Source organism: Delphinus delphis, chromosome 14 (genome assembly GCF_949987515.2).
Source record: "Delphinus delphis chromosome 14, mDelDel1.2, whole genome shotgun sequence".
Taxonomy (NCBI): Eukaryota; Metazoa; Chordata; class Mammalia; order Artiodactyla; family Delphinidae; genus Delphinus; species Delphinus delphis.
Window position 1 is genome coordinate 344,406 of NC_082696.1, and position 142,121 is coordinate 486,526.

At 51.7% G+C, this 142,121-nt stretch overlaps 2 protein-coding genes across 10 annotated transcripts; one reads left to right on the plus strand and one right to left on the minus strand.

Moving 5' to 3' along the window:
• Nucleotides 1-15,819: 15,819 nt before the first annotated feature.
• FAM120B (family with sequence similarity 120 member B) lies at nt 15,820-87,603 on the minus strand. Of its 9 annotated transcripts, none has more exons than XM_060029601.1 (12): nt 87,530-87,593; nt 77,921-78,024; nt 75,064-76,497; nt 69,828-70,008; nt 57,600-57,701; nt 50,862-51,034; nt 47,345-47,437; nt 35,371-35,577; nt 33,830-33,938; nt 31,079-31,171; nt 25,357-25,408; nt 15,820-17,724 (listed from the first exon to the last, which is right to left on the minus strand). In XM_060029601.1, the coding sequence occupies exons 2-11, from the start codon at nt 77,972-77,974 to the stop codon at nt 25,368-25,370; spliced, it is 2,487 nt and encodes an 828-aa protein (XP_059885584.1). In that variant the 5' UTR covers nt 77,975-78,024; nt 87,530-87,593; the 3' UTR covers nt 15,820-17,724; nt 25,357-25,367. The 9 variants fall into 9 exon arrangements, with proteins under 9 accessions (XP_059885584.1, XP_059885588.1, XP_059885583.1 ...); XM_060029605.1 differs by lacking the exon at nt 87,530-87,593 and adding an exon at nt 86,988-87,490 and having other exon boundaries at nt 77,914-78,024; XM_060029600.1 differs by lacking the exon at nt 87,530-87,593 and adding an exon at nt 86,988-87,490 and having other exon boundaries at nt 77,897-78,024.
• An 11,875-nt stretch (nt 87,604-99,478) lies between these two features.
• On the plus strand, nt 99,479-108,455 carry DLL1 (delta like canonical Notch ligand 1). Its single transcript, XM_060030461.1, has 12 exons — nt 99,479-99,540; nt 100,160-100,574; nt 100,764-101,060; nt 101,793-101,853; nt 102,085-102,342; nt 104,143-104,203; nt 104,720-104,850; nt 104,972-105,141; nt 105,257-105,473; nt 106,600-107,395; nt 107,585-107,702; nt 107,800-108,455. Exons 2-12 carry the CDS (start codon nt 100,521-100,523, stop codon nt 107,803-107,805), a joined length of 2,169 nt encoding a protein of 722 aa, XP_059886444.1. The 5' UTR covers nt 99,479-99,540; nt 100,160-100,520; the 3' UTR covers nt 107,806-108,455.
• Nucleotides 108,456-142,121: the final 33,666 nt, after the last annotated feature.

Consider the following 142,121-nt stretch of genomic DNA (forward strand, 5'->3'; position numbering starts at 1 on the left):
AACACTGCCAGCTTCTCATCATCGCCATTTGATGGGAGGGATTGGTAGTATTTAACAGTTTTACATATTTAATAGCTATTTGTCTAAGAAGCTTAACACAATAAACACTGCCAGCCACACGGGCCCCGTGTGCTCGGCGTGAGCAGAGGCTGCCGTTCCCCCTGGATTTCCAAGTCCAGGCACCACCCGGGACCACAGTCCTCCTCTGGCCTCCGGGTGCCCTCAGGAAGGGGTCGGGAGCCTGGGTCGGGAGCAGCTGGGACTCCTCGGTGCTTCCATGCTAACTTGCTCATTTTTGCGAAAGCAGGAAGAAAAAGAAACTAGCCTCAGCAGTAGACAGCACCAATTTGGATCCGGGCAAAGTGAACGCTTCTCTGGGGCCCTACATCCCATACACAGCAGGGACTGTAAAATGTGACTTTCCCGGGCTCCGGGCATGCCAAGTCCTTGCCACTCAGCTCAGGAAACAGGAGGGTCTGTGGGAGAGCTTCTCTGTCAGTCTCAGCCTCCAGAGAACCTCACACTCAGGGCTGCTCTCCCTGTCTTCCCCCATCCTACCGTGGGCCAGCAGCCTGGAAAGCCCACCGCTGACGTGGGGACAGCGCCCAGCGCTGAGGCTCCCCCACCCACCGTGGTCCCAAGCGCAGCAGAGGCTTGGCTCTGGTGGCCCCATGGCTCCCAGCACACGGCAGCCACGAGGGGCAGGCCCAGAAGAGGAGGGAAGGCACGGGACCCCCCCACTGACGGACAGCCCTCCTCGACACACTGGGAACATGGCACCGTGGCCAATCCCCAAGCCTCCAGGAAGGCGGCACGGAGCGGCGTCCTGAGCCGCCTACACAGGACCATCGTGTCTCACCTGGGTTTCCCAGACGCCTGTGGCACTGTCTCCCTTCTCTTTGGACCACCGCTCACAGCAGCTGCTCTGTCCTGCAGGGTCTGTCTGAGAAAGCATGAGGCCCAGGCGCTAGCGACACCCACGGAGGGAGGCTGCCTCTGTCTCGCAGTGCTGCCCGGTGCACGGGCGTCACCAACCACAGGCAGCTCCACAGAGCGAGCGCCGTGTGCAGGGCACTGTCCCGAGTGCACAGCCGAAATGCCCCGCATTCAGAGGACCAGGGCGTGTTCCTGGCATTGGATGTGTTTCTGGGAGCCATTCTGGCCTCGCTGATCTTGACTGGGCTGGTGATACTCTACAGAGGACACGGGACGAGACGGGCTGGGCTCTGAGACAGCAGACGGCGTGGCCGGACTGTCACTTAGGTGGTCTTCAGATTGGCCAGGAACAGGGAGTGGCCGGTCGGACAGGCCTCATGGAGTGACCCCCCCACTCCCCGTCTGGTTCTGAAGAGTTCAGCTACTCATGTGATGGGTCAAGGTCCATGTTCCACTTTTCTTACTTCAGGCAGAGTTCCGAAGTTCACCTCTTTCAGTCTCCGCTTTGCTGCCCGTGAAGCTGGCCTGGTGCGTCTGTCCCGCTGTTTCCTTCTCCTTGGATGGGTCCACATGCTTCTGCAGCTCTGCTGGTCACACACAGAGACTCTGGGTTCTCAGTGGCTGGGAAAAGCTGTCACTTTCCTGCCAAGATTCTTTCATGCTAACTCCCACTAGCTGGACGTTTTCTTTTTTCTTTCCTTTTTTTTTTTAATAAAAGCGAAAACTACGATTTTGCTGCCCCTGTTATGGGACACCTTGCACACATTATGTTATTTGTTTATTAATTAGGTGGACGTTTTCTCACCCACTCCTTTCCCTCTGGCTTTGTGTAAGCATATCACACTTACGGCTGTGCAGCCACGTTGTGGCCATGAGGAGGCGCTCACCCAGAGGCCTGGTATCAGTGAGCACTGAAACAGCCCTGAGCTCCCCACCTCAAGACTCCCTGTTCTGTGAGAAAAACAGCTTGTTTGCTGAAGACACTGTTATTCCAGGAGTCTGCTACTTGTAGCTGAAAGCATTCCTTTTGACGCGGGGAGGATTTGGACAGACCACTGGGTAGAAAGGGGGCTCCAGGGATGTGCTGGGGGGTTGGCCAGTTGCTGGCCTGCTTCTGAGGACACAGAGGGTGGGCTTTTCTAGAACACTGCTCAGCCAGCCCTCGCAGGGCCAGAGTCACCAGGCAGCGTCAGGGCAGCGGGCGTGGACGTGAGGCCGGGAGCCCTGGCACTCACGGCTAGCGTGGCCCGGCCCATCCGAGGCGCCACGAGGGTGTCCCAGAGGGGTCGGCCCAGGCACGTCAGCCCAGGCTTTCTGACGGTGTGGCCTGGCCTGAGCCTGCCCCAACGCCTGCTCCCTCTGGCTTTACCCCAGGCTGGATGGAGGCTCAGACATGCGGCCCCGTTTGCCTGTCCAGCAGAAGCCACCTCCCTCCCTCTTGTGCCCCTGCCGCTTTCCCCAGAATTTACTGTGTGTCTGCTCCACACCTGTCCCACCGGCTCTCCCCACCCTCATCGAGACAAGGTTTGCTGCCCTGATTGGGGGACCCCGTTTCCCAGAAGTCTGACCGAAGCCTTGGCGCAGGCCTGAGCGTGGCCCGAATCCCACCCACTGCAGCGCCGGCTGCCCCTGGCCCCTCGGGCCCCCGTGCGTCCTCACTTCCGCTTCCTTCGACATGCACGTCTGCTGTTCTCAGCAGGTCATGGGGTGTGCAGGCACCCAGGGGTTGTGGCCGCTCCTGTCTCCTGAGGAGTCGGAGCCCTGGGGGCCTGTGGCTAGGTGCTGGCACAGGGCTTTCCTGGCTCGGATGTGGCCTCCGTCGCCCCTGACAGGGAGGGGCTGCGGCGCCGTGGGACAGGAGCAGAGTGCTGGGCCCCCTGGGAGCCAGCAGAACCGGGTTGCGGTGACCTGGGTGGGTGACTTGTCTCCCAGAGCCTCGATTCCCTGATCTGCCAAGTGGGTTAGAGGCACGCAGCTCCCCGGCCAGCGCCGGGCCCACCACCCTCCCTCCTGGGCCCCGTGCCGCTGCCTCCGGCCTCCGGGCCGCGGGCTCCGGGTCCTGGGCCCTCCACTGTGGGAACGGAGCGTTTGGGGCCCCGCCTCAGAATCGTCTCAAAAGCAATATTCTGAGCACCCCTGGCGGCGAGGCAGGCCTGAGTGGAAAGCTTCCCGAAGTGACTTTTCTTCCACACCCAGCCTCACCCTGCAGCCAGGACCCTGGAGGGCTGCCCAGGGCCCGGGGCCATGACGGGCAGCGGGAAGCCTGGGGGACGTCGGTCCCCCTGCCAGCAGGTTCGGGCTGCACCCCTCCCTCAGCCTTAACCCCGTCAAGTCCTCGGGGGCCACACGGCTTCATTGCCTTAACTGGCTCAGTAAGCCCGTTGGCTTGTGATCCAAGGGCAAAGGCCGACGTAATCCTGGCTTTGGGGGTTCAGACCCCTCTGTGGAGTTGGAGACCCCGGAACTTGCTCCCCACCAGCTTCCCAGCAGCGGAAGTGTCTTTGCAGCAATTCCCACAGAGAACAGCCCAAGCCCGCCCAGGTGGCACCTGGAACCCCAAGCCATTGCTGGGGTTAGGTCTGCGGCCTGGGGGGGCCCACCTTTCTCATCTGCCAGCTGCCCTGTGCTGCCACCCCGCCCCTCCTCTGGGTTATGCAGATCTGTGACTCCCTCGGAGGAGGCCCCGGGCAACCCTGCAACCGGCGGGAAGGTGTGATGCCCGCCAGGCTCCCACCCTCTGCTGGCCGAGGTGCAGGCGTGGCCACTTCAAAGCCCAGGGAGGGCGGTGTCCTGAGCGCCCCCTGCCGGCCCCTCGCAGGTGGGAAGTCCAAGTGTGAAGCGGTTCACGGCGGCACATTCCTCTGCGGCCGAGGCCGCGGTCAGGGGCGTCGCAGCTTGCAGCCCCGACTTCCGATCGCTTCGCTCAGATGGAGGCCCAGGCACGCTCCCCCTGCGCCCATGCCGTCGGCTGGAGGGGCGGGCGTGGTCGTCCAGCTCGTCCTGGAGTCTCCTCAGCTCAGAAACGCTGTGATTTGTGACACTGGTGTGGGGCCAGCACGAGGGCAGGAGGACACCGTCCGCCGGAGAGAGGGGCCTGGCGTGTCCGTGGCGGGTCGGTCGGTGGAAGGGTCGCCTGCCCCATATCCCCAGATAAGAGCCGGAGGTCGGCTCATTTTTCTTTATCACGTGTCACGTCTGCATGGGGGGCTGGGAGGGAAAACTTCAGAGGAGGAAGCCTGGGCCGGGAGAGCAGCGCGGGGGCAGCAGAGGGAACTCTTCTGCCCGAGGCTCTGCGGCGTGAGGGGCGTCGCCCTCGGGCGATTCAGCGGCTGGTCCGGGGCCGGGTGTTGGGTCCCGGCACCCAGGTGGGTAAGCCTGGAGCCTGGGTGGGACACGACCCGCCGGCCCTCTAACCAGGTCCTCGTCAGCAGGTGAGAGCCAGCAGGACAGACAGAGATTTTAAGCCGTTTGGGGTTCCGGCCACCGGGTCGGGCAGGAGTTCCGAGTCCCCCGGAGCAGGCTCCCGTGGGTCAGGCAGAGGCCTCCGGTCGAGAAGGGGGACATATGGACCACAGAGCAGCCGCGGATGTCGGGGCCTGGTCCCCAGCACCGAGAAGCAAGGTGGCCCCTGCGATGTTCTGTGCTGTCAACACTGATCACAAGGGGGACCAGGCCTCCTGAACCAGGATCCCCAGGAAATTTACACACAAAGTCAGGTTTCAGCAGCATGATGCACCTCTCAACTGGGCCTTCCTGCCTCCTAGGGGCCCTGGGCGCCTCCCGCGAGCCCTGGAGTTGAAGCTGAATGTCAGCAGTGAGGCTGGGTCCCCAAGTCTGCTCCCCGGGCCAGGGGCACCAGCAGCTCCTCAGCAATGTTAGAAACGCAGGTTCCTGTGCCCGCCTGGTCCTGCACTCTGGGCGGTTCTGGCCACAAAGTCTGAGATCCACTCAGTCCGCTACAGGAGCCTGAGGAAATGTGGCCGAAGGGGCTGGGTCAGCGGTCGGCGAGCACCTGACCCAACGTCCGGGTCACACCTAACAGCCACTCCAAGCGCAGGTGCATGCCCGCTCTTGTTTAAAGAAAGCAGATTCCTGTGTCTGCGGGTCAGGGCCAGAGCCCCGCCCCCTCGGGGCTGAGGCAGACCTCCGTTCTGTTCCTCATTTACAAGAGAAGTGGAGGACCCACCCTGGTCCCCAGAGGACCCACGGATGGCCGTGCCGACACTGTCCCAGAGGACACCAGGGCTGGTGGGACGCGCCCCCGGTCGGAGGTGAGGAAGGTGTGCCTGGTCCTCCTCTGTCCTCTCGCACGAGCAGAGCTGGGTGGTGACGAACCAGCCCCACTGCCCTCTCTGCCTGACCCCCACCCAGGGTCGTACGGCTCCCTCTCAGAAGAGGGCAGGGACGCTGCCTCCCCCAAAGTCACGGGGACTCCTTTGGCGGGGGGGTCACAGTGGCCCAGAGAGCTCCAACTCCGCCTGAGTTGAGCCGGGGAGGGGCGAGGTGGTGGCCAGCTGAGCAGTGACCCCCCCCTGCCTGGCAAGCTGCAAGTGGACACTCCACAAACCCCTGCTGCGTCAGGTAAGGCCCCTTCCGCTGGGGGGAAGAGGAGAAAGAAGAGCTGGCTGGCCTTGCGTGGGCGGCAGCTGCCGAGAGATGTAACTCACACACACGCGCGCGCGCACACACACACACTCTCTCTCTCTCTCTCTCTCTCTCTCTCTCCCTCTCTCTGTAGACCCAGGTGAGGCAACAGGGCACCATTCTCGCCAGGAGGGCGAGGCCACTGCGGATCTGCCGGGACAGAGGATTTAGAGGTGCCTGTTGTCAAGGCGATCACCCAAGTACCCCATCCACATACTGTCAGGTTCTGCGATGAAACATGGGCTTTGGACACAAACACAGCAACGGCACTGCCGCCTGGGTCCCAGGCAGATGGGGCTGCACGTCTGTGGCCCCCTGGCCCCACCTCCTCCTGCCCTGCCCCCATCCCCACTGCTGAGGATCCCACGGGGCGGGCGCGGCACATCCGCTGAGAAGCAAGAACCATGGCTCAAGGGTGACTCCCAGTGACATCGAGCTTTGGGCCCACCCCTCGGGGGTCCCACCGGGGGGGTGGGGGGGAAGGGAGGAAAGCGGCGACTGTTCAGACCTCCCGTGTGCTGGGCACTGCATGCTGGTCCTTACATGATACCCAGTGTTGTCCTGCTTTCCGAGCTGAGGGAACTGAGGCTCAGAGAGGGTAACTTGATGAAAAGTCACACAGCCAGTCTCCCAACCACCCTGGCCACATGGCCCCGGCCCCTCATGCCGGCCACAGTTTCTTATGAAAGTCAGGGTCAGCTTGTGCCTTGCTGGGGCCCTGGGAGAAAACAGGACTGGCTCAGAGAACCATGTGTGGGGCCGGGGAGTGGGGTCCACCCCCCGTGAGCTGGACGTGCTGCAGGGAGTGTTTGTGATGGGAACCCCAGCCCCTCCCATCTTCTCCACCTCCTCTGCAGTCCACCCGACATGGGGCTGAGGGGGTCTCCTGGCCCCCGGCACAAAAAGCAGCCGACAGGATCACTGGGCGAGTGGCTAAGGCCACTTACAGTCACAGTGCAAGGTCTCTGTGTGCTCAGCAAAGGTGCTTACAGAGAAGCACCTGTCTCATTTAGCCCCGTCATCACTATCACACAGCCAAAACACAACAGCTACCTCTGTGGGCAAAACTAAAACTGAACTGGGCAATCAGACCTGGCTTTGCGGCCCGACTACATGTAGAGGCCGCGGCTGTAGCTTCTATAAGCCAGATGCTGTTCTCCCCACAAGAAACAGGGACAGAGGGGTGTCAACGAGGCTCATTTGGGAGATCGGTTTCCCACCTGTTACAGATACTCCAGAATGAAAAAGCCCCTTCGGCTGCTGTGCAAATCGTAGTTTCTTCTCAGATCCGTGGGAACAGCTGGAAACTGGAGCTGGGCTCCGGGGGGAGATGGTCAGCTCGGCGAGCAGGACAGCGTCTGGACAGTGGGCAGGTGCCGCAGAGCTACAGACCCCGGACAAGGGGACAGCCTCCTGCCAGCCCGGTCGAGCCCCCGAGGGGGGCCCACCTGGTGCCAGCCTGTATCTGGCACAGGACTCGCGTCCCCGGGAGAGGGGCAGGTTCACAGACTTGGAGACCTCAACCTTAAACCCAGGTCCCTAGTTCCACGGCTTTTCAATTCTTGAGTTTATTCCACAACATACATATGTCCAGCTTCCTCGTCTCTTCCCGGTGAGTTCATCCCATGCGATCACTGCTTCGTCCGTGTGACATGGGTTGTGTTGGGAGAAGGGGTCCGTCCTCGGGGTGGAAAGGCAGGGCTCCCGCCCTCCGTGGGGTCAAAGTCGCTTGGCTCCACTGGCCTCCAGGAGCAAGGATCCTGCTCAGACAGCCCTATGAATTTGAGTAAGTGATCAGAAAAGGCAGTTCCAGCGTTCCTGTGCCTTTTCAATTTGTACATGTTCCTGAATTGCAGTATTTTCTCTGCAAATTAACCCACAGGGAGAAAAGCCTCGCCCAGACACATGCTGAGATGTACATGAGGAGATTTGAACACACCTCGTGGTTTCAGTGAACACCCAGCTGGTGGCTCCTCGGCCCCTGTGGATGGGCCCCCCCAAGCCCAGGCTGCTCCGGGCCCTGGTGAGGTCTCCCACAACAGTGCGGGTACGGGCGTGAGGGGCAGGGTCTCTGGAGGGACGAGGGCCCTCAGGATGGCCTGTGACCTGCAGGGACTTGGGCCCCATGACTCGGGGCTCACAAAGCCACCGAGGGCTCTGGGGGTCACACCTGTCCCAAGCCAGCCCTTCACATCGGGGTCCTAACGGGAAACAACGGTGTCCACGGGTCCGAGTCTCAGGTGAGGATTTTGGTGGCCACAACGCTGGGCTCCGAGCTCCGCTCTGCAGGGCCAGCGCTCAGCGGGCAGGTGACACGCAACAGCATCTGTGGATGAGGGTGGACCCACGGGCAACATGGCCACGAATAACCACACACGTGTCACTGCACACACGTGTGACTGTACCTGTGGAACACATTCATGGAAATAGAGTTCTGATGGACATGCCAAACCTTCTTCGTCCCTTGAGAAGGGAGGGATTTCGTATTGCCTGCTCAGCCTGACCCAAGTGGAACACGGTCGCTCGGGGAGTTTTATGAGAAAAGCTGGGCATCTTTTCGTTTAAGGGCGACTTCTCCTTCCTTCTCGTGAGCTGTGTGTCACGTCCTTTGCCTCCTTTTCCTCACTGACCTATGGGTCTCTTTATTATTGACTTAAATAACAAAGAAACTCCTCTCGGTTTCTGTTACAAACATCTTTTACAGCTTATCTTCATCTTCTGACTGGCTTACGGTGACGGTTTAGTTCCACGCAGAGTATTTTTATTCTTATGTCATCTTTTTGTTCATATCATTATGGCTTCTGGGTTTTGTGCTATATTTAGGCCTTCCATACAACATAAAAACCCTCCTGTGGTTTCTTTCAGTCAGTACACGTCTGTTTCTCTTCTTTAGCATTCAGATCATTGATCTGTCTGGAATTAACTTTGATGAAGTACAGGGCCAGCTTTATAGTTTTCCAAGATGTTTGTCTATGTAGCACCACTACATTCCCCCAACGATTTAAACACTTTTATCATAAATGACTTGTATTTTGGGTCTGTTTCTGGACTTCCTAATTATCCATTTGCCAGTAAAAGAGAGGTTAAAATATAACTTCAAAACGTGTTTTAATATCTGATAGAGCTAATTCCTCTATGATTTTTCTCTTAGATTTGCCCTATTATTTTTTCACACAAATTTAGATTTAACCTGTCTAGTTAAAGAGTTAACATTTTAGTTGGGGTTGCACTATGTGTGCAGATTAACTGTGCAGAAACTGGCATCTTCAACCCAAGCGCATGCGTGCTGGTCCCTGTCCCGGCGTGCACGTTCCCCAGAGGTGCTATACAGTTTTCTTGCTGTAGGACTTTCATATTTCTTCCTAACCACATTGTTATACAGCTTATCTTTCTTCTGTTGCTGTGATAAATGAAGCCTTTTCTTCTGTCATATCTCCTACTGGTTCTTGTTTCCAGACAGGAAGCCTGCTGATTACTTTGCCAAATTCTCTTATATTTTTGTACATATTTTTCAGCTGCTTCTCTAGGGTTTTCCAGATATACAATGAAATAACCTGTAAGTAATCATCACTTTATCTCATCCTTTCCCAGTTTTGTACTTTCTTTCTCCTGACTCAACTGCATGGGCCAGAACCACCAAAGCTGTGTGAAGGGGCTGTGGGATCCTGAGGGTCTGTCTTCTTCCCAGCGTCTCCAGGGTTCCCCAGGATGTGAGCTTTCGGGCTGAGACAGCACTGATAATATTAAAGACGTATTCATCAACTGCTGTTTTATTAGGAGCATTTTAAAAGCTGAGAGTGGATGTTGAATTTCATCCAATGTTTGTCAGCATCTATAGAGACATTTTAATCTTTTGCTCTACTAGATGGTGGTTTATATCAAAAGGCCTAGTATTGACCCATTCTTACTTCACTGGAAAAAAACTACTTAGTCCCTTATTAGTGTATAATCTTTTTAACACACTGCTGGATTCTGTTTGCTAATTACTTACTTAGGATTTTCACACTTGCTTATACATTAGATTAGTTGATAGCTTTCGTTTTTGCTGATCTCTTTGGTGTCAATGTTATGTCCGCTTTCTTTCTACATTTGCGATGGCTTAAATAATGTTGGAACAGGCAGGGCAAATGGCACAGAGGGAAATCAGCACTTGCCACCCTTTACCCAAGTAACCTGGAAATGGGCCTTTTATGTGCATCTGTTGGAAATTAAAAGATACTTGAGATATTATGAAGAAATTCCTATTTTAAAAAGCCATCGAGATAAGAAGTCTAACGGGAGTTTTGCTTTCGGTAAAATTCCAAGTTTGACTTGCTCTTAAGGCCATTTGGTGCCCAGCAATGTGTGTTAATTTCATTGAAATATCACTATCTTATGCTCACAAGTGCAGTGGTGAAAGGCCAGGGAAGTGGAACTTAATGAGCAGCCAGGCACCTGCTTTCTCGTTTCCGGGAAGCGAGGACCTGCCTGCGGTCGAGCACCGGGCGGGTGACTGGAGATTGGAGGCAGCCTGGCAGGAGGTGGCCAGGGGCCCGGCTAGGGTGCGGACGCTTAACTAACTCCAGCGGGCAGTGCGGTGCGGAAGGTTGAGGGCCACTGCTGAGCTTGGGGGGCCGTGCTGATGAAGTGACCGCGGGGCACCAAGACCCTCGTGGTGACACCCAGCCCCTGGGTCTGAGGGAAGTCGCGTCCTAGAGCCACAAATGAACCTTTACAGCAGATTTTGTGAAATTCTGGGGGCGCTGCCACCACGGCAGCCGGGGGCTCTGTGCGGGGCGGGCATCTCAGGAGAGGCTTGGGTGGGTGAGTCTGGCCACGAGAGGCTGACTCCTCCCCAGAGGTGGCTTCCTATACCGCACGGAGTCGCTCGGGTCCCTGGCTTCCCACTGACTCCCTGGAGACCATAAGATGCCTCAGGTCTTGCCTGGGCATCCGCTCCTGCCCACGCCCAGGGTCTGGCTGAAAAAGCGCCGAGGGGGCCCCAGAAACCCTGGAGTAGGTCCCGTGCTGCCCTCCTGCCTGGTCCCAGCTCTGGGTGGTCCCATCAACTTGGAGAACACGGAGGGCGGCCTGGCGCCCTTGTTTCTGGGAGGAACTGCCATGCTCTGCCCTCTCCTGATAAACCTGGGCGTGGGCCCTGCATGTGCAGCTCAGCAGCCTGTGAGGCCTCCTCGTGCAGGTCTGTGTGGTGCCCGGTGGAAGTGCCCCGGACACACGCCGTCCTGATGGAGAGAAGCAGCCCAAGGTCACAGCCAGACCTGGGAGCTGGTCTCCCCAAGAACCAGCAGGAGAAACAGAATCTCTGTATCCCTAGGTTCTCAAAAAAGAAAGTAACTGTAAGCAAACAGGGTAGGGGGTCCCTGGAGAAAGAACCAGGCATGGCCTTCCTGACATAAGAAGCCATTTGGGGCCTAAGCCTTTTGTGATCTGAACGTGGACACAGCGCTTGCCCTTGAACAGGTCTCAGCAGTTAATGATCTTAATGGAGGCGGGAAACGCAGGAACAAAGGAAGACCAGTCAAGAAGCAACGGAACAGCGATGCAACAGAGTCCCAGCTCCTCCCCAAGGGGCGCACACCACAGTCTGAGTTACTCTGCAGGAACTAAGTCCTCCCCAGGAGGCGAAGAGGGATGCTGACCGTCCCAACTTCAGTCAGCTAAAGCCTGGGCTGTGTCCACCTCTGCCCAATTCTATGTTGAATTCTCTTCTGCTCAAGCCCCCTCATGAAGACGCAGGTACCCTTGGCTTAAAACATCCCCTATTTTGCTGCTCTGGGAAATATCCCCGGTGCTCTCCTTACTTGCTGCAAGTAATCAATCCTTCCTTCTCCCGCACTGGGCTTGGTTGTGTCTTCTGGCTCGACGCTCACCAAGAGGGGAACTCAGTTTGGGGGTAACGTAGCAAAGGTCTGGCTTCGCCCTAGACCCCTCCTAGCCTCCCGCTGGGGGGCTCCAGTCTCACCACCTGACACCTCGGTGGAGAGGAGGCTGCAACCGGCCCGCTCCCTTCAGCAGCTCTCAACCCCAGCTGAAAACACGGACTCTCTAGGAGGCTCCGCAGCTGCGCCCCCTGCAAGGAGCCCCCTGGTGCTGCCGGGAGGGACGTGGATCCCACAACAGGGCCCACGAAACGGTCCTGCTAACAGCTGACGAAAGCCCACCCATCTGTCCCATTAAACCAGCTCCCCAAACTGCGTGGGTGGACAGATGTTCCCTGGCCAAGGGGCCGTGTCCCAGCCAGTTGGAGCTCTCCCGTGCGGGCAGACTCAGCCCGCAGACACCAGCCTGAAATTTGGGGAAGGGTCCATTCCGGAGTCAGGCGCCAGGCGAACAGAAATACACGGCCACCCAGCTCTCAGACTGGCCAGCTCTCCTTCCAACCGTACGTGCTCCGAACTGGGGGGGAGAGGGCCAGGCCAGAGGCGGAGGGAGCGCTGAGGGAGGGGCAGCAGGGCCGGGAGGAAGGAAGACCGACCCCTCCCCAGCCCCATTCCAGAGCACAGATAAAAGTGAAACCTGACCGGGGAGTGTTTGTGTTGCCACGGTAACGGGGACACTTCAGCAACTCGGAGCAGATGGTCAGTGAGCAACAGGCAGCATATGCTCCCGTAAGCCCTGCCGTGGGCACAGATGGAGGGTGGGCAGGGCGCTCGCCCTGGTACCCTGACATTTCCTTCCCTGCCCTCCCCTTGGTGCTGCGTCACGGACATTAGCGCCTGTGTGTGCAGCTGGGCTTCAGTTAGCCGAGCGGGACGCTGACGACCAGGGGCCCAGAGCCCAGTGAGCAGCCCTGCCAGCCCTGGGCTGTGCCTGCGGCTTTTACAGAAGCAGCACACTTCCCTGTGGGAAGGAGGAGAATTAAACGTCTCCTTCAGCGCCTTCAGGGACAGGGTGGGGCAGAGACAGGTCCTCGTGGGGACTTCGGGGACTCAAGGGCGGGAAGCATGTGGTCACGCTGCCTGGCCACCAGCCAGGGTGTGACCCTGCGATTCTGCGTCTTGTGCTGTTTGCAAATCTTCACCGCATCTGGTCTGACCCCCTTCGTGGGAGGTTTAAGTATCAGCCTCCAGCCCAGCCGACGGGAGAAGACCCCTGCACACGCCACACCTTCCTCTGTCCCAGCTGCATCTGAACGTGTCCTGTGGCCCGTTAGGTCGGACACTCCCTCTTCCTCGGGCTGCCTGACTCAGAATGAGCCTCGTATGGACAGGACGAGAGTAAATTCCTATCTGGACCCTGGGGACAGAGTCTCCCACACAAATGTCCCGTCAGTACGTCTGCCCACAGAACGGCTGCGTCAACCTACGTGGCTTCTCCGCTGTCCCCAGGCTCCCACACCTCCATCCACGCCTCCTCCAGGCTGTCCTGCGTTAGCTTTTGGCCATTTTGTTTCTGATGCTTTTTTTAATGCATTAAATTCTAACCCGTATCTCTTCCCACTTTCCCTTTCCAGAGGTGCTGAAGTTGTCATTTCAGGGAAAACAACACAAAAAGTTTTGTTGCCAATGAGGAAATCTGAAATTTCAAGCAAAAATTAGAGTTGGGAGCCCTTGTGTGAGCCACAGCCGCTGGAGGGTGTCCTCAGGGAAGAGCTCTCAGACGGAGCTGCGGGCGACAGCAGCGAGTGTGACTCTCGTATAAGGAAACATGCCAGCGTTTGGAAGACTGCAGAACTCATAGAGAGCCAGTATTTTCCACATGACCAAGCAGGGTACACAACTGTGCGCCCAGAGTGCAGGGCAGACCAGTGCCTGTCACACACGCTGGGCCGGAGTTACTGAAGCGGTTTCAGATTCCACTGCAGTTGCCTTCAGGGAACTCCTGCCTGTGGAGTGTGGGATGGTTTCCAGGAAGCCTGTCCATCTCTGAAAAGGCACCAGAGGCCTCCTGCTCTCGAGCCACAGGCCTGGGGCCGGTCCTCCTTTTCTCTCAGACGAATGGCGCACTGCTGCAGACGGTCTGCTGTCTTTCCTAAAACCGGACACTAAATGGATTTGCAAAAGTGCAAAAGAATGCTGCTCTTCTCACTCATTTTTTTGGAGGAAATATGTTATTTTTAAATGAATTAATAAATACACATTTAAGGTTTTTTACCCTTTTTAATTTTCAATGCAGTAACCTAGAGTCCTCAATAGTTTCTAGGTATAAAAGGGGTCTAAGACCAGTAAGAACGAGAACTGTTCCCAAGAGGATGAAAAGCACATTTTCTACGACTCTGTGTACTTGCTAGGGGCCACCAAAGCCTGGGAGTCTACTGTAGTGATCTGCTGCTCCTCCGTGAAAGAGAAATCCTTCATATCCAACATAACAAGGCGATTTTCCTGACGTCTGTCCACACAAGCTCAGAAACATTCAGTTTGACAATCAGCTCATTATAATGTGCTGTGAACGTTTCTACGAGGGCCAGGGACTGAACCTCGCTACATACCATCCGGGATTAAAACGATTTTAATCCAGCTTTAAGACTTGGAAAGGTCCAACTGTTAGAAGGAAATATGCTGAAACCCAGAATATCAGAAAAGAGCAAAGGAAGAGGAGGATTTCTAAGGGGGGGGGAGAAAAAAGAGCATGACTCTTTGGGAAAACCTTTTCAGAAAGAAAGAAAGTTCTGTAGCCTTAAATTGGCGACTCATGCTGAGTCATACGATCCCTTCAGCCACTGCGGTACTGTCTTCTCAGAAGTGCATTGCTCCGAGACCAACGCCAAAGGGATTAGACAATTTCCTCCTTTCGAGCTGACTGCATCCCCCTCGCCCGGCACACGGTGACCTGTCACTGCCCTGCTGCCTGGGACAGGAAGGCTGGGGTGACACCAGATGTGTATCAGTGGCTCAGACTATTTCAGTATCTCTTCACACGTGACAGGCTTTTATCTTGGTCTGGATCCGAAGTTAAGGGCTGTGGCTTGAACATTTGATTCAATAGACAGGCTGGTGGCTTAATTTAATCGAATCATCTGCTTTTCCTGAATTTTAACAGCTACATGGATCAAGAAAAGGGAGAGTATATCTCACGCCATTTTACACAGACTTACGAGCTAGCTGCTAACGCAAAGGACTGACAGGCTGGAGAGGCCGAATCAAACCACAAGACAGATCTTGGAGTGCTTTACTCTTGGTGCCGGACCTGCCTCCAAGAAAATGGGGTTAGGAGACGACGAAACTGTAGAACAGCCGGCGAGAAACCTGCAGCCCGTGGAACCTTCCGGAAGAGGCTTCCCCCGGCTGCTCAGCTTTACTAACATTCAGTGGCTCTAGTGCAGACAAGTGTCCAGGCGCGAAGCCGTGACCAGTGGGCCTCGCTCCCTCCTGCCCTCAAGTCACTGCCTGCCGGACCCCCTGCCCTCCGGCTCTGACCTCCGGGCAGAGGTGGGCGCTGACCTGGGTGCCCGCGGGGACCTAGTCGTCGGCACCAGCACACGTTTCCCCCGCAACTCCCTGCGTGTCCTGTGGGCGCTGACCTGGCTCCCCAGGAGACAGGCTTTCTGGGAAAACCACAGAGACGCGAAGACCAGTCTGGTTTGGAGAGGCTGCTGCTTCTCCTTCTTTTTAGTTCAGACAACTTGCCGAACAGAGAAGGTTGAAGTCAACTTCAGTTTTTACCCAACCTCTAATAAAGCCGGCTTTCGCCATCCACCTCCTCATTCAGAACTATAACCGTCCCGCAGACCCGCGCTGCTTCTGCAGAAGGCGGGTTCGGTTGGGCCGGGAACAGTGGGGGAGGCACGAGCCATGGCCTTGGGTGCCACCTGAGACCGTGAGGGAGCAGGTTTTCTAACCACACAGGACCTCGACGTGAGGGGACGTTTGCCAACTGTTGGTTGGCTCACCTCCGTGGATGGGGTCTCACGGTCAGTCTGCAGAGCCAGCTCCAGCCCTTCTTAACGCTTCACAAGGAGCTCCCAGAACATCTGGGAGACGGGAGCCACGGAAGAAGCCACGAGTCAGCTTCTGCTACACTAACAGGGAGGCAGCCGGCTCGGCCGTGGGTCACGTTGGCATCAAACAGGAGGAAGTTATGGGCATCAGGCCCTGCGGGGCCCCCCGAACGCAGCACCTGCAAGCAGCCCGGGTCCCCTCTCCCCACACGGAACTGCGGCTTCCCCAGAGCATGGCGTTCAGCGTCCCTCTTTCCACCAAGGGACGCAGTTCATGGTCCGACAACATCATGGTCCGCAAGCCTGCTCTTCCCCAAAGCCGGCAGGACAGTGGGGTGAGGAATTCACTGGGCACTAAGCCAGGCTGACACTGAAGACCGGTGAAGATGTCCAGTCACCTGTGTGTCACCAGCCGAAGCTTCAATACCACGTATAAAACACAGACCTGCCTCACACATGTGCTTCGTTTCCCTTTAGCAAATTTTTTTTTTCTTTTTTGTGAGTCAGGAAATAGTGGTGCCTGCTTATTTATTTTTCTTCCTAAATTGTGGCAGGTGCCTGCAAGAACTTGAAATTTTAAACAAGAAGCTCAAAGGACGGAAAAAGATGAACATAACCAAATTCTGGGTGTTGAAACCTGAAAAAAAATCAGATTTATAAAATCCAACTAATTAGTACTTTAAAAAAGGACACTTTATCTCAGACGAAAACAGCGTCCCTGCCGTGCTGTGTTCCTCCACGGGATCACACACACATTGCTGCTGCAGAAATTCCCACAGCACAGTTCAGGCAGGAGCCTTCCTGAAACCCAGTCCCCCAGAAGCTCTACCAGTTCAAGGGAGCAGCGAAGTGGGCGACTCCCGGCCTGGTACCAAGGGGCGCGAGGCACAAGAAGGACCCACCGCACCACAGCTGCAGGGGTTGGTGGGCGCCCGGGGCAGGGTGCCCCAAGCCTCGTTCCCCCCAAGGCTCTGCTCCCCCTTGTGCCGCCACCGCAGGCCCTGCAAGAGGCTCAGCCGCCACTGTCCCGGCACAGCCCTCCTCCAGCACAGGCTACGGCAGCCCACGGAGAGCTACTGGGGTTGTGATGCTGACACTATTTGCTTCATAATTTAGCTTCCTTTCATCTACATAATGTCTTAGATTGAAAGCTGTATCAAGGAAGAGCTGTGAGCATAAGGAATCTAAGGTGTGTCTGCACGAATTTAAATCACATTAGAAGAACAACAAATCAGCACAGAAATCACTTTTTTCCTTTTAGGGAGTACGTGTGACTCGCATTTGAAGATGAGGACACCGGGGCCACAAAGTAGGAGGAGGCCAGGCAGAGTCAGGACCAGACCCTGCTGTCGCCACGGTAACCTCGTGGGAGTCGTCTGCTACCTAAGAGGCCTGGGTTAGAGCCCCAAGGCCTTTCCAGCTCTAGAACTTTAACTACAGGTCCAAATGAAAAACAGAAGCAAAGAAGTCAGTCATGTTTTCTCATTAGTAACAGACTAATCATTTATATTTGGCATAAACCACACACTTGCATCACAGATCACCGTTACGACACGAAGAGAGATGGCAAACCCGACCAGACCACCTGTACAGCTGCAGGCTTCCCTGTGGACCTTGTGGAGAGTGCCGAGGAACAGAGCACGTGGAATGCGGCCCTGGTGCCCGGCTCCTGGATGGGTCATAGCTTTTCCCTGGTTCTTGCGTGTGTCTCCTTTAATGATGAGGTCTGGCTAATTCCTAGGAGCAAAATGCTCACCACAAGCCAGTCATTTCCACTCACCCGTAGAAAACTCTAACTCCTGACAAAATGGCCTTCCTGACAAATTTAGACAAGGAATCAAAACCTAAAAGCTGTACCATGGACACATCAATGCATTTTACAAGGATCCTTGTATGTCAGAGGCCTGGGCCCACCACTGTGAGAAAGTAACTTTCTGTGAAATCGTGTGTTTAACTCAAGGACAGCTGTATGAAGACACGAGTGTGCACTGGGCCGTGTGAAAATGAAGCAGGAGCTGTAACCACGCGCTCTGGACAGACAGCGAGGCCTCTGCTGTGCGGCCGAGCAGAGGCCTCCTGCAGTGTGGCCGAGTTCTCCACTCCCTATTCTCTCCCACGAGCGTCTCTGCATTTACATTCACTGTTAGGACGATACTTGTATTCGGGGTGAAGCTGCAGTGATGCTTCTGGGCGACACGTCGCAGGTGGTTTTCCGTGAGTGTCTTCAGTTCTGCCTTGTCTTCCTGGCTCCCTTCTCTACCCGCTGCCTGCGAAATGCACAAGGGGAACGGAGTTTAAAACACACACCACGTCCCATGTACGTCTTGGACTGGGTGCCAGTAACGTGTGAAACACAGTGTATTCTATGATGTGTCTTGACTGTAGGTAAGCCAGAGGCACTATGTTCAATGTCCAAGTTTTAAAACAATTCTCTCTCCAATGGTGACACGGTTCTGTCCCACCCAGCAGGCAGGCGTTGGCTGGACTGCCTGGAACACAAGTGGCTGCGTGAGTCTCCGTGGCAACCGCATCTTCTGAGCCAGCCCGCTCTTCCTGCCAGGACGGGACAGCTTCCTAAGCTGGAGGGCCTGGGGTGAGCAGGAAAGGAGGGGTGTGTCAGCTGCAGTGCCCTCCACAGGAAGCATCACACCTGAGGCCGTGTGTGTCTGCATGGGTGCTGTGCTGCCTGGATGTGGAGGAGGGTCTAGGAGAAGCTGAGGGACCCCCTGCCCCTGCGGTGCCCCCTCACTGAGTGTGGCCTTGGAGGCCCACAACGGGCCTCCTGATCTGACGCCACCAACCATGTGCTTCTTCCATGTGACCCCTGCTGTCCTCAGGGCTCAACATCATCCTTTCTTTGTGGGTCGCTCCTGCCTCGGAGATGCTGGAAGGTGCCAGCCCCTCTCCTCTGAGACGCTCCTCCCCGCGAGCCAGGGCACCTGCCCCCAAGCCCTCCTGCACCCTCAGGCAGCTCTCCCTCAACCTCCCCTTCCTCCGTGGTCTGTGGGTGCTGGCGCCCCAGGGGCTATTCCTAGTTCTCTACAGATGTGCTCGCCGTGTGCGCCTGCATCCGTGTGCGTGTGCGGCGTCGGCGTCTCAAGGGCAACACACCCACAGGTCACTGCTGTTCTCCCCATGCTTCCAAGTCAACGCTACTGAGATCTGAACCCAACACAAGGCAGAAACCTGGAGGTTACTCCAAGGCCCCTCACCCTGTTTCCAAAGGTCACGCAGAGCTTCAGATGTTCTCAACTACGTCATCCCTTCTGTGCCTCCAGAAGAAACTGGAGGTCTCTGCTCTAAGGAAACTGACCAACCCGAGGTAACAGAGCGAAGGATTCCAGTGTCAGGGCTTCCACAGGGGTCCCATGACTGAGAAGATGGCGGTAGAAGCCCCGCCAGGCACAGACTTCCAGTCCCCTTTCTAATGCCTGACTCTTCAACAAGAGCGGACTCAAGAATCACCTGGCATCTGAGGGAAAAAAAACTAAAGTAAAAACAGAGACCAAAACAAACATACAGAAAAAGAAACTTGGAAGGACAGTCTATGAAGGAAGAGAAACAAAATAAAACGAACTTACGGGTGTAATTAATCTCAGATGTGAGAGAAAACGTGCAGTCTTGACACAAAGAAGAAAGTGTGATAAAAATTAAGTATGTTGAGCTCTCAGAATTTAAAAACAGCACCATCAAAAAATTAACAGAAACGATGGAAAATAAAGTTTAGGAAATTTCCCACAGAGTAGAGTAAAAAGACAAAAAGATATTAGGAGGAAAATGTAAGATAATTATAGGACTCAGAATACAGTGTCTAACCTCTGAGACAAATAATTGACAGCAGAGAAAATGAAAGGAGGAAATCATCACAGAATCACTTGAGAAAAGTTTCCGAACCTGGAAGATGTGAATTGGCTTCATGTCACCGTCCATTCGGCAGGTGGGCCACGCTGGAGATGGACTGGCTTCCCCCACCGCCCTGAGCAGGGGCTCCTTGGAAGCTCTTGCTGGTGGTCAGGTGTGTGCCAAGAAGCTGGACTGGGTGCTGGACCTCCCTGACTTGGGGCCCATCAGGATGGCCAGGCCTAAGGCCTTTCCTTAGAAGCTCACCCACACCGACCTCCTTAGAGAGTGAAGGACACACCTTCCTCACCACAGGCCAGAGACAGACCCAGTGTGTAGAGGTTGTAAATTAAACAAAGAGGCCATCAGACTGACTTGGCTCAAGGCCTTAGCAGCCTAAGTAAGCAAACCCTCAAATGCCTTGAAATCAAGGAACCCAAACCTAAGGACAACCCACCACAAGCAGCCAGAGAGGCTACGAGCTTCAGCCGGCCAGCAGCCTCAGGCCTTGCTTCGCCTCCTCCCGGCTCTTACTGGTGACGCCTCCAAACAGATTCTGCTTTGGTGCGGCCCAATTTGAATTGACTTTTTTCCTCAGATAAACTCTTAAAAATTTAATATGCTTTAGTTTGTCTTTTAACAAAGTGAACGAGAGTTAAGTCAGCAAAGAAAAGACATGGAAAGTTGAAGCAAATGCGGCAAAATCTTGATAATGAAGAATCTGGAACGTCCATTCTGAAGCTGAAGCTTCCATTACTGCAGGACAGTGGAAAGAACGGCACGCGCTAATCAGAGCATAAAGGTGGATTAGAAGAGGGAGGTGCAGAGGTGAGGGCAGGCTGCGGGCACGGAGGGAAAGGAGGAGGACGCAACCGAGTCACTCACGAAGGAGGCAAACGCCTTCAGACCCAGCTTCCTTCCTCTGCAAACCTCGGAGATGGAAACAAAACCTCAACGACGCGTGAGTGGTACTTTAGAAGCTTGACAGCGGCCTCCACAACAAAGCTAAAGGTCAGAGATGAACGGATGCCGTCACACTGCTGTCTGCTGAGGCCAGTTTTAGCTGCCAGACACGTCTCCCTATTTCTTTGTATGCCTTGTGATTTTCTGCTGAAAACTGGACATTTAAAGCGTATACTGTGGTAATCCTGGAGATCTGATCCTCCTCGTCTCCTGGCGTTTGCTGTTTGTTGTTGCCGCCTCTGTGCTGGGGACCAGCCTGAGGGGGACACGTGAGGCCTGCTCATGTCTTTTCTGAGCCTGCACCCTTCCCTGGCCATGTGTGGTGGCTTTCTAAATTCCCCTGTATATATGCTTGCTTTCGAATGTCCTAACCCTTTAATGTCTGGCTTCCAGAAGAGCACAAAGGGAAAAAAGAGGAAACAAAAGCTCCACAGGGGTTGCTCCTCTAAATACTGTGGGGTTGAGACAGTGGCGGCCAGCGCCTGTCCCTCAGCAATCAAGAAGCCTGATGTGTGGCCCAGGACCTCACTGCCCGTCCTGGCTCCAGCAAGCTGCACTAGGAACGAGGACACGGCTGTCTGCCGAGGGCTGGAGGATGGGCAGCCAAAGGGGATGGATGGAAATGAATCACAACTAACCAGCCATGCCTTCCCCTGGAAGCTGCAGGCCTTCAGACTCCAGAGTTCCACAACAGCTCCTTCACACAGTTTCTGCCAGTACAACTGCTGTCCAGGCAGATGGGTCCTGGAGCCTCCTACTGCAGCATCGTCCCTGACATCACTCTCCTGCCATGAATTTTTGAATGTAGTATTTTTATTATTATTTCTAAAAGTAATTTTGATTTTGATTTCCTCAGTAAAAGTTCAGAATAGTAGATTAATTTCCAAGTGGGAAGATTTCTGCTTTTTGTCCTTCTGTTGTTGATTTCTTAAGTTATTTTCTTGTGGACAGAAAATATGTCTTATGTGATTTCTGCTTTTCACTAAATTGGTTGAGATTTACTTTGGAACCTGTAATACCCAGTTAGACTTTTTAACTGTCCATTTATTTTTGACAATAATATAAATAAAGAGGGCATACATTGTTCTGTATATTTCTATTACAGTAAACTTGTTAATGAAGTTATTTATTTTTGGCTGTGTTGGGTCTTCGTTGCTGGGCGTGGGCTTTCTCTAGCTGTGGCGAGCAGAGGCTACTCTTCATTGTGGAGCAGGGGCTACTCTTTGTTGCGGAGCGTGGGCTTCTCATTGTAGTGGCTTCTCTTGTTGCGGAGCACAGGCTCTAGGTGCATGGGCTTCAGTAGTTGTGACACACAGGCTCAGTAGTTGTGGCTCCCGGGCTCTAGCGTGTAGGCTCAGTAGTTCCGGCGCACGGGCTCAGCTGTTCCGCGGCACGTGGGAATCTTCCCAGACCAGGGCTTGAACCCATGTCCCCTGTGTTGGCAGGCTGACTCTTAACCACTGCACCACCAGGGAAGTCACTGCTTTTCATCTTATGCCCCAGAAACACTCATAACTTTCCTTATAATACTCGGATATTTTAGTCTCCAATTGTTTTTGCTTACTCATTTTTTACAGTTAATAATTATACAGCAATAACTATACATTTCACTGATTTCTTTGTTCAACACTTTCCTATATCCCACGCATTCCTGTTAGCTGAAGTGCTCATTTTGCTAGAGCATACCCACTTCCTTCTGGAAAAGACCCGCTGGTCAAAATTTTACACTTCCTAAAAGTGTATTAATGTTTTGCTCTGACGTTACAATGCTAATTTGGCTGACTATAGGAGTCTGGGCTCAAAATTATTTTTCTCCAAAGGAAAGCAAAGAAATGATGTGACTGCTGGAGAGAAAGCAGATTACAAAGGGTTTTTGCAAAATAGGAGGAATAACCAGGGGATGTAGCTGATGCTTCAGGAGCCGGGCGGTGGGGGGAGGCTGTGGTGGAGCAATGCCACTGACCAGGTGATGGGGACTTGAGAGCACAGCTGAAGAGACTCATGGGTAGTTCATCCACAGGAGGAGACGAAAAAGTAGATACTCCCTCTGTTATTCTGGATTTGTCTATTTCTCCTGGCATTTGCTTATACAATTTAGATTTGATAATGCGTTGATGCTTGAAAGAGGGCAAATGTGGCTGTAGGAATGTACAGAAAGCAGCGTGGTCAGCTGTGACTGAGGTTGGGGAGAGTGCTGGAAAACTAAGCAGGGAGGAGAGGTGAAACGTGTGGCCGGTGGGACAGAGTGGAGGCTGGCTTCCCTGAGGCCGGCGAGCTGAGTGTTAAGGTGGGGCTGGTAAGGGTGACTGGGGGTTGTTCTCTAGCCACAACACAAATGCAAAGGATTGGATTTAACCGAAGTTTGCAGCTTTACCACAAAACATAGTAAAATGAGAGAGGCAAAGCAGTCAAGAATAGATACAAGAAAGTCACTTTCATTACTGATCATGGAAGGTAAACAGGGAGGGGATACAGCAGCGAAGGAATGTGAGGACCAATGAAGGGGGCTGGACAAGTGGACTGGGGTCCTGATCTGATCAAAGGATCACCCAGATCTAGAGGCAGGAAGCTGTGTGGCTGGACAGTAGGTGTTTAAAACTGAAGTTATTTTTTTAGTGACCACAGAGGGGACCCAGAGCAGACTTCTCTCCTTCCCTTGAACTCTACGAGGCACTGGAACTTTGTACCACCAGAGGCCTCTTGTGCCTGTCTGCCTCCCCAGAGAGTCCAGATAAATTGGGGAGACTGGTTCAAGATGGCGGAATAGAAGGACGTGCCCTCACTCCCTCTTGCGAGAGCACCGAATCACAACTAACTGCTGAACAATCATCGACAGGAAGACACTGGAATTCACCAAAAAAGATAACCCCACATCCAAAGACAAAGGAGAAGCCGCAATGAGACAACAGGAGGGGCGCAATCACAATAAAATCAAATCCCATAACTGCTGGGTGGGTGACAGACACTGGAGAACAATTATACCACAGAAGTCCACCCACTGGAGTGAAGGTTCTGAGCCCCACATCAGGCTCCCCAACCTGGGGGTCCGGCAACGGGAGGAGGAATTCCTAGAAAATCAGACTTTGAAGGCTAGTGGGATTTGACTGCAGGACTTCGACAGGAATGGGGGAAACAGAGACCCCACTCATGGAGGGCACACACAAAGTAGTGTGCACATCAGGACCCAGGGGAAGGAGCAGTGATCCTATAGGAGACTGAACCAGACCTACCTGCTGGTGTTGGAGGGTCTCCTGCAGAGGCGGGGGGTGGCTGTGGCTCACCACGGGAACAAGGACACTGGCAGCAGAAGTTCTGGGAAGTACTCCTTGGCGTGAGCCCTCCCAGAGTCGCCATTAGCCCCACCAAAGAGCCAGGTAGGCTCCAGTGTTGGGTCAGCTCAGGCCAAACAACCAACAGGGAGGGAACCCAGCCCCACACATCAGCAGACAAGCAGATTAAAGTTTTACTGAGCTCTGCCCACCAGAGCTACACCAAGCTCTACCCACGACCAGTCCCTCCCATCAGGAAACATGGAAAAAAAGATCTATTTCCAAAGCTGGGAAATAAGGTTGTAGGTCCTACAAGACTGAATGAAAAGTGACTAGACATGCAGATGTCCTTAAGAAGGACCAGCAGGAAGTGGTGAGGATATTTCAAACGTAAGAGATATACATGTATTAAAATAGCGGGAGACTATATCCCTTTTTGGTAAATACCAGATGGGATTCAAACACAAGACAAAGTCAGGAGCTATGCACACAGAGCTGTCGGTCAGGGTGAAGCATCAGGTGCAAAGTTACAAACTGAACTGTGATTCGTTTAGGGTGTATTTTGTTTTTAATGACGTCAACTGAAGGACACGTCTCATGAGCGCTGGTGAGCATGTCTGAGAGTGCTGGGGTTCTCCCGAGTCGTGGTTGTGGCCCAGAAGGGGACTTGGGAGTCACAGCAGCTCCAGGCCAAAGGGAGACAGCTGCTAATGAGGGGCCTGTCTTCTAACCCCTAATCTAGATTTTCTTCTATTATCAAAACCTCAGGGGTTGAGTTCAGAACAATCTGGGGCTTACTATTTCAATTTTTGGATTATCTGAAAATTCCTCCATGAAAAGAATTTCTCTGAACTTGGATTCATGTAAGATATTTTTTAACAACAAGAGCCCTGCAGGGCTCACAGACAAAGAGCAACAAATGTGCCACTCATTAGTGGCATCATAAATTAGGCTTCCTGTCTGGTGCCTGATGTCTGCTGAGAACCCGGTGTGTCTTCACATGCACAGGCTCTGGGCTTGAGCCTAACAAGTGCAGAATGAAAAGGATGACACGACAGAAGCAGAGCCACGAGTCTCATGCTGTGTCAAGACTACGCAGTTACCTCTCCCACCAGGAAGGTGAGAAGGAAGCTGGTGCCTCTTTCGCTATACAAACACTTCTGAGGACCAACAGAAGATATGGTTGGAAACTTTACTTTAGGTTAGAATTTATAATTAGAAAACAATTCCTGGAAAATGACATAGCTAGTAGACATCATGTCTTCAAAGACAAGATCATTTGGGAAACATCCTCACTATCTAGTGTTAAAGTTAGAAAAAGTGGGATATAATGAGATTCCCACTCATTAAAAGAAACCAACCATACCCACATCACAGATGAAGACACTGGAATGAAAATGTTAACAATGACCGTTTGGGGCCATGGAATCAGGTACAATGTCTAAAAATAAGCCAACAAAGGTGTTTCTTATATGATACGAGGGAGAAGACTGACAAGGATGTTTGTCCTCTTTACGTGATGCTGGGTCTAGAAGCCACAGGTCAGCCCCTCCTCAGAGAAGACAGGCACTGTCTGATTACTTCACTCTGAAGGAGGGTGCTGGGTTTCATGGCCAGACTCTGCATCTTTTTCTGTGCACACTTTTTCTGAAGGAGGCAAACTCATCTTGAAACCAAGTTAACTTAGCTCCTTGTTGGGAGGTTTTAACATCTGAATTCTTTTAAAGTTTGGCACTTGACATGAAAGATGTATGTTATAAAGACAGATATTGTACTTCAACCTTTGATAAAACTGATTTGTTCTGAAGATATAAGTGGTGGACTTACCCAGAAGATGATTAATATCTTCTCCATTGGTCAGGGTCATACTGTCTACTTCCTGCACCAAATAAATATGAAACAAAAATTCAGAATCAAATTTCTCTAAAATTCAAACAGAAAAAATGGCACATTTCTAAGTATGTATAAAAACAACACCTGAGTTATACTTGGGGCCAGAACTTTATTCTCTTTTCCGTTTTGGCCACCATAATTATTCCATTAAAGTAGGAAGCAATTAATTAAGAGGCAGCCCTGTGAGTGCAAGGAAGCAGCGTCAAGCCTGCTCCCCTCAACTCCAGTTCCAACCGTCTGCGCTGCGCCTGCGCAGCCGCTGCTGTCAGTGGAGTCTGGAAATGGCCCTTCACGTGGAGACGGCTCACGGCACACTCCGCTGATGCGGAAAAGCGCGAGTGTGGTTCCCTCCGCAGCAGAGCCCAGGGCTTCCTTGCCCCTGCCATGGGGCTGCTGCCCACCTTCCGCCGTGCTCGCGGATGATGGGCAGGCTCGTCACCCACACCCCCAGGAGGGTGGCAGGAGGCCACAGCAGTGGCCAGAATGAGGTTTCCAGGCCCCACCCTTGTTACCACAGATGATCGGGGGCAGCTTTACAACAGCCCAGGCCCCCTACAGAATTACCACAGAGAAGTGAAAATCTGAAGAAATCACAGGCAAATCTGTGGCTACTGACTGTGGAATTTAACACATCGTTTCTCACCAACAGCATGCAGGAGGTCAAACCATTCTCACTGTAGCTGCCGGCTGGCATTCTCAAGGTTCCGCAAGCTTTGATGCTCACCCCCTTGGTGAGGGGAGGTTCACACCTCTGCTGGTCCAGGGTCCCCACCCCTAGTTCACTGGATCTCAGCCCAGAAAGGTCTCACAGGCTTGTGATTCTCACCTCTCTCGGCCGGCCAGGCCCAAATGGAACGGCTCGCCTCTCATCAGGCCAGGGGGCGGCCGTGGGAAATCTCCCAACTTCTGGGCAGTAACTGAATACTCTCATTTTGAGGCATTCTTAGTTTTTCACCAATAGGAAGAATTTTGCCTGTTAACTCTGCCCTGGAAATAGTGACAACCTTCTGCTTGGACTACCTTAGTATCTCCAAAAAATACTAAAACAGGAGTTCAAAAGTACACAATACCCAGCAAAAAATGTGCTGGCCAAGTGAAGGTGACGTAATTCAATCACAGCATAAAACTGAAAAAGTGGATTACCTAACCTGAAAAAACATATTCCTGTCCCAATAAAAGACTTTATGCATACAAGTGTGTGTGTGTGTGTGTGTGTGTGTGCGAAACACATACTATGTGAAAACATCTGCAACTAGGAGACATGCGTGCACTGCAGTAACGTTTTCTGAGCACTCTCCACGTCAGGCAACATGCAAGTGCTCACACCCCGGCTGTTCACGTGTGTCCTGTCGGAACTCCCACCACCTACTCCTCAATTCCGAAGCCTGACACCAACTCGGCACTCACCACCTCAACTTGCCTCTGACCTGCGGCCCCCAGAGGAAGTTTCTCAGCCCCAGCCCTCTGGCACTAGCACCCCTTGACTTCGGTGTGGCTACTGCGGCCCCGACAGAGCAGGGGTTTCCTTCAAAGACCCCTTATCAGACGTATGTGCTGGGTCTACAGGGAAAACACCCCGGAGGCACCGGCACCAGCTCGGGAACCACCGACACCTGAAAGAGGAGTCGCAGCTGCACCTCTGGCCTCATTCCCTGAGTCAACGGTTCCTTAAGTCCACGTATCGACCTGGGTCCTGTGACCTGCACTTGAGGTTTGGTAGTGAGACCTGTGGGGCCCAGAGCTCAGGTCTCTGGCAGAGGAGGAAGAAGGGAAGAGACAGCACATTTCCCCGGGGGCCTCTGCTCTGCCAACGTGCCCGAAGCCCGAGACCAGGTGGGAAGACTCAGCAGACACGCACAGGCCTTGCTGGCATGCGTCCTCGACCCCTCTCATCAGCCCAAGGTGGTGGCAACACCTGGCCTTGTGCTCCTGCAGGTGACAACCTTTCACCCTCCTTCCCCCAGACCCAACCACTTCCTTGAATCATTCCTCCCAGCACCTTAAAGCCCGCCAGACCAACGAGGAGCCCCTCGTTCTCCAGTCACCAGCTGCCTGCCAGTGCTCTGGTCCAGTCCCACTGGGACGCTGCCGCCCCCAGCCTCCCAGAGGCCCTCAGCGTCCGGGTGTCCCCGTCCTTCTGCACTGACCTGCTTACTCTCAGGCTTGCGTCCGTCCACTGCTCTCTTCACCAACACCACTCAGCCTGACCTCAACCTCCACAGGGCCCAGTCCACACATGTAGGATACGTGAACGCGGGCAGCACCTGGGCCTCTGCACGGCCAGCAGGGCTCCTGTCACTCCCCAGGGGGCCAGCTGTCAAGTCACGTGGGGTCTCAAGAGGAAGATTCCTCCCCAGCGGGGAACCAGGGCTGATGGTGAGCGTCTACGCTTCCGCCCTAAGGAAAGTCACTCTGTTTTTCTAATTTGCACGAGGAGAAATTGCCAGACACTACTCCTGTCTGCCAACAGAATTTGAAGAAACTTCTTTGTTTACTGTAGATCCAAGGAAAACTGTTTCTCCTTCAATGTTAACATGCTCCTGATGCCATCACAAGGAAGTAAGGACGAAGCCAACATTCACGACCTTTTCTCCTTGGCCCTTGGCCGGCAACCAGAGGAAACTTTGACCAGGTTGAGGGCAATGTCCTGGAGAGGACTTGGTGTTTAAGCAATGGCTTCTGGTCCTGTGGTCAAGTGATGGCTGAACTCATACAGGCCAAGCCTGCACAGTCAAGCTTTGCTTTGTTTCCTTCCTTTATTTTATTTTTAAAAAACAGCTTTAACTGAGGTATAGTTGACTTTGTTTGCTTTTTAATAGAAAAACAACTCTAATAAACTAATAACTCTAATAAAACAGGTCAACGTGAAAATATTAAGGGAAACACTAGAGCTAACAGCAGGAGAGGAACAAGGTCTCAGAAAGGACAGCGTAGGGGCCACCAGAGGCCAGGTCCACGGGTGCCTTCCCTCCAGCCCTCAGCACAGCCTGCAGGAAGAGCCCGGCCCCAGGTCAGACGTCAGGGAACAGCCCCAGAGGATCTGTGATTTGCTCAGGCCAGGCCTCTGGCAGGTGGTGGACCCAGGTTTCGAGACAGCTTCTGCCTGTCTGGACCCAAGTGAAGTAAGGAAAGAAAGTCTGTAGCGTGTACTATTCTACAGGCTTCAAATTCAAGGGCGCACCAGGCCCAACGCCACCCGGCGTGGGGCAACACGAGGCCTGCACCCGATGGTGCGTCCCAAGGACACAGGTCTGCCTCTTACGCACTCTGCAGGGCCACTGTCCCAGCGTGAAAAAGCAGCAGCAAAGGACCTCGGGGCTCAGAGCCAGAAGGACACTAGGGGTACCTGGGCCGGACACCCAGTGATGAGGCCCAGGGGTGGTGCAGGAGCTGTTCGAGGTGACACGCCCTCCAGAGGATGGCCTGGTGCTGGCCAAGTGCTCCCCCGCAGGCGCCCGAGGTCACAGCCTCTCCCACCTGGTGCCCGTCTCAACCTGCAGCCTCCCACCCTGGCTCTCCTGACCCGAGGCCCAGCAGGAAGGAGAGGGCACAGGCCTGAGCCAAAGGGGCGAGGGAAGGTGGCCGTTCACAGAACATCAGGCCCCGATGGGGAGCGCAGGGTGGTGGGGGGAAGGGAGACGGCTGGAGAGACACTGGCAGGGGCCTGTCTCCTGGCTTTGGGAGCGGACTCTGGAGGGAGGGCTGACCCTGGCCATGCCGGGCCAGGCAGCTAAAGATGGCCCTCAGCTCCCCCGCCCTCCGCGCTCTGCTGGGGGCCTGACTCCAGGGGGACCAGCATCGCACTCGTATCTGGAGTGGGGGATCCGGGCCCCCACCCGGCTCCAAGCCCACCACACAAGGCCTCGAGGCCCCAGGGCCAGCACCGAGACCCAAACCCAGTCAGAACCGCACGACGTTTCCTCCCGGCTCCGCACTGAAGGCCGCGGGCTCTGGGCATGTGGATGACAGTCTGCTGCCTGACGGCCGCCCCTCCTGGCATCGCCCTGCTCAGGACGCCAAGGGCGTCTTGTGTGGCCCTCGCGAGGGGAGAGCACGGCCGGGTAAGGGCCGCCCCTGCTCCTCCGCGGCTGTGGCCCCCTGTGCACGGCTTTGCCCCTCTCCTCGGACCCCTCGTGTAACCCAGTGGGGGCGGGGGGAGGGGAGCCCCGCCTTTTTCCCTCCAGGCCTCCGCATATCTGTCCCGGGTCCTCCTTCTCTCAGAAATACCTTCCCCCTGGTTCCCCTGAGGAAGGCCCATCGTTCTCAAGAGTCAGAAGCTGAAATTCTGCCTGTTTCCAAGCAGTCCCACTGCCCAGCTAGAGGGGGATGGGGCTGACGGATGAGTGCCATCGGCAGCATGTCCCTGTGCACGACGCAGGTGTGACGGATGGACAGCCCCCCAGCCCAGTGTCTGAGGGGCTGCGCCCTCGGCCATGAGTCCACAGCACTGCTATCACCTTCGGATTCCAGAGCGTACACAGACCTGCCTATGGTTTTCCGGGTGCCCTGTCTGCAACTGAGTCAACCTCAGCACCTTCTCGCTGTGAAGTCATGGAAAGGAGGTATTTTCCCTGCTCAGTGACACGGCACTACGTGATCGTTCAGATGACTTAGCTGGCACTGGGCGGAAGTAACCCCGTCCCAACAATGGACCAGGGACTCTAAGAAGATGGAACTTTACTCACTTTGTTCAACCAGCCCACCTGGAAGCTTCAAGTGACAGAGGGTGGCGTCATTTGTGAGGGCAGAGACTGCAGGTGAAGTAAGCTCAAAGGAACAGCTGCAGCAACTGTGAGTCTAACTCTGGGAAGCTTTCCTCTCCCCACAGGGATGGGCATTTCCGGAACAGTCATCATAAACTCTGGCCTCACGGAACCGACCAACAGACTCCTAACATTAGGTAAGTGCAGATTCTACCAAGAACCAGTGGGAAGAACTCAGCCCCCCACAGGCCACCGCGGGACGAGCAGTCCACACACAGCCTGGCTCGGAGTCCACGTGGCCACAACGTACTAAATTCATCTTTATGCGTTCAAACCAGGTATCTGTATTACACACATAAGAAGCAAAGGATTCATCTTACTTCCCAGATCACACTGTTAAGGCTCTTACGTATAAAACCAAGTCATAGGGCTTCCCTGGTGGCGCAGTGGTTGAGAGTCCGCCTGCCGATGCAGGGGACGCGGGTTCGTGCCCCGGTCCGGGAAGATCCCACATGCCGCGGAGCAGCTGGGCCCGTGAGCCACGGCCGCTGAGCCTGCGCGTCCAGAGCCTGTGCTCCGCAACAGGAGAGGCCACAGCAGTGAGAGGCCCGCGTACCGCAAAAAAAAAAAAAAAAGTCATAGAACATAAGAAAATGTGTTTGTCTTCTTATTAGAAGGGTGTATGTATATGTAGCCTTTACAAGAGCCTTCCTTTGAGTAAATTACAAAAAACTGGGTCTTGAACAGATGAATAAATTGACAGAAAATGAATAAAGCGGTGAGCAGAGGCAGGCTAGCACCGAGCACGGCAATTACGCCTCCACTTCACTAGGCAAAGCAATCAGATCTATCAGTACATTTATCTGTTTATTTACCTGTAAACATACAACATATTTCCAAAACAGCTGCGAGGCAGTCTCCGGAACACTGCCGCCACCCCGCCTGCCTCTTACCTGGCCCCTGGTCCCTCCAGTGCTGTCCTTGGCCAGACCGGCTGTACCCAGAGCTCATCCTGTGGTCGCTGGATCCCTGTCGGCCCCTCTGCCCTGTGGGGACACGTGATCAGCACGTCAGCAGCTACCAGACGCAGAACTCCAAATGGCAGTCGTGTTTAAGAGTAGAGCAAGACGACCCTGGGCTGGCAGCTCCCAAACTTCTAACGTCCTTACCACCACAGGGAAAGCCCCTGAAAAATGCAGATGCTGGGGCCACGGCACCGCGGCCGGGTTGGCTCAGGGCTGCACTTAAACCTGTTCCCAGGAGAGTCTGTGGGGGGGACGAGCAGGCTATCCTGTCAGGTCCCTCAAAGCAGGGCAGTAAGTTCTCCTTTCTGCCTCCTCGGGCAGCTGCCCTGGGCAGCGGCCACAGGCCCAGGCCCACACTGCTGGCCACCAGCACGCGGGGCTCTGGGACATGGTGGGCCTGACCAGGCCACCCTCTCCTCCCAATTCCCCACAAACTTCATCGGCACGCAATCGGCTCACTCTAAATTCTTCTAAATTCCTAAACCCTGACGCTTTCTTCTGTCTGTCTCTACTAGAATTCAGTACTAGCAAGTCTAAGTACATATTTAAATGTGATTCTAAACACTACCTTGGTACCTCACACTATTCCATAAAGAAAGGAGGCCAAGCCTGCCCGGCACCAGCCACAGGGGCAAACCAGCGCTCTGAGGACACGGGCAGGCGGCTCCGCACTGGCTCAGCCCCAGGCCCCTGCCCTCCACGCACACTGTTGCCAGCTGAGGGCGGGGAGCGGCCTGAAAGGCACCGGCAAGTGTCAACGGCACCAGCTCGTCCCGGGAGGAGGAGACAGCGGCTGCGTGCAGGTGACCGAAGGACGCTGGGCTGGGGCCAAGGGGCTAGGCTCTGCCACTGAGAACCTGTGCGGTGTTGGCGAGCCACCGGCGCCCAGGGGAGTGAACCACAGAATATCAGGCTGTATTTGTGAAGAAAATGATGACATCGAGGAGAGAAAAAAGGAGCAGTTTCCAAATCACGTAAATTGACTCATGATTATCTGCTGAAACCGTTTCTTCCATAATCTGGAGTAACTCGACAGGATCACCCAGGTCTGCCATCTTACGGACACTTCACCAGAAAGAGATCACAGAGTTTCCTGTCTGTATTAGGAGTGACCGTACTGCAGCATTAACCTCTGTGAAACCACAGGCTGCCTTAGGGCTTTCAAGAAAACTTGTCACATGTACAGCCCTCTTAAGCCTGAGCGTCAGACTCTGAAATGCAGAAAGAGGTTCAGGCATCCAAATCCCAGTGACTGCTGCAGCTGACAAAGCCTGCACCCTGCCATCTGCACGTCTGCAGCCAGCCTGTCACTGCTCTGCTAACCATCTCACTAGTGACAGGAATCCTGGTGCGGTGCTCACAGGGCAGACGGCCTGAGTGACATGCTGCCAACAGATGTGGGGAACAGGGGACACAGAGAGAACGCTGCCTCTTTCTTCTGCAAGGAATAAACTTTTGCTCTGGGGTCTCAAACGCCGCCTATCTCCAGGCAGCTGGAGAAAGGTAAAGGATGGAGAGGGGGCGAGGCCAGGAGGGACTCTGTCACCATTAGGAGTGGGGAGGGGCCGGAAGCCCCTTTACACAGCACTGACCGGCAGCAGCTGGACGCGACCTGAGGCCTCACCGACCTCATGGCACAAAGTTTCTCGGAGCGAAACGTGCAGGGCTGGTGTGAGCAGAAGTCAAGACGGTCTGGGGGAGTAGGAATTTGGGGTAATTCTCTATTCCATCAAGAAAAAATGGGGCTGCTACAGTTACAGGTATAGATCCTACCCAAACGAGGACATGAGAACGTGATTAAAAATGAACTCAACACAATGAGCTACTGAACAAGATGTCCGACTTCACTGATAACAAAGAAGCACCCAATCAAGGAGACAGGCTTTTTCATCTATCAAATTAGTCAGAAAAACAAACTTTTAAGTGGTGTCAAGAATGCATGAAACAGGAACTCTTAACCCCTCTGGTGAAGGTGTGAAGTGACCGTGTGTTTTTAGAAAACAAGTTGGCAACATTTATCTAAAATCCAATTATGTTTGGATCTATAATTCTGTGAACAACGGAACTCTATCCTAAGGAAACAACACACAGAAAAGCATCAAGTATAACGAGAAAAAACGGAAGCTTGAGGCGGGGGGCTACGACGCAAAGGCAGTGCGTGTGGTGGTGGGGCTTCTGTTTAAGGGGAGCCTGACCACCGTGACCACGATCACGCTGGAAGTCAAGTGCCGAGGAGAACAGAGCACACAAGCATGCAGAGTATAATCATAATGAGACGAAAACACAGGAAAACATCTGTCATCATCTGTTACCTTCAGGAGACAGAATTAAAGGTTATTTGGGTTTCATTTTTAATTATTTTCTTTATATTCTAAGTGTTTTCTCATGTACTTTTATCATGAGAAAAAATAAGTCCAAACCTCTGTCAAATAAAGGCCCACCAGCCCAGCGGCGTGTGTACTTCAGGGCCTCCTGGAAAGGAGGCTGAGCCCCAGAGGAGGGTCCTTAACTCTCAGCACATGAACCCTTTGAAAACTCCCTCCTACGGGGACCAGAACTTAAACCGCTCAGCAGCACACTATCATCTTAGTTTTGTTTCTTCTTCCAATTTTATCAGCCTCTCCTTGCAGCTGCACGTGGCAGTGGGGCCCCTCCCGGGACCGAGAGGCTGGGACCCACCTGAGTGGTGTGAACGCCAGTGCCGCCTGCTGACGATGGGTCTGTTCTCCTTCATGCAGGCCTTGCACACGACTGACTTCAGGGCATGGAATCTGGTGAGCCAGGACCTCTGCAAACACACCAGATGGGGCGGAGCAGTGTCAGACACAGGCAGGCACTCGGGAGACGCAACTACGTGAGTGAAACTACACAGTATACTGTGCCCAAGGACACTGCAGCGGTGTGGGCGAGCACGGCTGCAGTTTCCCTTCCACACTGCAACTCAGCAAGATGTTCTTAGAAACTGGTCTTCTCCTGCATGCCCTGGAATGGCGACAGTGGCAGCTACACCTTCTCTGTCCCCTGTAGGTTATACAAGCATTTCCAAAAGGGCCTTCAAGTTCTACTGTGACATCTATGGCCCTAACACACAATCATACCTAAAACATCCATGCCGGTAGTGTGTTATCACCTCAGTTCCTCTTGGTTGTAAGACAGTAAGTGGAAAGAGCAAGGCCACAGACAACAAATTAACATGTGACCTTCCCTTCCAGCCTCATCTGTACTATTGAATATTCGATCCTATCTGCCCTAACTTGTTTTAAAGCAGTGAGTGTGAACCTGTAATCATTTTGTACTTGGTCAAGACATTAGGAAGGAAAGGAGGGAGGGGTCCGTGATGGGTGATGTGCAGGCCATGAGCCCGGCCTACTGTTACCTTTCACTGATTCGGTACCAAGGCCACACTTACAGGACATTTTTGTCAGTACTCTGCTTTTGTTGACTGCATAACCGTGGCTGCTTCTAAATTCTGAACACTTACATCCCTACGACGCCCTGGACTGTGTCTGTGTGTGAAGCAGCACTACCGGCACATCAGTCAGTAATGTTTTCCATCTGATGTGAAGGCGTGGAGCGCTGACCTGTCATAGACAGTCAGCTCTCGCTAATCACAGGGTCCTGTGGGTATTAACACACGTTCCAAATGAGCTTGGCCGGGGCCCGACTTGGAAATCTTCCAGGAACCGTGTAGCAGTTGTACTTACAAAGCCAGAACAGCAGCCAATGACCCCAACTAAACTGTCAGCCTTCAGGGAATATTTTCAAGTAACAAATCATCACCGCTCCTATTGAATTAGTCTCATGTCTGCAGAGGCAGCTCTGCAGGGAACGTGCATTCTTAACTCAAAAAGGGGAAAAGCAGCGAAAGCACTCGAAAATTCAAAATGTGTGAGACTGGGCAGGACGCTGCTCGCCCGCCTCCTCACAGGTTCTGGCAGAAGCTTCAGCGACGCTGACCCTGAGGCCTGAGGCACAACCACAGCGGAGGAGACCACCGGCACCAGCAGCCTCACGGACTTCTGGGTCAATTTCAAAGCCTGGGATCTGCGGCTCCTCAGAGCGGACTGCTGGGGTCTGTTCCTAAAGTAAGATGACCGTGAGGACAGAAGGTGCTGCGGACCCTTTTGACCTCCAGCCGAGGACTCTGAGTTTTCGTGATGCATTTGAGCAACTGATTTCAAACCTACTTTTTCTAAGCGTAAAGAAAACTGTGAACTCACGTGTTGCTCCACAAGCGCCTCTGCTGTGTACCCTCTCTCAGACTGCAGGTACTTCTGATGAAACAGCTTCCCGTCGAACAAATTCCAGGGCATGAAGTCCGACGTTTTCCAGGGGAAGCCGCAGGCACTGTTGACCAGCACCAGGGTGGTGAGGCCGCGGACCAGGAGGGTACCCAGCTGCACAGCCCTGGGGTCGACGTGGTCGAGCTGTGGAGACAAGACGCACAGAGAAGGTGAGGAGGCAGCCGCCACTCGGGCAGAGAACCAGAGGCGCTGCGCCCTCGGGGTGCGACGTGCTCCGCACACAGAGACACCGTTGGAGCTGCAAAGGCCAAAGCTCTGACCTGCCAGGAAGGTGACAGGATTGCAGCCTCGGGCCTACTGGGAAACTTTCTTTAAAAGCAAAGGCAAAGAAAGAGAAGCCAAGACAGGGTCATTTTAGACACTGATGAGTCATCGCATTTTTAAAAATCACACTGAGTTCTGTGAACATTATTAGATATGTTTTACACGAATGTCTATCATTTAAGAATAAAATGGCTTATTACTGCATAGGGTTGATAGTCTGTTACTTCTTACAAATTAAGGTCACACCCATACAAAATATTTATTCTGCTGTCAAACCTCCTTCCTGTTCTTGGACACAGCAGGGGCTCCGTTTGGTGAGAACCTGCAGAGACGCCCTTCGCCTTCAATCGCTCGTGTTCCTGGAATTTGTGGCCTGTGCTGACCACACACAGTGAACTGACAGGCAGCAACTGTCCACGGGGTTTTGTTAACAAGGCAAGTTCAACTCAGTCTGTCGGCATCGGGTGGATCTGTGTTGCTCAAAGTAAACAGCAGCGATTTTAAATGTCATTATGTATCTCACATAGTTTACAAAATTGAAGTAAACCAGGAAAAGGGACAGATGTTCATGCCCTTTTTAAGTCAGGTCTCACCTCCCTTATTGAGAGAAGCGTGGTCGTGACCCTCAGGTCTCTCTGCCCGCGCCCTCACCAGGCTATCTGCCCCTTGCTGTCATCAGCACCTTCCACCGTCTCCCTGATTTCAGTCGTCGAGCCCTCACCCTGTGCACCCACGCACACGGGGTACTGTCTGTCTAGAGCCGCACTGTCCACACCAGCAGCTGGGGCCCTGGGTGAGGTTTGAATTTAAGTGCAGTAAGATCAAATGCTCCATTCCTCAGAGGCACCACCCCACTCGGGGGCCTGAGTGGCAGTGTCAGTCAGCACCTTCCCGCCTGCCCACCGCTGGACCTTCTCCACCTCCCGCATTCCCCTTTGCAAAGCGCCCAGCCCCGAGGCTGCACTGCAGGCCGCACGGGTCGGGGCAGGTCTCAGCCCCAGGTCAGGGCACCCACCATGGCTGCTCAAGGTCAGGTGAACTGACGCAGAGGCTGCGTATTTTCTGAGTATTGGGGGCAGTTCTCTCATGAAGCACATTTTCCAGTAATGGAGTCAGTTTCTGCTCATCTCTTTGACACCTGTCTGTCTGTCTTAAAGTAAAGTTTAAATGAAGTATACCACTCTGCAAAGCACAGATCCTATGTGCGCCACTTGAATTCTCAAACAAACCAGGCAACCAACACCTGGGCCACAAAGCAAATGTCACCAGGACCACAGAAGCCCCCCTAACCCTCCCTGCCACACCCACTGTCCCCAGAGGTAGCGCTAACCGACTCCTCAAAGCAGGAACGGGCTTGCTCGCCAGTGAGCTGACGGAACCGGCTCCGGAAGTGAAGTGCACACACGGGCTCCAGCTTCCCTGGGCTGACGTTGCTGGGGTCTCCCCAGGCCATTCACCCCTCCGGGCTGTCACACGCCACTGCCTGCAGGGCTGACTGGGGATGCTGAGCCTATGAACCACGCTGCGGACAACGGGCATCTTTAAACAGTGAGCCTGTTTCCAGCCCAGGAGCGCATCCTGTCAGCAATGCTTTATGGTTGCCAGTGTGGAGACCTGGCCCAGCTGTTGATTTTTCCTAAGTACTTCATACTTTTTCTTTGATGTTAGTGTAAACACAAAAAATGCGGGGGCTATTTTTACTTGTTATTGTTTCTGTAGAATATACCTGGATTGTGTATGTTGACTCTGCACCAGCCCCTGTTAAATGTGCTTAGTAATTCTAATGGTTGCCCTGTAGATCTGGATTTTCCATATACACAATCACGCCACCTGTCAATAATGACAGTTTTATTCTTTTCTTCCAGTGTAAGGGAAGTGGTGGAAGAAGGCACCCCTGACTCACTCCCACCAGAGTGGAAAAACGTCCACTGTTTTACCATCAGGTCTGATTTCTGTTGTAGATACTCTTTGTTGGATTAAGGAAATTCCCTTCCAGTCCTGGTCTGCCGAGACTTTTTACGACAAACAGGTACTGAATTCAACCGAATACTTTCTCTGCATCATGCGTGGTACTAACGAAGTGAATCACACCGGTTTTCAAATGTTAAACCAAGTCTGTATTCCAAAAATAAACAGTTGGTTGTGTTGAAAGAGCAGAAGATTTTCACAGGTTGCAGAATCAAAATCTGCGGGTATCTTCCAGCAACAGAGAAAGTCACATAGCAACTCTTCTTCTTCCCCAAAGAACTGGAATTTAGGAAACAAGTCAGTGTGGCAGAAGGCTGACCCTGAATCCAGACTCGGAGTCGCTGGTGAGCACAGACTAATTCCATGTGGCTAAGGTATGGCCTTACCAATAAAAGTCATAAATAAAAGCGGCCGTATTTTGGAAACAGGATTCAAGGTGCTTTGCAATGAAGACAAGGAGGAGCCGAGCCCTGAGCACTTCCTGCTGAGGTGATGGAGCATCTAATGCGGACACAGAAACCAGAAAGACCAGTTCTAACGCTGCAAAGCCTCACAGTCAATATTTTAACAGTAAACAGCTCAACTGTGTGGTGTTTATACGCTAAGGTATTAGCAGTTATGTATACATGGAGGCCAAAACCCCCTAGTCAGCCGATGCTCCCTTTCAGGCATTGCTTCACCAGAGCGACTGTCCTAAAACCAGGTGGAAATCCAGACACGGCAAGGAGAGCACTGCAGACTCGTTACCACTCACCAGAAAACAAAGCAAAGGCAAACTCTGAGCTCCTCTGGTCTGAAAGGCCGGTTGGACTCAGGAGGTTCTGCACCTAAGTTCTCTGTGGCTACAGGCAGGCACGACTGTACAACACAAGCCCAAGGAGGCCGCCTGAACCTTGCGGGGCAGGCGCACGAGGGGCTGGTCCGGCTTTTCCTAACAGCCGGCTGCTCCTCAGCCCTCCTGAGTCACACAGGGGTCCCGCGGCTTCCAGGAGAGCTTGTTAAAGATGGCTCCTGAGGGCAGAGACCACCGAAAATGGGGCCGTCTGCTGAGACCCTCCCCTGGAGGCTTCTCATGTTGCACTGAGCAACTTACCAGTGACCCCCAGACTCTCCGTGTCCAACAGGGGTGGCCCAGGGCTCGAATCCAATACTAACAGTCCCCCGGAGCCTAGCAGCTTCCCAACTTTACCTTCCGACCCTCCCATCTCTGGCCAGCACTCCCTCCTGCCGTGAATCAAGACATGATGCTGCTCAGGGGCAGGAGGCCGCCTGAGGCAGCGGGGCCGGTGGCTGGCACCTACACACCACCCACACAACCACGGGCCAGGTACCAGAGTCAGCTCCAACCCCCAGGACGGGGAGAGACGCGAGCCAACAGGCAGGAGACAGGGAGTCAAGCACGTGACTCGTGATGACTGTGTCGGGGGAGAAGACGGGAACCACAGGAGCAGGGCTCTGCGTCTGTACGGAGGATGCCGACACTACCTGGTAGGCCCTGGAGAGCCACTCATCTGTAAGTGGAGGACAACACGAGTGCATCTGTCCGACACACAGATAAGCCTGTGAGAACACAGCAGGGTAAGCGTGTCAGGTGGGTCACTGCAGCAGGGCTGTCCACACAGTGGGCACTTTCAAAGCAGCTGCTGGATTTACCTGTAAATAAGTGACGTGTGAAGGCTGTGTGGGGAAGCCTACCACCTTCTGATCCTACCTTAGAGGGAAAAAGAAATCAGAGGCAGGGCACCGTTTAACGAGGCACCAGCAGCAGTGCACCCAGAAAGCTCTTCTTTCTCGCGAACACAGGGTCACCACGAGACGACAGGTGCTGCCCCGAGGGTAACACTGAGGCCTGCGCGGGCAGTCGTTACACGGCTCCTGCCCTCAGCAAGCGAGATGAAAATTCCATTTCTCCTGTACACGTTCTTATCCAATGTCGTTTTTACGCCACATCTTTAATCCAGGCAAAAGTAAACTGTGTTGAGATGCACTCCTAGAATTTAAATGGACACTTGCAAGGAACAAAAGCGGAAGAGAGTAAAATGAAATAAGTGAGAAACTGTCAAGGGCCGCCTGTCATAGGATTGGGCCAGCTGCAGCACCCTGTAACATCACTAAAATACCCACAATACCCTGTGGAACAACTGCAGGTTTTCTGAACTCACCACACATAGAAACAAAATCTCCACCTGGCCAAAGTCAGTGGCTTTCTCGGGCGTGCTGGGTCCGGCAGCACTGACAGGCCTGCCAACCATAACCTTCTGATCTGCAGCCCCCGCACGTGCAGGGCATGAGGAGACAGCCTCTGAACACACTCCTAACTTCCAACTCCATCCTGACCTACACCTAAGGTTCAGAATGGATGACCACAGGTAACAAACAGGAAAAACAATTCCTACTAGAGTGCTTTGTGGCTCACAGAAAGGACCCAAGAACAGAGGAAAGAAGAGAACATGCAGCTTGGTCTGAAGTCAAGTTTTCCTTCACGAAAAACTATGTGACAGAGGAAATACCTATGGGAGCAGCACAGCCCACATACGGCTGGCAGGATGAAGCCTGCTATTCCCACAGTGTTACCACCCGCAATGTCCACTCCAGATCGCCTCCTTGGTCCTGACCCCTCTCCAGACTCAGAGCCACCTGAACACATGCAGACGTCCTATGGCTTCGAAGCTGCACTCATCTCCCCCGCCCCATCACCTCATCTCAGGCAGCTCTTGCAGCCTCGAGTGATCCAGTCAGAAGGAAGGTGGCTCCAGGGTCCACGACCACCATGAGGTCTGCCATTATGTTTACAAGTACAAAACTGCAGAAAGGGACTGAAAGAATGGTAAAAGGCTAATCTTTACCAAAAAATGTAGTAAGGTAATTGTAACCATAACTCCACCCTTCTTCCCGTTCTTCCTTAAGGCCTTCAGTCACCTAAGCCTCTGTGCCATCAGTACATGGGGACAGGAAAGGGCAAAACTGCCAAGTTCCGACCTCTCACTTTCAAAAGCCTCACCCCCGGAGAACCTGAAAGACCTCCAATGTGCCCCACGTGTGAAGAGTGAGCAAGAGGAAGGGGCAGGCGTGGGGCAGGAAGGGGAGGCGCCTCGGGCGAGTGGAGCTCAGAGCCCGCAGGGGGACTGCCAGGCAGCCAGCGAGCTCCGCCTCTGGCAGGTGGGGTCTGGGGAAGAAACTCTGTGCAAGGTGTCAGAGCTTTGCTGCCCGGCTGATGTGGGAGGTGAGCAGGCACGGGGGCAGCGGGGCGGGGGAGCCCGGCCCCCACTGGTAGAGCGAGTTGGCACAGTGTCTCGGGGGGTGCCCACCCGCTCAACCCCGGAATATATACCGCAACCAACGGGATGGGGTTTGTAAAAGAAATCACATTGCTGTAGAAAAAGAAAGGTGAAACTGAAATTACGTCTGAGGTCCGTTTCTGCTGTAGAAAAACACATTTTATGTGAAAGGCTCTTATTCATGAAGATAAAAAGGACATCTACCAACATCACAGCGGTTTATACAAACATTAAGCAAACTGACAATTATTTGAGTACACACGACACACAAGGGGGCTCCATGGAAGTTATAAACACTCGGCCCGCCCCCTACTCTGCCCCAGGAAGGATGTATCTCAATTCATTTGAACAAATACTAGCTGAGTACCTGCTAAGTTACTCAGAAGCATAGGTACCAGAGAATACACAAAGATGAATAAAGCGGAGTCCCCACTCTTGAAGAAGCCACAAGCCAAGGAGTTTAAGAACAGTCTGAACGACATGAGAAAGGGGACACGTATCCAAGAGCAGCGTTACAGTAAGAGACCCACGCTGAGAAAAGGAAGAACACGGTTCTGAAGCAGATCCTGCAACACTGGAAGAGGGATCACACAGCACCTGTGTAATTGCCAAAAACAGGTAACCAGGAGTAACTACAGGTATTTATGTGTTATCAGCAAGTACAGGTAACCGGGAGTAACTACAGGTATTTGCAGAAGGAAAGAAGTCACCTTGGTGGTGAGCGCTGGGTCTTGGTGGGCATGGAAAGCGCTGGATCTGTGGAGGGCCTGCTTCACGGGGGCTGGACTGCAAGACAGACACCAGGGCAGACAGAATCAGAGGGCCTGGAAGGCCAGCCTACTTGGAAAAGTGCAGATTCTGAGCATCAAAATCTTTAATCTACCCTGGGGTGTGAGTGGCCTGGAAAGGGGAGAACAGAGGCTAGAGACAGTTTCAAAGCCAGAGTGCTGAAGTCTTAATACCTGAATGTTTGTAGGAAGAAGCAGTAAGAAGTTGTAACATCTGCTTATGATTCAAGACAAAAACAGGAGAGGGACGAAAACCCAAATGTGAATAGCTCAGATTCTAAAGCTGGGCAGCTGTGAACTATGCCAGGCATGTACACACGGACCCCTCCTCTGACCCTGAGCGTCCGTGCCCACCAACCAGCTCTCAGGTTCACGCCCAGGGCTGCTGGCCAGCTGTCTGGGAAGGGCAGAGAGCATCTATCGCAACCACCCGGTTTTGCGGCTGGGATGTGAACGCGTCCACAGACAATGTGTGAGCGACTGAGCGTGGCTGTGTCGGGGGCGGGCGCGGGCTGGGTTTGGCCCTCCCTCGCTCTCTCCTGTCCGAGCGCACACCCCGGGTGTCTGGTGGGGGAGAGATCGACCCTTCTGAACCGTTACGGGCCCGGGAGGGCGGGCCGAGATCTCTCCCGACTCTCAAGGAGGCGTCCCGCCAGCTCCGTCGCTGCCCTCACACCCACACGCCTTCACTTAACAAGGGCCCCCAGCCCCCTCCCAGGGGCACAGCCATTCTCCCCGGGCTCCTCTCGCCCGGAGAACCTGTCTGAGCACTGCAGATGGACTCAGGGAGGAGGCGTGACCAGCCCTCACGGCCAGTTCCCTCAAGGGCTCGTCAGCCGTGTTCCCCACTGTGCACCTTACGGTCTCTTCACAACGCTCGTGCTCACCCGGAGAGACCGCATCTTCTGGACCGAGTACCAGGACCTGTACTGTGATACAAACCACGCGAAACTGGGACTGCTGCCACCGCTGGGCACCAGGCCTTCTGGACTCTGGGCTCCAGGCACCCTGAGCCCTCTCACTACCTCTCTTCCCTCCCAAAGTCACTCAACGATACCCTGCCTGGGACAAGCATTTGAAAGTCGTAAGCATGCCAGAGAGAATAAAAATGAGGAAAATATGGAAACCAGGTTTCCTACCCATTCATCTCATTTAATCTGTCTGGAGCACTCATCTCCTATGTTTACAAAACAACTTTAAAAAGTCTACTAAAACTTTCAATAGATTCTATTTCTACTATTCACTCATTCATCCAATTTTGAGCTGCCTAATAATGAAAGCATTTTTCTAAATCTGAGTGTACTTTTACACAATCCTGTGTTTCTGTGGCTCTTCCAGTGAGTTAGTCAGCAGAGCATACTATTTTGATGTGCTCTAAGAATGTGATCTCAGTACGTCCTCAAAGCATTTTGATTTCTGCCTATGGGACTTAGAGTGATTTAGAAAGTGAGGATTTACCAGCCAAGGCAATATTACGTAGAGATCTCTCGATGAAGACGGCTACACCTGCTTTTCACACATGCTGCGTTTGCTCCCCGCCTGAGAGGTGCATGGCTGCTGGGGGGACGACACGACGCTGGGGAACCCATGTGGAAAAGGAGCTGTGGCTGCTTAATGTGGCTCCAACACACTCTGGAGTCTAAGCCCAAGACACAGGGCTCTGACTGAACCGCCTGTGGTCCCGTGCACTCAGCGCCAAGGCACAGCACTGCCTTCAATACGAAATGTGCTGAGCACTGGGCCTTCGACCGGCACCCAATAGGAGGCAGAGAGGGTCCAGCCGTGGAGCAGCCCCAATCGTCACGTGTCCAGTAAATCTTGAAACATCCTCACCGGCGCGATGAGATGCTATGCTCACAGCAGACCCCTTGCTAATGTGGTATAGCTCGAATTTCAGAGCAGAATTTTCCTTTCTATTAACTCCTATTTCTTTTCCTTTTAATTTCCCAATCAAAAATGACCAAGAGGGCTTCCCTGGTGGCGCAGTGGTTGGGAGTCCGCCTGCCGATGCAGGGGATGCGGGTTCGTGCCCCGGTCCGGGAGGATCCCATGTGCCGCGGGGCGGCTGGGCCCGTGAGCCGTGGTTGCTGGGCCTGCGCGTCCGGAGCCTGTGCTCCACAACGGAAGAGGCCACAACAGTGAGAGGCCCGCGAACCGCAAGGGAAAAAAAAAAAAAAAGACCAAGAACTTTCCAAGGAGCCCTGGTACTGCCAGGAAAGATGCCAGCCACCTCCTGTAAGCTAGGCTTCGGGGTGGCTCAGATAGGTCTCCCCGAGCGCCGGGGGTGGGAGAGGTGAGCCTGGAATGTTCCAGCAGTTGGGGGCCTCCCCCTGAAAGCAGATGGTTTATCGTTTTGTTGGTTTCAGGGACCCAATGCAGCAGAGAGGAACTGACAGGCAAACAAAGCCCCAGTGTCTCTTTGGCTCATTCCAAAAGGAAAGAGTGAAAGCAAATTTAAACCACGGAGCACCCTGGGGCGGAGCAAAGAGGCTCTGAGAGCACGCAGTCTGGCTGGGACGCCAGGCCTGGGCTCCGCTAGGCTCAGTGACAGTAAGCTTCATAGAGGACTTTACACAACACTCTGGGCACGTGCCCAAGTCTGACGAAACCCTGGGGGTGAGCAAGGCAGCTACGTGCACCCCTTTTACATTCCTGGACAGGCACACAGGGCACCCAAGTTAGAGGTACTGCTCACAGGACACAGCAGGAGCCAGGGTTCCTGAGGCCCAGGGCTCCTCCCACCACCGCCCGATGGGCAGGAACCAGGAAAGGACAGGGGCAAGTGACCACAGGAACTCACACATCATGACATGTGATACCTTACCCGTGATTATTCTCTGGCTGAGGTATCCCTGTCTTAAATGATACAGATAGAAGAATCTAAGAATCCACCCTCCCCCTTTCAAGTCGCTTAAGACGGGGGACTTATTTGCTATACAATTCAGAATACTACTTAACTGACTTTCCCTGCTAGCCATGCACCTGCATCTCTATCTATACGCATGCACGTGTGTTCCTATGGGCTGTACACACCAAGTATGAAAGGACCACGTGAGCAGACCCTGTCCTCTAGAGCTGTAGGCGGAACGCACACATGGACAGTTACGACGCTGACAGGAAAACTAGCAAGTACATACCCAGCATTCAGAGAGGACGGAGTAGCGACTGGAGACTGACTGACAGATGGACGGCCTGGCCCCACTGTGCTCTCAGCACCCAGGAGACCAGTGTCCTTGGTCACTGCCTTCCCTGCTTTATAAAAAAGCCTGTCTTTTTTTTCTTAGTGCCAAGTAATACTGTTTTTCTTCTTTCTTTTTTTATATTCCTGCAGATTAAGAGTTCCTGTATTCTTTGATTTCATATATAGCAGACTTCTACGTCTGTAAATGAATGTGTGTACAGTATATATATATAAAATGTGCTATAATCTTTACAAATATAATCACCTGGATTTTTTTTTTTTTTTTTTGCGGTACGCGGGCCTCTCACTGTTGTGGCCTCTCCCGTTGCGGAGAACAGGCTCCGGACATGCAGGCTCAGCGGCCATGGCTCAAGGGCCCAGCCGCTCTGTGGTATGTGGGATCTTCCCGGACCGGGGCACGAACCCGTGGTCCCCTGCATCGGCAGGCGGACTCTCAACCACTGCGCCACCAGGGAAGCCCCATCACCTGGATTTTTAATAAACGTGTAAATACACATATCATTTAAAAGGACCTTTCCACAAATGGAAAGATATACCATGCTCATGGATTGGAAGAATGAATATTGTTAAAATGACCATACTACCCAAGGCAATCTACAGATTCCATGCAATCCAATCAAAATACCAATGGCATTTTTCACAGAAATAGGACACTCCTAAAATTTGTATGGAACAAAAGACCCCAAATAGCCAAAGCCATCTTGAGAAAAAAGAACAAAGCTGGAGGCATAACACTCCCTGACTTCCGACTGTATCTCAAAGCTACAGTAAACAAAACAGTTAGTACTGTCACAAAAACAGACACAAAGGTCAACAGAACAGAATAGACAGCCCAGAAAAAAATCCATGCATAAGTGGTCAACAAAGGAGCCAAGGATATACCATGGGGAAAGGACAGTCTCTACAAGTGATATGGGGAAAACTGGACAGTCATATACAAAACAATGAAACTGTATCTACACCATACACAAAGATCAACTCAAAATGGATTAAAGACTTGAACATAAGAGCAGAAAAAATAAAACTACTAGAAAAAAACACAGGCAGTAAGCTCCTTGACATCAGTCTTGGCAATGACTTTTTTGGATTTGACACCCAAAGCACAGGCAGCAAAGGCAAAAATAAACAAGTGAGAATACAGCAAACTAAAATGCTTCTGCAGATTAAAAGATATAAACTACTATGTATTAAAAAAATAAGCTACACAGATATATTGTACAACACAGGGAATAAAGCCAATATTTTATAACTATAAAAACTATAAATGGAATATAACCTTTAAAACTGTGAATCATTGTGCTGTATACCTGTAACATATACTATTGTACATCAACTATACCGAAAAAAAAGGAAAAAAATCTTCTGCACGGAAAAGGAAACCATCAACAAAATGAAAAGGTAACCTACTGAATGGGAGAAATCATTTGCAAATCATGTATCTGACAAGGGGTTAATATTCAAAATATATAAATAACTCATAAAACTCAATAGCAAAAAAACAAAACAATCTGCTTAAAAAATGGGCAGAAGATCTGAATAGACATTTTTCCAAAGAACACATACAGATGGCCAACAGGGACATGAAAAGGTACTCAACATCACTAATCATCAGGGAAATGCAAATCAAAACCACAATGAGATATCACCGCATAACTGTTAGAATGGCCATCATCAAAAAGCAAGAAATAACAAATGTTGGAGAGGGTGTGGAGAAAAGGGAACCTTTATGCACCATTGGTGGGAACGTAAATTGGTGCAGCCACTCTGAAAAACAGCATGGAGGCTCTTAAAAGTTAAAAATAGAACTACTATATGATCCAGCAATTCCACTTCTGGGTATTTATCAGAAAAAAATAAAAATACTATCTCGAGGAGATCTGCACTCCTATGTTCACGGCAGCACTATTTACAACAGCCAAGACACGCAAACAACCTAAGTGTAAGTGTCCACCGATGAGTGCAATGGATAAAGAAACTGTTACACACACACACATACATACACACACACAATGGAATATTATTCAGCCGTAAAAAAAGAATGAAATCTCGTCATTTGTGACAACATGGATTGAGGGCATGATGCTAAGTGAAATAAATCAGAGGAAGACAAATGACATACGATTTCACTTCTATGTGGAATCTTAAAACAAAACAAAACAAAACAAAAACAAAAACAAACTGATAGACACAGAGAACAGATTAGTGGTTGCCAGAGGCGGGGTAGGAGGTGGGCCAAATGGGTCAAGGGGTTCAGAAGGTAAAAATTTCCAGTTACAAAATAAATAAGTCATGGGGAATGTTCCTGTAAAACAACCAAATGTAAAGAAGGCTGGCAAGTGTGCCACCCCTTTGGTCAGGCGGGCCATCCTTAGAGGTGTGATAGTCAGTACCTGCAAGTCTGCAAGCTCCATGGTGGTCTTTCCTTCGAGGCACAGGGCCTGTGCAATGAAGGCATGTAGATCCTCCAGACAGAGGGTGTCCACCTGCGTGGGAGAGAGCGCCAGCGTCAGCCCCAGGAAAACCAGCTCGGACCAAATATAGGCAGGGGACACATGCATGTGCACGCGCACACACACACACACACACACACACACACACACACAGAGGCAGCAGAAGAGACGCCAGTGGAGGTGAGCAGGGTCTTTTCTCCCACCACCCACAGTCCCTGGTGTGAAAATCTCCACGACACCTAGGGCCAAGCTGGACTGGGGAGCCTGTTACTCATTAGCAAGGCAGAACGCTCCAGAGCGCCTGGGGAAAGCCTGAGCTATGACCAAGTCTAAGTCTTGGAGCAACACAGGTCATCAAGTTTTGACACATATTTCCAGAACTGACAATTCAGGGGTTTGCAGACGGAGAGCACCCACAGCTGGCCTGAGCCAGAGTGATCAGAGCTGGGATAAACACCCACCCTTGCCAGCCCCAGACATCAACTGTGTCCTCAGATCCCAGTTTAAAGGAAACCAGGATTCCCCAGATATGAGTCCCCTCCCATCCTTTGTGGAATCAAAGAGTCTAACCAAAGTGTGAGTGAGAAGCAAGGAGAGACAGAGATATGGAGAAAGAGATGGACCCTGGAAAGGAGGAGGGGATGGAGATCAAAGACGGCGCCAGGCCCGGCCATCGGCAACACCTCTGCACCCTCCTCACAGGGTCACAAGGCTCAGCCACCAAATGCCACCCTGGTCCCGTCACTGTCCATTTCCATGTTTACTCCAAAATAGTTGCTGCCTTTGTATAAATGACAGCTGTAATTATTTCAGGGAAAAACCAAGAAATCTACAAACGTGCAGCACTCGTGACCAAGAAAAAAGATCCCCATCCACAGAAGCAAGGCCAAGCAGGAAGTATTTTTTTTAAACCCATAAACCCTCACCTCTCTCTGCTTAGACAGGTTTGTCAGCAGTTAGTTCTACTTCTTGCCATTAGCAACTTCTGCAGAAGGCTGATTTTAAAAGACACTACCTATGAGAAAGGAATAACTCTTTCATGTCCTATTTTTTTCAGTTAACCTATTTCATACTCTGCCACCACCTTTGTAATTAACAAATCTATAACATATCAGAGGAGGCAAGTCTTAGTAATACCAATTTTTTAGAATTTTGTATAATGGATATTATTATTATAAAGTATTTGCTCCAGTATAGATTATAAAAAATATGTAAACTTTCTATGATGCAAACTTACACTCCCAGGAAAGCTTCTCAGATAAGCCTCTGATAAAAAATGCTGCTGACTTGGAGGTACGAATCCAAGTGAACAAAAGAGAGGGTTTTGTTTCTCTACAGGTTCTGTGCACTGAGCAGTATGTAGTTAACCCGTATAGCACATCAAAACATCTAATATAAGCTTAACTATATAAAAGTACAGTATTTTTAAAAAATTACCTTTTTAGTCTTATTAATCCTGAGAGAAGTTATCCCCGTGAATAATAGCACAGTACAGTACCTTTTGATCTGAGGGACAACGCTGATGTGTCGATTTGTTTTCTAGTTTTAAAAAGTTCCAATTTGAATGTGTCCTTGCAAGTCAAGCCAACACTGAGTCTATCTCATGCTGACTTACTTACACTAAAGAGATGTTCACTGAAAAGGCAGTTACTAGTGTTAAGAAGGTAAAAGTAGAAGTTTTCCTGATGCTTGTCTTGCTTCAGGGTTATATAAATATGAGATGTAAAGTGACTGTTCTGTGATTTGGCATTTTTTTCCTGTTGGAAGTGGATTTTCATAACTAACGATCACTTGCACAGCTGACAAGAAAGCAGAGCTGTATCGGGTGACTGTGAATGGGTTCAAGGACTATCTCTACTGCTGGAAAAAAATAATGCAAAACGTAGTCCTAGGAGCGCTAACACATGGCATCACTATCCGTATGTTCACAAGGAGTGCTGAGAAGAAAACCACTGATCCTTCTGGAGGAGAAAACTCAGCTATTGGTCATCTACCACTTCCCAATTCCCTCTATGGGTCCACCTCAGCCACCTGTAGATTCATAAACAATTGACAGAAAATATTAACTGACAATACATGCATGTACATTTAGTAAAAATATAAAAAGAAATATATTTTTACATTTAAATACTAAATAACCCTGCCATCATTTATTGATTTACACTTTGCTGAGTCTGGTGCAAATAAAGGAAAATTCTACTCAAAACTAAAGTTGATACAGGTGCATGTGAAACCAATAAAGAAGCAATAAAATCTCTAAGGGTGATTTAACTATATATACCACGTTTGTACAAAATGCAAAATACAGGACTAGCTATAAAATGACAGAGGACTTTTAGAAAGGAAAAATCAGTATATGATTCCCCTGAAATGTAATTCTACCATAAGTTTCTTAAAGACAATGAATTCAGGTTTGAAAAACAGAAACATAATTTTCTATTCCAGACAAATGAAAACTTGACAGTTACGGCAAAGCAGACGCAGACCTATCACCTACGGAGACCAGAGGAGGGGACAGCTACTGGGGATCAGGAAAGCTGGTGAGAAGGTCTACATGGCTAAAGAAACAGACACTTGATGGCAAAGGACTTGTACAAACAGTTCAGCTGGGGAAGGGAAGCAGGAGATGGAAGGTATTTAAGCCCTTCTTTTGTTGAGGCGTCCCAACGTTATCATGCACGTGGAAACTAATAAGAGGCGAATGTTTTCAGTGGCCCTTGTAAGCTCCCTGCATAAACTAACAAACCGCACGAACGAGGAGCTGGCGGCACCTCCCCACGCGTGGCTGTGGCCTTCTCCACCCCGTGCGTGGCCCAGCTCCGCGGGTGGGGGTGGCTGACAGCGGCAACCACCCTGGTGGGCTTTTCTCTGGGCACCTGTGCAGGACGCTTCTCGCCTTCTACAGAATGCCTGGCCAGTAGCCTCAGGAAGAAGGTGTGATCCCGTTCGCAGGTGGAAAAGCGAACGTTTGTTAGATGACTTAGGAAAGTTGAAGTAGTCTCCCTTGGTAGCTCTGTGCTTCCGAGAAGAGCTGTGACTCTAGCCAGGTCAGCCGGACTGCAGCGCTGGACCTTCTCACCATTACATGAAACCCCACCAACAGGAACCACCACCCACATAGGGACACAGGAACAGTCCAGAGCCCAAAAAGCTCAGCAAGCGCGAGCAAAGTGCAACAGGGCTCCTGCACGGGTCAGACGCCTCAAGCCGCCATCACACTTAGGTGCAGCGCCCACCTCTAAGTCCGGCAGCAGACGGGGCTTCTCAAATGTACGCGCACACGGAACCCTCACTTGAGTCCGAGCATTTGGAAGGACTGGAGTTTATAGAACAGACACTGGGCAGAGATGGTGCAGGGGACCAACCCACGGCTACATCCCAGAGCACCACACCCCACCAAAGGCGAGGGCCAGGAGTGAGGGGTGACAGCAGCAGCTTCGACAGGAAAGGAGGTTACCTGCACAAAGAGGTAGATCAGGAGGCAGCACAACGCTTGAAAGGGGCTCTCGACCACCTGCAGCTCTTCTCGCGAGGAGGAAAGGTCAAAACAGGCCAGGAGTGTGTCCAAGCGCTGGGCCTGTAGTCCTGCCTCTTGGCTCAGCCACAGCAGCTTCAAACTAGGCGTTCCCCCTAGTTAGAGGAAAGTCCATTTACCGTTATTCTTTGCACTAGCAGGTTATAACACGCGTCTGCAGAAATACAGTAAAGGAATAAAGGGCACTAACCTCTTCCCTTCCCGATATCCGTGGGCTTTAAAGTGTAAAGCAACTGGAAATAAGCATGAACAGAACTTCCTGGTTTAAACAAGCAGAAACCCTAAAAGGTCAGCATATATGTATTTCACTGAAACCGGTCTTCTTTTTTTAAATGGCTACATTGTGGGGGAAGAGGGCTTTTTCCTACCCGTGTTGCTCGCTGTACTGTCTTAGGGCGTGAGACACAGCACAGCTGCGATGGGGTGCTTGGTGGAAACACCACCTATTTGCTGTTAGTTTGCTGTTATTTCCCCAGACTAGTGGTTTTCAAACTTCACTGTGCAGAAGAACCAGCTGCCAAAATTGTAAAAAATACATTTCGTGGGGTCTGTATGCAGAAATTCTGCTTTGCTAGGTAAAGTACCTAGGAGTCTGCACTGAACAAACTAGAGCCTGGGATAAGCAGGGCACCTGTGAGCCCCATGCTTTGGAAAGCACATCCCTAGAACTATTAAACAGAAATTCCTAAAATATTAAAATTCTACTAAATTTGTGTTTTATTCCTACATTTCATATATATGTTTAAATTATTAAAATCAAAGAGAAGAAAAACTTCTCACTCATTTACCCAAGTCACCATCAATGGCAGCACGAGTCTGGAGGAAGACACAGCAGCCCTGCTCCTTCTGCCCAGAGGGGCCAGGCCTGGGCTGGGCCAGGTCCTGCCAAGAGCAGCAGCTGTGACTTTCTGTAGGTCCTGTGGCTGTAAGGCATCCTCAAGTGCAAGGACGGCTGGACCTAACCGTCCCACAGCTTCACTAAGAAAACAAAACTCACTAACCAAATGGTATCAGAATTAAGTGACTCAAAAAAGGAAGTTCTTCCCCTTTTCTGTTTATGCTTCTCACAATGTCATTCAATATTCTCAGGTGTGTATTTCCCACCATCAGAAGTGAAACAGCCCAGCAAGTCACTTGCATTTCTGATATGGCTGAAGTGTTCCTTCCTCCCCAAAATACTTTTTCATTATTTATTAAATCATCTTTTCCCTTGGAAGAAAGAAAATGAAGGTAATTTTGTTTTGGCGAAAACAAAAAAAACCAACGGCACTAGTCTTTAAGATAGAAATATTATTCCAAGAGAATCACAGGGTCAGCTATTCCTTCTTAGAAACACGCTTTTCCGGAAAACAATCATCTTGCAGGGGTCTGCAAATAGCAGCCTGTGGGCAAAATCCAGCTCATTGTCTGTTTTTGTACAGCCCATAAACTATTAATGACTTTCACATTTTTTAAATAGTTGAAAATAGCAAAGTAAAAAGATTTCACAATACGAGAAAATTGTGTAACTCTGCCAGAAAAGATCAAGGGTAGCCCTTACACTTTACCCAGAGTTCCATGGGCAGCTGGGATGTTCCAAAGAACAGTCCAGAGATCTCAGCAGGTGACCTGGTCTGTAGGTCACCAACTACGATACACTGCCTCTGAAACACATCAGCTTCAAAAACCAAATTCTGTCACTTGGCAAAGGTTTTTGCCTGAATCCGTGGACAGACAGGAAAGTCTCAAGGCTTTTCGGAGCAACCGAGCCCTGGAGGGGCACGCAGACGGACAAGGGAAGTGGTCATTTCTGTGAATGACAACTTGGAAGACCATCGGAGATGCCTGGGAGGACCCACCCCAGGGTGGAGGCTGCTGGATGCCTCACTAGTAACAAAGCGATGGTCCGGAGTGTGCTTTTACAGCTATAAGTGCACGAGTCAATGAACACACTCCTCCACTCTAAGCCACGGCATTTCTGTGTGCTTTCTATACGGAAATAATGTAATCGCTGGGTTTTAGAGTTATCCTATGATTATTTTCCTTGCATGTTCCTAGGGTAAGAAACCATAAAACTGGTCTGTGTGCACTCTGAGAACGAGAGAGGTGACACTTCCAGAAATTAACCTGCATACACTGTGTGTCTCAAGTTTACTTATGAAGGTTTTAATTCATAAGTCTGATTTAAATGAATATTTATTTAGCATTCTGTTTGAAAGAGCACCGCTGGCCAAAAAAAGACAAAATAAAAAACGCTGACTACTCACATGCAAACTGAATCTTTATTCTGGTTGGATAAACTTCAGTAGCTTATTTACAATAAGTAAAAAAATTCATTCAGATATAAACGGACTAGAATGAGTTGACATCTCAATATATTAAACTCTAAACTTCCATGGATGAGCTAATTTCATGCTTGCAAAATGACAGTGTTATACTGCTTCTACCTAATACATTCAAAATATAGTGAATTAGGTATAAAAAGCAGTCAGTGCAAAATTCAACCACTGGCTTGTGACTCATACGTGTATTTGTAACATTTAGTTGACAAAGCTTCCAATTATCTTTACAAATGGAAGAAAAACACGACTGAGGTTTTAAATCCATTTATTCTAATCCACAACATCAGGGAGGTGACTTCAGAGGCTGGGGCCCTGACAGCATCTCCTCACGAGGAGCACATGCTCTCACCCACAGAGCAGGTTGGTGACCTCCAGTTACCACCCACAGAAACCTCCAAGATGTGACAACACTTTTTTCACCTGTATTAACAAGTGTCAAGATGGAAACCTTCAACAGTACATGTTAAGAGGAGCTGAAACAAGAAAACTTCACTATAGTTGTTTACCAAATGATGGAAGGAGTCAAATATAGCCCCTTCTTGTCATAAAATATACCACTCCACCTCATTTCATTTTATAAAATAGTCTTCTAAGATGATCTGCAAGATTCTAGTGAGTCAAACATCTTTACATAGCCAAGAAATACTAAGTTTACTCACTGATTCTCGAACAACACTTTAAAAAAATCATTCTATTGGGTTGGCCAAAAAGTGCCCTCAGTTTTTAAGTAAAAATGAAAGACACATTATTCATTTTCACCAAGAACTTTATTGAACAATGTATTCACCCTTTTGTTCCACTACCTTCTGCCATCTTTCAGGCAACTTCATAATCCCATCTTCCCCAAACTTTTTATCTTTTTGAGCAAAGAACTGTTCCAGGTGACTTTTACAGTCTTCCAGGGAATGGAAATTTTTTCCATTAAGAGAATTTTGTAAAGACCAAAATAAATGGAAATCCAAAGGTGCAATGTCTGGTGAATACAGAGGATGAATCAGAACTTCCCAGCCAAGCTGTAACAGTTTTTGCCTGGTCATCAAAGAAACACGCGGCCTTGCGTTATCCTGATGAAAGATTATGCATTTTCTGTTGACTAATTCTGGATGCTTTTCGTCGAGTGCTGCTTTCAGTTGGTTTAATTGGGAACAGTACCGGTTGGAATTAATCGTTTGGTTTTCCGGAAGGAGCTCATAATAAAGGACTTCCTTCCAATCCCACCATATACACAACATCACCTTCTTTGGCTGAAGACTGGCATTTGGTATGGTTGGTGGTGGTTCATTTTGCTTGCCCCACGATCTCTTCCGTTCCACATTATTGTACAGTAACCACTTTTCATCACCTGTCACAATTTGTTCTAAAAACGGAATGTTTTCATTACATTTCAGTAGAGAATTACATGTGGAAATACGGTCAAGAAGGTTTTTTTCGCTTAACTTATGTGGAACCCAAACATCCACATAACCAGCTGGTGCAAATCATTTTCAGCTCTTGACTTGGATATTTTGAGCATGTCGGCTGTCTCCTGCATGGAATAACGTTGATTGTTCTCAGTTCATGTCTCGATTTGATCGCTACCAACTTCACCTGGTCTACCCGACCGTGGAGCGTCGTCCAGCGAGAAATCTCCAGCACGGAACTTCGCAAACCACTTTCGACACATTCCATCAGTCACAGCACCTTCTCCATACACTGCACAAATCTTTTTTTGCATTTCGGTTACATTTTTACCTATCTTGAAATAATAAAGCAAAATATGCCAAAATGTTGCTTTTTTTCTTCCATCTTCAATGTTAAAATGGCTACACAAAAATTCACCAATTTTGGTAAGTCTTCTATTAAACGCATGCTGATGTGACAGCTGTCACATACGATCTAACAGAACTGTTTTGAATGAAGTTAAAGACAACTAAGTGCTACTAGAGCCACCTTACGGAAAAAACGAATGAACTTTTGGCCACCCCAACAGACACACAAATTACCAATTAGATACGTGCAATCAGCTTTCCTAGGTTTGTAAAATAAGGATATGCTTATTATGACTAAAAAATGGCTCTGTGAAGAAAAAAGAAATCATCTACACTTTGTCTAAAGAAGAATCTCCAGTTCTAGAGCTAGAAAGCTATTTCAAATGCTTCCCTGTTATGTGGTCCAAGACACCACAAAATGCAGAACATCCGTAAGTGAAGTGTGATGAATGAACAAACACACATGGACGCAAGGATCCTGTAAGGGTCGTCTGGGGAAAGGAAGCGAAGTTTCAAGGTACACCCTTCTTGTGTTACCAGGAACATCATGACATATTGTGATATCTATACAATTATAAACGTCATCTAGCGAGTGCATCTGGACGTGTGTATATGTGCACACACGTTAAGATGGGGATGTGGATGGAATATATGCATGTAAATGAGCTCCATGAATAACATATACTAGGAATGAAATTAATTTTTCTCCTCCCTGGCTGGTCATTTATAATTCTTTCCCCCTTGTAACTCTTACCTAATTTTTAGGTAATCTTTATAATTTTTCTGCTCCCCTTCTGTCTCCTTTCCACTTTGTTAAAAAACATCTGATTTATTTTTTATTTCCACCATTTAAGAAAGCAAGTGTTAAATCACGTGTGCTGTTAGAGGAAAAAGTCTTTTTTTCTACATTGGCCACTACATGGGGAGACTCACTGAAAATGTAACATCCATGATACCAACCTAATGGCACCATCTCAGGAGAACAGGAAGGATCAGACACGGTCTCCCCTAGAGCAACAGCTCTAGCAGCGCCGCTGGCCTGGCTGGAAAGGATGGCTTTAATCAGGCAGCAAGGACACCTTGCACCTGTGCACAAGGGGCCTGCCAAGGTGAGGATCAAGCAGCAGGAGTCCACTGGTTTTACTCCCACATGTCAGGGTGAGGTTGGAAAACACCTGAGACAGGAATTAGCTAGTCCATTTTCCAATTTAGTCTAAAACCACTTGGCATTTTTCCTCATGGATATAGAAAGCTATTTACATAAAAATCTTGTCATCTTGTATCACTACTAACATAAGCATGAACAGAGTAATTCATCTAAACCACCTGCAACAAAAGTTCAAGATCCCATTTCCAGTTTCCTAGTGATGGCAGACGTGCCGTCCCCAGCTCCTTCTGGAAGCAGAGTCCCAACTGCAGTCTGGGTGTGCCACACGCACAAACCTGTGGTTCACAAGACCCAGAAGCAGCCTCTCTGATAAATGAATGACTTCTAGAGCTTATTAAAGCCTTATATGGAGTGGTTTCTAAAATTAACTCATAATAATGGATAACCAAATATTCTCCATAATTCAAATGAGGAAAAGAACTATCACAATCACTTTCCACATTATTTTTGGAAAGATCCTATAAAACGAAAATTACATATATAGCAGAACATTTCTGGGAAACGGTTTTGGCTATCCTTTAAAAATACTTCTTGCTGTAAAACCAAATGTCAATTCATCTTAATTTGTTTTTGTGATAAGCACCTTTTTAGGTCTGAGTATATCACTCACCAACTGAGAGAGTAAGGAAATATTCCTTCAACTTCTCTCCCTATACAATTCCACTTATAAGAAAAATGTTTTGCAGTGTTCAATCCTTATTTGGTAAATTATAGGCTTGAGTGATAGAAAATAATAGTGACTTAAGAGAATTTAATACATACAAAAACGGAATATAAAAGTTTTGAAAAGTATTTGTTTTCCAAAACATAACGAGGGCCACTAAAATAAACCCTAAAGCCCTCTTCTTCAGTTGTCTGTATGTAAAACACTATCTGCTACAAGCATGCTTGACCTTTTTCAGATACTAAGAACTCACAGGAAGGAAGGATTTACTTCAACTAATTTTTAGGAGAACTTTGTTTTTTCCTCCCCTCCCATTATGTTTTAAGATACCTCCCTTGAAAAACCTTTTTTTCCAGTTAAAATAACTTTTCTTTGCCTCCCCTCCCCAGTTCCTCAAGCCCACTTTCAGTGGTGGGAGCAAGACGAGAACTGACTCAAACAGAGTAGCAAGAACCCAGCCTTGTTAGTTGGGTGGGTTTCACTGAGTGACGGCCAGGCGTCAGGTCCTGGGGCCCCACCCATGACGACCTTTCTTCCCCCCCCACCCCCCGATTCGGCAGACTGGCCCCGGGAAAATCGGTGTAACGCCCTTTCCTCAGGTGTTTTAGAACTTTATTAGATACACTGCTCTGGGGCCCAAGGTAGAAATGAAAATTAGTATGTGTACAGTTCTGGAAAAGTATGTTTCCACAGAGATCAGTACTGGACTTGCATCACATCAACAAATCAATGATTTATTTCAATCAGGGCTGTCTGTACCTGGAATGCTCATCTGCAGAGGCCTGACGAGGTCCGGCTGCCTCAGTGGGTTCCCAGAGTACACAAACCACTCCTTGACAGTGGGGCAGGTGCTGGTACCACCTGAGTAAAGACAGCTGCATCAGTGGACATGCGTGAGTGCCAATTCATCACCAGGCTAACACTGCACCAGACCCACCTTGGCCAGGACCAACTCCACGCTGGTGAGCACAGTGAGTTCTCACATCCAAGGTCACTGAGAGGCCTTGGGCTTCCAGCAGTGGGCCCCCTACCCTCTGATCTGACGGCCATCCGTTCATTCCAACAGGAATGATAACCTTGTCGGGGAGGATGGCAGGATCACCCGGGTAAGTGATTACCAGGCAGAGAGGCAGCCACGGAGATGACTCCTGCAGCATTCTGCCTTCCTTCCTTCCCACCCTCCCACCATTCCAGAAAACACTTACAGAGAACTGGAGAAATAGGACAGTCCTTTCTGTTCTTAAATTCACTACCTTACACAACTATCAAGACTACTGTTATGTCAGACAATTCAGAAAGCTGATAGAAATAATCTAGAATTAAAGGCCTTTCTGTCTGTTGCTGGATTATTAATTGCTACAGAAGTTCAGCTGGCTTGCATTCTTGTACCAGCCTCAGCAAAGCGGAGGTGGCGGAAGCCTGTCCTACTCAGCGTTCTCGCTCAGCCTCTCCAAGCCATCAGCGTCTGGCTCCCCTGCGGCCTCCAGACCCTGTCCCCCCCAGGGCCCTCACCACACCAGCCCTGGACTGGGGCCCACAAGGGGAACTCTTGGCCTTCCCCCTTCACGCTGGCACTGCCCTGGTGAAAGCAGGCTCCTCTTCAGTCTCATCCCCTTTCAAGCCATTCTCCATGTCAATGGGGCTTTTGGGGTTTTGCTTTTTTAAAAATGAAAATCTGACCAGGTCGGTCACTCTTTCTAATTAGGATTCCCCAACAGCTGCCCAGGGACCAGAAGCAAGTGCGGATCTCGGAGCCCAGCAACTGCCCAGGGCCCCTGAGTTGCTCTGGGGGTGGTGACCGGTTCCCGGGCGGCTGACACTGCTGGTCTGGGGACCCTGGAGAACCACAGCTCCGGCTCACGCGCCGTGCTCCACTCAGCGGCAGCCCCCCAGATCCCCAGGCTCACCTTGTCTTTTCTTACCTCTGCATTTGGTCTGCACTCTCTTCTCTGCCCGCCCCCCCACTCCCCGCAGAGGCCCACTTCCCTTGATGGGCACTTGGTGAACTCCCCCTTTCCCTTTCCCTCACTCTCAGTTAGGCATCAGTCCCTCTAGTGTGGGGCCAGCACCTCCCCCTGCACCCCCCAGCACCCCATGCCTCCCTCCCCTAGTTCTCTGGCCAGAGTCCCGCATATGCCTGCAATTTTCCCGCGGCTGCCCACCCTAACTGTGAGTTCCCCAGAGCAAGAACTGTGTCTTCTTCATATAAAACAAAGCCCAGAGCAGATATTCATTAACTGTTAAGTTTAATGAGCAAATTCATCTCAGTCTAAATTTCACGCATACCAAAAAATTTTTAAAAAGAAAGAAAATATGAGAAGTATTCTTGATGTTGTTAAAAACAAAACAATCCACTTTCTATATAATCCTCTTGGCCTAGGTTTCCATTACATTAAAAAACAGCCAGGGGGCTTCCCTGGTGGCGCAGTGGTTGAGAGTCCGCCTGCTGATGCAGGCGACACGGGTTCGTACCCCGGTCCGGGAGGATCCCACATGCCGCGGAGCGGCTGGGCCCGTGAGCCATGGCCGCTGAGCCTGCGCGTCCGGAGCCTGCGCTCCGCAACGGGAGAGGCCACAACAGTGAGGGGCCTGCGTACCGGAAAAAAAAAAAAACAGCCAGGGCTTCCCTGGTGGTGCAGTGGTTGAGAGCCCGCCCGCCGATGCAGGGGACACGGGTTTGTGCCCCGGTCTGGGAGGATCCCACATGCCGCAGAGCGGCTGGGCCCGTGAGCCATGGCCGCTGAGCCTGCGCGTCCGGAGCCTGTGCTCCGCAACGGGAGAGGCCACAGCAGTGAGAGGCCCGCGTACCGCAAAAAAAAAACAAAAAACAGCCAACTGAGTGAATACTGTCCTACTCATGCCAAGAGACAAACTTTAGGAGGTTTAGTAACTCACACTCAACCGCTGCCATTGATGAACCTAGCCTGCCGATTGACTCCTTGGGAATCACTAAAACATTCACAAAACCGCACTTCACACCGCGTGCAAGTGACCATCTTTCATCTAAAACTGTTCACAGCACAGAGGTTCAGAGTTGACACCTCAAAGTTTTAATTCTAAGTAACACACAAAGAAAGTAAAGATAGGTTCACATTGGGCACTGGTATCCTTTATTTAAAAACACCTGATAGGGGCTTCCCTGTGGTGCAGTGGTTAAGACTCCGCCTGCCAATGCTAGGGGACACGGGTTGGAGCCCTGGTCCAGGAAGATCCCACATGTCGCGGAGCAACTAAGCCCGTGCGCCACAACTACTGAGCCCGCGTGCCACAACTACTGAAGCCCGTGCGCCTAGAGCCCATGTTCTGCAACAAGAGAAGCCACCACAATGAGAAGCCTGCGCACTGCAATGAAGAGCAGGCCCCCGCTCGCCGCAACTAGAGAAAGCCTGTGCGCAGCAACGAAGGCCCAATGCAGCCAAAAAATAAATAAATGAATAAAAATTAAAGAAATAAAAAAAAATAAAAACACCTGACAGACCTTCTGTTATTTCCTTTCTTGTTAAGACCCAGGGAAGTCATCTTTTGGACAAATATTCCAAGAGAAATGCCACACAGCATCAGTCGTTCAGCTGCAATCCAGGAGGAAACAGCTGCCCATCGAGAGAGCCCAATAGGAGCTGTGAGCTCACCTCTGCGTCAGGCCCGGCAGAGAAACAGGCCCAAGGCCAGCACCAACAGCAAGATCTCTCTTCCCTCAAAATTTAGACCACCACTGATGCCCAATCCCCTCTTTCCTCATTATTTAGACCAGCACTGACACCAAATTCCCTCTTTTCTCCATAATTTAGACCATTGAGGGTTAAGTGAATATTAATTACAAAGTATTTCTTAATTAACAAAAGAAGGGAAGCTTTTGCTTTTACAATAAAATGGTTAACTGACATCTGATGAGTTTAACTGACTAGGTCTCAGCACAACAAACTATGTTGCTTAAAATGCAGTACTTACAGCTATCTACTCACAGAGCCTTGAATAGGAAACTCTTAATTTTCAAATAAAATTAACTAGCCAGAGGATAAAAGTTCAATCAGAACTGCTGATCTGAAGTTTCATTCCCTAAACAACATTTGATAAATTGTGGGGAAGGATACAGGAAAAGAGGGATAAAAACAAGCATCTTCTCTGAAGTGGAGGGCAGGTGTCTGCAGGTTCTTCTGCGTCCTGCCCTCACCTGGTGAGCTGCCCGGTGACAGAGACCCTCGATACGCCTTTGTTTCCTCCTTCTGCCAGAAGAGGGTAAAAAGGCGGTGCAGAGCAGCTAGAAAATGCTATCAACATGGCAGAGTAAGTCTGCAGTCTGGATAAGGTCTCTGTCCAGACCTAAACATTCATTTGGAAGCATTTTCACTGTTAATTCAGACTATGCCTACCACAGACACAGTTACAGCTCCCCACTCCTAAAAGCCACAGCCGGATGCAAAGTGTTACCTGAAATCTTCTTAAAATAAAAATAAATGCCTTTTGCTTGAAAATGCTATAGTTCAGCACATTCTCTGGGGTACCACATAATTTCAGAGGTTTTAATCTGGTATGCACTTTGAAACAACAGCAGAAATGTTTGCAATAATTTGGTTTGTCTGAATTAAAATAATCTTCTTAAATACCTACACATCAAGAAAAAGAGAAGAGGAAATTGAGTTTGGTAATTCCTAAAAGAAAAGGTTGATTTTCTCATTTGAACTTTCAATTTGCTAGGCTCTGAGTTCAAACGAGCAAAGTAAAAACTCAAGTAAAATTTCTTTGCTAGTTTTACTCTCTATTCACGCTATAACATTTTACACGGAAAACAGAAAAGTAGCATAATCAAACTTGTTCTTCTGCTATTCCCAAAGGACAGACACATTATACTGCTTTATAAAAGCTTCTAGTATAACTAAGACATTTTCCCCTGGGAGCAAAACTGTGGAACTGTCTACATGCCCAACCGCTCTCCCATAAAAACTCTTGATTATGCCAACACACACTCCCAGCAGTGCCCACTCCTCTCACACAACCTGGAGGGTCTGTGAGCACTGGGAGGGGAAAGAGAACGAGCAGAAGCAACGTCAACTTTAACCGCTCAAGTACTGTACTTTCAAGTTTGATAACAATCCTCCAGGCTTTAAAAAGTATACATATGTCCTTATGATCCTGTAATATTTTTTATATTGCTGGTTTAATCTGTAATTATGTGTGGCTTTAGTCCTTAAAAATACAGAAAAACTCCCCATTCTTTTTTGTATACATTTGAAAAAAAAAGTCACCTTTTAGGTCAACCTCTAGGACTTGGATGAGCTGATGGCCTGTAGGCGCTTTGTAAAGGTGCCACACGGATGACATGACTCCCTAACCGCCCATCACAAGACTATCATTCTCCTGCAACTCCCATGGATTCCCAGAATGTCTGCTAAGTGAAAACGAGGAGAGAATGACAAGGAAAAAGGACAGTTAACCTTAATTGTTGAAGACTGCCATAGGCGTGGGCTCTTCTCCAGAGCTGCAAACCAGTGAGACAAGAGCAGGAGGGCAGAGCAGAATCTGCCTTCTTGCATCTTTCTGAGTTCCTTCTGTTTCCTAAAATATATCAAGTTTTATGGTGATTTAACCTAATCTTATCATTAGGGAGACTAAAAAACGGAGACAGAGTTAAAATCAGCGGTAAGAATGGGTATGAAGCCAAGGATGGGCTGAGGTCTGAGTTGATTTCAGGGTTTCTCCCTACTTTTGGCCATGATGCCATTGAGCTGTCTAAATACCATATATTCAACTATATAAAATACATGTAAGAGTGACAGCGACCAACCACTCCCTAAAGAGGCACCCTGCAACATTCCAGATGAACTGGAGTATCCAACAGATCCATTACCCAAATCTTGCCCATAATTAGGAGCTCTGAAGTATGAAGCCATCAATTCGGTGCTGTGCTTTGGCTCAGACCTCCAGCGTCCACAGCTGTGCACCTGCAGGAGCCCTAGTGCTGAGAGTCGATGACCGTGGAGTTAAAGGCAACTTTGATTCTAAACTCCAAACGAGTGGGCTCCTGCCTGCCAGTCAGACAGGGCTTAGAGACAGCTGCTTACCTAGTGGGATTTGAGAGGCCATCGCTCTCCCTCCCATGTCCGAAATTCAACCATTAGGGTAATCCTTTTCTAAGGAATGCCTTGCTAAATGCAAGTACTCCTGAAAAGGTAACTTTTTTTTTTTTTTTTTTTTGCGGTACGCGGGCCTCTCACTGCTGTGGCCTCTCCCATTGCGGAGCACAGGCTCCGGACGCGCAGGCTCAGCGGCCATAGCTCACGGGCCCAGCCGCTCCACGGCATGTGGGATCCTCCCGGACTGGGGCACAAACCCGCGTCCCCTGCATCAGCCGGCGGACTCTCAACCACTGCACCACCAGGGAAGCCCAAAGGTAACATTTTAAACACACACTCAACACACATAATATCGGTCACCTAACTCACCTGAGAAATCTGCCAGGTGTGGCAAAATGCCCCCTGAACAGTCCCTGCTCCCTCAGCCTAGTGGGGAGGAAGGCCACCGGACAACACCCATGTGAACAGGGTGCAAGTACGAACTGTAATAAGCTTAAGAATGAAAAGCACAAAGCTTCTTCAGAGGAAATCAATTTTGATGATGGCATAAGGGAGGAATCTGGGGGAGTTGGTTTTCAAGGGCATGAGGGACAAAGAGAACTGGTCAGAAGGATGGGTCATTTGTAAACATGTGGATGGACCTAGAGTCTGTCATACAGAGTGAGGTAAGTCAGAAAGAGAAAAATACCGTAGATTAACGCATATATGTGGAATCTAGAAAAATGGTACAGATGAACGTATTTCCAGGGCAGGAATAGAGACGGAGACGTAGAGAATGGACATGTGCACACAGGGGTGGAAGGGGAGGGTGGGACGAATTGGGAGATTAGGACTGACATATATGCACTACCATGTGTAAAAGAGATAGCTAGTGGGAACCTGCTGTATAGCACAGGGAGCTCAGCTCAGTGTTCTGTGATGACCTAGATGGGTGGGATGGGGGGTGGGAGGGAGGTCCAAGAGGGAGGGGATACATGTATATGTATAGCTCATTCACTTCGTTGTACAGCAGAAACCAACACAACACTGTAAAGCAATTACACTCCAATAAAAAATTTAAAAAAAGGATGGTCTGAGCCAGAAAAATAAATTTTGTATTTTTCAACATGGATTTGGTTTTTAAAGCAATGCAAGTGAATGAAATCACCTGTGGATAAAGGGGGCAAACCCAGCTTTGATGGCCTCCCACCAACAGAGCCACTGAGAACAGGAGCCAGGCCAGCAACCTGAGGCTTCCAGCAGGAATTCGACGGTCCAGGAGGAGCTTCAGGACGGAGAAGAGAAAGGCCCTGATGGAGAGAGGAAGGAGAGAGGGACACTTCTCCAAAAAAGCTGAGGTTGGAGTGGTGAAATGTTACCCAAATGCAGCAAAAACAAACCAGGAAGTAGAAGATGAAGAAACAGAACATCAGACCAGGAAGTGCAACATCTCTTAGCAGTTCCAATAAAGGAAAACGGACATATGGATGGGAGAAAAATGTATAAACATGCAGGATAAAACTCTCCAAGGGGAAAACAGTCACAAAAAAGGAACAAGAACCACACTAGCACTCAACGCCGTCAGCACCCGGAACACTAGAGGAGGGTGGGGTTGGCTGAGACAGGGCGGTCGTGCTGATGACTCTTCCCTCTCCAACAACTCTAGAAGCCACCGCCTTCTCCAGTGGACACTTTTTACCCTGAGGCACCGTGCAGACAGCAACCTAGGGCGGAAGAGCCTGGCAGAAGAAGCCACTCTCTGAGAGGACGAGGCTGTCGTGACAGCAGGGGCTGCAGGCAGAACCAGGAGCTGGTGGCGTGCAGAGACGGCTCCAGAAGTCTGCAGAGGAGCATGCTCGAGGTCCTGGCGGGTCCAGGGCAAAGCTCAGTGAGGCCAGACAAGACAACCATGGGGAACCCTGCTGACCGACCCGGGGGCCCCTGCGGCCAGTGTGCAGAGACGTTGTCAAACACCGGCACTAGGGTGACAGCCCAGGAAGGCCCAGCCTCAGGAGCAGGGCCACTCTACCTCCTGAAATTCCCTATAAGGCAAGCCCTGAAAGGATTAGGTAAATGAACTGCCCGACAGGACAGAAATCAAGACCCTTCACAGATCCAAAATCTTCTAGAATACAATAAAAAATACTGGACATCAGAATAAGCAGAAATATGTGGACCCATTATAAGGAGGAAAAGTCAATAAACAGACACAGGCCCAGCAATGACAGGGATGATGGAATTAGTAGACAAGGACTTGAAAACAGCTACTGTGAACAAGTTTAAGGATTTAAAGGAAAACATGAAGACAGGGAAGAAAGAAATGGAAGATTGTTTTAAAAAACTGAAAAACACAATATCTGAAATGACAATTTCACCGGATGGGTTACCAGCAGATTAGACACTGCAGAGGAAAGACACTAGAAATGCGAAAATGACAACAAGAGTGACCCGAATTGAATCACAGAGAGAAGAGGCATAAAAACAAGCCTTGGTGCCTGAGGGACACTGTGAGGTGTGAACCAGGCACGTAACTGAAGGCCCAGAGTGATAGGTGAGAGAGATAGAAAAAGTTGAGCACCGTTTCATGAAATGTTGTTTTCTAAGTCAATAGGGAATAGAAATGGACCCAAAGAGCTCAAGAGTTGCAAGCAGAATAAACAGAGAGGAAACGACTCCAAAGCTCAGCTTGAACAGTGGCTGAAAACCAGCAATCAAGAAGAAACCCTAAGGACAGCCAGAGAAACACACACTTGCAATCCGTGGACACAACAGTCAGAAGGACAATCGTCAACTCATGAGAAACACAAGCCAGAGACAACAGAATGACACTCTGAAAGTGCCCAACAAAAACACCTAAAATTCTACATCCAGCAGAATTATATTTCTGAAATAAAGAGCAGCAGAGGGCTTCCCTGGTGGCGCAGTGGTTGAGAGTCCGCCTGCCGATGCAGGGGACACGGGTTCGTGCCCCGGTCCGGGAGGATCCCACATGCCACAGAGCGGCTGGGCCCGTGAGCCATGGCCGCTGAGCCTGCGCGTCCAGAGCCTGTGCTCCGCAACAGGAGAGGCCACAACAGTGAGAAGCCTGCGTACCAAAAAAAAAAAAAGAGCAGCAGAAATGGTGCACACAGAAGACCTCATCTCACCTATTAACTCCTTTAAAAGACAAATGACTGGGACTTCCCTGGTGGCACAGCGGATAAGAATCTGCCTGCCAATGCAGGGGACACAGGTTCAATCCCTGGTCTGGGAAGATCCCACATGCCGAGGAGCAACTTAGCCTGTGCGCCACGACTACTGAGCCTGAGCTCTAGAGCCCGCGAGCCACAACTACTGAGCTTGTAAGCCACAACTACTGAGCCCATGTGCCACAACTGCTGAAACCCGCAAGGCCTAGAGCCCGTGCTCCCCAACAAAAGAAGCCACCACGATGCAAGAAGAAGCCCGCACACTGCAACAAAGAGTAGCCCCAGCTCGCCACAACTACAGAAAGCCTGCATGCAGCAACAAAGACGAACGCAGCCAAAAAAATAAATTATTCTTAAAAAAAAAAACAAAAAAACAACTGACTGTTCAAAGGAAGGGTTGGAAAACTTGGCTCATAGGCCAAATCTGGCTTGCTTGCTTTTATACAGTCTGAAAGCTAATAATGCTTTTCATATTGTTTTAAATGCCTGGAAAATTATCAAAAGAAGAATTTTCTGTGACACAGACCGATGACATAAAATTCAAATTTTGTGACATGGGAAAACTAGACAAAGCTTCACTAGCACAGCCACACCCTTCTGGATGTAGGTCCATGGCACTTGGCTCAGCAGGGCTCAGCAGTTGTTACAGACTGTGGGGCCCTCAAAGCCTAAAATATTTATTATCATCTGGTCCTTCACAAAAAAGTTTGCCAACCCATGGTTTAAAATAAAAATAAGAATTGTGTGTTATGGGATTTAAAACATATACATAATCTCAAAAGGTTACCTACTATGTTTCCACTTATGTGACATTCTCAAAATGACCAAAATGTTGAGTTGGAGGACAGACTAGTGGTCACCAGGGGACAGGGACAGAGGGCAGGGTACAAAGGGGCAGCATGAGAGAGTTCCCCTGTGGTGATGGACCATTCCTGTACCTTGACATGGGATAAAACTGCATAGAACTATACACATACCAAATGAATGGGTGGACAAAATGCTGAAAAGTGAATAATGTCTATGATCTAGTTAATAGTACTGTACCAATGTCAAATTCCTGGCTTTGATATTGTACTTTATTTTATAAGATGTCATCTTTGGGGAAGCTGGATGAAGGGTACATGAAACCCTATGAGCTATTTTTTGCAACTCCCTTGAATATATAATCATTTTAGAAGTTTTAAAAATATACAGAATAGCAGGGAGAATGCAAGTACACTGTTGTAAGGTTTTTACAATCCACATTACGTGATATGATACGGAAGTCAAATTGTGACACGTTAAAGACATATATTATAAACCTTATAAAAACTGCTAAAAAAACAAGCAAACAAAAACAGGTAAATCTAATAATCCAAGTCCAATAATAAGCCAATACAAAACAAAATACTAAAAATTACTCAATTGATCCAAAAGAAGTCAGAAAAGGAGAAAATAAGGGAAAAAAGAACAGAGCAAAGAGCAAAATGAAGACTTAAACCCATGAAGACATTACATGTACTGTCAATAAGTACATTAAGTGTAAATGGCCTAAACAGTCCAATTAAATGACAGAGATTGAAAGACTGTATATGCTGCTTAAAAGAGACATACTTTCAATATAAAGAAATAGTTTAAAAGTAAAAGGACAGAAAGAAGATACACCATAGTCATAAGAAAAGTGGGGTGTGTATACTTGTATCAGACAAAGCCAGCTTCAACATAGGGAATATGATCAGATTTTCTAAAAAAGGGAAATCTCATAATGTTAAAGGAGCCAATTCATTAAGAAACATACAATCCTCTATGTACATTCACTAATAACAGAACCTCAAAAACATCTGAAGTAAAAACTAACAGAATGAAGGGAATAAATAAAAACATCCGCAACAGTATCTGGAGATTTCAACACTCTTTTCTTAAAAACTATGAACAAGCTGACAGAAAGTCGGTGGAAGACTCTCATAGCCCTCTTCGCAATACTGGCATTTTATAGAACACCACGCTCCACTGCAGAAAAGACATCTCTTTTAGGTGCATGTGCAATAGTAAGCCAAGCCAAGCAAACAGCATAGAATACGCTTTATTATATTCATCATAAATAAACCTGCAACAGCAGCTTTTTATGTTACATCCTAACAATGTAGACTTCATGTAGAAAGCCAAAAAGTTGAGAAAGAAAAAAGGAGAGTGAAGGTCAGTTGTGAAGATAAGTTCAATCTGAGTAATTTTCCTGTTATTGTGGTTATCTAATAAAGTGATCTCTATGGCTGTCAATAAATTGCATTAACAAAGTAGGAAATTTAAGTTATGAAGTTTATATATTTTAACCTCATTTAACAAAATACTCTAAAAATAATTCTAGGCAAATATTATTCTATAACATGAAATTTTTTCATGATGAAGATATCTTTTCTTTAATCATTGGAGTCAATGTGCCATCATTCATGTTAAGAAAGAGTATATGGGCAGAGAACCACATAAGAAAAATAGAAAAATTATTTCAATAATATTTGGTTTCAAAGTTTACATAGGTTCTTCTGTTTCTGTCTTCAAATCAGCTTAAACATCTTTCTCATGTCCTCCTTAGGCCACATCAGTGTCTGAACTCTCACAGCACCTATGGGAGAAGGCAGCACATGATGGGTGGTGCTGGGAATCTAATAAAATCTGGGTACAAAGGACCTGCCACTCCCTCTGCCCAAAAAAAGAATAATCACAACACTTCAATCTGATGATTCTATCACCATCTTTAGATTATGTAAATGTTTCCTTTCTGGAATAATATTAATAGTAATGTTGGTAGGTTTGGAGATAATGGAGTTTAGGCAAATGGGCCACAGACATCCTTTCACCAGGACTTTTCTGCTTCAGTCCTTGCCCTGACAGTAGTGTGCCAGACTCTGTTTCTCATCCCAGCACCATCCGATCAGACCATGATGTTCCAGCAGCCTGCCTCAGGTCAGCAAGGCCTTGCACGGAGGTAACTGCATGCATTAAGCATCACTAGTCTGTGCTACAGAGCGCTCTCCGACACTCCCAATTTCCCCAGACTGTTCCTAACAGAGGGTTACAGGGTCTGATTAATTTTATTCCTGGTGTTAAAGGTCCTCTCAATTTTACTGGCCTAGCCAGGGACAGTCCTCTCCTTATCCTCTTGTTCCTGCTGTGAAATTGAAATACAGATGGAAAAACATAAACTTAATTACAAAAACTCCAAAGGAAAATTTTGTTTATATTTTAAAATATGATGATTATATACAATCATTTTACGAAACTCACATTTTGAGGGAGAGTAACTAGACGCTGTCTTCTAATAATAAACACACCCTACACTCCTACAGGAGGAAAGGGTTTTCACATTTTTTAAAAAGGACGAATCCTTTTAAGGCATAAAAATACAACATTTTAGAGACTTCCCTGGTGGTCCAGTGGCTAAGACTCTGTACTTCCAATGCAGGGGGCGTGGGTTCGATCGCTGGTTGGGGAAATAAGATCCCATATGCTGTGCGGCGGAAAAAAAAAAAAACCTCGACATTTTACAGAAACAATGCACTTCTCTTTTAATGAATACTGGTCAAATGCTTGCTAATTAGATACAGACGTCCCAAGGCACTTACCCTTTATTCTGCACAGATGCGAGTGGCATTCTACATTACAGATTTCACAGAGAAATAAACCCCAAGTCCTGAAAGAATGCACTCTACTTTGTCTGGCCAGTTCTCAGAATTCAGGTTCACGAGCACAGTCACTGCGAGACCATGACTCACCTTCGCCATCCCCCAGCAAGAGGGAGTACACCCGCTGCCGCACTGGGCGGTAGACGAAGGCCTGGCTGGGCAGAGCTTGGTCCATCGCATCCTCCAGACTGTTGCTGCATTCGACCTCCCCGCTGCTCATGACGTTGTACACCAGGTAGCTCTCTGCCTGGACGTGATGTGCTCTGGCGACCTGCCGGAAATTTAAATGCAACTGGTTTCTCGCTGAAAACAAAACAGTGACCTTTAATAGGAAATCCAACGTCTCTGAGGGCTCAGAAATAGCGTAACTGTCACTCGAACTCATGACGTCAAGCTGGCCTCTGTGCCTCCTTTCCTTTGGGCTTCTGGCTCAAAGCTTTCTATTACTCCTCTTGCTCCTCCTCCAATTTCCAATCACCTACCAGACTTGTCGTACTTCCTCCTGCCGTCATTCATCATCCTGTCCACCTGACGGAGAGATGCTACCCAGGGCTCCAGCCGCCCCCACCAGTCTCTCCTCTCTCCAAGCCACCCTTCATCCCAGCGATACTCTGCCTTCCTGGAAACAGAGGCCCAGTCAATGCCTCCTCAAAGCATCTGGCCGGCTACCACAGATTCTTCAGCCTGAGACTCAAGGGAGGCCCCGCGGAGGCCTCCATCTCCTTTCCCACGTACACCATTGCCCTTCGTGGACTCTCTGGGGCCCAACCTCCAAAGTTCTGCAAGAACCCTCCCTGTGCTCCGGAAAACTGACCTCTTTCAGCCCTTCCCAACCAGCCACTTCCCAGTCTCTGCTCCTTTAAGGGTCCCCTACAGCGTCATCTCTCCATAACCCTGACATCCTCTTTGAGCAGGAACTCACCTACCCCTGGCCTGATGGGCTCAAACTCACGTTTACCCTACACTGGTTACCTGGCCTTACCTCTCCTATTAAACCATAAACTCCCTGGGATTAGAAACTGCATCACGTTCATTCAACTGTTCAGGGATTTTTTATTGAGCAGAAACTATGCACTGGGCACTCATTTCTTTCTACTTCGAATGCAGCACAGTGGCAGCACATGGTAGGTGACGAGATGGATGATTTAAATGGATACCACTTTCTCATTCAATGAGTAGTTAAGATCAGACGGCCTATAATATCCTCCATACAGGTTTCATGTTCCTGCAAAAACATTCTTATTACTGCAGGAATAAATTCATCTAGATTACTCTTCAGAATTTAAATCCAGCCTACCACTAATGGCCCTTAAAATGTGTTGCCAATAACCTGGAACATCAAAACCTCTGTGTGTCAGTGTCCCGTTGTTACTCATACACGTGAAGCAGCTCAGTCACGCCCATTCATTATTGTAGACTTGAGCCCTAATCCCTTTAACTCCTCACTTCCTTCATATGTAAAACAGGTTTAACAAAGGTGCTGACCTCACAGAACTATCGTGAGGATTAAATGTGTTAATGTACGAGGCTGGCACATAGTGCATGGCCAGTAGGTGGTAAGTACTGGTCTCAGGCTGGACATACTCGAGTGTCTATCTCATGGCTAAAATTTCTTCAAATCAGGATGGCAGACAAGCTAGCAACTTTAAGGTCAGCAAGGATTCCAAAAGAGTTATTACTTGATGCTCTAACCAATCAAAGATCATTAGAAGTAACCTATTTCTCTATAACACCCCCTTTGATACAGAATCTATCAGAAACAATATGGTTAGATATTTCATGATCCTTTTAAGGCAGAATACCTTCTAATTTATTCTCCTATTCCCTCTTCCATTTCTCACTCTTTTTTTATTTCAGAAGAGTTAGTATTTTGACAAATTTATGTATATAGCTACAATAAATTATATTCACTCTACTAAGAAATCTTCAATTTTGGCAACTCTACAGAATTTGAGATGTAACATTCTTTTCTGGGTATACACAGGGTTTTCAGAGAAGTTCTCTACAAGCATAATATTAATTCATTAATTAGCTCATCACCTCAGTATCTTTTTATCTCTGCCCTTAACTGTAGATATTATATAGCATTCCACACTTGGAAAAACTTTAACATATGCACCTAACCTGAATATTCTAAAGCAAGAATTCAGTTTATCCAACAGTGTGTAACTCTGGAAGAAACAGCAGTGGTTGTGGGTATGTACTCAGGTAATTGCTGCATTCAGCAACTTTGCACCTAAGGATTTCCAGGGTGACTATGTGTGGTCAAAATGCACACATTTGAATTTTGGTTACCTATTGACAGGGCTGGAAGACTCCATTGCAAAAAAATTTTTAAGAAAAAATTAAGGGAAACTTAAGAAACTTCAAAATTGTTTTCAAAGGTATCACTAAGCTCAGTAAATGCGAGTGTCACGGGAACAACACACTATCTGCCCTTACCCTCCCCCCGCAACCAGCAGACAGGCCTACCAGATTCTGCCAGCCTCTTCCCATCCCAGGCTCTTTCTGCCAAACTTCCTGAAAGAGCAACCCCATCCCCAGCTCCTGCCTTTTTTGCCTCCAAATTGCTCCCCAAATCCCTGTAATCTGAACTCCCCCAGGCCCCTGGGAGACCGCAGCTCTCTGAGGCCACCCAACCCTCCTATGTGCCAATAGCCATTCTCTGCAGTATACCCAATGTTTCAAAAAACAAAGATCTGATCTCACCACACCTCTGCTTGATAGCCAATGCCTCCTTAAAGAGTGTAAGAACTAAGTCCTGAACTCTTTCAGCACACACGTGCTACCCTTGGCAGTCAGACCCAACCTGTCCGCACTCCCCTTGCAGGAGACTGGGTGAGACGGCCAGGACGCCCATGAGCACAGCGGAAGCCCAGGTGGGTATGGGGTGGGTGTGGCGGATGAGCCAGGGGGCGTGACGAGGAGCCCAGACGGGACAGGTGCAAGGTGTACACAGACGGGAGACCAGAGCGGAAGTCGGGGACTGGCAGGGGCCAGAGCAAAGGAGAGGGAGCAGAGAGGGCCTGGAATGGCACTGTGGATGTGGCAGGTGATCGCTCAGTCAGAGTCCTGGGCTGGCTGAGACGCAGACACCGCCGCCTCTCGAATGAAGACTCAGAGCAGGGGGGTTCCCTTACACACTCCTCCACTCTCCTGCTTCTACACTACCGACCACGACTGTGTCACCTCTCTAAGCGCCAATGAACTTCTAGACCAGCAGGGAAGGCAGCGGTGATCTTGGAAAGCGTCAAAGGCTTGGGTTCAACGCCAGGGTCTGCCAAGCGCTAGTCGTGTGACTACTGCAGACCATGTCACTTTCACACCTATGTCCTCACCCACGCGTCTAGCGACAGAGCTGTGCGATGACCGAAGGAGACTCAGTGAGGAACGCCTTCTGGGAACCATGAACAACTACAAAGAGACGTGTCATTGGAGAGCCACCTGCGCGACCAAACTGAACACATGCAAGTCGAGCCCAGGTTTAGTTCTCTGTCCTTCCTCCATGCTCTTCTCCTTCTTCCTCATCAGACGACTCCTCATTCTCTGCTGAGGCCCACCTGTCCCCGTGCTGTCATGTTCTACTCATGTCCCACTGCCTGGCAGCACCTCCACGTGGAGGTCCACTTCTAACCTTCCTCCAACGTCCACCCCACATTCTTTTTCCTCTAAAAAGCAGTTAAGAGTGCTTCCCAGTAGAATAAATTTCTTAACTTCTTAATACTTTTTCACCTGCAACTCTCTTAAAACATGTATCACCTTCTACCTCTTAGCTCCTCTGCTACAATATATGTAACAGAGAAAGAGGGGAAAGACCTTTCGGACAGGAGAACCCCTGCAGTTGTACAGGAGGGAGGGAAGAAGTCACCAGAGAAAACCTAAAGATACAAGAGACAGAGAACATCCCCTCTGAGACTGAACTAGCAGCCCCTACCAGACAGACAGCAGGACAGGACAAGGGGCTTGGCAATGACAAGAACAAACAAGGTCCTGCCCTCACAGAACCGCCCCATCTAGCAGGAAAGACAGGAACCAAACACGACATTCCAGGGGCATGCGCTGCAAACGTCAGGCACACACACACAGGGTGGGCAGCCAGGGGGCTTCTCTGCGTGTGTGGTGGAAAAGCCGAGCAGGCATCGACTAGCAGAAGGGGGCAGGAGAGCCGTCCCGGAGTCGACTAGCAGAAGGGGGCAGGAGAGCCGTCCCGGAGGGCGAAGAGCACATGCGAGGCTGCAAGCAGCCGAGGGGCAGACAAAGGTGGAGCTGCAGGCAGTGCCTGGGTGATGGCTGCCAGCCTTGTTCCGGTTACTGTTTCCCTCCTAAGAGCTACGGAATGCAAATAAGGGTTTTATCTCTGTGTGCAGCATGACAAATGGACTGGAAGGGGCAGAAGTCTGTTTAGGAAGAGCGCTCAGAGATGACTGCAGTCATTCACACAAGCGATATTTTGGCCTAGGGTGGTAGGATCCACCGAGCAGATCAAAGTACCAAGACTTGGGAGAGACTGGTTACGAAAAATGGGAGAGATGGTTCCCAGGTTTTTAACTTGTGCAAGATGGTGACAGTCAATGCCAGAACAATGAAAGGTTGTGGTCACGTCTGGTTCTGCACTTGCTGAGATGCCTCAGGGCATTCATGTGGACATGCACCTTCTCTGTAACCCAAGGAGAACGAGAGGATTCAATGAGCTAAAATACACGCGCTGCACGTAGACAGATCCTCCGTGCAGCAAGCAGTTAATAAACAGTGGCTCTCCTTCAAAAACCATCAAGGCTCTATATTACCTTCAGGACTACGTCCAAATTCCCAGCATGGCATGTACCAAAATCCACAATCTGGCCGCAGTCTATCTTTTGCAACTGTTTTCTCCTTACTTAGCCCTTCAAACCGCATGCCTCTGCTACCTGTCCCAGAACTGTGCCTGAGGGGAGAGTCTACAGGCCACCCCTCCAGCGCTCCCGCAGACCCCATCTTCACCTGTTCACAACAAATCTCAGCCCCATGAAGGCCTGGCTTCAGTTATCCCTCCTCTGGGAGCTTCTCTCTGTACTTAACCCACAGTGATTACTCTCTTTCAAATTTCGAGCACTCTCTCCGTAACAGTGATGTGACAGCGTGAGACAGAGTTTATAATGTGGGTTTTCACATGTATTGTGTCTTACTTCCTAGCTAAACTCCAAGGGTTCTGTCCTGTGCCTGCCACCCCCACCCCCCGCCCCAGTGTCTTAACCACTGCAGGCAGTCAATAAATACTCACTGTCAAATCTATCAATGGGTACACTTTCCATCATGACGTTAGATCTGGGTGGACACATCTACATACCTTCAAGATCTCAGGATCCAAAACCATAGTTATTTGTGGCTTGACTTCAGGCCCCATATTTACAAGATCTTCTTGTTTCATTTCAGGGTTTGTACACAGGGGTGCTTCTAGGTTAAATTCAGGGTCCGTATCTACAGGTAATTTCCGCTTGGATTCAGGATGTGTGCATAAGAGAACTTCTTGCCTGGATTCAGGGTGTGTACATAAGGGAAATTCTTGCTTGGGTTCAGGGTCTGTACACATGGGGACTTCTTGTTTGGATTCAGGGTCTGTGTACACGGGAACCCCTTGTTTGGATTCAGGGTGTGTATACAAAAGGACTTCTTGCTTGGATTCAGGGTCTGTACACACGGGAACTTCCTGCTTGGATCCAGGGTCTGTACACACGGGAACTTCTTGCTTGGATTTAGGATCTGAACTCATGGACAGTACCTGCTTGTCCAAAGTTACTACGCCTTCAGGTTTTTGGAAAAACCATGGAGACTTCTGTCCTGGCAAAAGATATGATGCCACTCCTTTATAAAAAAGAGCTTTGTTTGGCCCCAAAGGTAACATCTCTTCCAGCTTCTTCTCACCTTGATGCAACCGAAGAACTTTAGATATGTGGTCCGCTACAGCTAAGATAATGTTACCTTTTTTGTCAAAGTTCTCTTTCACAGAGGTATAAGAAGACAAGCACTTGTAACGAAAGCTTTCGAACATGCCTTCTGGGATGATGTCGTTGCCAAGCAGGCAGGCCAGAAGAGGAAGGTCAGACAGGCTGAGACCCAGGCTCTGACAGAGCTTCTCTCGGCACAGCATGATGGTGTCCAGACTGTCCAGGGAGAGCTCACTGATGGAAAAGTAGGGACAGGTGTCATAAATTAAATAGTCAGTGTCTTCTCCAAGAATCCCAAGACAGTTGTTCTGGAGGCCATAGGAAGCCACCTCATAGTCGGCCTCCTGTAACGAACACAGAGTTTCCTGACCCAGGGCCTTCAAAGCAAACTGAGTAAATATGGCCAGCCCTGAGGGGATGAAGAACATGTTTCTGCCAGGCTGCTCCCTGTGGGACTTGATATAATGGAAGATCTTGGCTATCTCCCTGTTGTTCTTGAGTCTTCGTTTCACCCACTCGTCTCTCTTGGACTGCTCCACCATGCCATCAAAGAAGAATACCAACTTGATGCCAACAGCTGTAAAAGTTTTCACAAATTCTCGCAAAGAAGAAAAGTATTCCCGCCACTGGCCACCACAGATCCAAGAGTCCGGCGTGTACCAGTATCTGAGGCAACACATGGCATCGACCACAATGGTAGGAGTCCCTCCAGGATGCCTGCTTCGGTGGTGCTCTGCCAGCTCTTTGAAATTTACTACCGTACATATATGCGGGCAGCTACTTCTCACAAATCCCTGTAAGCCTCTCACACCCATAACTGACCTCCTGGAAAGGATCTGGAAAGGAAAAGAAATGAGTACTTATGGCGTTATCACCAGACATATGGCGCCTTTCAGAGCAAACACAGACAATATTTAACATTCACTCTCTGTCTCCAGCACGACACAGAGCACGTCACGCTGGTCAGGAGCCTGAAGAGGCTTCCCCGGACACACCCGTGGGGCTGCGCCTGCGAGTAAGGTGCTGAGTCGGACTTCCACCAGGACAGCACAGGGCAGCACTCTTTTAAGATTGTCACTAAGACTATTACTCAAGAGATTTCTCAACAAAGTTCGAAAACAGGTTAACAATTTCAAAGAAGTAATACTGCCCATCTAGGAGCTCAAACAGAAGTTAATTTTGAAAACATAAAATGTAAAGTTGATACGTGCAACACTGATGTTTCTCAAAGTAATTCTGCTGAGTGAAAGCTGGACCAAGGAGCGCACACTGCACGGTCCCACTTATGTAAAAGCCCAGCCCACTGAGAGCTGAGCTGCCCGCAGTGGCAAGAGCCCTGTGGTCGTCTGCAGTGGGGCAGGAGACAGGGTGATGGACACATTCACCACCTTGGCTGTGGGGATGGTGTCACGGGTGAACGCATGCTCAACCTCTCGAATCATACGCTGTACATATGTGCAGTTTCCTGTGCATCGAGTGCATCTCAATAAAGGTGTTAAAAAGGAAACTACATGAATATTCACTAGGCCAAATGCAGCAACATTTGAGGTGGTGACTGACTGACTTTGGATGGAAAACTGCCCATTCTAAAATGTAAAAACACACAAAATAGTTCAAAGGATCAGAATTCACAATCTGGAAAAAATCTAAGCAGAGTCCTTTATGTAATAAGTATGATGTCCTTACGCATAACGAAAGATGTAATATAGCCAGTAACATACATCAGTGGTCAGACATCTTTTATCTTAACGGCCTATTCTTTTCATCAGGGCTTCCGGTCCTCTGATAAAACAAAACAAAAATATCCTTACTATGCAAACAGCAGCACAAGAGCAAATGGTGCCTCTCCCAGGCTGGGGACTGAGGGCAGCAGCCCCAAGCTGCCCACGCACGGCAGTAACAGCTCCTGTCTGTGCCCACTTCCTGCCAGACAGCGCTGGGCACTCAAAGCACACGTCTCCACTCTTCAAAACAACCCTGGCGGGTAAAAATCTGTAAGCCCTATTTCAGTAAATAAATTACTAGGCTGGGAAAAGGCCCCCTCGTGGATTATCTTTTAAGAATTTGCTGCCTGTTAATGGACCCTTGCCCCTAAGAGAATTTGGAGTTATCTGTTTAATAGCCATTAATAATAAAGAATATCTAAAAACTGAGTGGACACAAATAGCACACATTTAAGTTGAAATTGAGTGAGGCCTTGCTCATTAAGTTGTTACACATAATGGATCCATATACCCCAAACCACTGGAGACCTATTACTAGCAGTGGGTTCATCTTGGAAGGTGTGTTTCTGAAGCAGGAGATGGACTTCATAACATGATTATCTCAGCCATAATGCAGTTCTCCAGTCGGGTCCTCCGGGCCTGGTGTGGAAAGGGGATATGTTTCAGAACACAATGTCAGACTGTACAAAATACCGAAATGGATTTAAAAAAAAAAAAGGCAAGGTCTGTGGACGACGAGTGGATCCAAGGTAGATCTTACCCAGCGGGAGGCGGACTCTTTCTATACTGCGAGAGGAGACCTGCTTCTTTCCCCGAGCTCTCGTGCGGGTGCTGAGGACCCTCCCACCAAGCCCACGTGGAGATGGAGCCAGGAGGGCAAAGCACCGGCACCGCCTTCACTCCCACCCCTCACAGACGTGGGCCCATTTGTGCAGCAGCTCTGCCACATTTGCGTTGGCTGCCTTCCCTCACCGATAAAAAGACATTTTTGTTTCAAGCATTTTTCTACTAAAACTGCAAGTGACAACACTGAGTTTCTTGAAACACTCTCCTCTTTATTTTGCAAGAAGTCGGGCTCAGCCTCTGCTTTGATTTTATTCAAATGTTTTTCCTCCTTGCTTACCCCAGCAGTGAAAAGCTCACTATTTTTTAAACATGTACTGGTTTTTCCTGTCTTTCACACTGCCAATTTCTCACAGTTTGAATCACAAATTACCTCAGGAATGTTATGTTACAATGTGCTCTTCTATGGCATTCACAAAGACAATTTTGGATAGGCAAAGGTTTGGGGACTTGGGCATTAGAGGATGCCTTCCGGCACTTCGGCTCTTCAAAGCATTAATGCAGTGTTAGCCCACCATCAATGCAGTCAGTGTGGTGTGAAAGGAGATGCTTAAAAAGAGAAATCTGGATATTACCTTTTTAAACAACTTTCTTCTGTGTTTTTACGCCTTTTATTGCTAACAACATATACTCTAAAGGTAGTTTTTAAGATGACTGCAAATACATATAATATGATTATACAATATATATATTGTAAAATTATACGTATATATACACACACGTATATAAAATTTCATTTATTCTACCTACAAATTATACAGGAAATTGTCATTATCTAGATAACTGTTGCCTGGAAAACAAAAGTTATGTCTCACTAGGTAGGAGTCCCACTGCCCAAAATACAGTCTGGGAGTCACGTGCATTAACGTGGGCCTCAGGGCAGAAGATGTCACCCTGTCAGATCCCTAACACCCAGCACAGTATCAGGCACATGAGGGCCTGGCAAGCACTTGTGAACGAATAAATAGATAAAGGCATCAAAGGGCAAGTGTATAAAGAGAAATCAGGAATCAACAAGTTTATAGACTCCAACTGTGGGCAAAGAGTACAGAGTAGAGTCTGCCCTTGAGTAGCTGACAAACTGGTCTGGGAAACAAAGCATCAGGGCAGCAGATTTTAGGAAAGAGCAGCAGGTGCACAAGTACAGCTAGAGTGTGTGACACGGGAGGAGGAGGCCTCGCTCCTAGCAATGGCTCTGTTCTCCTTACATCCAGACCAATCCCAATGTACTGGGTTACCAGTAAATGAGGCCTGCAGAGAAGAGGAAGGAGAAGCCCAGAAGCTCCTTTATTCACAGTCTTTCAACTGACAAACACTTGGAGAAATGAAGAGAGAGTCAGCAAAACACATATGCACCCTATCTGCCACTGAGAGAACGGGGTCAAAAGCTACACATGGAGAGTCACTCTGGACACAGCAACAGTGGACCCATGGACAGCCCAGGGCACACACCCTGCCCCCCATGGAGCAGTGTTTGTAGGCAACCAGTACCAGCAGTTGTGGCCACCTTGAGCCACATCCAGCATCCCAAAGGTGTCAAGGCATAATGTTCGAAGGTGAAAAGACATAACCCATGCAAATATAAATTAATGAAAGAAACCGTAAGACAGGAAGCCAGTTCCGAGCGCATCTGAAGAGCTGGCCGACCAAAGTGAGCCTTTTAAAGTTGGAGAGGAATTGGGTTAATGTCCTCCAGAAATAGAACCATAACCTTTGGATAGATCTTTATCAGACAGAAATAATGTCTCTACAAGACAAAAATCTACAAGTTAACGTGTGACATCACAGTGTTTGAGCTCTCATGAAGAGTAAACAGCAAAGTAAAACAGAGAGGGACCTTCTGTTAGAAAACTGAATATTGGAAGAATCTCTTGGACAATGTCCCAGGATTCAGTGAAGAACATACAGTCCTCTTTTTCCATGCTCCGTGTCTGACTCTTGGACCATTGTTCTCCCAGTGGTAACCTGCTGCCCGGGGCCTGGGCCCTCTCATGAGGCCCCTCACACCTTTAAGTGGAGGATCTGAAGTCTGCTCTCTCCTCTCCTCCCCATTAGCCTCAGCTAAAAAGAGGAATTTACAGGGACCCTTTCAACACAGCAGGGTAAGAACAGGGACTGAAAATTCAGGGATGAACATGTGTCCCAGGCCAGCACACGAGACACGGCAACTGCCCAGCGCTCACTGGAATTCACAGCCAGGGCTACGGTTCACCGCAGGTGGTCCGGGCGGCTGCACCAGGCTGCTCTCCCTGCTGTCAGAGGCCTCCACACGGGACAAGCGGAACTACTGGCCGACACGCTCTCCCTGACCAAACTCAGGCTCCTGGGCCCTCTTCTCGACAGGCCTCCACCTTGAGCTGCAAGTTCATCCTTACCAAGTTTAGCCAGATTCCTGCTGAGTCAGCTTGAGTAACCCCACCCTTGACACGTGACCCGCCTCAAGATCTGATCTAACTGCTCCCCCGCCCTCCAGTCGCAGCGACCCTCCCTCTGCTGCAGGCTCTCAATCCCCCGGTGTCTGTGCTGTGTTCGAACTTGAGCCCACCTCTCTCACCACTCAAGTCTTGAAGAGAGTCCTTCTCACTGTCTTAACAAGTGTCAGAGGGATATTTTAACACTAACTTCAACCTCAATAAAGTTTATTCAAAGTGGAAATGGAAAGCCTACAGCCGTCACGACTCCAGACTCAGGGTGCCCTCCCTGGAGGGCCTTCCGGACCACAGTCTGGCCATGACCACTGACGCCAACATTCAGAAAACCGTGCGTGGCAGATGCACCGAGTTGGGAGCTCGACCCCTCTTGGCTGCGTCCTAGGGAAAAAGACAGAACGCTGGGCAGCACAGCACCGCTGACAGAAGGGAAGGCTCTACAACAAAACTGAGCTGAGTTGAAATTCTAACCTCCACTTACTAGCAGTGAATCTTGGAGCAAGTTACTTCATTCTTCTTATATGCAAAATGAGGTTTATAAGACTCAATTGCTGTGATGCAATTTTATTTATATTATAAATTTGGTCATCATTTTTCATTAGTTGCTACAGTTCAGTGAAATAAGCCCAGCACAAGTCAAAATTATTAAATTATCTCAAAATTTAAAACAAAGCCATATAAATTTTAGTCAGGCTTTACTGTATTTATGATTTTTACAACCTATATTACTTTTTAATATCAGGAACGTACTTATTTATAAAAATTTTTTTCTGATTAAAAAAGTAGCCATGTTCTTTGCAGAAAATTCAGGGCAGCACAAAAAGAAAAAAACTACTCATAATCTCACCTTCCAAGGGTGACTACAACAAACATCTGAGTACATATTTCTAGTTTTTTTAGTTATTCATTGTTACTAAAAATTGGGATCATGCTTTTCTATAATCTACTTCTGTGTCTTAGTTTATTATGAATATGTTCCCAAGAGGTAATGTTAACCTCCTGCAGTGTCACTTTTAATGGCTGCACCATGTAGACATAATAGGAGTTATCTAACCCTACTGCTGAACATTCATTTCCAATGCCCTATGCCATAAATAAGAATGTCAGTCACATCCGTGAATACACATCTCTGAACACACCATCTCTGATCATTTCCTTGGGATTAATCTTAGGTGTGAAACTGCTGAGTCAACGCAAAAGCACATATTGGTCATTTGTGCCTAACTGTAGTTGTAACTCATTCACACTTACTTCTCCTCAATGACACCAGGTAACTTTATTTAGACATAAGTCAGGTTTACTCATTCAGCAGCTACCTGTGTCATCGCTACAGCAGCCGTGGAGCCATGACTAAGACAGACAGGGTCCCTGCCTTCTGGCAGCTTATGCTCCAGCAGGAAAGCCTCCAACAAGCAATGATCACTTGGGCATTACTGTAGGGCAGAGAAAAGCGGAGGGCGTGCAGAATATTCAGCAGGAAGACCCAACCCAGACCTGGGATCCACGACGGCCATCCTGAGGAAGGGCATTCCAAGCGGCCCTGACATGAGGCAGAAGAGCCGGCAGGCACAGCCAGAGGGAGAGGGGAGAGTAGGCGGATGGGGGGGCGTAAGCAAGAGGAATAAGGGATGAATCTTTTTTAAGTCCATAAGGTGTCTTTTTAATTATTAAATCAGTGTTTCTAAGGTGCTTAAAATATCTGTTCTATTAGGTAGTTTAACCTGTACTTTATTTACTGTATTATAAATGTGTTCTTCAACGTGGAAAATGGGGGAAGAAAACAAAAACAAAACCCCTCAGTCTGGCCAGAACCTCTGCAGTAAGGGAAGAAGAGTCTAAAGAGACGAAGAGGCGCAGCGACCAGAGTTTGCACAGCCACACACACGTGCACACTTCATCCTAAGGGAAAGCAGGTGCTGCTCAGGGCTCTTAAGCAAGCGCATTTTAGAAGCACTGCCCTGCCTGTGCTGTGGAGGAGGGAGAGAGGCAGGCCCGACTGGGGAAAACCAGCTACCCCCCCGCAAAGCCCAGCACCCTCCCTCATGTGGATGTGGAAGAACCCCAACGCTGCAGGGAGGCAGAGCCCTGTTTCCTGCTGCAAAAGACAAAGGAGGGTACAGAGAGGCTCTTCTGCTCCCCCACCCTCCCCGATATACCAGAGATCTAGCAGCTGTAGGCACAGCAACCAGCAAGACGAAGTCCCTAAGACATGCACCTTGAAAGAAGGAGCAAAGGCTCAGGGTCCGTCAGCAAAGAAGCCTGCGGGTGTGCAAACACATGTCAAAACGCACCAAGCCGTACACTTTAAATATGTGCAGCTTATTCTACGAGCCCCACGGCAGACACCCCTCTCGTCCCACTGGCACGCTATCAAGTTTTGCTCGGACTCCACTGTGGGGCACGCCTGCCAGCGACGAAGGCAGGAACGAACGGCTGCTGGGCGGCAGCCAGCAGTGTGAGCTGCTCAGTCACCTGCCTGAGGTCACAGACGGCAACGGCAAAGCCGGGATTTGAATCCACCTGCCTCCGAAACCGGTTCCTCTCACTAGGGGAGCCCCCACCCCAACACTGCACTTGCTGCCGGCACGCGCGGAACACCAACTCGCGTGGCAGAGTCAGCCTGCGGGGCATGCGCTTAGCCCAGAGCGCTCCTTTCTGAAGGTCCTCCCAGTCCCAGGGGCCCAACAGAAAGGCTGGACTGAAGGAGCAACCCAGAAGGCTGGACCTTGGGCCTTTCCGCACCGGACTGCAGCGCTACAAAACCCCTTCAAGTCAATGAACATAGAAAAGGAAGATGTCTGCCACCTACAAAAACTTATGCCTCATGTATCCAGAATTCAGGATAAGACTCCAACATAAATTTTAAAATTCACAAGTACAACTGAAACAATTCATTCATAAACAACTTCTCAGGCTCCGATTTATCACCTATAAATTCTTCTTCTACATAGTTCTAACAATTAGCTCCTACGCCACAGCGAAGAAAAGTGTGGAAAGAGCATTTGAGGTAGGCATGCACACACTGACAAGGGGCAGAACCTCTAGCAGCTGACCTGGGGAAAGCGAAGGGATGAAAACACTGAAAGAGGCCGAAAGACACAAAAACTCCGAACAAATAACAGGGAAAACAGTTGTATGTGCCTCAACGAGCCCTAACACTGTTTGCATCACAAATTTTATGTTTAAAATGTTTACTTGAGATCATATCACAGGGATTAGGGAAAGTTCATATCACATTTAGCACACTCTATTAAGAAAGTAGGGAATGGCTCCAGTGGTTAGGACCCCGCGCTTCCACTGCATGGGGCCTGGGGTAAGATCCCGCAAGCTATTGTGGTGTGGCCAAAAAATAAAAAAAATATATTTTTTTTCATTTAAAAGTAATTTTTTTTTTTAATTTAAAAAATGTTTTTAGGGCTTCCCTGGTGGCGCAGTGGTTGAGAGTCCGCCTGCCGATGCAGGGGACACGGGTTCATGCCCCGGTCCGGGAGGATCCCACATGCCGCGGAGTGGCTGGGCCCCTGAGCCATGGCTGCTGAGCCTGCGCGTCCGGAGCCTGTGCTCCGCAACGGGAGAGGCCACAACAGTGAGAGGCCCGTGTACCGCAAAAAAAAAAAAAAAAAAAAAAAAAAAAAAAAAGTTTTTAAAATTAAAAAAAAAATTTAAAAAGAAAGCAGGGAAATACTCTATTTTAGAAAGATTTCCATCCTAAATGTGAAATTTTGATGCTTAATGGGCAAAAATCCAAAACTCAACTATTCAGCAAACTCTGCTGTTCAAAGTGTTACTGTCCCCTTGTCCTGGTTGCAGACCGTTTTATTATAAATGACTTACAGTAACTTACACGAATCTGTACTGAGTTAATTCTTCGGGCTCAAGGACTGATGGGGAAAGCATCCATCTCTGCTGTGTACTTTCTACAGCCTAGCATGCACACGGGCGTGCAGCTGGACAGGTATGTGGAAGTATAAACTCGGTGCATGCTATAGTAAGCACTCGACAACAAGAGCTGACTTAAATGGACTCCTCCTTCTCTGAACCACACTTGTTTATAAGGAAACGGGTGCTTAGGACCTGGCTTTTTTAGCTAGCAATGGTCCTGATTTACTGGCTGACTGAAGACAAATCACTGACTCTCTTTGTACATCACTGATTTCCTTATTTGTAAAAATAAGATAATGATTTACCTCTCAATTTGGCAAGTTTTAAACTACTACTATAAAATCCTTTAGAAATATCTTATTATATTTATATAAATAATTTAAACCTTAAGTAACATGTTTTAACTCTGAAGACTTTTCCAACAGAACACCTTATAAAGAAACAGAAATTTCCTTCTAAAAGCAAATGAAAATGTAAAAGTTATTCACACTTATTATAAAGCTCTATAAAAGTAACTGATAGCATAAGGGTTGCCTCAGTTTCAAACTAATAAAATAAGGATGCAATTAATTCCTCTGAATGAATTTCCAGTGTATGATTCTAGTTTCCATAGAGATAAGAGCTGCTTCTATGATCTCAATTAAGTGAACTTCCCTTCTTACTTTCAACCTTTTCTTGAAGGACATGGCAACCCAGCAGACAAGCAAATCAAATACATGCACTGCTGTAAAGATTCTGCCCACTGTGCTAAGTTGCCAATCTCTGACACCTCTCTTCCTGACCCAAGAGCAAACCAAAGCCAGGTTACAGCAGGAGTTTGACCAGCTCCATTCATTCATATTTTCTCTCTAAGCCTCAATAAGAGGCACACACAAGGAGGAGTAGGAGGTGGGGAGGGGAAAGTCTGAAGGACAAGAACACAAAAACCAAGACAGCAGGATATGACTAATGGCCAGTTTAGTAGGGATCCAAGTACTGTAGGGCCTGAAACTTATATAATTTGAGGTCCCTCTTCTAAAAAAGAATACACTATTATGGGACTTCCCTGGTGGCGCAGTGGTTAAGAATTTGCCTGCCAATGCAGGGGACACGGGTTTGATCCCTGGTCCCGGAAGATCCCACATGCTGCAGAGCAACAAAGCCCATGAGCCACAACTATTGAGCCTGCTCTGTAGAGCCCGCGAGCCACAACTACTGAAGCCCGCGCGCCTAGAGCCCATGCTCTGCAACAAGAGAAGCCACTGCAGTGAGAAACCCGCGCACCGCAACGAACAGTAGCCCCCGCTCACTGCAACTAGAGAAAGCCCGCGTGCAGCAACGAAGACCCAACGCGCCCAAAAATAAATAAATTTTTTAAAATAAATAAATAAAAATAAAGACACACAATTATAAACACAAGACCACTGAGGTCCTTCCCAGTGCCTTGAAAGGGGCCCGTGAAAGCGAGGCCCCTGAAGCCTGAACTTCATTAGCTTTACAGTAAACCTGCCCCATAAATGACACTGATTCAGGCTCAGGGAGTAGGGAGGACCTCAGAATAGTAAAAACTGTAAGTGACCTCAACCAACACCTACTGCGGTCTTCTCAGTTCACAGACGAGAAAACAGAGGGCCAGAAGTGATTAGAGATTTCCATGTCTGGAAAACAGACATGTCTGTTCGAAATTACACAAAGACAACTGGGAGGTAAGGTGGTCAGGAAACGGTATGCATGGAGATGAGTAGTGTGCGACCTGACACAGCCAAGGTGTTCTCACTGCTTTCCTTGAACACAACCTATAAGGAATGCACCACTGCAGTCCTCTGACAGAGGAATGGCAAGGTTGGGGGAAAACCCCTACGGCAGAGCTTAGAGATGGCAGAGATGGGGTGATGGGGAAATCGACACATAGAGAATGTGTGAAGGCTGTGGTGGTGCAGGAGTGGTAGCTCCTCACAGAAAGGTCCAAGCGTGGGCAGGCCAAAGAGCACGTGAAGATGCGAGGCCACGATGCAGAAATGACAGAGATGGAGGACAAAACAGGAGGAGGACACCAGACATGGAGGAACCAGAGCGTAATACATTTGGGAGGCGACAGGTGAGGAACCGGATGCCGCAGACCTGTCCCCATTCTGTTCTCATTCTCTGCATTACCTACTCAAGCGCTCAAGCCCAAAATGGGGAAGTCACTGGAAATACCACGAGCTCACTTTTTCCCCATCAAACTCACCTCCAAGTTCTCCCCACTATCATTTCCAGATTTTCAGTCCTAAAACTTCTTCCCTAAACGGCTGCAAAAGCCCTCTTATCACATGCAGTCACCCAGCACCACCATCCCTACGCCTGCCAGATGACTCTTAACACTCCGATCCGATCACATCACTTCCCTGTTCCCAATTCCCCCGAGTTTCCTGCCATCCCCAGCTCTAGCGCTCTGTCTCTCCCAGAAGATGTCAGGCAGTCTCAAACCTGCAGGTCTTGAACATTCTGTTCCCTCTGAAGGAATGAATGGCCTCTTGCCCCTCGGCACCTCCCAACTCCCACTTATTCGAAACTCAGCTGGAATCCTCCCCTTCTGTATAGAAACTTCTGGCCCCTCCTTGGCCGACATGGACAAATCATCTTCTCAGCCACCTAGGCGTCATCCCGCCGGCCTTTATTCCCCAGAGGGCATGGTGCTTGCTGGGTGCTGGGGCCCCGGCTCAGGACAGCCGGGTCAATGCGGAAGGCGCCCAAGTTCGGAGACGCCAAGTGCAAAGGTCAGAGGACGCCTCCCTGGGGTACGGCCGACAGGGACCACACGGCGACCCGGAACTGCACACCTCTTTCCGGGGAGGGGTCGGGCCAAGGCGGCACCTGGAGGAGCAGGCAGGGCGCACGGCTGTGGGGACATGCGGTGAGGGAGACGCGGCCCAGGGACCGCGACGGCGCAGAACCACGAGCGCAGCCGCCGCGCCGAGGCGACGACCGAGAGCGGCCCAGACGCGCTGGCCCCACAGGCCCAGCCCTACCTAGAGATGCGCCAGCACAGCCGGAGACGCGCCCACGCAGCCCTCGGCCCGCCGCAGCCGCCGAGCACTTCCGCTTCCGCTCGGGCGTTTCCGCTCGAGAAACCGCCCCGCCCACTCGGTGGGCGGGGTCTGCGCGGCCGGGCCCCAGAGGCGCCGGGAAGCGCGATGCGCCGGCGCAGCGCCCGTTGCCTCGGAAACCGCGCGGTGCGTGGAGGTCGGGGTCACGCCTCGCTCGGCTCCCGCCGGCTCACCCGCTGGCGCTATGGGCCACTGGTGGTGCGGACACGCGAGCCCGGGCCCTGACGCCGCAGTTTGGCGGAAGAGCGCAGGGAGGGCGGTGTGGGCTGTTAGGAGACGGCAGGCTGGCCCGGAGCCCGGGCCCCGCAGGAGGCAGGCGGCGGGGGGTCCAGAGCGGGTGGATTTTCCAGCCAAGGGACCTTGGCGCGCTGTCCACCTCGACCATGGGCCTCGGTGTCTGTCCTGTCTGGAGGAGGGCGGTGCTTTCCAGCCTGGGCTGACCAAGGACACAGCAGAGCACAGCAAGCGCTAGGTAGAGAGGAGCCTTGCTAGCATTGCTGTGACGGCGGCGGCCACCCTAACTATTCTGGAGCCCACAGTTTTAGTGGGCAGGCTTGCGGTCTGGAACGGGGCATGAGAGCTCCGGGGCGGGCAGCCACGGCAGTGGAGGAGGGGAGGAAGCGAGGACGCGCTTGCCTGGTCGTGCGGTGTCTGCGTCTCACGTTAAGGAGTTTGGACTCTGGTAGCCACCGCTTCGACTTTGTTTCTGCAGCTGCTTTAAGGCCAGCAAGGTTCCCATTAGGGACATGCTCCCCTGGGCTGGGAGATCGGCAGGCTTCAGATTCTACACAATTCCCATTTCTCTGGTCACAACACCACCCTTTTCTCTACAACCAAGAGAACATTTTGGTAGCCAAGTGTTATGACAGAAGAATAACTTTGAAACCAATCTAACTTATTTTTTAAGTAAATACTTGACAAACTTCAATTAATAATATCAAGTTATTTAAGATGCATCTCAAAACCTATCTTTACATATGACCTATCTCAGGAGGGCTGCTGCAAGCCCCAGGGAGCTGGAGGCTTCCATCAGGGAAATAAGATGGTCAAATATTGTTCCTGCAGGGTCTCTTGAAGATCAAGCACTCAAAAAGTATTACCACATTGGTGGGAATTCCCTGGTGGTCCAGTGGTTAGGACTCACCTTCCACTTCAGGGGGCATGGGTTCGATCCCTGGTCAGGGAACTAAGAATCTACCCGCCCCCCCACCAAAAAAAAAAAAAGCATTACCAAATTGAAGTGACACCGTATGTATGTATTAAATAATTGGGGAAGCAATCTCTTCATTCGGCCTACAAGGCTTTCATTTCCTGTTGATATTTTTTTCTAAAATCAGTAAAGAGTGCTCAGCACCTAATACTTGTTGGGTGCCATAGGGTCGCACCAACAGTATGTGAAATGGCCTCAAGCCTCGAGTGCACGGGTGGTTGGGGAGACAAGCACACACTTCAGGTGTCAGGGAACAAGTGACACATGAAGTCTTAGAACACATGGATGAAGAAGGCAGCAAGGAGACAATGTGCGAGCTGAGCCTGGAAGGGCGGGTTGGGCCTGAGGCAGGATTAGAAGAAGAAGGACTTGCAGGCAGAAGGGGCAAACGCAGGACAGCGATGGAGGTAGGGATTCAGGCGGTGTGAGGGAGAAGCCACGCATCCCGGACTGTAGGAGCAGGAGCCTCACACTGACAGACAGTGCAGACCCCCGGAGCCAGACGGTGGAGGCAGAGGAGGCAGGCCGACCACAGCCCCATTCACCACCCTGTGTGAGCCCTGCCACTCGGCGGCACTCGGCTCTGCCCCTCCTGAATGTGCACAGATGACCGAGACCAACAGACGTTTGAGGAAGACAGCAAAAAAGGGAACAAACAGAAACTAGGGAGAGAGAAAATATTATAAAAAACTTCATGGTCTGCAGTCTCTGGATCATATACCAGGGAAAGGAAAAAAGTATATAAAAGAACATTCAGAAAATGTGCTCTTGAAAATTTAAGAAGCAGTAATTTAAACTTAAAAACTGATAGAAGATAAATTTGATATCTCTCAGATAACAGAACAAAGAGAAAAAGATGGAGAAAGAGAAAGACATAAGAAAATTAGAAAATTAAGAAGTTTGACATCTGAAAAATAGGAGTTACATGAAAGAGGACAGAAAAATGAAGTAGAGGACATTATTCAAGCAATAATTCAAGAACAGTTCCCGGATCTAAAAGACATGCTCTCCTGTGGAAAGGACCCACCAAACGCCCAGCACAAGAAGCCTATGAAGACCCACGTGAAAGCACATCATCACAAAATGTCAGGACACCAGGGGCAGCGGAAGGACCTTAAAGATCTTCCATAAGGAAAAACAGAAAGGTCGCATTTAGGGAGTGGAAACCAGCATGGCATGGAAAGTCTCAGTAGAGTTACAGGAAACTGAAATTCGGTGGAGCGCTAAATTTCAAAATTCTGAAGAAAATAACTCTAACGTGGAATTCTACTCAAAATCAAAATATTAGTTATAATTGTGAGGGTGGAATATTTTCAGATATGCAGCTCAAAAATATTTTCTACCAAATACCTTATCTCAGATACCTGCTGGAGGATATTCTCCAAAACTAAGAGGCCAAGAAAAAGGAATATTTAGGACCCGGACAGTAGGGAATCCAAGTGAAGAGAGAGGTGGGAAATCCCAGGAGAAAGCTAGAGACACATCTCCAGGAAAAAGCCAGTCCATGGAATGCCTGAGATGTTTGAGTGTTATTTCGTTTGTTTGTTTGAATTTATTTTATTTATTTATTTATTTTTGGCTGCATTGGGTCTTCGTTGCTGCGCGCGGGCTTTCTCTAGTTGTGGCGAGCGGGGGCTACTCTTCATTGCGGTGCGCGGGCTTCTCATTGTGGTGGCTTCTCTTGTTGCGGAGCATGGGCTCTAGGCGCATGGGCTTCAGTAGTTGTGGCTCACAGGCTCAGTAGTTGTGGCTCGCGGGCTCTAGAGCGCAGGCTCAGTAGTTGTGGTGCACGGGCTTAGTTGCTCCGCGGCATGTGGGATCTTCCCGGACCAGGGCTCGAACCCATGTCTCCTGCCTTGGCAGGTGGATTCTTAACCACTGCGCCACCAGGGAAGCCCTGCTTGAGTGTTTTAAAAGGAGATATTCAGAGTTTGGTGACAGTATGTAATAGGTACATAGAAAGGTCAATAAGCAAATAAATTTGGCAATTGTTGAATCCAGTAAAGACAAAATTGTACAAAAAAGAAAACGTAATCGTGGCATATGCCTCAGCTGTGAATAATGATTCCATAATTTTAATGAGGTAAATGCTGAATGGTAATTTAATCAAAAGGATGCTATAATTATTTTTGAAAAAATGGGAGGTGATCTTCTATGCGTTCATAAATATGCGTGTGTCTAGGAAATCAGGTGGAAGTGTTAAACCTTCATCTTCTAGAGTTAGGAAGTCTGTAGACAATGTACACAACTGAAAAAGACATAGCATTAGAAAGTTTTTTAAAAATACGAGTAAATTTCAAAAGAAGTAGCTACGAGTTAGAAAGGAAAGAATTGGGAGTGGGAATGCATCATGTAGGAAATTGCTATTTTTTTGTAAATCTAGAAGTACTATTTGAATTTTAAAATCTGTAAGTATATTACTTTGATAAAAGGAAACTATTATAAGTTTTAAGAAGTGATTAAGTAACTAGTACAATGGTAGTAAGTGGCACAATTATTACTCAAACTCGAATCTTTCTAAATTCTAATGGCTTCTTAACATTTTTTACGACTACATACACTACGGTGAAGGAAAGGAAGAGCCAGCGATTACTCCCAGGTCTCTTTCCTAGGATCTAAAAGGAAAGTTGTACATAGAAATCAGTGTAAAAGGAGCACAAAGACTTACATGAGACTCTTCACATCCTTTTCCCCACCTTCTGCTTCATACCACCTGTAGACACTTTCCTGTGCCCTACTGTACACGTCAGATTTATCAGTTTGGGGATGAAGGATTTACATAAGAGAGAAAAACAGGGACAAAAAGAAAGGAAGAGAAAAAGAAAACTGTAGGTTGAAAGTAGGGAGAAGTTGGGAATTAAGAGACAGTAAAACGTTTCCCAAAAACTGGGAAAGAAGAAAAGCTACAACTGTTAAAACATGCTGGCTTCTACGTGGCTGATCCACAGTAACTATTACAGAACCGTTTTGTCACTGAACAAAGAGCATCACACAGAAAGACATTGTCCTCTTCCTCTGCTGGCCGTCCTTGTGTCTATTTGTGACTTCTTGGGTCCCTGCAGGCTTCATGCAATCACAGGAGGCAGCTAACCCATGTTGGAAGCCAGCAAGGCAGGAAAGGTGGGGCAGAAAGATGGAGGGCACGTTGTGCCTTGACGACATGGTTGAGCCAGAAGTTAACTAAAACCACTCTACCTCCTCATTCTATGAGACGGTGTCTTTTTCTTAAAGTTAAGAATATTAAATTAGGGTTTTCTGCTATTTGCACCCAGAAGTATCGTAACTGTTTCAGCTTCTGCCCATAAAGGAATAATTCCTACAGAACTTGTCCTTCCACTGTAAACAACTAGATAAAATTTATGAAATTACTAGTTTTAGACATTAGGCAACAGGAAGTGAAGGATGGAGGTTCTGAAAGAAGACTGTTCTTTGATAAGATCAATTAAGCTGATAAACCCATAGCTGTATTGATCACGATAGAAGGATAGGAGGCACAGATTACCCGTAATAAGCATGAAGGATGGTATCACAGATTTTACTAACACCAAAGGGTAAAAAGGAGACTATCTGAGCATCTTTAGATGAGATGAAGAAATTCCTTGAACCATATGAATTACCAAACCTGACCAAAGAAAAAATAGAAAATCTGAGTAACCCTATATTTCTTAAACCCCATATTAAGTTGAATTTGTAAGTAAAAATCTTCCAAAAAGGAAAATTCCAGACCCAGGTGGTCTCACTGGTGAGTTCTATTCAAACATTGAAGGAAGACATATTAATCCTACAAAAACTCTCTCCAAAAACAAAAGACCAAGCGACACTTCTCTACTTCTACCACTCATCTAGTGGCAGGAAGCAGGTCTGATTTCACTCTGGACCTCCAGCCCCTTGAGCAGTGAGTGGATGAGTGAATAAACGACTAAACGAATTGGCCTTCTCATTGCCATGTGCTCTGGGCCTGACAGTAGCCCCAGCTGTGGACTGTGATTGACATAAGCCAGTCGTGGTTCTCCCATTTCCCTCGACTGCGTTTGGATCGGTGGTGGCCTGTGACTTCGTTCTAGCCCCTGAGAAACGCAGGTGGTGGTGGTGGGTCATTCCCTAATGTACTCAAGCTGGACCCTTGACCTGAAAACAGCTATGTGTCTTGCTTCAGTTAACCTACCTATGTTAATCAGAACAGTTCCAACTACCACGAAAACAATTCATAGTTCATGATTGTTCCTTAAATGTCCAGACTCACCAACCCTGCCCCTACTTACCTAGCAACACATCCAGGCATCCATTTTGAGAGCAGTTTGCAATCCTTAGTTATTAGCAATGATGACTGATAAACAGCCCCGTGCCCCATTCTACTTTCCGGAGACAAAGCAGCATTTGGAAACAGATCTCAATGGTGAGCCAGTGCTGTCCCCACTCTGCGTCTCCTAGGAGGTGTGGGGGGTCGGGGGGGGGAGTAAGAATTACAGTGACAAGAAGGAGGGAAACTGCTGGAAAGTATGTCTTAGTTTTGAGATTAGGAAAGGTGTTGATGCGAAGGTGGAAAAACATTTGCCTGAACTTGTCCCCCTTTTTTCTCCAATACTTAGGCTGTTTATTGGGGTCCCTTTCTCTCCAGCCCATTTACTGGAGTAGGGCTTTGCAAAGCCGTCTCCTAGCAGCCGAATGCAGAAGGCCCATTCATAGTACAATGGACGGAAAGGAAAGAAAGAGCTCGGTTTGTTTAAACTGCCTCTGTCTTCATTCACAGCCCGATGTCCGTCTGCATTGTGACACCCACAATGGCACTAAGGGACTCATTGTGACCGAAAACAAACCAAAACAGAATACGGGATGCTAAGATAAAAGAGTCACGCAACAAAATCGCTTAAAAAAATCTAAGTCGCACATCTGAGATTTATGTTACCTTTTGGCTGTGTGGCCTATTGACCAGTGTTTATAATGACCATCAGAGTTTAATAAACAAAAAGATAAATGGGAACTTGTACATTTTCAAGGCGCTTCCACGGAGAGGATGGGTATGCTGGGCTGCTTTGGAAGCTGTTTAATAATCATCGTTCTTTGTTTGCACAGCATTCGGGAGCCACCCTCGCACGTTGCGCTTATTTTCCTTCTGGTACACAGGCCCTGGCGGTGCCCGTGTGGCCAGGCAGCATCCCCCGCACAGCCGCCCCCGCCCGCCCCCAATCCCACCTCCACCCCCTGCCCCGACCGACATCAGATGCTGCAGGAACCCACGCCCAGTTCAGCAGGCAACAGGTGGAAGGTTGAATAGCTTCACACGTTTTTCGGGAGGGGGTGGGGAGAAAGAGGAAAAAAAGGAGGGCGGGAGGGCAGGCTTTTGGGAGCCGATTTAAGGATTAGATCAGATGTTATTGCTAGTGAAAAATTAAACAGCCCGGTGCTCTGGGGAGTGCAGATTAATATATTTAGTGACTGTGCGCACAAAGGCCGCTCATTGTAGCCACGTCTGAATGCCTGTGAATAGGATGGAACATATGCGGCCTGTCACCGCAGGTGCCCACATCTGTTCCTCTGCGGGCAGATGCTCGCAGAAAGGAGGTGGGAGGCGGGGAAGGACGGCGCAGTCGCGCAGGGCAGCTCGGGTCCGGCTGGGACAAGCGGGCGGGGCGGCCTCCTCGCGGTTCCGGCCCGGCCCGCGCCCCGCCCCGCGGGCCGGGTGATTGACGGGCGCCGGGACCGGCGACAGGTGCCCGCGACCTCCGGATGGGGCGCGTCCCGGAGCGAGGCCTCGGGAGGGCCCGGGTCGCTCGCGCCGCCCTTTCTTTCCCATCCTCATTGTCTGACACGGTCACGGGCCGGCGACCCCCAGGTGGGGCCGCGCCTCGGTGCAGGTGACCGGGTGGGCCCCCCCCACACCGCCGCACGCCCGGCGGCCGGGGGTGACCCGCTGACCTGGCCCTCCCAACCCGGCGCTCATGCCCCTGCGGCGAGTGCCCGGCCCGCCGCCGCCACCCCCTCCAGGCAGCCCTCCGGAGCGCCCACTGGCGCCGCACCCCCTCCAGGCAGCCCTCCAGAGCGCCCGGCCCGGCGCGTTCAGTCGGGGGCCGCTCGGGCGGGTGAGCGGAGCAGCTGCGCGGTCATCCGATCGGGACAAAGGCGCCCGGAGCCGCGCCAGGTAAACAGCGCTTTGTCATGGAGATGAGCGCGGACCGCCGGGCAGATGATCCCGGGGTCGGAGGAGCGGACTCCGCGCCGCCAGCTGAGCCACGCGACCGCCTTTCTCATGCAAACCAGCGCATGCCTCCGCAACCCCGGCCCGCGCTGCGCCCCAGGGCGCGGGGTCCCCGCTCCGGACCACGTGGCCGGGCCGTCCTTCCTCCCTACCGCGGGTGTCTGCGCTTGGCGGGTGGAAGGGAGGGCGGAGGGGAGGCGTCAAGCCCACTGGGTCTTCCCTGGGCTCTGTCCTCCGGTACCGGCGCCCTCCGCCTCGCGCCAACCTGCCGCCCACCAGGAGTGGTCCTGGGCGTCTGCAGGCCGCCCCTCCCCCGAGGGAAACGTCCCAGGGAGGGCAGGGGAGGCCGAGCTGTGGGGCCTTCCTTGGTGTGCCGCGTAGCGTTTATCCTTAGCGAGAGGGAAGCCCCGGAGCCTGAATATAAAAGCTAGATCTGCCCCTCTTTCCCGCCGTGGACAAACGGATGGCTTGGGTTAGGATGTATCTTCAACAGAGTGATCCGGAAGGAACTTGATCAGGTGCAAACACACCGTGTATACATTCGGGTCAGTGCGTCCTGTAAATGTTCACGTGTCTCTGGGGTTCTGTCCTTAAGAAGAAGTAAGGGACCATCCATCACAGCCACCCCGCGTGGGTGAGGTTGTACCCACAGATGTCTGTGGAGCTTCCTGTGTGCGAAGCAAGCAGGCCAGTTCCTCTGCTCTTTCACCCGCTGAAGGATTCCAGACCTGTGACTGATGGGGAATGGGCAGAAGGGTGTGCTGGTGGGAGATGGGATGCTAATGCCAATGAATAAACTTGCTTTAGGTTCCCTTCATCATCTTCTTCTTTTTCAAGTAAGCTGGCATGTTTGATCAACACCAGATTTGCTGCCTGGAAGTTTTTCATTTTCTTGTTCTGAACAAGGACCCTAATTCTTCTTAGGAATAAGAGAACCTCTCTGTTGGGTATACAGTATTCAGTTGGTCTAAGAAAACACAAACCCCACTCAAGTCTCCAGACTTGTTTACACAGAAAACTGAACCTGGGGCTGGCCTGGAGTCTGGGTCCTGTTCTGGGCATTGTTTACTGCAATCTGCCCAAGCCCTCCTCCCCCGCCACACACATACCTCAGGGATAGAACCTTTCTTTGGGCAAACGGGGATGGAAACAGGATGGGGCTGACCACAGTGTGAGTCACACTCACTGCTGAGGACGGGCATATTTAATCTGATAAAATGATGGTCGTGAGCTTTTATTCCCAAGTGGCCTAATAAAATGATGGGGAAAATGATCAGGGTCGCCAACAAGCAGAGAACTCAGCTGTAGTTGGTGCGGCTGTGGTTCTGATTCTACAGCTGAGCCTGCCCTGGTCATTGGGGTCACTCGGGCTATAAGCTCTGAATGCCCGGCAAAAATAAAACACCAACACCAGGTGGTAAATCCCTCTCCCCACTCCTGTGTCTGATGTATTGGGTGCCTTCGAAGCCCTAATGAGCCTCACTTTGTACAGTAAATTTGCTGAGACATCAAAAAGTATTTAAAAGAAAGTTTCCTGCTTTTTCCTAATGAGCAAGGTGAGGATTTATGGTGTGTGTGGGAGGAGGGAATCTGGCTGCTAAAGCCAGCACGGGGGCAACTCTGTTTAACATAGTCGAGCTTAAGCTCCCTCCTGCATTTAGGGGGTTCAGAGCGATTAGTCGCAGGAGTATACAGACATGCAGTTAGGGAGTGAAAAAACGCCATTTGGTTTGGAGCAGATGGCTGGCTAGGGGGCTGATGGCGTCTAAAGGCGTGTCATCCCCCTTCAGCCTGAATCCCTAAGGGCTCCCCTTGTCTTCCCAATCAATGAAAATTAAAGTGCAAAGAAAGGATGAATAGTTGGACCTCGAGTCTCTCCTTTGTTCATCTCAGCTACTGGTGTGCAGGAGTTAAACTACAACAGACTCCTATAGAAACACTGAAGTTAAACAGTCTCCCGTTAGCTCAGCTTTGAAAGGGAGAGGGGGAGAGGGCCCAACGTGGGGTGGGGGGAAAGAGAGAGAGAGAGAAGGAGAAGAAGATGGAGAGAGAAGAGGAGGAAGAAAGTAGAGGAAAGAAGAGCCGGAGGAGGAGGAAGGGCAAGAAAAGGGCTTTCTGCTTGATTTCCCCAATACAGAATTGCGTGGCATAAATTAAGTTGGAAAAGAATGAACGCTTTGGGCAGGATTCTGATGGATTTTACGATGCCTTTCAGTTCCGCTTTGCCGCTGTAATCGAGAAATCTGTGCCATGTCAATTTAACAAATACTTGATACTGAGGCGGGTTTGTTAAAGATTTGGGGCAAGTCGTTCCCCCCCCCCCAAGGTTTAAGCCCTTGGGCGTGGAACTTTTTATTTCCAGTTTTCTAAACAGGCATTCAGATGAGCCTGTTTCCCACTTCCATTTTCTAATTAAAAGGTTCCCTATATTTCATTTCTTACCGAAATCTACTCTCAGTCTGGAAGCACAGAGGATTTAGAGTTCACATTCCTTTCTTCTTTTGGCCTCTCCTGCTCCTGGAACCCTCTTACCTCTCTCCCCACCACTGTCTCTCTCTTTCTCTCCCTCTCTCTCTCTCTCTCTCTCTCTCTCTCTCTCTCTCTCTCTCACACACACACACACACACACACACCAGCTTCCATGCAGTAGGGAGCAGAGTTCTCAGAAATTAGCTTTCAGAGGAAACATGGATGTAGTGAAAAAAGGATGCTGACACTAGGTGGCAAGATTAAATTAGGATTCGCACTGGCCCAGCCCTGTGGTGATGCAGCGAGTCCTCGAAAAGTCCACAGAGGGCGGCCACGCTGGGACTGCCACCGTCCTGGGGGCACAGGAGGTTTTGAAGTCTCCATTTGTTGTGAACCAAACCGTAGGGGGTTCTGGTGGGGTCCAAGCCTGCCTTTCTCACCTCAGCCTTAAACATTACATGCACATTACTTTCGATTAATTCTTTGCTTCTCTGGCATCAGTGGAAAACCTACAATCTGTCCTGAAGGTATTTGGGAGCCTGTTGCCTAACAGCTGGAGGGATGGCCATGAATGACTTCAACTGATTACTTTGGTATTTGAGAACTTTCCCTCTTCCCGTGCATTACATGGTACACTGTGATCTCAACATCTGCCTCAATGAAAGTCACACTTTGCCACACTCGTTCCCACTAACAAGGCAGCCGTAGCACACCTAGAGCAAGGCCCTTGTGGCCAGGCGCCCTGGGGCCGTGCTGCCGTCCAAGTGACATGTACTCCAACGCTCACACTGCTCGTCCTGGATGAAGCTGCCCTAGGTGTTGGGGGGAGGGGGGAATAAAGGAGGAGCAGAAGGGGGTGGGAGAGAGACCTCGAAGTGCGCCCAGCAAGAAGCTGGATGCCGGAGTAGGAGTCCAGGCCCCACCTTAACTCTGCATTGCGCCCGCAACCATGAGAGCAATTTAGATAGCTCATTGTGTGATAACGTGTGTTCTCGGCCCTCCCAATAAACTCATTTCCCTTAAAAAAAAAAAAATGAAAACAAAAGTTCTAGTGTCTGATGGACGTGTAAACCCTAATAAGGTGATGGTTGTGCGAAGGTTGCGGGTTGAGTCGGCCAGGCTAGAGGGTCTTTAGAACATGTGCCGGACATTGTTGCAGAGGCCGCGGCGCGCGCGGAGGGGAGCTCTTTCTCTCCGCATTGTGCGGGGAGCAGGTGCGGTCTGCATTACCATACAGCTGAGCGCACAAAGAGCCACTGATTCAGCCTCGCACAATAACAGACTGCCTTAATGACAGCCACGCGAACGACACACACCAAACTCACTTTTTACCAAGCAGAGGGAGGCCGAGGGGGGAAGACACAGGAGAAAGGGGCCGGAGACCCAGGAAAGGTGTCGGAGGCCGAGAATAGCGCCCGGAAGGGTGCGTGTGTGTTTTTGGGGCGGAGGGGGGGCGGTGGTTTAAGGCGTCAGGATCCCGGGCGCTAGCCGGACCCCGCCCCCCAGCGGCCGCCGACCAGCGCGGGGACACCCCGAGCTCGCGGCAATAGGGTCCCCGGGGGCGCCGCGCTCGCCCCTGTGTTCCCAGACGCAGAGTCGCCGTCCTTGCCCGGAGACGTCTGGGTGTCAGACCTTCCCAAACTTCCCGAAACTGCCGCTGCCCTCTCGCCACCCTCTGCCCGCCGCTCAAGCCTGCCCCCTCCCTCTCGTGCCCGGTCCCCCGCCCCGGAGACTCCTCCTTAGGAAGAGGCTGCCCGGGAGAAGGGGCGGCCCACCGGGAACTGGGCCTCCGACTTCGCCCCCGCCGCCAGACCCCGGCCGCGGCGCGCAACAGGGACGAAGGCGGGCGCCGCGGCGACCGGAGAGTTCCCGAGGCCGGACGCGGCCTCACCCGCCGGGTGGCTCACGGCAGGGCAGGGGCGCAGCGCCACCCCCGCGGGTCCCGGGGCCTCTGCGAGCCTGTGGCCGGGAGGGCAGCGCCGAGGAGCCCGGGCGGCGGCACCAGCCTCGGGCGCAGAGGGGATTCTTGCGGTGAACGTTTTACAGGAATGTAAATGAGTGCGTTTGGTGCGGTGGGGGGCTGGGGGCGGGGGCAGGGGAGGGCCGGGGGCGGGGAGGGTGGGGGCGGGGAGGAGGGTTGCACATTTTACAGCTCACTGACCATTTGGCGATCCATTGAGAGGAGGGTTTGGAAAAGTGGCTCCTTTGTGACAGCTCTCGCCAGATTGGGGGGCTGCTCATTTGCATCTCATTAGCCATGCGGGCGGCCGGCGGGATATAAGGCGGCGGCGCGGGGCGAGCCCGAGCCCTTGCGCGCCCGCGGAGCCCCGGCCGGCGCCGCACCAGACGCACAGCCTGGCGCGCAGCCTCCGCCGGGACCCGGTCCGGGACCCCGGGTGTTGACCTGGATGGCACTGGCTGGGTCCCTGGGAAAAACTCGGGTCCAGGGCGCTCCCCGGACCGCGGCCGCCGAGTGAGCTGGCCGGGCCGCACCCGCGGGCGCTCCGCCGGCGCCGGATTACCGCCTCGCGCGTGGGATTTCCAGACCCCGGCTCGCTAATCGGACTCGCGGGGAGCCCTGCAGCTCGTCGGGAATTGGGCTGAATATCTGGACGCTTTCTCTCCTCTCTTTTTTTTCTTTCTTTCTTTCTTCCTTTTTTTTTTTTTTTCTGCGAAGAATCTTGAGACAAAACCAGGAAGCAGACGACCCCTACCTACTCGTGGATTGGAAGAAAGAGGGGAAAACCGAAAGTTGCCGCGCCAGAAGCAATCTCTCCGGGGAGCCTTTTTTTTTTTTTTCCCCCTCGTGCATCCCCGGAGCCGCAGTCGCCTCCGCAGGGAGGATCTAAGGAAACTCGGCCTCCGAAAGAGCCGGAGACGGACCCTTGAGGAAAGAAGTCCGGATAATCCCAGCCCGAGGCAAAGCGGCGGCGCTTTCCTGCCCGCGCTCCTGGAGACACCTTCCTCCCCGAGCATTCCCTGGCGATTTCAGAAGAGAAGGGGGACGCGAGGAGAGCGAGCGCGGCCGGCGGTGCACCATGGGCCGGCGGTGCGCCCTGGCCCTCGCCGTGCTCTCGGCCCTGCTGTGCCAGGTAAGTTGCCAGGCGGGGTCCTAAGGGCCGCGCCGTCAGGTAGGCTGTCAGCGGGGCTCTCCGGCTCCCTGTGGCGTCAGGTGGGGGGGGGACCCGGGGCGCGGGCCGCGCGGGGGGCAGGGCCCGGGGCAGGACGCGGCCGGGCGGGCTCCCCGCGCCTGGAGCCCCACGCCCTAGCCTCGCCCGCAGGTCTGGAGCTCCGGGGTGTTCGAGCTGAAGCTGCAGGAGTTCGTCAACAAGAAGGGGCTGCTGGGGAACCGCAACTGCTGCCGCGGGGGCGCGGGGCCGCCGCCGTGCGCCTGCAGGACTTTCTTCCGCGTGTGCCTCAAGCACTACCAGGCCAGCGTGTCCCCCGAGCCTCCCTGCACCTACGGCAGCACCGTCACGCCGGTGCTGGGCGTCGACTCCTTCAGCCTCCCGGACGGCGCGGGCGCGGACACCGCCTTCAGCAACCCCATCCGCTTCCCCTTTGGCTTCACCTGGCCGGTGAGCGCCGCACCTGCGGGCGCGGGGCGGGCGGGGCGGGCGGCAGGTGGGCAGGGAGGCGGCCGCCAGCCCTGCTCCGGGGCGCGGCGGGGGCGCGCGGCTGGGCCTGGGCAGGTGGGCGCCGCGGTCCGCGGGGGCCTGGGGCATTGACTCCACGCCCGGGTGATCTGCAGGCGGCGGCGGCGGCGGCGGCGGAGGGGAGTGTGGGAGGTGACAGCCGGGATAGAGTGAGGCAGAGAGGCTGAGGACCCGGGACATTTCCGTATCCGGTCTCTGCGCCTAGCCCCCAAGTTGAACGGGCCCCTTCACTTGGGAAAGTTCTAGTTCCCCAGCTCGTGGACTGGCTAGTTGTTCAGTCGCCCTCGCAGCCTGACAGCCCCCAGGCCCTCTGCTTGGCGCCTTCCCCAGGAGACTGCAGACAAGCCCCTCCAGCCCCGCCTGCTGCGCGCAATCGTTTTTCCTTTTCTTTTTCTTCTTCTTTTTTTTTTTTTTTTTTTTTTACTGCGATATCCTGTATTAACAGGCTGAAAAAACACGTCAGGAAACCACTCTTTAAAAAGTTCTTCCATTTCCTTAAGGAAAGTGAAATCAGACAAGAGATGTACAGAGACCCCCCCCCCCCACCCCCACGACACACTGCACACAGACCTGCGACGACTTGGTCGTCCCGAAAGCTTTGATTCTTTTTTAAACATTTCTGGTTTATCTTCTGTCTCCTCCCCCTTCCTCCAGGGAACCTTCTCTCTGATCATTGAAGCTCTCCACTCTGATTCTCCTGATGACCTCGCAACAGGTAAAAACAAACCAAAACGCTCCCAAACTGTGCAAACTGCGTCTCCAGTTATTATGTATTTGAGTTCAGATCTCCCCAGAAACAAACGTCTGCATCTTTCATTCTGCAAGTTACTCCGGAAGGTTGAGGAGAAGAGCCTTCAGCCTCCTTGCCCAGCATCCTTTCCACCTCCCTCACTCCCCGAGCCTCTGGGTTCCCAGTCAGAACCAACAGAGCATCCTCTTCCTGCAGAGAACCCGGAAAGGCTCATCAGCCGCCTGGCCACGCAGAGGCACCTGACGGTGGGCGAGGAGTGGTCCCAGGACCTGCACAGCAGCGGTCGCACAGACCTCAAGTACTCCTACCGATTCGTGTGTGACGAACACTACTACGGGGAAGGCTGCTCCGTCTTCTGCCGCCCCCGCGACGACGCCTTCGGCCACTTCACCTGCGGGGAGCGAGGGGAAAAAGTCTGCAACCCTGGCTGGAAAGGCCAGTACTGCACTGAGCGTGAGTCCCTGCGGGGGCCGCCGCTGCCTCAGTTTACCCTCCCCAGGCCTGCTCCCCCACCCCCACCCCCGGCAGTGGGGACGTATTCTCTGAGCTGCTGGCATCTTGGGGTTTTAGCCCCGGAGAGATGTTCTGGTGGGGAAACCGGGGCCAGGGAACCAGAGAGATTTGCTGAGACCCCACAGTTAGCCAGTGGCAGGTTGGGGTCAACTTAGACGTTTCAACTTCCGCTATGGGAAGCTGCCTTTCTTAATCAGGGAGGGTTTTGGACACAGGGCCAGGGGTCAGGAAGTAAGCCTGAGGGAAGGGAGGGAGGAAGGAAGGGAGGAACAGAGAGGAGGCTGTGTGCAGGGCGTGCTTTTACCAAAGGAGTTCTCTTTGCCCAGACAGCTTCTCATTGAAAAGTGCTTCATTTTCTCTCCGGAGTTGGTGTGCTTGGCCCGTTTAAAAACACTCCACTGTTCACGACACTTTCACTCGCGGGGTCTATGGACGTGGGTGGGTGTGTTTCGAGGCCTGGGCCTGCCAGCCCTGCTTGTCCTGCTTGCGGGATGCTCACGTAGTACCCTGCCTGGGAGGGGGGACATACCTTTACAGAAGTGACTTAGGCCCTGCCTGCCGTAGTTCTGTATTCTCCAGGCAGGCAGGGTAGCTGCACAGGTGCAGGGGGCATAGGAGGGTTGTGAGGACCGGCTGGCTCCTGGGCCTGGTTCAGCTGGACCCCACTTGCCTCACTGCCACCTCGCACTCTAGGTGTCAGGTGGGGTGGGTCCTAGGGCTTCCCCAGAAACCCCAGGGAACCTTGCTTCCGCCCCCGAGCCTGGGAACCTTCTCTGGCAGGACAGAACCTCTCGCCGGGAGGCGCAGCTTCTCAGTTTGGATTTGCGCGTACCTGCAGTGTCATTGTCGCTCAGCCCGCACAGCTTTCCACAGCTCCTCTGAGCTCGCCTTGGCCTGAGCTGGCTCTGTTGTCTTAAAAACTTGTGGAGCGGCTTGTTAATGAGTTTCATAACCAGGAGAAGGGAGCCAGCTGAAACCTCAGCCTCCAGCCTCCCCACCCCCTCCGGGACCTCTGGCCGGCCTGCCGCCTCCCTCCTGGCTACCCTCCCTCTCCCTCACCGTGGGGTTGCCATAAACTTAAACTTTTTTTCTTCTTATTCAAACACTGGAGTCTGTCCCCGCCCCCAGCTCGCGCGTGCCATCGATTAGATCTCTCCGGGGATAGGCGGCTGGGACGCACGCCTGTTCCCATTGGTGGAAAGGGTGCACGTGTGTGTGTGTGTGTGTGTGTGTGTGTGTGTGTGTGTGTGTGTGTGTGTGTGTGGTGTACACGCTGGGGTGTGTGTGAGGGGTGGGGGCATGGGGGGCGAGGGGGAGGCCGGTATTGTTGCACTGGGGCAGCTGCTGGGAGAGAACAGACAATAGAGCAGCTGTCTTGCCCTGGTACTCTGCATACCAGCTGTCCACCCTTATCTACACACACACTTTCTGGGTATTAAGAGGTGGAGCTTTGTGCATAGAATTGGGAAGTGGGGGAGGAGGAGGGGGAAGGACTTCTGACCCTCTCTTAGAAGAAAAGGGGCCGGGTGTGGGGGGGGGCTTCCGCGCTCTTTTGTCCTGGAGCCGCTGCGTTAAGAAGAACGCCCCTCCTGGGCTGAGTGAAGTCCGCGTGGCTACCGGGCAGGACGGCCGACGCCCGGGGCTCGGCGAGGCTCTGTGGCGGAGCTGGGCACGGTCTGTAGCCCTGTCGTGCTGGGGGCCACTCTGGTGGGCTTGACGCTGTGCCTTTTCTTCTCGCAGCCATCTGCTTGCCGGGGTGCGATGAGCAACATGGGTTTTGCGACAAGCCAGGGGAATGCAAGTAAGTTTGCAAGAGCTGCTTTTTTCTTTTTCTTGTTGTCCTTTTACACCTAGCGTATTAGTAAAGCATCTCTAGATGTGCTTTTGAAAACCGCAGGTAAGATTAGCTGCTTGGAGGGAGCTGTTTTTCTGTGTTTCTACTAAATAAATACATGGACGGGCATAGGGTCAAGGGCTGTCATCCATCTAAGCTCCTCAGTGGTGTGGAACTTACAGATGGAGATTTAAAAAGAATTGGCAGAGAAGAAGAGAGAGTTTAGTTGGTTCTCAAACTTCGCAGCACATTAGAATTACCTAGAGATGCTGCCCCGGTTGGCCCTTGGACCCAGAGTCAGACCCTCTGACGTGGGACGAAGGCATCCACGTGGTTTAAAGCTCCTGAGGACGGTCCAGTGTCCTGCCTCATTTGAGAACCAGCGGTGTTGATGCTGTTGGAAGACAGTCTCTCGTGATTGGGAAAGGTGTTGCTAGGAAGCCGGTAGCGTCAGCGTCCACTGACTCTGTCCTCTCCTCCAAGGTGCAGAGTGGGCTGGCAGGGCCGGTACTGTGACCAGTGCATTCGGTACCCCGGCTGTCTCCACGGCACCTGCCAGCAGCCCTGGCAATGCAACTGCCAGGAAGGCTGGGGGGGCCTTTTCTGCAACCAGGGTAAGCCTCCTGTCCCCCGCCAGGCAGCCTGGCTTCCCGGGCTCTGTCTCAGGGAAGTACGGTCTCCCGAATTTAACCCTGGGCCTCCCTTCTCCTCCTCTTCCCGTCTCCACCCTCACAGACCTGAACTACTGCACACACCACAAGCCCTGCAAGAATGGGGCCACCTGCACCAACACGGGCCAGGGAAGCTACACTTGCTCTTGCCGGCCTGGGTACACGGGGGCCAACTGCGAGACGGAGGTGGACGAGTGCAGTGCCAGCCCCTGCAGGAATGGAGGGAGCTGCACGGTGAGTCTGGCCACCGTGGGCTCTCCTGCCGAACCGGGAACCCTGGTTTGAGACAGACCGTGTGGGTCCCTCGGAACGACGTAGGAAAGCTTTCTTCATCTTCTCCATTACTCAGGACCTCGAGAACAGCTACTCCTGCACCTGCCCGCCTGGCTTCTACGGCAGGATCTGCGAGCTGAGTGCCATGGTGTGTGCCGACGGCCCCTGCTTCAACGGGGGACGGTGCTCGGACAACCCCAAGGGAGGGTACACCTGCCGCTGCCCTGGGGGCTTCTCTGGCTTTAACTGTGAGAAGAAAATGGATTCCTGCAGTTCCTCACCCTGTTCCAATGGTAAGGGGGCCGCCTGACCCATCCGAGACGTTGTCCAGTGGTCCACACTGGTGAGAACGCGTCAGAAGCGCAGAGTTTAGTTTCAGGCCGAGTTCATCACTTTGTGAGTTGCCTTGCGTTTCAGAAGCCCTTCCGTCTGAACAGTGAGAAACTGTTCATAGAAATCTCATCCCCGAGTCTGGAAGCACCCAGGGAGCTAGGAAGGCAGGCAGGGGCGTTCCTTGTCCGCAGGGCCCGGCGCAGGTGGAGACGCAATGACCTGCGCGCCGTCCTGCGGCACCTCGGGTGCCCGAGACTCTGAACATCAGCGGGTCAGCCCCAGCGCCAGCCCAGCCACTGCGCTTTTGGAGGGAAGCCCAGCTCTGCTCTGTCACCAAGCAGAGCCGTCTGCTGCGAGGATGTATGGTCTCCACGAGTTGGGGGGGCGCCCTAAGCAAACTCACAGAGGGGGAAGCTGGGCCCCAGGCAGGCGGGACCATTCTGGAAGTGTCTGGAGCTTCTGCGTGGGGGGTGATAATCGATGGAGAGGAATCAGCTCGCTTTGCTCTCCATGTTCTGTACAGAAGGTGTGGCGTCCTGGGGTCAGGCTCTCTCTCCTGTTGGTTTCCAGCCGCTGAACCAATAGAGCAGTGGGTGCTTCATGTCTAGAGAGGAAGAATAGGGAGGTTTAGCAGGCTTGGCTCTGGAAAGACAAAGACCAAACCCCAGCCTCCTCCCTCCCTTCCTTTCTTCGTTTCTCTTTCTTTCTGTTTCAAGTCTTACTTGTCACTAACTGTGTAACTGTGGGCAAGCACGTCATCCTCTTTAAGCCTTGGTTTCCTCATCTGTAAACTGGGTCCTTTGTTGGCTTGCTGTGAAGGCGAATGCAGCACTGTAGGCAAAGCGTTTTGCACGGTGCATGTCAGGAGGTATTAGCCTGTATTTTTTAGGTGATTTATGGAGCTTGACCAGAAACCCCACCCCGGCCCTCGCCGTGGGCCTGTGTTTGATGTATGTTGTCTTAAGCGGTGGCCTCTGTCCGGTCTGCCCCTGTGTCTCTGCTTTGGTGTGTGACGCAGCGGCCGGGGCAGCACGTGCTTCAGGGCATTTTCTGGGTGACAAGCCGCTGCCCTTGTCCGTGTCCCAGGTGCACAGTGCGTAGACCTTGGCGATGCTTACGTGTGCCGCTGCCAAGCCGGCTTCTCTGGGAGGCACTGTGATGACAGCGTGGACGACTGTGCCTCTTCCCCGTGTGCCAACGGCGGCACGTGCCGGGACGGCGTGAATGAGTATTCCTGCACCTGCCCCCCCGGGTACACGGGCACAAACTGCAGTGCCCCCGTCAGCAGGTGTGAGCACGCACCCTGCCACAACGGGGCCACCTGCCACGAGCGGGCCCTCCGCTACCTGTGCGAGTGCGCCCGGGGCTACGGGGGCCCCAACTGCCAGTTCCTGCTTCCCGAGCTGCCCCCGGGCCCTGTGGTGGTGGACCTCACCGAGAAGTACGTGGAGGGCCAAGCCGGCGCGTTCCCCTGGGTGGCCGTCGGCGCGGGCGCGGTCCTCGTCCTCACGCTGCTGCTGGGCTGCGCTGCCGCCGTGGTCTGCGTTCGGCTGAGGCTGCAGAAGCGCCGGCCCCCCGCCGACCCCTGCCCGGGGGAGGCGGAGACCATGAATAACCTGGCCAACCGCCGGCGGGAGAAGGACATCTCTGTCAGCGTCATCGGGGCCACGCAGATCAAGAACACCAACAAGAAGGTGGACCTGCACACGGAGCCCGGCACCGAGAAGAACAGCCTCAAGGCTTGCGACCCCGCCGTGGGCTATAACCTGCTGCAGGACCTCAAGGGTGCCGCTGCCAGCGGGGAGCCCCACAGCAAGCGTGATGCCAAGAGCCAGCCCCAGGGCTCTGCGGGGGAGGAGAAGAGTGCCCCGACCCTCAGGGGGTGCGTGCTACGGGCCCGAGGGGACAGGCGGGAAGGCCAGCAGGGGGGAGGGTGCCCGACCCTCGCGGGGTGCCTCGGGCCAGGCCGGGCAGGGGGACCAGCTGGCTGTGTTCCTCCAAGCTCTGGTCATTGTACTGTTCAAAAATGTTTTCACGTGTTGACTATGGATGTCTTTCGTTTCCCTTCTAGTGGAGAAGCAGCTGAAAGAAAAAGGCCGGACTCTGTGTACTCCACTTCGAAAGACACAAAGTACCAGTCGGTGTACGTCATATCCGAGGAGAAGGACGAGTGCGTCATCGCAACTGAGGTCAGCGCACGGCTGCCCGACCCACCCTCGGCCCGGCCGGGTCGGAACCGGGCCTATGACTTGCGCTAACCTCCCCTCTGTCTCTTGGCCCCCCTAGGTGTAAAGTGGAGGTGATGTGGCGAATTCCCGTTTCTCTTAGAATAAGTGAACTTCCAAGGATATCTGCCCCGACGATGCTGCTGAGAGGAGCGGAGGTGCTCGTGACTGCTGCTGGGAAGCCAGGTCCTCTTCCTGCCGAGGGGGCGGCCGGCAGGCGTTCCAGGCGCCTGTCGCACTGCCTTTTAGGACGTTTCCATTGCACTATGGACAGTTGCTTTTAAAGAATATATATTTAAATGAATGGACTTGATCACTACGTGAGAAGCTCGCACTGCTTGGAGTGTATATGTTGGATTCTTATGAGCCAGTCTTTTCTTGAATTAGAATCACAAACACTGCCTTTATTGTCCTTTTTGATACTAAAATGTGTTTTTTCTAGGTGGAAAAAAATGTGCGTTATTTTTTGGATTTGTAAAAATATTTTTCATGATATCTGTAAAGCTTGAGTATTTTGTGATGTTCATTTTTATAATTTAAATTTTTGGTAAATATGTACAAAGGCACTTCGGGTCTATGTGATTATATTTTTTTGTATATAAATGTATTTATGGAATATTGTGCAAATGTTATTTGAGGTTTTTTTTTTTTTACTGTTTTGTTAATGAAGAAATTCCTTTTTAAAATATTTTTCCAAAATAAATATTATGAACGACATCCAGAGGTGTACTTACTCACCCCGCGTCAGAGCAGACTTTCACTCATACTCGTCCGAAGCCGTGAGGACAGAAACGGCCTCTGCTTTTCTGTTTCCCAGGTCTTTGCATAGTTTCATTGGATTGATGAAAAGCAACTTTCCTCGCTCCTCTGCCCACCTCAGAGAACCCTCCAAGGTCACTGTCAGGAGAAGGAAGGGGCGGGCGCGGTGCTGCTGGTCGCTTGATTCCCTGAGCATCCCCTGAACTGCACGGAAACCTGAGGGCTCTTCACGTCCGGTCAGTGCTGAGAAGCCTCGGAGCTGGTCACCTTCCATCGGAGCCTTATTTTTATCGGGACTGGAACAAAGCCTCATTTTGGATTAAATACCCACAGAGCACTTTAATGTCGTCATGACAAAGGCTTTCGGTCCTCGAGTAATACTTACTCATTGATTTGTGGGTTTATCTCTAGCTAATTGAAAAGAGTTAGTTGCCTCCTAATTCAACCACGGTTGCCATGGGACAGACAACAGCAATGATAAAAACACTCTTCTTGGGTGGTTACTACCTCCATGTGAATTATCTCATTAATCTCCGAGATAGTAGCTTCCTTACTCCCATTTTATAGCTGAGGAGACTGAGGCTTGGGGAGGTGAAGGTACTTGCTCGGGGTTGGTAAGTGGCAAAGTCAGCATTCAAGTCTGGGCAGTCTGGCTCCAGACCCTGGTTTGATCATTATCTGTCAGAACTCAGCTTCTTATTGAGAACGACAGGGATTTAACAGGCCGCATCACTGGTGCCATTCAGTGGTCAGCTCTCGAGGACAAGTTAGTGTTGGGGAAAAGTGCTTTACTCCCGGGGTCAGAGGGGAACAGGCAGAGGGCTTAACTAATGAGAGGGAAGAGGTTGCCTTTGTCTCAGTGACTGTGATGAATTTATTCCATCGGTCGTTATTGTACAGTCAGAAATTCTGGACTCTTCCTGCGGAGGAGACACAAAGCGTGTTGTGTGTTAGCCAGTCCTGATGCCCATCCTCGTGTGTGTAAAGGACGGAGAAGCACGTGCAGTGGACTGGAGACCAAGATAACAACGTTGGGGCCAGACGGCACCCAGGAGCCACCCGGCTGGGGCTTCTGCCTCTGAAACACAACCCCATCCATTCCCCACCCCTCTGGCTTGTTATTTTGGAATAACTGCTCACGGGCAGAAACTCCAGTGGAGAGATTGCATCCACGGAAAGAAGTCAGCGTCAGGGCCAAGTGCGGCTGAGGGAGATTTAGGCTTCTGTCCCCTGCTGACTTTAAGGGTTAGCAGCATATTCTAGAATAACTGAGGGGGCCACCAGGTTTCTTTCAAGAGGCTACAGGATCTGGTGAAAGAGTGGGGTGAACTCAATCCCGTTTACGCTTGTTAACCTGGAGTCATCCATAGCTCCCTCTCACTTTCAGCAGTGACCTGACTCGGATAACAAATGGCTTATCTAGTTTCAAGATTATGGAATATTCTGGGATTCTCGCAAAGCCCATTCTATGAAAGGACCTCAATGCACTTAAAGATAATGTCACTTTCATCTTTCCCAGCCTTCTAGTAAAATCAGGGAAGAAATTCATCTTTCATCTAGGTAAGCAAGTAACACGGCAAACTGAGACCGAAAGGTACAGCTTTGGAATTGCCAGCCAGTTGAAAATTGGTGCACGTGGTTCCCTGGGTCCCTCCTGAGACTTACGTTTTAATTGGACATTGAACCAGATGGTCCCTCAGCTTTCAGGGTTTACGTCATTTGCAGGGGGAAGTTCAGGTACATTGACCAAAACATCCACATGAACACGTGGGTATTTACAGACAAGTGTCCACGATTCACTGCCCAAGCGACGCCGGCATGACTAGCCTTGCTAGGAATCAGGCAGGAAGGAGCATCTGTGACAAGAACAAGGAGGTGAAAAGGCAGGTCCCTTCAGCAGGGGTGAAGCTGGCGCTGGACCTGTGCTCCCAAGTTCTGAGGAGCACGGAGCGTGGGTGACGCCTGCCCGAGGGCCCGGCCTGCAGCCTCAGGCCTGCAGCCCACGCTCCAGGCACCGCCTTCCGGGACTTTGGTGAGACAGAAAGGAAGGTGGGGCGCACATACTTTTCCTTAGGCCTTTTTCCTTTAACTTTTCATTTTCATAGGGACGTAATTTTGGACTTCCAGAAATTCTGCAAAGAGTTCTCGTTATGACGAGGGCTGTCACGCCCGTGCTCCTTCCATCCTGACTGGTTGGCCCTCTGCAGTCAGGACGAGCGGTCCTTTCTTGTCCACAGCAGTGTAGATGTTCCTCAGTGGCTCACAGTCTGCTGCTGCCCCAGGGTGGGCGGTCCCCACCCTCCCGGGTGTGTCTTACCTTCAGGCTCACAAGCCCTCCTGGCCCAGCTCTGGAACTGGCCCCTCTCAGTAACCCTGCTTCCATCAGTGGAGGAGGGAGACAACCGTGTTTCTCATCTTGTGCCTTTGTGAGCCTGACAGCAGCCGGCAGTTACCGAGACGTAAATTGTGAGACCCGGGTGCCAGCCCCAAGCAGGCCCTTGAGCGATTGTGACTCGGGTGCACACTCTGCGTCGTTGAGTAGACGGCCAGCAACACAGTGGAGGAAGTATTTTTGCCAAGAAAACTGAACTTGAATCTGGTCAGACGCCGTGATCCCGTTGCAGGAGTCCAGGGCGCTGAGGACACAGTCTGGACCCCAGTAGGATCTGCTTGGCCGAGTCCAGGGCAGAAGGAGAGGGATGAGGGGACCCGCAGATTAGAAGCGACTTAGTCAGAAAACAGTTTAAAAATTCACGAGCTGACTGGAGAGACATAAAGCCCGACTGGATGTTTAATGGTGTTAAGCAGTACTTGTACATTTTTTAGATGTGAGAGGTTATTACTGTTAAGTCGAACACAAAAAGAGTACTTAGGTTTTAGAGAAAAATTCTGAAATATTATGGATGAAACAATATTATGTCTGGGATTTGCTTAAAGGTAACGAGACGGGGTGCTGGCAGCGGGCGGGGTGCAGGTGAAACGCGAGGGCTGCTGGCGGACAGCGGGCGGGGTGCGGGTGAAACGCGAGGGCTGCTGGCGGACAGCGGGCGGGGTGCAGGTGAAACGCGAGGGCTGCTGGCGGCCAGTCGCGGGGCTGGCTGTGGGTGGGGCTGGCTGCACCCTTCTCGCCCCTTGCGTGTGTGTTGGAAACTTGCCATAACTGAAGGCATTAAGATGACTTACACAGTGAGCGCACGCACCCAGGTGACACAGTCACTGGTGCGCGTGTAACGCTGTGTCTCGTAGATGTGCGAGCACAGTGGGTTTTAGGGAGGTTCCTGGTCTTTGCACGTTCAGATGAGGAATCTTGCGAGACCAAACCAAGGCCATCCTACGGCTCGAGACGCAGCGGGGTTTGCTCAGGGCTGTGGTGCCAGGTCCTGGCCCTGCCCCCTGGCTGGGCTCAGTGACTGTCAACTCCGCTGAAACATGATGGTCTTTCCTGAGCAGCTTTGCAAGGACCCCGTTCTCCACGTGACTCCAGAGGCTCCCAGAGCACAAACCCGAGTGTGTCGTTCCTGAAAACCAGCTAACATCTGCTTTTAGCATAAAGTTCAAAATCCTCACCTTGGTCTGTCAGGCCTTGGTGTAATCCGGCTCCTGACCGTCTTTCTGCCTCAGTCTGTGTCACTCTCCCCACTGTCCCTTCAGCGCTCAGCTCCAGCCACACTGGCCATCGGCATGCGGCTCTGTACCCCTCCCCGGTTCCGAAACTTGGCTGTCACCTCCCACCTGCTGGGCCGTGCTGCGCGGCTCCTCCCCGAGCACCTGCCGACAGGGAAGACCCCTCTGGGCCGCCAGCTGGGGTACCTGGCCTGTCGCAGCACTGTCCTCTGGCCAGCCTGTGGCTGAGTGTGTGCAGCGACGGTGGAAGGCCTGTGTGTCCCGGGGGCGGGCAGGGCTCTCACCACCTCCAGGCCCAGCTTGGAGCTTGAGCGAGAGCTGTCGTCTGCGCACGCTCACCACCCAGGAGGGAAATGCGTACAAGTGTGTGAGGATTTGGTCACGACAGAAGTTTTATTCCTCCCCATGTGACTGGTACTTTGGGATCATAGCATGAAGCCAAACATAGATATGATCTGAGTGGGAGACCACATGACTTTGTTTTTATTCTAATAAGTAAAAGGTCACCTAGACACAGTGTGCTGTGAGGATGCTTGCTTGGTACCCAGCCAACGGGGCCATATGCAGTTAGTAATTTCTTAGGCTGTGAATTTTGTAGAAAAACTGTAGGGAAGTTAAACGACTTTCCTAAAGGGCAGCTGCTGGATGTCTGTAGAAACACTGAAAAGAAGAGCGGGACTTGGAACTTGGGCTGAGCTGGGCCCCGAACGTGTGGGTGTGCGTCTGTGGGACGTCAAGCCTCACGCGACAGGCGTGCGCACCACGGTACGCTCGACCGTGCCAGGCAGTTGTCATCTGGAAGTAATTCGGAGACAAACTTTTTAAAGATGATGCGTGTCCATGCAGAATATCAGCATTTCCCCCCAGAACAACCTTGAATTACATTCATTTGCTCAAATAAACCAATATTTCCATTTTGGAGAAACCTATCTCACCTGCGTCACCCTGGGAGGTGGGGCGGTGTCGTCCTTGCCTTTTCTTGCTGGCAAGACTTGAAAAACAACCACACTCTCTTTCTCACCTTCCTTGTTTCTTAAGAAAACATCCACTGCTCCACATCTGGCATTTGCTGACTCCGCATTATGGAGATTATAATCTTAAAAGAAATGGGGGTGGTGTCCCTGAAGGTGCCAGCATGAAGCAGCATTTTAAAAGGTACGACGCAGCCTCGGGATCGCTTCCTTTTCTGAAGCTCACGGATGAACACGATGATGCCACGAGCGGCACTCCTAAAGGGCACCGGCTTCAGGGTAAGAGCAGAGAGTCCAAAACAGCAGGGACAGGATGCACGGGGACCAAGGCGCCGCCCGCAGCCTCGGAAGGCTGGCCGGGCTGGTGGGGGGCTGCCGTGGCGGCTGAGTGTCCTTGTGATGTGACCTCTGAAGACCACGTGAACGTGCAGCGGGAACAAGCGTGGAGACCTAGAAAGCTGCGGGCCTGCTCAGGTTCGAATTCTCCGCCACCAATTTCTGCTGTCTACGTCTGTGCTACACACGCACTGGCTTCTACCTCTCATGTGCTCAAATCAATATTAACAAAAAGTTAATAAATCTTTAAGTTAACTTGAACTGTAAAATGACTGGACCAGAAGGGAGAGTGTCAGTCCTGGGCACTTGACCAGAACCTTCGTGGCTTGTGAGCTCGCATCTTCGGAGACAGAATTGGAAGCTGAGACTTTCTGCCATTTTCGGGGCCCAGCGGTGCCACGCAGGGCTTTTACGGGAGTGACCTGCGATGCGCTTCCGTAGCACCAGTGATGTTTCCACGGGGCCCTCGGGCTGCGCTCGCTGCTGCTCTGGAGGCAGGGACGGCGCCCACGACCTCCTCCAGAGTTAGAGTGGCTTCCCGGGACTTTGTGAATTTCAGCCCTTTCTGAGAAGCTTGGAAACCACTTGGGAATAAAAAGTCAAGTTAAATGCAGCATTAAAAAGGGCGTGTTCATAAGGGGAAAACGTCCTAAATTTAGGAGGAGTTTAAGATGGAAGAGCCAGGCGTGCTCCCTTTCTGCTCCTTTTGACCCAGGAGAGGGAAGGAGGCTGGTCACCGCCAGCAGAGCAAAAGGCCCCGCATGCGTGGTCCTGACCCAGCAGGACCGCGGGCGCTGGGCTGCTGGCGATGGTCTGACCAGCACGCACGAGGGAGAGGGGCAGGGTCACCGAGGCTCCAGAGGCAGGCGCGAGTCCGTCTTGGCCAGCGCCCCCTTCCAGGAGGAGGCGCTGCCCTTGGTCCCCGTTCTCAGGCCTCTCTGCTGACCCCACCCTATTCCAATGGCATAAACTCGCCTCTTGTTCCCAAGAGGGCCCTACAGAAAGTAGGACTCTTCCATGCCACTGAGGAAGGGAGGTGGCCTCGGTCCCCCACGGCTCGCGGTGGGGACTACCTTGTGAGGCCGTCCTGGTGGCCAGGTGTTCCCCTGGATGCATTTGGCGTGTCCCCCAGCAGACACACTGATGTTAACAAACTGGCCCAAACAGAACTTGGAGGGTGACCGCTTTGCAGTTCCCCTTCCTCCCTTCCTGCAGCGCGGCTCATTCCAAAGCCAAGGATGCTAGTTTTATTTATCTGCTATTTTGAGTTATCTTCGGGTGGATCGCTTTGACAGCCCAGGAGGTGCCCCTTCGGCTGTGAGGCAGCCCGGACCCTCCTGGGCTCCGAGGGCCCCTGCCGTCCTCAGCGTGGGGTGAGCCTGGCCTGAGGCAGTAGAATTCTCAGTTGGAGGAGGAATGCCCTACCCTGCAGCTGTGCCCTAATATATTTGATCTTCTCTGTTTGTAGACATTTGGATGGTTGTCAGTCTAAGTAATGTTTCATTGAACAACTTTGTACATAAATCATTGTGATTATGTCTCATTTTTTCATTATGATAAATTTCTAGTAGTGGAATTAGTTTGTCAAAGGGAATAAACATTATAAAGGCGCTTACGATCTTTAAATTCCCACTAGAAGATTTGTACCAATTTGTAATCCTGCCCATTGTTCACCAACAAAATGAATCATGATTAAGAAGTTCATTTTCCAATTTGGTTAGTGAAAATAGTGATCAGAATTATTCAATTTTAACCTGTTAGGTGGAGGCTTGAGTCCTGGAGGCCTTACTCTTCCCACGGCACCTACTGTCCACCAGTGCGGACCTACTGTGTGTTGGGCATTTCATAGACATTTTTAAGGTAAGTTCATAACACACCTGGGTGGAGATGATTATTTCCTTTTCCTGCGGCACAGAAAGGTCACAGGTTCAGTGAAGGGCCCAGCAGGCCAGCCTCTGACTGGTGAGGGCTGGCATCCCTGGGAGAACATCACAGACCCCCCAAGTGTGTTTGCAGCCAGCACTCTGCGTGCCTTGGGTTTTCTTCATGGGTGGGTGTGCTTTTTGTGTTAATTTTTCTCAACAACTATATTTGCAGTATAATTCACACATGGTAAGATGCACATATATTAAACCCACAGTGGGATGAATGTTGAGAAACATGTACACTCATGAGATCAGCTCCACAATCAAGATGGAGGACTCCCACCCCCATCGCTCCAAAAGCCCTATGCACAATCCCTGCCACGGGTCAGATGACTCCGGTAATGGAGGTGCTGGGAGCTCGCGCACGTGGACCCTTTTCACCCCACCGGCCCTGTCTCTGCTCACATGTATCACACGTCTCTTTTCATTGCTTCGGAATTTTGTAAGAACTGTTCCACCCAAGCCCCCTGCCTGAGGGAGGTAAAGGGACCCCCACCTTACCTCTGCCCATGGGGAAATTGGCCGCTGCACAGTCTGTCCTCTGCTGACCTCGTCACTGATTCAGTCTTGGCTCAGAGAACCCACCCCCAGCATGGAAGCTGGTCCCCGGCATGGAAACTGATCCCCGACATGGAAGCTGATCCCCGACATGGAGGCTGGTCCCCGGCACGGAAGCTGATCCCCGACATGGAGGCTGATCCCCAGCATGGAGGCTGATCCCCGACATGGAAGCTGGTCCCCGGCACGGAAGCTGGTCCCCGGCATGGAAGCTGATCCCCGACACGGAGGCTGATCCCCGACATGGAAGCTGATCCCCGACATGGAGGCTGATCCCCGACATGGAAGCTGGTCCCCGGCACGGAAGCTGGTCCCCGGCATGGATGCTGGTCCCCGGCACGGAAGCTGATCCCCGACACGGAGGCTGATCCCCGACATGGAAGCTGATCCCCGACATGGAGGCTGATCCCCGACATGGAAGCTGATCCCCGGCACGGAAGCTGGTCCCCGGCATGGATGCTGGTCCCCGGCACGGAAGCTGATCCCCGACACGGAGGCTGATCCCCGACATGGAAGCTGATCCCCGACATGGATGCTGGTCCCCGACATGGAAGCTGATCCCCGACATGGAAGCTGATCCCCGACATGGATGCTGGTCCCCGACATGGAAGCTGATCCCCGACATGGAGGCTGATCCCCGACATGGAGGTTGATCCCCGACATGGATGCTGGTCCCCGGCATGGAGGCTGATCCCCAACATGGAAGCTGATCCCCAGCATGGAAGCTGATCCCCGACATGGAGGCCGATCCCCGACATGGATGCTGATCCCCGACATGGAAGCTGATCCCCGATATGGAGGCTGATCCCCGGCATGGAGGCTGATCCCCGACATGGAGGCTGATCCCCAGCATGGAAGCTGATCCCCGACATGGAGGCTGATCCCCGGCATGGAAGCTGATCCCCAACATGGATGCTGATCCCCGGCATGGAGGCTGATCCCCGACATGGAGGCTGATCCCCGGCATGGAAGCTGATCCCCGACATGGAAGCTGGTCCCCGACATCGAAGCTGATCCCCCACATGGAGGCTGATCCCCGACATGGATGCTGATCCCCGACATGGAGGCTGATCCCCGACATGGATGCTGGTCCCCGGCATGGAGGCTGATCCCCGACATGGAAGCTGATCCCTGCTCTAGATGCTGGTGGCCTTTTTCAGCTTTCCTTTTCCCGTGGCTGCCTACCCCCTGGAGCCTCCCTGGGGCTGCCGTCAGTGCCTCGCCTACTGCACCCCTTCTGCTTCTGGAGACTGCTCCCTCTCTCTGTTGAGGGCCAGGCCTCTGGTGGACGTGGAGTTCCGGTGCGGCTGGGAGACCAGGATGGGAGCGGCGGAGCAGGCGGCGTCTCCCAAGCGGCTTCACAGAGGGATTAGGAAGCAGCCCAGGTGTCCCCGCTCTTCCTCGGGCTGCTCCTCGTGGTGTCTGCGTAAACTTTCGTCAGTCGCCACCAAGACCAGCGTCATGGGGTGACTGGTTGGGACCAGGTGGGGAGGCAGGATGGGGGCTCAGGCTGAGGGGTCAGGGGCAGCGAGAGGCCCAGAGGGCAGCTTTGTTTGACTGGAATAAATGAAATTCTACAAATCAGCAGCAGGGATACAAAGGACCGTGCCCCTCCTTACCTGCTTCCACCCACCCCCCTCCCGGCTGTTGGCAGAGAAAATATAAAGCCACCCGCTGCAGCACAAACCAGCGGGAGTTCTGGGTAACGCGTCTATCGTGTCTCTCCCGACGCTGCTGCCTCACCCTTCTGGGCCTTGCTCCATGCCCCTCATACCTGCCGTAACTTAAAAAGTTCTTGAGACCTAATGACACCTTTTTAGACAGACCACCTGGTGAAAGCAAGGAGTTCTGCCTTGGTTCATTTCACCTGAATTCAGTTTACATTGGAGCACTTGGGTGCCACTGCTCCGCCCTCTGGGGCCTGAAGCTCCGAACACCTCACCGTGAGCATCGCAGGTCGGCCAGGTGGCTGCCTCTGGGGTTTGCTGACACCGTGGGAAGCCCAGAGGACAAGCCCCATGACACCGTGGCTGCGTTCGTTAAAGCTCCCAGCCTGCGGCTTCGTCAGCTGACATCGGGGACACAGCACTGGGTCTTCTCTGCTGGAGGGTCAGCCGCAGGAGAGCTTGGGAACACTCGCTGGACAGAGAAACAAGTGGGGTTTGCCGGCCTGTCATCCTGCCTGAGCCCAGACGGCAGAGTCAGGTGGCAGTTTTGTCTTCTGGTCGCAGCTGGAGACAAGCTGAAGGCCAGAAGTCCTGCCCCTGCGGCGCTGGCCACCCGGTTACTTTTTCTGCAGCCCTCGCGCTCCGGGGGGGAAGGGAGGCACTGTCCCTGCAGCCAGGGCACGGGCCGGGCACCGAGCCCACAGCCCGAGGGGCCCAGGGGAGTGGTCGGGCGGGAGCTTGGGCCCACGTCGGCCACGGGTGTCGGCTCCAAGCGAGGTGGGATCTCTGTGTTGCCACCCTGCAGGTGGGGACACAGGTCACTGTCACAGGAGGCCGGCTCGAGTTCCTGTATGCTGAACACCTGCCCCCAGGCTCTTGGCATCTGACACAGTGAGACGGCGTTGGAGCAATTCTCCACTCAACATTAGGGTTCAAGTGATCTGATCACACTGATTAAATTAGGCTGCCATCACGAAGCACCTTCTGACGCTGCGCTGAGGAGTCTGGCGTCAGTAAAGCGTTACTCTGCAAAAACAGAAGATTCAGGAGCGAGACACTGACAATTGCACGGTACTCAATTGTGAGTTGACTGGTGTCCGGGGCCAGAGGGAAACAGTTTCAGGACGACAGTGACTGCCGGCGTGTGGTCCCGCCAGGACCGGAAGTGAAAACGGCAGACGTCAGTGCTGCAGAGGCGGCTTCCGTGCCCGCCGTGCCAGCCGCTTGGATGGCCGCGCAGAGGGTGGTACCAGAGGGGCCCTGCCTGGGCCCAGATGCCGGCCAGAGGCCAGGCCTCCCTCCTGCCCTTTAGGGCCAAGCCTCCAATCCGCTCTCAAACGTCCACCCAGAACTGGGGTCCCTGCTCTGCACCAAGTGCATTTCATTTAATTCTTATTTTCAGATGTGGAGGTCGAAGCCCAAGGTCACAGCACCAACAGAGAGAGCAAATCCCAGAGGTTTCTGAGCTTCCCCCATCGCACGGCTTCCCGGTGGCCAGTGGCAACATTTAAACACCTTTTGGAAAGGATTTTTAACATGCTGCCACAGTTCTCGGATTCTAAGTGAGAGACACAATTTCTATCCTATCAGCAGGGAAACGGAGGCTGGGGCTGCCTGTCTCCGGTCCACAGGGCCTCTCCCTGGGTCCCCGTATGTCCCCACTCATCTGCAGACCCACCCCTTCTGGGGGGGGAGGCGCCGTGCTCTGCACCATGGCCCAGGAGGCCTGTTCCTTTACGTCTCATAAAGCTGGCATCCCCTCCCTATGCCTGGCCTCTCTGTGGATAAGCACTCTCTGGTTGCTTTTGTATCTCTGGTGCCCATCATCTCCGAGGTCCCAGTAATCATGGAAGAGAGGAAGGAGAAGCCTGGGAACACGGCCAAGATACGGGGCCGATGGGGAACTTCTTTTCTCTCCTTGCGACACCGGGCCTCTGTGTGGCTTTATCAGTAGCGAGGAGTCACTGCTGGTCCTCGGCCCACCCACCCATTAGATGTGCTGAGCTCAGTGCCACCAGCTCCGAACACTTACAGACTAATCTTCTCAGCAACGTCTTCCTTCCGGTATCAAAGTCCCTCAGGTCCTGGGACTAGCCTCCTGGAAATGACCAGAATTTACCTGGGATATTAACAGCCCTCACCCAGAGCTCGCTGAGTTAAGCGCCTGGGTTAAGGGCTTTAGAGATGGAAAAATGGAGGCAAATAGATGGTCAATCACTAGGTCCCACAGCTCGCAAGGCGTCAGGTGGCCGTGAGACCCGGGCCGCCCCAGCTTGACTCAGAACGACAGACGCGGATGCTGAGACACTGTGACGATCCCAGTTTTCCTGGGTCGCCGGCTCTACTCAGTGCTGACAGCCTGCCGTCTCCGCAGGAAATCTAACGACCTCTAGAAATCTGGGAAGTTCTAGCAAGTAGGTCTTGACCTCTTGCTACACTTTCACTTTCTTGCTCTGGTCTACTGAGGAACTGAAAATTCCAAATTAGCATGTGACACTCACTCAGATCAATGGGATTTGTGTTGTTTGTGCATTTTCCCACAAAACTGGCAAGGAAGCACAACCCGAGGGAGCCTTTTTTGATCCAGCCTTGCTTCTGGAGGAAGGACATGACCACTGGGAAGCTCTGTCCCTGCGGCTGGACTCTACACAGCACGTGGGTCTCCTGATGACCACTCAGGACTGTGTCCTGCCCACCTGTGGCCTCCTCATGGCCCTGGTCACCCTGAGCCCAGCGTCTTCCATGGTAGGTGCTCATCAACACCTGTTGAACAAATTATTGGCAGAAAGATGTAGGTGGAAGAATCCCTTCTCAGCTGTCCTTTCTACATCCCAGCGTCCTAGAAATAGAACCCAGTGAATGGCTGGGTGAAGGGCGTCAGTGGCGTGGATGACAGAAACTGATCCAATTCAAAGAGGTCGTTAAAAAATTACATGGATCAAGGATGTGGTGGACAGAAGAAGGCCCAGAGTTGTCTACCTCCTGGGCCCCCAAACCAGTGAATATGTTGCTTCATGTGGCAACAGGACCTGCCTTTGGGATCAGTTAAGGACATGGGGATGGGAGGTTATGCTGGGTTACTGGGTGGCCTGACGTAGTCAAAGGGCCCTCGTACAGGGAAGGGGCGGCAGGAGGGTCAGGCAGGAAGGAGAGGTGATGGTGGAAGCAGAGGTTAGGACGAGAGAGATGGGAAGATGGAGGATGGGGCCAGGGGCCAAGCAATGTGGTGTCCTCGAGGAGCTGGACGAGGCAGGGAACAAATTCCTCCTGGAGCCCCCAGAAGGACCAGCCCTGCTGACACTTGTACTTCGCCCAGTGGGACCTGTCTCAGACTTCTGCCCTTCAAAACTGGAAGATGATACACTGGTATTGTTCCGAGCCACCAAGTCTGTGGCCATTTGTTACCGCAGCAAGAGGAAGCGAGTATGCGTTTAGCTCCTCAGAGGGCCTGCGGACTGACGCAGGGAGAAGTGAACCTGGCTCCAGTAGCGGCCAGTGTCTGAGGGATCCTTAGAGCGTCTCCAGGGCCCTGAAGACCCTCCCTCCAGATATTTATTCTATGAGAGTGAAAACTACAGATAGGCGACACCTTAGTCCTTGCAGAAACGGGCCCAGGGCGGGCAGGGAAGCAGGGGAGGGGGCCGGGAGGGGTGGGATGGCCCACGGCCTCCCCTTGTGTGGCCTGGGGGAGGCTGCTTCTGCCGGCCGTGAACCTCATGGGCCCTCTGTCCCCGCAGCAGTTGGGTGCAGTCAACTGTGATCCAGAACCCAGGGTATTTCTTCAGGGAAAACGCTCAGTTCTTTCCAAAATGCCATGAGAACAGTAATGATGGGAATAAATAACAGGTGCTGGGGCAGCTGCTACGGTCCCCGCGCTGCTTCTTTGAATCTGTTTTCTGTGGGGACCCAAGGGCTTGCAGAAGCATTTTGCTCTGAAATATTCCAGGAATGTTTCTTGCTTTTTCTTATTACAGCAATAGCTTTAGTATTTATAAGCTGATTCCTGAGACCTGCAGCAGAGCTGGAGGAGTGGCAGGCTGGGGAGAATCTAAACTGCAGCCCCTGCAGTTGCTTTGAGACGGCATTTGGTTCTTCATGGCATCTTTCTGAGATGACTGTTGTCTCCTAGGCTGAAACCGCCCCGCAGAGCTGTGTAGACGGTACGGGCATCACGCACAGGCGTGCTGGGTGAGGCTCGTGGGTGGTGTGTCTGCTCCCTGGGCTGCCCCCTCCAGCTCCCACATTCCTGGTGGGGTCTGTCCTGAAGGTGGGTGGGTCGCAGACAGCACCCTCTCCCTCACCACCGGCGGCACCATTTTGTGCTGGGCCCGGATGAGCAGAGCAGACGGGATTCTGGCGCTCCTGGCAGAGCGTTTATGGCCATGAGACAGCTGTGAAGTGTCCTGCGTTCCGTGCACAAAAGACAAAACAGGTCCCAGCGTTTGCTGAGCTGGGTCTCTGGTATTAGCTGGGTTCTGTGTTCTTAGACTCTGAGACACCAAATGCCAAGAATTTCTGCGTGATTTTCTCACTCGCTTTTTGTGTGCCTCCTGAAAACGCGATTAAGTCACTTTAGCTATTTCTTTGGTTTGATGACCGCGAACTCCCCTCCTGACGCCTCGGCCCGGACACCGGCTGCGTTCAGGGTGAGGGCCGCAAACACTCTTCCTGCCGAGTTCTAGGGCTGCTCTCCAGCGTTTGCAATAACAGGGCTGCCTGTTTACCACGGGTTCTAACCTGTTCAGTGCCATGGGGCTGAATGTTTGAGACCGAGAGCCAGGAGCGTGCTCACCCTGTCAGAGTTCAAGTGCCAGGCACCCCCGGGCATCACATTCAGGGCAGGACTTGGGCTCCGTGCTGTGTTGTGTGGATAATAACAAGCTGCCACGTCCTTGACTTTGAGTTAAAATCTCTGGGCTTCTTTGGTGTGGGAGAGTGAGCGTCTGGTCTTTTGCCTTTTTCTGCTGTTTATCAACTCAAAATGAGATGGGAAACTAGCCAATCAGCTCAAGCCACAAACTCCGAGGCTTCTACTGAGGACATGTCCCTCTGGGGTCCTGGGCAGTCCCGTGGCCTCCCCCCTCACTGAGCCTGCTGGGCGTGGTGCCCAGTTCACCCCCCAGGGCAGCCCCCCAGGGGTGCACCGTCCTGCAGCGGTTCCCGGGGGGCGGGGGGTGACCTGAGGGCCATTCTGGATGCGACTCTGAATCACTGGTGGGTTTGCAGGCTCTTGCCTTGGGGGCAGCGGCTTCCCTTAGAACCAGCTGTAACTTGCTATGCTTCCTGGGTACTGGGTTAGTTCCTGGGGCTGCCATAACACGGTACCTCCAGCCGGGTGGGCTTAACCGACAGCAATGTGGACTCCCACCGTTCTGCGGCCAGAATCTGATGTCGGTGGGGCAGGTCCCCTCTGGAGGCTCCGGGGGGCAGTGAGCACCTTGGCGCTCTTGGCTTGGGCGGCGTCCATCTTCTCAGGCCCTTCCCTGTGCGTCTCTCCGCCTCTTATAAGGACACTAGTCACTGGATCTAGGGCCGCCCTACTCCGGTATGAGCTCACCTCCATCCTGAATTACCTGCAAAGACCCCGTTTGCGGACAAGGTCAGGCTCTGAGGTGCTGGGTTTGGAGGGATATCATTTAACCCACTACAGAACAGTCATTATAACTGGTGAAATGGCTTCTAAAAGGGCGTTGTCTGCTTGAAATTTTCCTCAGTGAGGACTCTCTGAGGACCTACTTGTTCAAAGCACCCAGGGAGTAGAAATGAAATAGAAAACACAAGAAAAGACAAGACGTAGAAGCTGTACATGAAATGAGGAAAACACCCCAAGACAGTCTATGTGAGTGGATGCATGATAGAATGTTCTAGACTGGACACCAACAGACACCGCAGGAATGACCGGGAGCTTCTAAATTGTAAGGAGATTGGCCTTATGCCTACAAGATCCCGAGACAGAACAGGCGGTAACAATGGCCCTCATTTCTGGTTCTGCTGAAGGACCTGCCGGTGGGTGTGGGATTCATCCCGGGGATGAGGCGGGAGGCTTGAGCAGCCCTCTGGTCCCTCGGGACCACGTCTAGGCAGCAGGGAAGAAAGTCACCTTTCTCTTGGTCTAGAAAAATCCATTCCACAGTTTTCACCATCCCTTACTGACAAATAGGATTTCAAATCCCCTTATCTGGACACGGAAAGTGTGCGCTCGTGGCCGATAATTTGAGCTGATATTCTCGCCAGCTGCTAAGGGACACATGCAAAAAAAAAAAAAAAAAAAGCCAGTGACACCTGGTCAGCATTGATATTTCATGACAGAAGTATTTTTTCCTGGGGGGTGTTTTCTAAGAAACCACATCTCAGAATCCCCAGTCTCTCCAGCCCTCAGCCCCTGACCTTTGACCTCTTTGAAAAACAAAGAAGAAAGTGATCATGTTGACGGAAGCCCCTGGGCCCAACCTGGGCGCGTAGCTGGCGACAGGGGGTCAGCCGGGAGCTGGCCCAGCACTTGCTTCCAGGTCCTGCGGCAGCCCTGCCCTGGGGGGCGGGAGGGGCAGGCAAAGCCCCCTGTGTCCGCCTGCTGGGCTGACGCTTCCCCCACCTCCATTCGGCCACTCCCCCTCCCCTGCCCTCCTAACCACTGTGTTCTGGGGGATTTAGACTAACTTTTTTAAGTGAATAATGTCCAGTAAACGCACTAATGAAACTGATTTTCCTCCTGTGGAATCGTCAGGCCTTCTTTGCCTGGTCTTCCCAAGAGCGCCAAGGAAACAGGCCAGTTTTGAAAGGGAAGCTGAGGAGGAGGCGCTCTTTCCAGACTGGTGAGCCCCTCCCCCAGGAGCTGGGGCTGCTGAGATGTCCCTCCGAGGGGCCCCTGGGGGTACGGGGCGTGAGCTTGGTGACCTGCTTGAGGGCAGCTCTGGGCAGGGGCTGGACCCACACCGCGTGTGTTCAGAGAACCGCCCCGGTGCACGAGGACTGGGGGTCCCCTTGCGGGGGACCACACACCCAAGCCTCTCATTTCACAGACGGGGAGACCGAGGCTGACTCCTGCCGCTCTGAGATCCTCTGTCAGCCCTGCAGCCCCAGAGCCTCCAGGGTGAGCCCCGGGGCACAGCGTCAGGGGCGCTCCTGCCCCCTCCCAGCTGGGTCTTTCCACGGAAGTGCACATGGCCGGTTTGGTAGATGATAGAAGCCTCGGAATGGCAACGTGTGGGGAAAAAGCTCTTTTCTGGGGTCAGCACAGGACAGGAAAAGACTTGGCAATTACTTCAGTAACAGAGCTCAGAGAAACACGAATCTCTGTACAGAGCAAGTTTGCGAGTCCTGGTTTCGGGGGCCAGGGAATAGTTAATAAACCCCCTGACACCTTCTACCTTTGTCACCTGGGGGCAGCCGGGCTGTGGCGCGGCTGCTAACATGAGGTCGCTCAGAAAGCGGCAACGGCCCTGTGGTCCTGGCAGTTCCGCTGCAGCTGATGCGCCCCCTCCTCTGTCACCTGGCCGCCAGCTCTGTCCCCGGTGAGCGCGCATCGTCTTCTCCTTTTGAAGTTGCACAGACGCCCAAGAGGCCCCAACTGAGCTCAGAGAAGTGAAGCTTGTTCTGTGTGGGAGATCCTGAGAACGGATGTTGCACGATGAGGTTCAGGTTACTGAAAAAGGCCCAACTCTTCCTCAGGATTTACTCCAGAGAACGGAGTCGACGGAGGGGCCTCGGCGCCCGTGGGGGAGCAGGGGCCCGGCGGGAGGTGACCGCTCAGGGCGTGAGGCAGGGGGCACCGTGGCGGCTCAGACTCAGGTTTGTAACTGTCCGCCCAGTAAGTGTCCGCCTTGTTTTGAACCGATGATACAGATGATAAACGAGCTGGAGTAAAAGCTCCCACTCCGTCGAGCACGCGTGGACCAGAGCGCCAGTCTGGGTCGGTGCGATTCCACTACAGGGGCGTTGGGACCGCGTGTGCCAGGAGGGCCCTCGTTTGCAGCACGTCGGGAGGGTCTGCTGCTGCCACTGCTGCAGCTCTCGCAGCTGTGATGTGCCGTTGACTTAAACCTTCTCTGAAGATGTGACTTCGTGTTGCCGGCACTGCAGTGTGGCAGATGGACAGGAGGGAGAGGGTGCAGGCCTCCGCGGTAGACCGAGACCTTTCTTCCTTTTACGGAGATGCTCAGGTGGGACTCCACCCCGGCACACAGAAGGTTCTGGACTCAGCCCACGGCCTCGTCCATGAGAAGCTCTGTGTGACAACGTGAGTCGGAGTCTTCAAGTGTCGTTCTGAGGGTTCACAGGCAGCGACGCTCGGTCTGGAGTTTCTAACCCGCAGCCCTCATTGCAAGTGCTGCACAGCTGGACGCCAAGACTTGGACCGGCGGCTGGGCACCTCAAGGTCACGAAACCTCTTGCGCACGACAGAGGCTGTGGCCGCTCACACGCTAGCAAGGAAATTGCAAGTTTGGAATTCTTGCTCGCCCCCCTGGCCACGCCTGGGCCTGGGTGGGAATCCTCACGCACCAGCCCCTCTTCCTTCCTCTCCCAGATCTCGAGGATCGAGAGACCGATGAGGCCCCTTCCCAGCTGCAAGCCGGCCACGCCTCCCTCCCCCTGGGGGCAAGTTTCCGATGTTTTCCAAGGAACAAAGAATGGCATGTTTCCACACTGATCTCTGGTCATCCTTTAATTGGCTTTTCTCCAGGCCTTGCCCAGTCTTTTTTTTTTTTTTTTTTTTTTTTTGCGGTACGCGGGCCTCTCACTGTTGTGGCCTCTCCCGCTGCGGAGCACAGACTCCGGACGCGCAGGCTCAGCGGCCATGGCTCACGGGCCCAGCCGCTGCGCAGCATGTGGGATCCTCCCGGACCGGGGCACAAACCCGTGTCCCGTGCATCGGCAGGCGGACTCTCAACCACTGCGCCACCAGGGAAGCCCTAGCCTGCTATTTTTAAGCAGCATTATATTATCAGCAATTTCTGTGTTACTACATGGTCTTCAAAACCATCATTTTAAAAGGCTACTTAATACTCCATAAAGGGTTTATTTAGAAAATTCTTGCTACTGTAATGACACTGGCCAACAGCTCCTGCCACCTGCCACACTGGTTACTGAGTCAAAGGACCTGAGCGGATTCTGTTCCCGGCGCTCATCGCCAAATGTCAAACGTCTTCCCCCCGAGACGGGACCAGTTTCCGCGCCATGTATGGGACGCCTGTTTTACCACAATACACTTATCAAGGAGATTTTATACCATAACGGGTAAGCAATCATTTTAATTACACTATTTGACCATGAGCGAGTTGGGCTGTTCTCTCACCGAGTTATAATTTTCCTTCACCTTCATCTAGTAGAGCAGTAATGGTTTTCCGATCAGTTTGGTCGACCTCGTTCCGTGATGAGTGACCCCTTTTTCAATGTTGCTCTAACTCCTCAGGCTCTCTCGTGTTATCAGAACTTATCAAGGATGGTGATATTCTCAATCTTTTCATCATCAAACACCCCTTTTATTGTTTTCCCCATAGAGCCTACGTTCATTTTTATGTTTGTGTGTTTTACCATTTTGTTGATCAAAGGCATATTTAATTGCCAAAGAGAGCAGCTGGCGCGTGTTGGATGACCTGTGTGCCAGGGCGATTTGTGCAGTCTGGGTGGTAGGTTGGGGTCCCCGTGACAACTCTCACCTCTCGGATGGTCGACTTGGGTGGGTGGAGCCTGTGCCATCCTCTTCCTGGATTCATTGGGGGCTCAGTTCCTGCTGGTGTGTCAGCTTCCGGGGGGTCGGGGGGCGTGGAAAGGAGGTGTCTGTTTGTCCATCCTGCCCCCTGGAGCCTCAGGCGCCCAGAACTCACCCACTTTTACAAAGTCACGTTAGGACCCAGAGCTTCGGGAAACTCACGGAAATTCCCCAACTAATGCTTCTGCCCCAACATATGGACGAGATGTGGGATCACGGACGGCTTCCTGTGGGTGGCGGCCAGCTCTCCACGTGGCACGGGGTGTCTGGGAGCAAGAACGCTCTTTGCTTTGTGATATTCACTGAGGCCCGGCTCTTCGCAGCTGAAGTGTTTTATTTCCCTGAGGTCTTGGGCCTAGACCCACAAGAACCAGCATTTAATGCCAGTGCTAGCAGGTAGGCCTGACTGGCTCGTGTGCCCACGGCCTGCGCGCAGCAGGGGCCCTGGACCAGGCAGACCTGCTCTGGGCGTGGCCTCACCTCGGCTGGGGTGTTTAACCGCAGTTCCCCCACCTGAGGAAGGGGGTGATAGCTCTCTAGAGTTGCCGTGAGGTAAATGGATAAACACATGTAAAATGCTCAGTAGGGGCTTCCCTGGTGGCGCAGTGGTTGAGAGTCTGCCTGCCAATGCAGGGGATGCGGGTTTGTGCCCCGGTCCGGGAGGATCCCACATGCCGCGGAGCGGCTGGGCCCGTGAGCCATGGCTGCTGAGCCTGCGCGTCCGGAGCCTGTGCTCCGCAGCGGGAGAGGCCACGACAGTGAGAGGCCCGCGTACCGCAAAAAAAAAAAAAAAAAAAAAAAAAAAAAAAAAAAAATGCTGAGTAGAAGCGTGCTTAGCATTAATTCTCATCAGTTTCATTTCTGCCATCCAGAAAAAAGAGCTCTCGACTGGGCCCAATTTTATATATTTCTCAAGGCTCAGACCAAATCCCAAGTGGTAAGAAGCTTACAGGAAAGCCTGCTGACGTCCCAGGTAAAAACCCTCTCTGACTAAAATCCTTCAGCAATTCCATCCGGCCTCGGGCTGCCACGTGCCGGTCTGCGTCTGTGCCTGACCAGCAATTCCAGGGCAGCGACTGCGTGTCAGCCGTCCCGGGAGAGTCATGGCATTTGGCACAGGCGCTGGTCCTCTGTGCTGGTGCTTCAGGAGGTGGACTGACACATATGCTGTCCCTTGTCCCACCTAAATTCTCGGGGGCGGGAACAGGGCAGGACCAGGTGTTCGAGCACTTGTGTCAGCTGATTCTGAAGATAGGTCTTGGTGTGGCAGCGATGAACCAAAAAAAGAAATTCTATTTTGATTTGGTCACTTATTGTCATGGGGTTTTATTTTTGCCGTGCTGTGGTGAACCAGACCACTGCTTTGTGCTCGCCAGGGGCACTGAAGCCCCGCCATGCCCAGGATCCGGGACAGACGGCAGCAGCTGACCGCGTGGAGCCCGGACCTGGTTTCCAGTTGGATGACGTCATCGCAAACACGCGCACCCTCGTCCACTGTTTGCAGCGAGCACCACTGGACCTTAGAGTGGCAACGAGGAAAGGACAGAGGCAGCAGTGAGGGCCTGGCGGGGTGTGTCGACACCTTGCGCACATCTTTCCAGGAAGAAAAATGGAGGAGAAGGAAGAAGTAAAAGGAGGAGGAAGAGGGATCCGGAATTAAGAAAGGAGTGCTGACTCCTGCCTCTAGTCTTCTCTTCTTCAAAACCAACGTTCCCGGGGCTGCTGGCTCCTCGGGGCCAGAATTTTAGTGAGTGGGGCTAGCAGTTCTAGAATATAATAGATTTCCCAATCATAACCTACCTCTGTCTTTCTTCCAACATGTCTAAAGTATGCAAAAGATTACACCCCATCAACCTTCCTACTGTTCGGGAGATACAGTCAGGAAATAGGCACTATTCTTCTCAGCGTCTTTGCGAGGGGTGAGTGTGAGTCAGAGGGGGGACACTGTGCAGGGACCGATCTTCCCACGGAGTCTGGATCCGTGTCTCAGCAGCTCCAGGGGGGACACTCTGCAGGGACCGATCTTCCCATGGAGTCTGGATCCGTGTCTCAGCAGCTCCCAAGGCTCTGGCACTTTCCTGTCGGCGGGAGCCCCCTCTACTCTCCCTGCCAAGTTAGGGCAGGTGCCAGGGCAGCTGTCCTTACCTGACAAGCTAGAAGCGGGGCTTCCTGTCTCTCAGCTTGTAGACTGTGGGTGGATTAAATTCAGGGCCAGAGCGGGGATCTTATCTGAGGTCGCGTTGTCCACTCTGGTGGCTTTAGCTTACCATCTCCTGGGGCAGCAGATCTTCACAACCTTGACCACCTGTCCCCCGCCCCACGTTGACACCAGACATGTTGCCAGTGAGAGTGTCTGACGTAGATGAGCAAACTTTGTCTTGACGGGGACAGAAATGCCGTCTCCACCGCAGGGCAGGCAGAAGAGGAAGCCCCCAGAACCTGCCACACTTGGCGTGTCCTCCGTGTGGAAGTGGTGGGGGGAGGGTTCACAGCTGATCAGTGCAGGATTCAGGAAACGATGTTCTTTCTGTTTAAATTACCTTCTTCCTCTAATTATTCCACAGCAGGCATCCTAGAATAGAATAGTGAAAGTGAAAAGGGTGGACGGTCACTCAGAGGGGCTTCCTGAGGTGACACTGCCCAGCAGACAGTCCTTGTGGACCCTGGGGACAAAGGCCTGGCCCGTGTCTGGTTCATAGTCACTCCAGGGAAGCCCCCCCTCCCAGGGACGCCGAGTCACCCCCTGCCCGACAGGGTCTGGTAAACAAGTCAAGTGTCTTATCAGGCAGCAACGGTGTCCACGCGTCACGACACAGCGTGACCCAGGCAGACGCTGGGTGGGGCGGCACACACACTGGCCTGGGGACCCAGGACGATTCAGCCTGCAAACCCGCGGCGTCCCGCTGTGCTGGGAGGGGAGCCGACAGGCAGCCGGCTGGGCCCGCAGAGGACAGGGCTCCGGGCGGGGAGCCCCTCTCCAGCCCCAGGGGTCTCGGTGGCAGGGCCTCAGTGCTCTGCGGTCTCGGTTCCACTCCTGGAACTGGCCTCCTCCAGTCCGGAAACAAAGTGCAGGGTGTGTGGTCTTTGCGCAGCCAGATGTCACTTGTTCAATGGGCCACCCCACACTGGGACCTCACTTCCCGGCCTGTGTCATGCCAACGTAGACAACAGATCTTCCTGGCCTGAGCTGTGCCGTTCTCTACAAGCCGTGCAGTTTAATGTTTGCTAAAGGAAAAGGAAGTGCAATGTCTTAGGGATCCGGGGGCCTCGTGGGATCTTATGTTCGCCTTCACCTGGAGGTGGGACCCCACCAGACCGATGAGAATCTGTTTGCAAAGGCCTCACAGGGCAGGGCTGCCGGATAAAAATAGGAGGCTCAGTTAAACTCGAATTTCAGATGAACTAGAAATTTTTTACTATAAAGTGTGACCCAAATATTGCATGGGACAAAGTTAAGCTAAAAAAAACCTGTTTATCTTAAACTCAAAATTTAATTGTACGTCCGGCATTTTTATTTGCTAAATCTGGCCATCATCCTGAGGACCTTCTCTGAAGCTTCGTTTCGGGAGAAAATGGCCCAGAGCACAAAGCTGACCCCCGGGGCCGCGGGGAGGGGTGACAGGTGACAGAAGTGGCGGGTGCAGCTCCAGCAGGGCTGAGGCACTGATTTATAGTAACACAAGGTGAGATATTTTAGGCGTCTGCTACTGGCTGGGCTTAACTTGGCCTTCAGAAGTTTCTCTCTGAAGCAGCTGGTCTATTTCTAGGGAGCGACTTTCCTGCACCGTGAGTCTGCCTGTTGCTTTTAAGGGGCATTTGGCAGACACAAGGGCCAGTGGTGGTCAGAACTCATTTCTGGCAAATAATTGAAAGAGAGGCGTCAGCTGTGCTGGGCAGCCCTGATCACATTCGTGCTTAAGGTCGGCCTCTCCAGGGCACGGCGTTATTAACCTGAAGAGCACCTTTTATTAGCCTTCCAGGATTAGAAGGCCGAGCGCTGTCACTTCTTGAGGTGATGGAGAGCCCTGCTGAGGTTTGGGAAACTTCCATTCTGACCCTATCCTATAAAGAGCAGCTTCAGAAGGGAGATGCTGAACAATGATGATGATCATAAGCGCTACATTTATGGGGCAAAGCATCTAAATACGCCGATGTATTCATCCTCAGAGCAAACTTACAAGGAAGGTAGGATTTCACAGATAAGAAAATACAGGTCAAGGACTGCCCAGGACGCACGTCTGAGCCATGACAACTGCCCTGCAGTCTGGGGTCTGGCGATGTCTCTCCTGTCCTGGAACACAAGGAGAGACAGAGACACAGAGACAGGTAGATGATAAGAGACAGAGAGACTGAAGAACTGGGGCCCGAGCGCCACCCAGAACACCAGGGGCTCCCAGCCTTCCCTCCTCAGACATCCTGGGCCTCAGGTCAGCCCGCCGGCTGCCCCCAGTCAGCTGTAGGGACCATCTTGCAGAGAGCCCTGCCGGCCAGTCTCTGAGCAGATGAAGAGCTTCCTGGGGACCAGACAGCCCCCACCTCTGTGCTGCTTCCCCGCACAGGCTCCTCGCGCCCCTGTCTGGGGGCCCTTCCAGTCGCCCTCAGCTTGGAGCCACTGGGCTCGCTTCCCAAAGCTTCCCAGGCGCAGACCTTCCTGGCCTTGTCTTTACGGCCCACTCCCCAGGGCCTCTGAGGCCCAATCCCCAGGAAGCCGCCTGGTTCAGACCACCACGAACTCTTGGTCCGTCTGTCCTGAGTGACTGGCTGGTCCACAGCCGCTTAGGCACCCTGTGGTTCACCCACCTCGTCTTGAAGGACGAGGTTCTCCCGGCCCTGGAGTTGCTGCCCTGTGAGATGATGATTCCTTGGTGGGGGGCTTATTTTATTTTTACGTTTAATCTCAAGTGTTCACTGCGCTGCTGGCATATAGTAGGTGCTTAATAAATGCTGATGGACTGATTGCCCTCCATGGAGAAAAGCATAGTGGTGGCACCCTCCTGCTAGGCTGCGTAAATGTGTAATTTTAAAATGTAACTGCTGTTTCTTTTTTTTTTTATTGGAATACAGTTGCTTTACAATGTTGTGTTAGTTTCTGCTGTACAGCAAAGTGAATCAGCCACACATATACATACATCCCTCCTTTTTGGATTTCCTTCCCAGTTAGGTCACCAGAGAGCACTGAGTTCCCTGTGCTGTACAGCGGGTTCTCATTCGTTATCTATTTTATACATAGTAGCGTGTGTATGTCGGTCCCAATCTCCCAATTCATCCCTCCCCCCTTTCCCCTCCTGGACACAGACATAGAGCAAACGTGTAACTGCTGTCTCTATGATGGCATATCTAGACATCATTTCTCCTGATGGAATTGCAAGGGTGTTCTTGCCTCTGCGGGAAGAGGCCAGCCTCCCAGAGGTGCCTCCCAATGCCCAGGGACGGGCAGGTCTCAGACGGAAGCCAGCCTCTGAGCCGACAGCAGCCTTAGGAAGCGAGAGGGCTGGAGTGACTTCCCCAGCTTTTCCAGAGCAGCTCTGGGAGGGAGGTGGTCCCTGGGCCTCTTGTGAGCAGCCGGGGGACCTCCACTTCTCTGCCACACGTGCTCCCCTCCCATCCGGTGTCTGGGTCCCTGGCTGGGGGGTGGTCCTGCAGGTCTACATCCACCACGTGGGCCCATTTCGAAGGGCAAATTTAGCCAAATCTCAGTGTTTCTGTTCAGTTGGGGGGAGGCTGTGGAAAGTGGCGAAAAGCTAAAAAGCTTTTGACAGAAAATACATTTTTAAAAAAGCAGCTTTTACTATTCTAAGTATAGTAGAAGGAAGGAAGAGAAGATTTTAGGAAAATCAATGTGGTTTCAAAAGAAACAGTAGGTGATAATTCGAATATCTCTTAGAGGCACATTGGTACTTCCACAGCTGATTTGCCTGGAACGGTTACACTACTGCTGTGCTTTTCCTCGGGGAACTCCAAGTAAAGGTCAACCTGCCACTCTGGGCGGGTCATCTCCCATCAGGAGCTTCAGTGATCTCATCGGTTGCAGGATAAAATCACGTTCACCTGGTCTGTCCCCTCCTCTCACTCTACCTGCAGTGATACTGAATGCAGCTCGCTCCTCATGGAAAACTCCTATTCATCCTTCAGGGCCCGGCTCACAGCACCTCCTCCTGGAAGATGTCACTCCTTCCTCTGGTGTCAGTCTCCTCTCCAGTCTGCAAACTTCCCCGGGGTTGACGTGTCTTTCATCTCTTTCCTCTGCTTCTAGCGCATTCCTGGCACATATTAGGCACTTACTGAATTTGTACGTGATCAATGTTTAGAAGGTGAAAAGTACTGAATTTGTATTTGTATCAGGTTTTCTCTGTATCAGATTTATAAGATTCATGACCTCGGCCACACACAGCAAAAAAAATAACTGACATTGTAAGACATGTCCCAGGCTTGCTCAACTTGTGGTCTGCGAGGGGCCGTGTGGTCATGCTGTTTCCACCACGCTTCTTTCCCAGAAGCATTATCCTGGCTTCTCTGCTGCACCTGGCTGGCAGGGCATCTGTCCTCCGCTACAGACGATGGCTGTCCCAGGCCGTCCCCACCACAGTCACAGTTCTGTGTCCTGGAGCTCAGGCTGAGACCAGGGTAGGGGAGGTTGGAAGCTGGCACAGCTATGTGGTTTCCTTGCATAAGGATTTGGGTGCAGCAAACAGGTGAGATAACACTTTGGTTCTCTTGGAAATTTCAACTAAGAATCTGGCAGTGTCTTACAAGAACATACTGGGCAGAGAATTTAAATCTTCACTTTGGGTTTAGGTAACACAGGACAGAGTGACACTTCTTAGGGTCACACAGAGAACCCAAACTCCTGGTGCCTGTTGTATCCAAAGGCCACTAGCCACGTAGGCTTCACCTCTGCATTTCCTCAGTGCCTTTGTCCCCTCCGTGAGAACAGGAGGTCGGAAGGCATCATGCCATCTCCGTGGGTTGTCCTGTCAGTGTCGAGAGAGGTTTCTATCCTGATGGACCTTAGGATCCTGATGGACGTTAGGACTGGGCTGGTTTGTTTCTGCCCCTGTGTCGGGGCCTGCGGATCTGATTCCAGGCAGCCAGGCCGAGGGTGCTCTGTGCAAGGCGAGGTCTCACTCAGCACTTAAACCTGGGGGAGGGGTGCATCTGAGTTTCAGCCTCTGGGGTCTGATCCAAGGCTGAGTGTGAATCCACCCGACCTCCCTCTTTCCTTTATCCAAATCTCCTTTTGCTGAAGCTTGAACTTGCCCCTCGACGAGCAGGTGGACCTGGGGCTGCAGATCCAGGTTTCCGGGAAGTTGGTTTAGGGTCAAGTGGTCATTTTAACAGAGACTCTGGTACACACACTAAGCTGATCAATGCAGTCGATTAATGACTGAGATGCCAACGCTGCCCTAGTGGGAAAAGGCTGGAGAAAGGCCATCTTAAAAATGTGTTTGTTCAACTGCTGTTATCACCTGGGGGCTGGGCTGCAGCTCGGCACAGAGTGGACCGCAGCGTGGCTCTGCCTCTGCCAGGGTGTCCGCTTCCATGGTCTGAACGGGGATGGGGAGGCTCCTTGGATAAACAGACAGGATGTGTGCTCGTGGGGGCGGCGGCAGGTGCTCCTGGCTTTCCCCACAACGAACATCTGCCCCACCAGTAGGATCCAGCTTCGGGGTGACTTTTGCTCTCTGAGGCCCCAGGGTCAGATCTGAAAGCCTGTTGGCTGCGACAGACTCCCAACGTGCAGAGGCTGCCCGGGGGGTGCCTCACGGGGAGGGGACGGCCCGGCCTGCTGTGGGCTGGCCCCAGCCTCTCCACGGTCTCCTGCGCATCCAGCCCTGGGTTGGGCCTTTCTCACGTGGTGGGCTGGCCTGTCCCTGGAGACGCGCATGTCATTCCTCGGGGCTGTCCAGGCCACTGAGCTTGGGGCCGACACGCCGCAGCACCAGGGGGCTTCAACGTGGCAAGTGGCGCTGTGTGCTTGCCGAGGGCTTCCCCACATGGACGCCCTGACACGCGCGCTTGATGCGCGACCGGCCGCGTTCCAAGTAGCGCAGCAAGGACACTGGGAGCCTCTCCGGGGAAGGGAGTGGCACGGAGTCTGGCGTCTCCTGGTTCTTTGGGCTGCAGCCGTCCCGCCGCTGCGCGAGTCCCCTGCGGCTCACACACTCGCCCTTTGCCTGGAGGATCACCCGGCTGGGACCAGAGCCAGAGCTGCGGGAGCTCTTGGGCTCTCTCGGATGTGGCCTAAACGGAGAGCCTGTGGGTCCCATGGAGGGCGCAAGGAGCATGTCCCCTCGTGCGTGGATGGCAGTGGGGCCCCGGACTCGCGTGAAGTGATGCTCTCCGGCTGGATACTCATCTTACTCACAAGGGCCACGGTTACATCGACCTGCGGAGGGCTGTGGATCAGACAGGTGATATTCCTCGCACTCTACCCCAGACAAGTAGTTGTATATCTTAGTTCCAGTACGTTGTTTTCCAGATGAAAGGCATCCACAGTAAGGCAGGAGCCATGCAGCCCCGGGTGCAGGAAGCCAGGGAAAGATACAGAAACAGCGTCTGGACCTGCAGACCCCGGCTCCACTGTAGAAACAAGCTGTTATCTGGTCCCGATCCAGGTAGGGTCTGCTGGCTTCAGCTTCATCTTAATTTTATTCTAAACAAAGAGCAATCGTTCACGACTGACGGTCTGAGAACCTCCCTCTGCGTCCCTTCCCTGGGGCCGAGCTACGACAGGGCGTGCCTGCACCAGTACCCGCCCGCTTCCTTTCTTTCCCCTTTTACCTTGGACGTCTGAACCTGAACATCTGCACAGTTCTTAGAAAGAGTGTCAGAGCACGGGCCTCACTGTCATGGGAGAAGCTATGAAGCTTTTAATTAAAAAAGAAATTGGGGGCTTCCCTGGTGGCGCAGTGGTTGAGAGTCCGCCTGCCGATGCAGGGGATGCGGGTTCGTGCCCCGGTCCGGGAAGATCCCACATGCCGCGGAGCGGCTGGGCCCGTGAGCCATGGCCGCTGAGCCTGCGCGTCCGGAGCCTGTGCTCCGCAACGGGAGAGGCCACGGCAGTGAGAGGCCCGCGTACCGCAAAAAAAAAAAAAAAAAAAAAAGAAATCGGACATAGAAAGGAAAGCCCCAGGGTCTCATGGAAACCAAAGGTTTTCTTCCAGACTCAGTTAAGTGGCTCTGAACACATCTTGGGAGATTTACCCATTCTCTGTGCCTCAGTTTCTCCCACTCAACATTGGTCTTATGAAATAATTCCCCTTCACACCTTGGAAGGCCCTGGGATGGAGGAAGTCATTTCCACACACAGTACAAAGTCTAGTCACGAGTCGGAGGCTGCTTTGTGCACCCCTCATGGGAGGTCACCTGGCCCTGCCCGGCGTCCTGGACCTTCCGCAGTTCAGGGCATGCAGTGGGCCTGCCCCTTCTGCCCACTGCCTGATGGGCCCCTGCATTCCTAGGACTGGTCTCTGAGTCTTTGGAGTTAAGACTCTGAACTCTTTTCTTAAAAGTAAAGTGTGCCCAACAGGAACATTTAAAAAGTTAAGTAAACAAGAATTATTTTTCTTTAGATAAATTCTAAGAACCTTAAGGAAAGTGGGAAAGCTCCGAGGTCCACAGACCAGGTCTTGGGGTGAATGGTTTTCCAGGGTCCTCTGTGGAGCCATGTCCAGGCCTTTCTGCCTGTGGTGGGCAGGCGTGCTCCCGCCCAGGGGAGGGGGTGACACGGGCTGTGGGTTCTGTGTGGCTCGGGAATGACTGTGGCAAAGCTGCTTCTCCATCACGAGATGGAGTCTTGGAAAAGCAAAGATGAGCAGACTCTGCCTTAACAAAACCCAGGACGGGCAGCTCTCAAAGTAGAAAAGTGAAGCAGAGGGAAGTGCACCAATTCCAAAGCAGAGAGCAGCAGGGCGCCCGCCACGTCCTCCCCACAAACAGGCACCTCGAGGTCATTGCAGGGTGCTCACATCAGGCTGCCCCCGTGTGCGCGGACATCTGCGAGCGGCGTTCTCCACTGGGGGCCGTAAAGAGGGGCCCCTGCCTCAGTTTCCCCACCTGGTGGCCTCTTCAAGAGCCCCCCCCACAGGCAACGCCCACGACTAAATCACTCCCAACCCTAAGGGAGGATTCTGTCTTTCAGGTGAGAAACAAAGCCTGAGTCGAGGCCAGATTTTGGTCTGGGTTCTGGGTTTGGTCTGTACTCGCTAGGCCCGAGCGTGCAAGGGCATCCGGACCCTGGGTCGGGGCAGTTGGCCTCCCACCCTGGGCCCAGCTGATGGTGTTGAGTGGCCGGTGGAAGGTGGGAGACGAGCAGAGGCACCCAGGGCCTCTGGGTGGGCGGAGGGGTCCCCCTGGTCCCCCATTAGTGTGACAAGAGGATTGTACCGTGTCAGCTCCGAGCATCTCCTCCGCTCCCGGCGTAGAGGCCGACGGCCCGGGTCCCCAGCCTGTGACCCCAGCCAACGTGCCCACCTCTAGGATGGACAGCAGGGGAGTGGGGACACCTGAGGGGCTGTGCAGCTGAGACCCTCTCTGCACCAGGGTCACCTGCGCCGGCCTGGCTTTGGGGACGCTGGTGGCCAGAGTGGGCAGGTGGTGTAGTGGAACCTCCCGCCCTCTCTGTCTCATCCCCTGCCCCGAGCCTTTCCCTCCTGGGGCAGAAGGGGGAGATACCTGTGCAACTAGACGCGAGCAGGAATGAGGCGGGTGGACTGCCTGCAGCTCAGCACCGACACTAGCGGACGGGTGCGTACGAGTGCGCCTGCGTGTGCGTGGGGCGGGGCGTTGGGGGCGTCGGGAGCTGAGAAATCTGGCAGAAATCTGTTCAGAGGGTTAAGGCCCCTGGGCTCCAGGGAGACCACCCCCCCCCCCCCACCGGCAGGCAGGGCCTCAGGGCGGGGCAGGGTAGGGTCTGACCCCTGAGGGGAGGGAGACAGCCCTCCCCTCCCAGCTCCCCATCCCCCTGGTTGTATCGTTTGCTGTTGGCCGTGGGGACCTCGACTTCACTTGGGGTGAAACTTGTGCTCCCTGTTCTCCAGGGCTGCTGTGCACCTGCGTGTGCAGCCAGTATTCACAGAGAGGACTTTTGGCCCCTTCAGTCGGGGTTAAGGCAGCGTGGCCTTACAGACAGACCAGCAGCTGTGCGCTTCCCTGCAGAGCCGCGACAGCCGCAGCACCGTCTCCTGGTCGGTCACCCAGACAAAGCCCGCGAGCCACACCCTGGCATCTGCTCCCACATTCTGCCGGCCTGGCCCCCCGATGCCTGCTGTGTGCCCAGGGCAGCTGGAGGCTTGCCGACGGCTCTCCCAGCGCCGCTGAGAGCGACTGAGCCGTCGTTTCTGCCCCGAGCTTCTCGTCCAGGGTCGGGGGTGTCCTGTTGCTTCTGGGCGGCGACGAGACGAGGACTCAGGCGCACACACTGCCAACGAGAGACGGGCCGCGTGGCCCCAAGCACTGCCTTTTCTGCCGGCTCAGATCCGCCAGGAAGGCCCCGCCTTTCCTGTTCTTTTCTGTCCAGCAGACACACGGTGTCATCCCAGACTGGAAGGAGGTTGACAGGGAGCATAGGGTCTGAGTGCCCGCAGGCCGCGGGGAGCTTCCTTCCCAGAGATGAAATGCTCCGGGCGAGAAGAGCCGTCATCAGCATCGTGGGCAGAGATCCTGGGCGCTCCTGTGCCTTTTACGTGGTGATGAAATGCTGACTGGGACTGGACACTTTGTAATTAATAACAAGAACGGAGGATCACAGAGTGGGTTTGTGAGATAAGCGACCAACTTGTAAAAGGTGGCTTCCCAGGCTCTCATGTGGGGAGGGCACACCTGTCACGCAAACAGTTTCCTTTCAGCCTTCTGTGCACCCCAGGGCCAGGCTCGGGGCTCCCATGGAGCCTGGGCTGGGCCCACAGACAGCAGCCGCTCCTGGAAATGGAACCACACAGGGCGACACAGCAAAGGCCGTGCGAAGGGCTGGGATGTGTTACAAGTTGTGGTTCCCAGCCCCGCGAGCGGCACCTCTTCAGTCTAGCCTTTCTCTAAGAGCGCATGAGGACATCCAAGTTGCTTTGTCAGAGCAGGGTTAGATTCTTAATTACCTCTGAGTGTGACCTAACCTAGTGCGATTTCCCTGAATTTCGTGGGTTTATTTTTTTCATCCGTGTTTGCAATAACAAAGACTGAGGAGTGTGCTTGGGCCGGACGTGGTTCTGGACCACACTCCACCTGTAGGTGCCCACACTGGGCATGCCCGCAGCTCCTCTGGAGACATCTCTCACCCGCGGAGGGGGACACCCACGGTACCTCCTAGGGTTCAGCACCAGCAGAATCCCTATACTGCAGATGCACAGTAGGCGCCCTTCAGACGTGCCCCTCTCTTTACAAATTGCCAATTATTCACAAATTTAGGGTATTCAGAATCACTGAGCTGACACTCAGTGTGGTAGTGTTAATATTTAGGAACATTAAAAATGCCTCAATTTAAGAAAATCTTTTCCGGCTCAGTACTTATTTTCCAAATCTGGGGCCCTGCAGCCTGAAAGAAAGCCCCACACGGACGGGAGCCAGAGGACCTGTGCGGTGGCCGCGGCCTCTCGTGCTGGACGGAGCGCACAGCTTGACCAGCTCTCGCCATCCCGGGGATGAGGGACAGAGCAGAGAGCCACAGAATGGAGGCTGCCTGAGGCCACGCCCGTGGATGCCCTGCTCTCCTTCCCCTCTGCCTGGTGCCCCAGGGAGAAATAGCTTCCGGAGGAAGGACTGTTCCCCATAGAAGCCCTTGACGTGCTCGGGTTTGACAGAAGGACACGAGGGATGACAGCTTGGGACGCTGCAAGATCAGGCTGCACCCCATTAACAGGAGGTGTTTAAAGAGCAGACACCTGAGTAATAGCACCCGCACACACATTTTATGCCAGGGCTTAGTAGCTGCATCAGGAATCGGGAGAAAAATGAGGCATCCTTTCCCAGCATTTTAAATTTTACAAAGTGAGAGAGGAGAAAGCTGCCTGTCAAGAAGCGCCTCTGGTTCTCTGAAAGGACGTGCTATTTTGACAGTGCTCGCTGGTTGCTGTCATCATTATCCTTGTAAACTTTCTAGCTTCCCTCCCACCAGAAATGGGTTGTGCCTCCCACCAGACGGCCCTCCCCCTCAATCTGCTTCTCCTGCCGGGCTTAATTGAATGTCCTGATGCGTACGAAAAGGGTTAATGGCATAACCCAATCACACAATATCTTGGATTACAGACAGCCAGCGAGCAAAGGCCGGCAGCATGGTAACGAGGCCGGCACCGTGGGAACGCGAGGCGGACAAAGGTGGGATTGACAGTGAGCGCGGAAAGGCCACCTTTGGGAGAAACCGTATCCCGCAGCGATCGGGGAAAGTGAGAAATAGTAGCAGATGCCGCAGGGCTATGAGCAACAGATGCCTTCTGGCCGGGGCTCCGCCAGCCAGCCAGCTCGCACCGCCCCGAGCAGGGACGGGCTCTCCCGCCCCCGCCTTTGTCGGAAGAGGCAGCAAATACAAATATTGCAGAGGAATTAAAAACAGCAGATGGTGGCAGCAGGATTTGATGAGATCGGGGTCAGGTACGGGCATACATTTGGTGGCAGCATTAATCACCCGCCCCTCTGGGGAGCGGGAAGTTCAGGCCTCCAGCGCCGCGTGAAGCCACCTTGGGCTGCGTTTACTCACTCGGCCCCTCCCCCTGCCTCCCCCCTTTCCGCAGGCTGACCCCGGATCGGCTCTGGATGTCCCATCAGATTTAGCAGAGTTTAAAGAGAACATATGTTGAATATTTTGTTAATTCAATTTGTGTTTAAATAATTAACGTCAGCCAATTCCAAACGTGGACATTTAAAAGCCGCGTGTGTTGGGTTGATACATTATCTACCAGCCTATTGTGTGAAGTCGGTTGTTTTCATTATGAGACAAATGTTTGCCCCTTTGTCCTCTGGCCACTGTGAAGGGCCTGCAGCTCTGCATCCCCACACCTGCCTTCTCTCGGGCATCCGGAGGAGGGTCTCGTGAGTCCTGGACCCCTCGCAGAAGGTCTAGGCAGAGGGAAGGTGTGGCTCTCAGGACCCCTGGGGTGGGCGCCCACCTTGGTGGCTTCCTTGAGGGGGCCGCTCTCCCCCCGTGAGGATGTGGCTCGGCAGGGGCACCGCAGTCACCCCAGAGGGACCCCGCTGGCGTGCCGGCCGCGTGTGCGTGGGGCTGGGCCGGCCTGAGCTGCTTGCGTGTGCGTGTACCTGCCTTGCGTGAGGACGTGTGGACACGTCACGATGCGCCGCATGAAACCCAGGTTTGAAAAGCTTTCAGAGGTGAGTCGAAAGACCCTTTGAGGTTGACCTCATATCCAAGGTCCACACAGCCGGCGGTTCTCTCGCGAGGTTTGTTCTAGCATTTTCTCGCCACGGGGTACCCTGGTGGAGGCCGGTCCTTGGGCCTTCGTCCTCGATGCTGGAGAGAGTGGGCAGAGGCTGACGTCTTGGCTCATAAAGAAAATGTTTCTCTCCTTGAGGAAGGAAATCTAGATATGCTTTTTACACTTAAAACTAAAACGTATCGTTTGTTCCAATTCAAAAGTAATAGCTGCTCACTCAGAAACAGAGACAAGTAGAAAATAAAATCGTCGTGTTTCGCCATCCACAGGCAGTACTAGTCACATCTTGGCGTAGTTCTTCCCTCCTTTTTCCCATGTACATTTACTGCTTATAGATTATGCATCACTTTTAGATATTTATAGGATTAGGATTTTATATCTTGATATTTTGCTTTATATTACGATGTAAGCACTTCTCTGCCCTTCAAGCATTATCTTGTCTGTATAATATTCCAT

What these genes read in the sequence shown, in the direction of transcription:
- DLL1 (XM_060030461.1), top strand. Translation starts at nt 100,521, where the DNA reads ATGGGCCGGCGGTGCGCCCTGGCCCTCGCCGTGCTCTCGGCCCTGCTG. An exon ending in GGGCCTTTTCTGCAACCAGG is followed by an intron (nt 104,851 to 104,971) that starts GTAAGCCTCCTG and finishes CCACCCTCACAG; the next exon opens with ACCTGAACTACTGCACACAC. An exon ending in GGAATGGAGGGAGCTGCACG is followed by an intron (nt 105,142 to 105,256) that starts GTGAGTCTGGCC and finishes TCCATTACTCAG; the next exon opens with GACCTCGAGAACAGCTACTC.
- FAM120B (XM_060029600.1), bottom strand. Translation starts at nt 77,974, where the DNA reads ATGAAGTCCATCTCCTGCTTCAGAAACACACCTTCCAAGATGAACCCA. An exon ending in TAGGTCTCCAGTGGTTTGGG is followed by an intron (nt 76,498 to 77,896) that starts GTATATGGATCC and finishes TTTCCTTTCCAG; the next exon opens with ATCCTTTCCAGGAGGTCAGT. An exon ending in CTGGAGGGACCAGGGGCCAG is followed by an intron (nt 25,409 to 31,078) that starts GTAAGAGGCAGG and finishes TATTTGGTGCAG; the next exon opens with GAAGTAGACAGTATGACCCT.